At 37.2% G+C, this 127,529-nt stretch overlaps 6 protein-coding genes across 14 annotated transcripts; 2 read left to right on the top strand and 4 right to left on the bottom strand.

The window, feature by feature from the left end:
• Positions 1 to 10,886: 10,886 nt before the first annotated feature.
• Positions 10,887 to 12,411, bottom strand: LOC149934951 (ras-related protein Rab-20-like). Of its 2 annotated transcripts, none has more exons than XM_090154657.1 (5): positions 12,050 to 12,411; positions 11,887 to 11,980; positions 11,669 to 11,820; positions 11,500 to 11,596; positions 10,887 to 11,442 (listed from the first exon to the last, which is right to left on the bottom strand). In XM_090154657.1, exons 1-5 carry the CDS (start codon positions 12,118 to 12,120, stop codon positions 11,161 to 11,163), a joined length of 696 nt encoding a protein of 231 aa, XP_090010783.1. In that variant the 5' UTR covers positions 12,121 to 12,411; the 3' UTR covers positions 10,887 to 11,160. The 2 variants fall into 2 exon arrangements, with proteins under 2 accessions (XP_090010783.1, XP_090010782.1); XM_090154656.1 differs by having other exon boundaries at positions 10,891 to 11,442; positions 11,651 to 11,820; positions 12,050 to 12,401.
• A 45-nt stretch (positions 12,412 to 12,456) lies between these two features.
• Positions 12,457 to 15,193, top strand: T3dh (Type III alcohol dehydrogenase). Of its 3 annotated transcripts, XM_090154650.1 has the most exons (15): positions 12,457 to 12,474; positions 12,627 to 12,766; positions 12,827 to 12,879; positions 12,954 to 13,012; positions 13,080 to 13,133; positions 13,212 to 13,366; positions 13,424 to 13,620; positions 13,716 to 13,899; positions 13,966 to 14,050; positions 14,230 to 14,297; positions 14,363 to 14,461; positions 14,520 to 14,598; positions 14,661 to 14,757; positions 14,813 to 14,970; positions 15,028 to 15,193. In XM_090154650.1, exons 2-15 carry the CDS (start codon positions 12,714 to 12,716, stop codon positions 15,109 to 15,111), a joined length of 1,425 nt encoding a protein of 474 aa, XP_090010776.1. In that variant the 5' UTR covers positions 12,457 to 12,474; positions 12,627 to 12,713; the 3' UTR covers positions 15,112 to 15,193. The 3 variants fall into 3 exon arrangements, with proteins under 3 accessions (XP_090010776.1, XP_090010777.1, XP_090010778.1); XM_090154651.1 differs by lacking the exon at positions 12,457 to 12,474 and having other exon boundaries at positions 12,580 to 12,766; positions 13,966 to 14,055; positions 14,235 to 14,297; XM_090154652.1 differs by lacking the exon at positions 12,457 to 12,474 and having other exon boundaries at positions 12,743 to 12,766; positions 13,100 to 13,133.
• Positions 15,194 to 15,836: 643 nt separating this feature from the next.
• Positions 15,837 to 60,078, bottom strand: Pino (protein pinocchio). Of its 2 annotated transcripts, XM_090154653.1 has the most exons (5): positions 59,778 to 60,078; positions 59,504 to 59,700; positions 16,952 to 17,252; positions 16,751 to 16,880; positions 15,837 to 16,491 (listed from the first exon to the last, which is right to left on the bottom strand). In XM_090154653.1, the coding sequence occupies exons 2-5, from the start codon at positions 59,640 to 59,642 to the stop codon at positions 16,339 to 16,341; spliced, it is 723 nt and encodes a 240-aa protein (XP_090010779.1). In that variant the 5' UTR covers positions 59,643 to 59,700; positions 59,778 to 60,078; the 3' UTR covers positions 15,837 to 16,338. The 2 variants fall into 2 exon arrangements, with proteins under 2 accessions (XP_090010779.1, XP_090010780.1); XM_090154654.1 differs by lacking the exons at positions 59,504 to 59,700; positions 59,778 to 60,078 and adding an exon at positions 17,931 to 18,162.
• Positions 60,079 to 60,254: 176 nt separating this feature from the next.
• Positions 60,255 to 62,443, top strand: LOC149934948 (uncharacterized). Of its 2 annotated transcripts, none has more exons than XM_090154849.1 (7): positions 60,255 to 60,453; positions 60,526 to 60,697; positions 60,803 to 60,994; positions 61,059 to 61,714; positions 61,784 to 61,835; positions 61,897 to 62,011; positions 62,070 to 62,443. In XM_090154849.1, exons 1-7 carry the CDS (start codon positions 60,336 to 60,338, stop codon positions 62,283 to 62,285), a joined length of 1,521 nt encoding a protein of 506 aa, XP_090010975.1. In that variant the 5' UTR covers positions 60,255 to 60,335; the 3' UTR covers positions 62,286 to 62,443. The 2 variants fall into 2 exon arrangements, with proteins under 2 accessions (XP_090010975.1, XP_090010974.1); XM_090154848.1 differs by having other exon boundaries at positions 60,256 to 60,453; positions 60,761 to 60,994.
• Positions 62,419 to 69,087, bottom strand: LOC149934947 (WD repeat-containing protein 48). 2 transcript variants are annotated; one of them, XM_090154846.1, is made up of 17 exons: positions 68,800 to 69,087; positions 68,128 to 68,268; positions 67,991 to 68,066; positions 67,842 to 67,924; positions 66,985 to 67,114; positions 66,722 to 66,912; positions 66,427 to 66,651; positions 66,297 to 66,362; positions 66,150 to 66,237; positions 65,941 to 66,038; positions 65,772 to 65,879; positions 65,606 to 65,702; positions 65,432 to 65,527; positions 65,003 to 65,256; positions 64,859 to 64,935; positions 64,580 to 64,790; positions 62,419 to 64,455 (listed from the first exon to the last, which is right to left on the bottom strand). In XM_090154846.1, the coding sequence occupies exons 1-17, from the start codon at positions 68,851 to 68,853 to the stop codon at positions 64,363 to 64,365; spliced, it is 2,088 nt and encodes a 695-aa protein (XP_090010972.1). In that variant the 5' UTR covers positions 68,854 to 69,087; the 3' UTR covers positions 62,419 to 64,362. The 2 variants fall into 2 exon arrangements, with proteins under 2 accessions (XP_090010972.1, XP_090010973.1); XM_090154847.1 differs by having other exon boundaries at positions 65,432 to 65,515; positions 68,800 to 69,086.
• A 23,676-nt stretch (positions 69,088 to 92,763) lies between these two features.
• LOC149934946 (uncharacterized) lies at positions 92,764 to 96,631 on the bottom strand. 3 transcript variants are annotated; one of them, XM_090154147.1, is made up of 2 exons: positions 96,555 to 96,631; positions 92,764 to 94,203 (listed from the first exon to the last, which is right to left on the bottom strand). In XM_090154147.1, the coding sequence occupies exon 2, from the start codon at positions 94,114 to 94,116 to the stop codon at positions 92,923 to 92,925; it is 1,194 nt and encodes a 397-aa protein (XP_090010273.1). In that variant the 5' UTR covers positions 94,117 to 94,203; positions 96,555 to 96,631; the 3' UTR covers positions 92,764 to 92,922. The 3 variants fall into 3 exon arrangements, with proteins under 3 accessions (XP_090010273.1, XP_090010272.1, XP_090010271.1); XM_090154146.1 differs by having other exon boundaries at positions 92,764 to 94,262; positions 96,555 to 96,605; XM_090154145.1 differs by lacking the exon at positions 96,555 to 96,631 and adding an exon at positions 96,463 to 96,510 and having other exon boundaries at positions 92,764 to 94,262.
• Between the last annotated feature and the right edge of the window lie 30,898 nt (positions 96,632 to 127,529).

Below are 127,529 nucleotides of genomic sequence, written 5' to 3'. Positions count from 1 at the left end.
TTTCTTGGTGCGATGCAACAACAGCTCCCTTAGGGCTGTTTTAGCTCACTGTATCAACTTCTGTCAGTGGTTTGTGGCAGTGGCGTAGCGTGGGAGGGGCAAAGGGGGCTATGGCCCCGGGCGGCTTAGATGTAGGGGGCGGCCAGTGGCCTGGAAAATTGAAACGAACGCGGCCGGCCGAGATCGTGTATCAGCAAGCACAGGATCATCTGTAGTTCCCAAGTATCATCCTACGCGATGTGGCCAATTTCTCCCGAGATTGTATTCTCAATTATTTGCCAAAACAACCCTCACCGAGCTGTTGTCGCATCGCGCCAAGAGAAATTCAGTATCAACATCTGGTATAGCATTGTTCCTACCGCCTTGGATAAATAAATCTCTTCAACGAGCCTTACCAGAGCTACTGGAGGACGTTCCGTTAGCGACTAGTGGTTCTTGCACGATGGAGCTCCACCGGCCTCCCGATTTGAACCCATGCAATTTTGATCTTTGCAAACGTTCGTCAATCATTTTTACGGCGTTTGTGTATTAGAGCCCAAGGTGGGCATTTAGAATAGTGGTTGTAATTTTTTTTTTAAATGATAACAATTTCATTATCTGTCCTTGGTTTTTGCGTATCACTCACTACAAGGGTTCAGCTGATTTTATCATTAACTTGAAAGATTTACTAAATTTAAGCTGGAAAATTGACTAATTATTAATTTCAAAAACTGGCGGTGCATACTCCTGAACGATCTCTTAATGATCTTTTGATATTTTAAAATCTGTTTATCACTTTATCGCTAAAAAACAACCGATAAATTTATGAAATCCATTGGGGTCAAGGAAGAATAAAGATTTCACATTACCGTTGATTTCGATGTTTTTCAGACCCATTTTTGAGAGCTCGTAACTCTGAAACGGGGTTTTTTAGGACCATGGTTATTTGACATTTTAAGCTCGTAGGGAACGATAGAATAAATTATAAACGTTTCGGTTCTCTTATCCGTAACACGCTGTAAATCTAGAGTACGCAACTTTATTATTGGCCCTATACTTTACTTCGACTTCAGATTAAGCCACTTGATGTCGTGCACGACTAAGAAGCTAAGCTTGATCTTAATTTTTCTATTACACAGTTTCAGCAGCTAATAAGACTGGTGGTCAGAATTTATATACCGGTCTTAATAAGACAACCGTAATCACTATCATCTAAGACTTTCCTGTTCCAACGTTAGGAAAGACCGTAGACGTTCGCGTCATTTTTGAAATAAGATCATTAGTTGGGGATGTCGTTAACCTAGCCCTAACGATAATATTTTTGTATTGAGCGCCCCGAACGCCATATCTTCCAAAGGAGTGCGATGCAATGAAAACTAACTGCGGTGCATAGTACTACATTGAGGGTGCAATCGATTAGGCACGTCAACATTATCAAATTCGAATACGAAGGGGCTGTCGTTAAAATAGACCCCCCCCAAAAAAAAAACATTTCGTTATTACTTTAACTTATACCCTTTATATTTCCTTAACGAGTGCGGTGCGATGAAATACCTCTGTAATGCATGGTAGTGCATCATTGGTGCATTCGATTAGTCACGTTTTAATTATCGAAATCGAAAGTGGGGGGGCTGTCGTTAACAGCAAATATTTTCATTTTTTTAAAAGCTTGGAAAGAGCAAATTCAATTATATCTCATAAAGGGGTATGGTGCAATGATAAATCTCTGCGGTGCATGGTAGTGCATCGTTGGTGCATTCGATTAGTCATGTTTTAATTATAGAAATCAAAAGTGGGGGGGGCTGTCGTTAACTTAGCCCCCCCCCCCCCCAGCAAATATTTTCATTTTCTTAAAAGCTTGGAATGGGCAAATTCAATTATGTCTCATAAAGCGGTATGGTGCAATGAGATAATTTAAACTCGTACCCTAGATTCGAATACTAAGAGCTTTCCAATTGACGCTTCTATTACGAAGTGTTTCCCCTCTTCCGGCACGTGACCTCAGAAAAATCGGGCTCCATCGGTTGCGGTAAGGCGCAAACCATGGAGCGATTTTTTTCTGAGTTCCGGCGGGCAGTAGCCCCGCCAAGAATTTTCTGCACGTAGGCCCAGCCTGATTTAGAGGCCCCATCTATAATGTTTTTTTTCAAAAATTTCCTGACTTTTAAGGATTGTTTTTAAAATTTTTATTTTGACATGATTTCTAAATGTTTCCCCTGCAATGGATTTTTTATAGGCATTTTAATCAAGGAATGACATTCGTCGATTAGATTTTTTCTGAGAGGCAGGTCACTTCCATTTTGGCTGCGTCTTAATCATAGTAAAATGATTAAATCAGGGTGATCGTGATTAAATCAGGGTGACCGTCATTAAATGAGGGTAATCAAGATTAAATCAGGGTAATCAAGATTAAAAAATCTAATCTAGATTTAATCAATCTGATGTGTTTGTTCTTGTTAATTAAAGTTTTAAGTAAGAGTACCGAACATGTCGGCAGCCGGTAGACCACTGTTAAGGTGGTCATAAAACTAGAGCTCCCTCAGCTTCCCCACCCAGTGGCGCCCCCTGGCTATTATAGTTCATAACATCACCTCTTTTTTAAATAGACTGATTATAGTGTCTTTTAACTACATTCACGATTAAACATTTCAGTTCATAAATTAAGTCTTTTAATTGATTTACGTCTCTGACTGGATCTTCGTACGTGTGGTCTGTGTTTACTCGACTGAGGCTCTTTGTCGAAATATTGTCTAATAAGTATCCTTGATCGGGCTTCTTCTGATGATGTGGCTATACTAGGAATAGAGATGCTTGTGGTAGGCTGTTGCTCTGGTCTCGAGTCTTGTCGTGGTAATAAGATAGGATTGCGACTCGGTGATCGACTTGGTGATGATTTGCTACTCCAGCTTGGAGATTCATTGTCAGGACTCAGGATTGGTGGTTGCTGATGACTCAGGATTGGTGGTTGCTGATGACTCAGGATTGGTGGTTGTTGATGACTCTGGATCGGCGGTTGTTGATGACTCTGGATCGGCGGTTGTTGATGACTCTGGATCGGCGGTTGTTGATGACTCTGGATCGGTGGTTGTTGATGACTCTGGATCGGTGGTTGTTGATGACTCTGGATCGGTGGTTGTTGATGACTCTGGATCGGTGGTTGTTGATGACTCTGGATCGGTGGTTGTTGATGACTCTGGATCGGTGGTTGTTGATGACTCTGGATCGGTGGTTGTTGATGACTCTGGATCGGTGGTTGTTGATGACTCTGGATCGGTGGTTGTTGATGACTCTGGATCGGTGGTTGTTGATGACTCTGGATCGGTGGTTGTTGATGACTCTGGATCGGTGGTTGTTGATGACTCTGGATCGGTGGTTGTTGATGACTCTGGATCGGTGGTTGTTGATGACTCTGGATCGGTGGTTGTTGATGACTCTGGATCGGTGGTTGTTGATGACTCTGGATCGGTGGTTGTTGATGACTCTGGATCGGTGGTTGTTGATGACTCTGGATCGGTGGTTGTTGATGACTCTGGATCGGTGGTTGTTGATGACTCTGGATCGGTGGTTGTTGATGACTCTGGATCGGTGGTTGTTGATGACTCTGGATCGGTGGTTGTTGATGACTCTGGATCGGTGGTTGTTGATGACTCTGGATCGGTGGTTGTTGATGACTCTGGATCGGTGGTTGTTGATGACTCTGGATCGGTGGTTGTTGATGACTCTGGATCGGTGGTTGTTGATGACTCTGGATCGGTGGTTGTTGATGACTCTGGATCGGTGGTTGTTGATGACTCTGGATCGGTGGTTGTTGATGACTCTGGATCGGTGGTTGTTGATGACTCTGGATCGGTGGTTGTTGATGACTCTGGATCGGTGGTTGTTGATGACTCTGGATCGGTGGTTGTTGATGACTCTGGATCGGTGGTTGTTGATGACTCTGGATCGGTGGTTGTTGATGACTCTGGATCGGTGGTTGTTGATGACTCTGGATCGGTGGTTGTTGATGACTCTGGATCGGTGGTTGTTGATGACTCTGGATCGGTGGTTGTTGATGACTCTGGATCGGTGGTTGTTGATGACTCTGGATCGGTGGTTGTTGATGACTCTGGATCGGTGGTTGTTGATGACTCTGGAACGGTGGTTGTTGATGACTCTGGATCGGTGGTTGTTGATGACTCTGGATCTGTGGTTGCTGATGACTCTGGATCGGTGGTTGTTGATGACTCTGGATCGGTGGTTGTTGATGACTCTGGATCGGTGGTTGTTGATGACTCTGGATCGGTGGTTGTTGATGACTCTGGATCGGTGGTTGTTGATGACTCTGGATCGGTGGTTGTTGATGACTCTGGATCGGTGGTTGTTGATGACTCTGGATCGGTGGTTGTTGATGACTCTGGATCGGTGGTTGTTGATGACTCTGGATCGGTGGTTGTTGATGACTCTGGATCTGTGGTTGTTGATGACTCTGGATCGGTGGTTGTTGATGACTCTGGATCGGTGATTGTTGATGACTCTGGATCGGTGGTTGTTGATGACTCTGGATCGGTGGTTGTTGATGACTCTGGATCGGTGGTTGTTGATGACTCTGGTTCTGTGGTTGTTGATGACTCTGGATCTGTGGTTGTTGATGACTCTGGATCTGTGGTTGTTGATGACTCTGGATCGGTGGTTGTTGATGACTCTGGATCGGTGGTTGTTGATGACTCTGGATCGGTGGTTGTTGATGACTCTGGATCTGTGGTTGTTGATGACTCTGAATCGGTGGTTGTTGATGACTCTGGATCGGTGGTTGTTGATGACTCTGGATCGGTGGTTGTTGATGACTCTGGATCGGTGGTTGTTGATGACTCTGGATCGGTGGTTGTTGATGACTCTGGATCAGTTGTTGTAATACTGATCTGTACCCTGCATCTGGATTTGGATTCATTTTACTGGCTCCAGTTATTGATGTCTCAGACACGGTTGGTTTTAATAACTTCTCACTCCTTAGTCTCAATTGGTTCTGATGTTTTCTAATAATACCTCTCCCAATATCAATCCCATACATCATATTTCCGATAGATTTTTTACAGTTCCCTCTATTCAATTTTCTCCCTTACCATAGTTTTTTTACAAAGACTTTTTGATTAGGATGAAACTTACAGGTAACATCACTAATTTTTACTAATGGTTTTATCGCTATTATTATTTACTCCTATCATTTCAATTATAGGTTTATCGATGTCAAGTTTGGTGTGGATTTTTCTTCCAAACATGATTTTCGCTGGAGATTTATCACTAATTTGCGGAGTGCGGCGATAGTTTATGAGAAATCATGCTAGTCTTACGTCGAGAGATCCATTTGAGAATTTTTTTATACCTTCGTCAATGACGTCAATGGCAGAGTTAGAAGTACCATCTATTTTTTTTAATGATGTCTTCACGGTACGCACCACCCTTTCAGCCTGACCATTTGAAGCAGGGTGATACGGTGCAATGGTCAAATTCTTGAAGCCGTTATTCTGCGTGAAGATTTGGAACTCGTTACTTGTGAAACAAGTGGCATTATCACTCACCAGGGTCTTCATAATTCCATAACGTGCCAAATTTTGTCGTAAGAATGTGATGGTTGTTGAAGTGACTCCGATTTCCATCCATTTCGAGGTAGAGTCCACTAATATTAATAAATATTTCGCATTTACCGGTCCGGCAAAGTCTATATGGACATGAGTCCACGGTTGGATCTCCTCGGGCCACTTCAAGTATTCAGCCTTTGGCATGGTTGCATTTTGCTGACAACTTCAACATGCTCTAATTCTGTCCTCAATGTTGGTGTTCAATTCTGGCCACCAAACTTTGCTCCTGGCTAATCGCTTTGTTTGCACCATTCCCTGGTGTGAGCTATGCAGTTCATCCAGAATAACTTCTTGGCACGTTTTCGGTATGACCACCCGATCGATAGCTAATAAGACTCCTTCATGAATAGTCAAGTCATATCTTCTCTTCCAGTATGGCTTGAAATGTTCTTCTAATTTGTTTGGCCACCCTTGTTGAACAAATTTGTAGATTTGCTTCAAAATATGGTCTTTTGCTGTTTCTTCAGCTACTTGTATCGAGTCGAGAGGTCCTTGATTGAGTTGGCTAATTGCGAAGACATACTGGTGGTGTTATTAGTTTTGATAATAAAGGTAAACGACTTAGTCCATCGCCGTTAGAATGATTTATACCTTTCTTATATCTAATTTCATAGCTGTACGCTCCTAATGTTAACCATTCTTATTTGCAATATACATCAATAGTTTACCTTCAGCTGTCAACCATTCTTTCCCCAGTCTCTTTGCAGATGACACAAAACTTATCAAAATTCTTAGTACAAACACATCTAACGCCCAGTTACAACAGGATCTCTCTAAAGTTGAATATTGGCAAAAAATTCCGGTTTATCCTTCAACACCTCAAAATCCAATGTGTCTTGAAAAAGACTGTTTGTAATAGCTTACTAGTCTTGAAAAAGACTGTTTGTAATAGCTTACTAGTCTTGAAAAAGACTGTTTTTAATAGCTTACTAGTCTTGAAAAAGACTGTTTTTAATAGCTTACTAGTCTTGAAAAAGACTGTTTTTAATAGCTTAGTAGTCTTGAAAAAGGAAATCCGCGACTTTTGACGGGTTGCGTTATCCTTTTGTGGGGTGCTGTGTTTGTTGCTCCTCGGTGTAACACAGTGTGTTGTAGCTTCTCATTGACACCACGGCAAACAGGTGTCAGGTGCACCTTTCTGCCTAGCATGTAGTATTTCAGTCGGTTCAAAAGATTAAGTTTTTAAGGGAAAAATCTGGAATCGCGGTCATTCTTTCTAACCCTCTTGAAATTGGCAAAGAAACCTGATTTCTAAATAAGCATTTTTAGAAGACCCAAATGTAAAAATCTTACGAACTGAAAGTTTATTTCGATTTTGGAGGCCCAATCATAGCCACCTTTTTAAATATTTGGGATCCCCCAAGTAGGCCTACACTTTTTCAACGTAGGCACGTGCCTACTTGTGCCTATTGCTGGCGGGGAGCCTGCCGGCGGAAAGTGGGTAAACACAGTGGCGTAGCTAGGAAAATTTGACCTATGGAAAACCATAGAAATTGCGCCCCTTCCCCGGTGGTCAGAGTTATAAAAAATGAAATATTGTGTAATTCGAAACCAACTTATAGTGTTACCTTCCAGGCTTTGATTCACGAAAATGTGTCAATAATATCGTCGAAGTCTGTTTTTACACAAAATCCTTAGGGATTTGTGTGTATTACGATCACCTACTGTGTAGCCGCCGCCCACGTCGCTGCCGCCGCCGCGGCCGTACAAACGATTGCTCGCGGTACGTTAGTGGTACAAAGGCGATTGATATCTCAATCGGTAGGCACTATTATAGGCTCGACGGCAGTATAGTAATTTTTGGGATCGGAGCCCGAGAAGTTGGGCAAATTCCCAATTTCCTATTTTTGGTGGTTTCGCTTTGTGTGGTAGATATTTTATTTAAAAATAAGTACGATAACGTTAAAAACTATTTTTGGTTAGGTTAGGATTCAGCGGATATACAATTTCAGTTATATCAGTAAATATTAAATTTAAATATAGTTTCCTTGTTAATTTACTGGACCCCAATTTTCGCGGTTTTATATTTCCGGCTAAAAGTCTACATAACGTTCCTTAATTTAAATCCGATTTTCATGAGAGTTATATTTTTGAATAGCTGTGGTTTCCATATAACCTACATTTGGAACTACGTTGCTTAATTTTAATTCTAAGTGAGGTATTTTGTACAGCGTATACGGACCCCCGCAACTTCCGCCATTGTAAATCCGCGTGTCTATAGAGTTCTAAACGCCAGTTTCCCTCTCACATTTTTCAATGCCGTTCGCGCCGAGCTTTCAACGTATGCCCAGAAGTAATTATAAGCGTGACACTCAACGTTTTACGCCCTTTTTACGCACGTCGTACGACAGGAAGAAGGTAAGTAAGATTTGATCAAAAACCACAAGTTTTGTTACTTCTAGGCCCATTCCAGCTTAGGTTGCAGTTGCGTTGAAAAAAGTTAATTTTAAGTGAGTTAATTAGGCATTTCACGTCAGACCTGAATTCTTTAAGCGCTGAAGCTAAATTCGCATTCCATGGAAATCCTGCCTGAAATAAGAATAACGTATGACCAGGCGCGTAATAAATAAGTGTGACCCTAAATATTTGTTATGCCCAGAAGTTAAGAATAAGTGTGCCACTAAATATTTTTATAACCAGCCGCCGTACACACGATTTTTAATTTTAAGTGAGATTTTTGGCCAATTCGCGGGACCCCACAACCCACGTACGCACCATTGTCATATTTGAATTTTGTGCCAATTGATACAGGCGTAGAGCTCGTCGTTTGGATACGAAATATCAGTTTTATTTGTTTTTATCCATAGCCGAAAATATCCGAATAAAAACTTACATTAATTCGTTTTATAACCGCATATAATATTCATAAATAATTAATAACCGAAATTTTTTATGAATAATTAAAAATTTTCCGGTTAATTTATCTGTTCCGCCGAGCTCTATAAAGGCACCATCTAAGTCGTTACTTTATTTCCAAAAATTGGTAACTCGAAAAATGCGATTTGTCTAAAAATTAATTTAAATTAACGTGTTCACGTTTCGCTACCTTATTTCCAAAACCAGGTAACTCGAAAAATACGTTTTCGGTAAAATTCCTCTTGCGATTAAAAGTTACATCAGGGGGATTGTGTGTACTTAAATGTCCGGGACATCTTGTTTCCATTTCTTCTCTCTCGATACTTAGCAAAGCAAGTTCACACAACCTTCCTTTGCCCCAGGCATTTTTCCAGAAAGTTACCTAAATCTAATCTCATCTTAGAGATATATATAACGGAAATATAAACATTCAGAGAAACCTAAAACACAACACCAAAGCAGACCGCCAAAAAAAATTTAAAACATAATTTGGCGCCCCCCGTCAAGTGGCGCCCATGGCACGCGCCATGGCTGCCATACCCTAGATACGCCTCTGGGTAAACACTATTGGCAACGCGCGAGACAGTGATTTCGAATCTAGGGTACGAGTTTAAATTATCTTTGCTGCCGCGAAATGAGAAAAGTCGGACAAACGAAACTCTCCCATAAAATGTCCCGATCACATAGCAGGCCTTCTCATGTTTTGCGGGAAGCGTAAATGGCAGGAGAAACATCGTGGGTAAGAAAATTCCAAGGGGGACAGGCGGAAGAAAGCCTAGGCCTTTCAACATTAATACTGTATTAACGTTGAAATCGTCAACAGAAAGGACCGTTTCCATTTAGAATAAATATCGTCTTATTTAGCTTAATAGTAGAATAGAACTTTTTTCAGATTGTCGATTTACAAAGTGTGGTGGGGAAAGCTTACTTTACAGGGGTTAGACGACATAGGCTGCGTTCAACAACTCTAAAATAGCTCAGCGCTGAGCTCAACGGTCAGCGGTTTTTTGTTGAACGGGTTTTTTGACTTCCGGTTTTGACGTCACGTTGATCATCGGAGACTCAGCGGAAACATCGGCTGGGCGAGATGGTTTTTCCGTCGCTCATCGGTGTCGTGACGTCATTCGACAAAGTTAAAGGAGGGGTAGCAGACGATATTTTGTTCGTTAAGTCAGCGAACTATATAAATCGTACAACAACTTTAGATTTTTGTGACGTAGCGTTGATTAAAAGAACTCAACGGTTTTTCTCCGTTGATAGTTGCTGAACGCAGCCATAGTCGTAATTCGTCAAAGTTACCACTTTCCTCACTAGATGGCAGTAGGCGTGACATTCAAAATCCGCAGCCTCTTTACGCTAGCGACATCTCGCGTTAAGTTTCAGCGTTAGTGCAAAATGCTACAATGGCTTTCGCGGCATTCACTACTTGTAGAGCACTCGCGAGAAAGAAAATATTAAATCGATAGATCGATTTACTATTCTTATTTCTTAGGCAGGCCCCGAAATAAGGGGCTAATTTTTTAATCAAAATTGATCCTTTTTATAGTATTTTATTGAGAACCCAATAGGCAAAACCTAATGCATAAATGCGGATACTTCTTCATCTAGTGTATTATCAAAGCAATCTCTCATTTAACTTTGCTCAATTGATTATCAAACCAAAGGCTTAAACTGATAGCGTATAATAACTTATAATAGAAACAATTACGATATTTTATACAGCAAAATGGGTTCCAGAATAGATTTTGCACTAATTCATCAAAATTATCTATGTACATATAAACGTCAATTGAATAATGGCAAAAATAGATAGATATCTATCTATTTTTGATAATGTGTTGCTTTATTAGTAAACCCTCCAACCAAAACACAACAAAGAGTAATGGCAGTGCTACGTCACACGACGTCACCCATGCTTTTTCCTACTCATAAAAAATTCGCGCCCACAATATGGCGGCCATGGCCAAAGCTACAGAGTGCTACTACTCTATAGAATTATTGCATTCTAAGTTATATATGATTAACTTCATTGGACATGGGTGGTAGGACAACTTTTAAGTTGAATTTAAAATGTTCATGGTTGGGAATGGATTTTAACTGGTCCAGAAGTCATTTGGTCTATATATTATATTGGAGAATTTTAAGAAAACTTACTTTTTGGATGGTTTTAATTTTTTTCCGTAGTCCAATGACACAAAATACTTTCCCAGGCCCTGAGAGTACAAAAATAATTAATTTCATAAGCACCTTAAATGTTAAATAATGGACATTGATGGAGACTTTAAAATGTATCCGCTGTTGTAAAGTGTGGCAATACCAGTCCTGCTGGGATTTATTAGTCTAAGATCTATTACATTAAAATTTAATCTAAATTATTTGGAAATAAAATAAGCCTATACCCATTAAGAAATATTTGAAATCTTTTATTTTGTATTATTATACAGTTAACTAAAATAATATAGTAAATGGCATTCACGCTATGATTTTTAACACTAAAAGATATGTGGGAATGTAAATTTCCATTGGCCAAAACATGATTACACATATAAATCTCAGTAAAGGAATCTAAAATCAACACTAATTATGGCACATTATTGTATAATCATATGCCATTATGACATTAATAAATCTAAAATAATAAAATAGGAGAGTGTGGTTTTCTTATCACTGCGAAATAACCGAAGTACTCGCCAAAAACAAACTCTGAGACTCAGACGCAACAACTCCAATTTTCATTCTTAGGTATATCACTGTTGGATCTGGAGAGGGTAATGCTGTCTCCAATATTAATTTGTTGGAAGCTTAGCGAAGAAGAAGACTTTGAACGTGGTTTAGTTCCACCATTGGGGAAGAAATGTTCAAAAATGATTTCATAAACTTTGTCGACATTATGCCCTGTACGACTAGATGTTTCAAAATAAGGAATATCATTAGTTTGGCAATATTTTTCATTGGCACTTCTCGCTAGTTCCCGGCCTTCTACGCGTGTTACCTATTGATATACATTTATCAATACAGTTAAATTTTAATCAACGTGGAAAATACCTACTTGTCTTTGATTGGTTGTAAGTAAATCCGCCTTTGATCCAACAATAACTTTCAAAATAAATTCTTCTGTACTTTCTAATAGTGGAAGATACCTAGATCTGATAAGAAATAATATTATTACTGCAATCAATAAAGTTAAATAATAGTTATACCGAAGAGTTTCGAAGGACCTGCGATGTGATAAGTCAAACATTAAGATTGCTGCTGAACAGTTACGACAATAGAACAGATTTAAACCTTGATATTTCTCCTCTCCAGCTGTATCCCATATTGCAATATTATAATGTCCCCATTGCTTCAGCAGAAAAGCAGCACCAATTGTCTATACGATTTATAATAAAACAATGAATTTCATAGATTTCCAAGTGAGAATATCATAGATACTTACACTAACTGTATCCTGAAAACGTCTGTCTAGATATCTAACTACCAACGAGGATTTTCCAACATTCAAATCACCAAGCATCACAACTTTCAAATCACTATTGTTTCCAGAAAATTATCTTTTAAGTTTCTTTAAACAAATAACAAAACAAATAATTTTAACTCACGCTTTCCTCATCACAGGCTTCTGTTCATGAGGACTGGAATTGAAGTTGTGGTAAACTTTTGAGGAAGGCATCTTTGTATTTTGTCATTTAACTTTAACGAAATTAAAAGCGCTATCTATATCTTTTCCCAAGTTTCAAGACCTTCGATGACTCATAAAAGTTTAGATATCAAAAGACCATTTGTCACTACAAAATACCCTAGATTGTTTGGCAGCTTCACTGTCGTCTGTAAACAGCTGGCGTGTTTCACAGAAAAATAAAACACCTTCCAAAGAATCCAAACAAAGGCCAAAATTACAATAATCCGAAAATTCTACTTAAAAATCGTTTGGTAATCCTTCGTGAAATGTGTAACGAAAATAACAATATTGAAATATCAACGATAGTCTTGCGTAAAGGATTGATGCGAAAATGAAAAAAAAAAGGTAAGGTTACGTTGCCATTGGCAACGAAAGATTTGAATGACCCGGGTAAAAAAAATTTAAGACAGGGGTGTTATGATTTAACCTAGAGTTTCACCCCCATTTTTCATGACCTTCAGAGTGACATGGGTTAACGCATTATTTTTTATCTTAAGAGTGGCGAACACGTATTCACGGAGGCTTCAGATGCCAGAAGATAGAATCTATTCGAATAATTCATTTTGTTTAAAACAAAAATAGTAATGGGTTCCCGTGAGGCAGCTACAAATTTAATAAGAGCCATTTCCATTTCCAAGTAAATTACGCATATGGAAAATTAATTATAATTTTCAATCCTCATACTCTTTTCATACAGCTGTAGATGCCCTGCTCATGGTGGAACGCCTTTTAGGCAATCATTACCACAATGTATGTCCATACACTTAAGAGAAAATAATTTGAAATTAAACATTAAACATTTGGGGGTCATATTTACATTTCAGTAAATATTTGGCGAAATAAAGCTAGAGAAGCTTTAGTTTCAACAGATTATGCCTTTGAGGTAAACTTATAATGGTAGAAATTACAAATGTTAAACAAATATATAACGTAATTTCATATAATAACAGATGAAAACATCCAATATTAGGTACGGGCCAGGGGTAACGAGAGAAGTTGGAATGGTGAATTGTACTTTATTATTATGTTTCAAAAGGTGAATAATAGCTTAAAAAGTTAAAATATATAATTTACTTAACCAGGATTTGAAGCAACTAAATGCCAGAAAAGTCTGCGTCATAACAGACCAAAATTTAGCCAAACTACCACCTGTAAAAGCGGTCTTGGACTCTTTGCATAAAAATACAGTGAACTACGAGCTATACCAAGATGTCAGAGTAGAGCCCTCTGATATAAGGTAAAATACATTAGGTAAAAAATGTCTCAATTTGAAAATATAAAAATTATTCGTCAGTTTTCAGGATGCAATTCAATTTGCAAAGAAGGGAAAATTTGATGCCTTCTTAGCTGTTGGTGGGGGTTCTGTTATGGACACGTGCAAAGCTGCCAATTTATACTCATCAGATCCTGAAGCTGATTTTCTCGATTACGTTAATTCTCCTGTGGGTAAAGGAAAACCAGTTACCTGCAAACTAAAGCCAATGATAGCCAGTATTGAATGCTCATATTATAGAAAATACGATGTACCATTGCCCCCTGGATAATCCAGGGGCCAATGGTTGTACTTAATAACCATTATTTCACAGTCCCCACAACTGCTGGTACCGGAAGTGAAACAACTGGAATAGCCATATTTGATTATCTTAAACTGGAAACTAAGACTGGAATTGCTAATAGGGCATTATGCCCCACACTTGGAATTATAGACCCTCTGCATCTTAAACATTTACCCAACAGAGTGGCTGCTTTTAGTGGATTCGATGTCCTCTGGTTAGTTAAAAAAATGCACTATTAATTTCCTTTTTCTAATTGAAAAATTGTTTCCAAAATTATAAGCCACGCTTTGGAATCATACACTGCCATTCCTTACCATTTGAGGTCTCCGTGTCCTCAGTCCCCGATGGAGAGACCAGCTTACCAGGCATTGTTGTCTTATTTAAATTGATTTAATATAAACAGACTGATTTAAAAAAAAATTAATTGCCTAGTATACTTCATTTCCTTTTAGATTAATTTATCAGTGCACAAAAATTTATTGAAATTATTAATGCCAGAAAAAAGACAATGTTAAAAATAAAAAAATACAATTTTAATTTTCAGGGTAGCAATCCAGTCAGTGATATTTGGGCCTTGAATACCCTGAGAATGTTGAAAAAATATTTTAAACGGTACTAAGCATCCGCATAAACTTATTAAAAACCATCATATTAAAATGGTTATTCTAATTTCAAAGAGCTGTGGATAATAGAGAAGATACCGAAGCATTATCGCAAATGCATTTGGCCAGCAGCTTTGCTGGAGTTGGATTTGGAAATGCTGGTGTCCATTTGTGGTAAATGTCTTGAAAATTAACAAAAAAACCAGCTTTGAAGTAAATTATAAATATTTAGCCACGGAATGTCGTATCCAATTTCGGGACAAGTGAAGAATTATACGGTTGAAGGTTATAAAACAGATCACCCATTAATAGTAAAGAAAAAAAAGCTAACTAATTAAAAATGTCTTCCTTATAAAATTAATTTGAATTTAAGCCTCATGGACTCTCGGTGGTGATAACAGCACCAGCTGTATTCAAGTTTACATCACCAGCGTGTCCAGAAAGGCACCTTGAAGCAGCTGAAGCCTTAGGTTCAATTTAATTTTAAATAAAAATTCTTAGCCCTAAAATCCACGCTTTAAATAGGTAAAAACATAACTGGAGTGAAAAAAGCAGATGCTGGTCTGCTGTTATCGGATACTGTAAAAGAATTTATGAGTTATATGAAGATTGACAATGGCCTATCTGCTCTTGGCTTTACTACCTCGGATATACCACACTTGGTGGAACAAACCTTACCTCAAGTAAATTATACCCAAAATAATCCGGTTCATTTTCAAACTAATCTGTTAAAATTACAGGAAAGAGTGACAAAATTATCACCAAGAGCCCACACTGAGAAAGTGTTAACGGAAATTTTTGAAAATTCTATGATTGTATATTAACTTTACGTATACATTTATACACATGTTAAAGATTTACCATTATTTTTTATAGCCTATGAATTAAAGTTCAAATAATTATGTTTCCAGGATAAAATATTTTATTAATGAAAAGAAAATTATTCACATGAAAAATTCAACCTAAACTATTACTTTCAGCGGGAATAAATATTTTCTTTACAATCTAGTTACAAGAGAAAGTAATATTGTCAAAGTTTTAAGCATGGGAAACCAGCCTTATAAGTTAAAAGCGGAAATCTTAACCTCCTGAATTAAATTATAACTACTAAAGGATTACCGCAAATTAAAAACATCACATCACTTTCAATATAGTAGTATTATTTATAGGAAGCACATTATTCTAAACTCTTAAAAACCAAAACGTTTAGTTTACTGTTGTTTCATTTTTTCTGTGAACAATTTTTCTTAATTTACTTGATTTTTTTTACAATAATTACTCATTATAAATCTGGATTTTATAAAAAATATAAAACGTCTATTTCAACATTTTCCACTTCAAACTTTTTCCATTGTCCGCGATATAGTGAAATTAAGGGCAGTACACACTCAAAGGCGGGGTTCGAGTGAATTAATACAGGATAAATTGAACTGATCTTAGTCAGTAGTCCAATGTTCTAAATTAATCACAAAGCAAAACATAATCCATAAGCTCTTAAGAGTTATTTGGTTTTAAAACTATGCCAATTTTTAGCATTTACAGTATAACATTGTTTTAACAGGGTGAAAATTTATTCAATCCTGTACACTGGATTTTTTTTTAGTTTCGTATGAGAATGATAACTTAAAAATACAAGATGGCTGTACAAAAATATTTTATCATTTTTTTTTTTACAATAATAGCTAGAGTAATTTTTTTATTTTTTTTTGTTTTAAAAATACTTCAAGAATCATGGCACGAAAAATGTTTGGAACCATATTTTAAACGCTACCCGATACTTAACATTGTTTTAAGTGTTGCACACCTTTCTAGCAACCGTATCCGAAAATAGCTACAATACGTTAAAAAAAAACCAAATATGTCAATATTGAGTTAATGAAGTTTTTTTACATGTCAGAATTTATTTTTCTTACGTATGAAGATAAATTATTGTACGCCTTATTTAAAAACTGTAAAAATAACAAATTTGATTTTTTTTAACATTCGCGACACTACTTTTCATGTATTATAAAATAACGGAGATCATCTCATGGCCTATTACTGACACATCCTCATAATGGAGTACTTAATTGGTCCAACGCTTTGGAAAGCAAGTTGTCACATGTATCCGAACTCAATTTGTTCTGCAAAAGCCCTTGTAATAGGTTGTTTTCATTGCAGAGTTTGCAATCGCCTTGCCATTGTGCTTTGTGCGCTTTATGAGACTGTAAAAACAAACAAATACGTTAAAACCAAATTTGCGTTGCTGCTTATATAACGCGCTAAATTATCGCGACTACTTGTTTTATTTACAAATAAGTGATATAGTTACCTGGTAGCTTAATCAAAGGTACACTAAAGATAGTATGTCTTTGATTGAACTATCAGCTGACTACTGATTAAAGGAACGACAAGTTATTTTTCGGTTCGTAGAATTGTAACGCCTGGCTGTCCGCGAAAAGCGTATGACAAAATGAAACCTACCGCTGCCAAATCTCTGGTCCACACAGTTTTGCATTGTCCTTCGCATCGTGGACAAGGGCGTTTCATGGAATATCCACCGCATTCGGAACAATCCAACGAAACGTGATCTTCTTGCCAACTAACTCCGCATCTATTTATAGCAAATAAAGACGATTAAATTTCGTATTATTCAAATGAAATGGAAAAAAGGGGGAAACGTACGTGAAACAGGAGTTATAGTGATTTTTTAATCCTTCGATAGTGAGCATTGTCGTGTCTGGAGCGGAACTGTTGAGGTCGTCGACGCTATTTGGATGTGTGTCCGAACCCAGCTCTTCTAAACCCACTCCAAAGCTATTAAGATAATTGGTAGCGTTGGACCAGCCAAATGTTAAAACGCTTCGATTCCTGGGATGGTTGAGGTTATTCCTGTTATAGTTTTCAATGTTCTCTAGCTGATAGAACGACTGGGAGGTCGACAACTGAAGTATGGAATCAGATTTAGATTGTCTGATGTGAATGCCTAGAAAATGACAAAAGATAAAAACATTTAAAACCATCGCTCGTCTCGGTGACAGGATGCTGACTAATATAATAATTCTATAGTCTCATTATTATTTTTTTGTTATGACATGATCACAAATTTCGGGTCTGTTTTGAACCTCGCGTAAAGTCAAAATTTAAATTATAAAAAAGAAACCAAACTAGTCACGCAATATTAGCTCAAGCGGGGTAAAGAACAATATTTTTTCGCGTAAAAGCGGAAGAACCAGTTATAACGGACCCGGAAGACTTTAGCGCGCGTATGCCGAAAGACACCGAAGCGGAATTTCTGACAGGAAAATGATTTAGAAACTCGACCCGTATCGCCAGAAACCCAAAGGGTAACCTCCATCCCGAACGAAACAAAAGCAAACCGTTATAAATTTCGTATTATTTCGCGCGAAAACTGGTTATTAAAATATTTACAATCCTAATTTACTGGCGGGAGATAACACCTACGCGATATAATTTATTTTTAATTAAATTGACGCTTTCGCTGGTAGACCCAGAACAAACTACACCCGTTATCGATATAATTAAAGTAATGTAGAGAAACCAAACTGTCAAATTTGGCCTAAATAAAAACTCCTCGCTGTACACCAACTATCCGAGAAAAATTGACGAACATTTAACGGTAAACATATTTTTGGAAGCTTACTTTTTTTCGCGTCGTTTTGGGATTCCATCGTATCAATCGCGTCCCAGTCAAAAACAATTAACTAAACTGGTAAATATCTTGGAACGTTTCCACCTATCCAATTATCATTAACAACGACGACCAACAGCACCTATCTCCAGACGAGAAGTCTTTCCGAATTATGAATTTTCCAGAGAATCGCTATTATATACCGGATTCCGTGGAGAAAACCTTCGGATTAGACTTCGTCGTCACAACTGTCATTGACGCGTAGAGGAGAGCGCGCTTGCCGCAGCCGCTCCGAAACGGTGCGATGACGTAGGGGGAAACTTCTGACGTCAGACGCGAGAACGCGACAGGTTATCCTTCGCGCGAGCTACGTCTGGAAGAGGATCTCCGAGGAGCAGCCAACGAATAGGAGCGCGCCACCCAAACGCCTCGAAACCGCTCTCTTTCGTATTGAATGAAAATTATTATCTCTATATTAAAATATACTACGCAAATATAAAATTGATAAATCGACGAGGTACCAGTAGTTGAATTAGAAAATCCGCGGTAGTCGCACAAATTGCGGAGGTAATGCGGGGAACAAAACCGTACAGGCGCGAGAGCGGCCGAAAATCTATTTTCGAGTAGACGTATCAGGGAAATAAGTCTCAAAGTCACGAACGACATTACGCCCCCCCCCCTCTCCTATATCATCTTTACCCCGTTCAACCCGAGGGGATAAATACGAATGAGCTCGTATAAAACGTTATAATACCTGCTTAAAACGGAAAACCTACGTCATTGGGAAAAATTATATGGAGACGCGTACGATGCAATCAAGTCAACAGCGCGTATGTTGGAAATTATAGCCTCGAATACGTTACAGGTCGGTAAACAAAATACAATGAATGCCGGGGAAAACAATACAAGTGACAGTAATCGGAGCGGTACGATGAAAAGAATTATTCAAATGTACAATTAACCGCTACACTAAGCCATTTTAGTATAATCATTATTTGATCAAAACAATGAAAAAGGGTTCAATTTCGACCTACGGTTTATGGTACCAGAAGTACATAAAATATTTGTCCCGTGTACTTTCGAAGTGTCGATTATCTTTTTATTGGGTGTGATTTTCTCGCTGAATCGGGGATTAATATTTATCACCTGTATTTCTACGTAGAACTATTTAAAAAGTAATAATTAAACTATATAAACCATTTTTTTCCGCAATACATTTTCCCTCGAAAACGTATTTTATAAAATAAACGGGAGCCCGTGAATAACATTGGTAGTATCACGTCTAGTGAAAAATTTAGATGGTTTTTTCCTAGCATTAGTGAAATTCTTATATCCCCTTTCAACTGCTCCTTGGAGAATTATTGGCTACGCAACTGATTTCCAACGATAGAAAAACCCAACAAACCTAGCTATGACATACGAGGAAGTTACGGTTCAATTGTATAAGCGAAACACCTTTAAGCCTTTTTATCAAAAAGTGTAGCTGCAGTTTTTAATTTACCACGCTGTCATTAAAAAGGGATTAAAGGAAAACATTCCAAAAACACCTTTAAGCAATCGATAGTGGCCAACAGCTCACCGCCGAATCAGATGCCTGTCCGAAACAATAACAAAAACGCACCGTAATTCTAATTCCAGATTTAATGAAGTCAACCGAGATTCAAAATTCACTCCCAACGTACTTACCCTGCTAGTTTCGTATCAAAAAAGCTCTTTAACCGCGTAGAGGGAGTGGGGTTTGGAAATGACTTTCTAGATTACAACGACTGATATCGAGCTAAAAATAACGTCAATTCAAAGGAACCGAGTTTGAGATAAAACCGCCAGAATATAGTTTGGAACGTACAAATATACGCGCTTTCAGTAAAAAGAAATACGTCATCTCTGTTATACATATTTTGCGCAATAACACACCTGACAAAATTGATTGAAATTTATTACAGGGTTGCCACATTATTTTCAGATTCAAATCCCCTGACCATTTTAAGAGATTTTGATTGACTTTTAAGGCCAAAATTAGACAATTTTTCACTTTATACTTCATTTTTTTATCAGAAGTTAATACATTGATATCGACTTATATTTCAGTTTAACTTTAAGAAAATTAGCGAACCTTTCCTGGAAATTATAATCACAGTGTAATAGAACTAGAGTAAATTTCCCATCGTGTCAAGATTAAATTTAATGACCTGACTTTTACACATTTTTAAAATTTAATAACCCTTTAGGCCCATTTTAAAATTCCCTGATGTGAAGCAGCTCTGTATTAAAATTAGACGTAAAGCCTATAATATTCGTTGTTTTACAGCGAGACTGTCGCAGTTTTCAATCCACTAATAGCGCTGTCAAAGACTTTGTAAGAACAAAGTCTTTGACAGCGCTATTTTCTTCCCCGAATAGCTCTCAGTTAAATATTTACCAAAGAGACGTACTAATCGAACAATATTATAGGCTTATGATGATAGAAAGCGACTTTTACAAATATAATATTGTACAAACATTTATAAATAACGCGAGTTGGCGGTGAAACTATACTAGGAAGTTTAAAATGTGCCAGAAATCCGAGATAGCTCAGGCGCTCATTTCCCCGGCTGACAACTCGAAGATATATCTTTAAAAGAGGAGCGATAAAAGAAAAATGGATATTTCGGCTGAGTTGGAAAACATTCTTTAAACTGCCCCCCTCCTGTATGTGTCAGAATCCAAATTTATATATTTTTAAGTCCAGAGATTTTTAAAACTTTCTCCCACTTAATTTATTGTTTACTACGCAGTCGGGAACGGGTGACAAACCCGACTCGAGAGTTCCACCCCTTCTTAATCTTTGTCTTCAACTCTTAAAAGTTCTTAAACCTCTGGGGAAAGAAATTGAGGTTAACGGCTTCAGGAATTTCAAACTTTTCGAGACTATACCCTTCTATATATATATATTATTTTCCTCTATCAGTTTCTTATTCATTTATATATTAAGTTACATACATTAAAAGTGGAACCTAGTAAACAGCCCATAGCGAAATAGTTCGCAGAAAATATTTCGAATGAAAAACTTCATTGGGTTTAAAAATATATCGTTAAATTTAAAAATGAATCGAGCCAGTTCCCTATAGATAGCTTTTACCTCATTTGAATATGCATTTTATGTTTTGCATCCGATTTTTGTCGCTTATTTTAAGCGTTACGGTAATAAAGCAAATATAGCCTTGACAATAGTAAAACAATTGGTTTGAGTCTATTTTATCGATTCCCAAATGATCGAAAGCTACTGTAGGGTAAAACTACTAGTTTTTGGGAGTAAATCGAAAAGGCAACAACAAAAACAACGGGCCGTTATCGTCGATGTTCTAAAAAATTCCATCATATAGTGTATAAAGTAAAAATCTCTTCATCTTTGTGGCTTAATACAGTTAAAGCAATGAATTATTCCATCATTATTCCTTCTGCACTTCATATTGACATTCGGTAAAATAAAAACATACCAACTGGTACTATACATACTTTTGAATTCGATCAAATAGTATTCGATCATTTGAAGGTTCGATCTTATGAAACAAATGACAAATGGGATTCGATCAAATGGAATTTCGATCAATTACAACGTATAATGATCGACTGTCGATCACATATTTTTCGATCAAATGGACCAACACCAAACAATTAGTGTGGGTAAATTTGTTGGTTATAGGTAAATTTTACAAAGTATTAAGATAAATGTTATAATGTCTTGTATTCGATTTTTTTACTATTTTAAGCGTTAAGATAATAAGTGAATATAACCTTCACATTAGTATAACGAGTAAATGGAATTTCAGAAAGAATTAACAGAAACCCGATGAAAAGCGTAGGAACAGTTTAAAAGCGCGTTTAACCACTACCGTAGGGTCTAACCATAATATTTTGATTTGAGGTATTTTATATGGCAGACATTCAAGTCGAAACGTATCATTAAAGTTCTCCTTGAAAGAACTGGCGCGGGTTACGGTAGCATTCAAATTTAAATCTGGCGTCGGAACAAAGAACTATTATTCCCCTCAAACCAGCGGTTGAAGAAAAAGCAACGTGTATAGAAAGATTCTTAAACAAATTTCAAGGTTTTCGCAAAGCGCTCAGTTTGGAAACACCTCTCCGCGGGGCGCGATTAAGATCCAAACGAGGGGTAGCACCGGAAAGTCCCCGAGATCTAAACAAAATCTTTGAAAAATCCCAAAGAGGGATTCGAGATTCGACAATCTCAGGTTCAAGAATACTATACCAACAACCTCTATCGAGCGCGACAAACAGAAATATTCTCAGTTTGCAGCGACTGTTGCCAAGAGCGCCGTGGTAAAAAAAACCGTCTCCAGAAAGTCGGGAGTCACACTGCCGGAACAAGGAATACGCGGCATGCCTGCTTTCCCTAAATACCCCAAAGTCACTATTTTTAAGTAACTTCTCGCTAGTTCCGACTATATAAAGTCGCGGTTTTTCTCTAAGCCTCGGCTTCGTTAACGTTCAAACTACTTTCGAATTAAGATGTAGGTCGTAGCACCGAGACCATTCGGAACAATTTCCAAAAGGACGAAATTTTAAACCTCCCAGAGTTTATTTTTTTTTCTCTCCTTCCAAATCTGATCAAAAACCGCAAAGTCGAAGGAAGGTTGTAACATTTAACATCAGGGCTATAAGACAACCCCGCCAAACGAGGGCCTTAAGTCCGCAAAAAAACCTAGCCTCGTTATCTAATGTTTAGCAACCGAAAACCTCGCGATAGAATTACACGAACTCATCATCCATGCAGCCAAGGAATGGATCAAATAAATAGACCGAGGGCGCAGCGTTTCATTTTGTACTATTTTTATCGTAATTAACCTCTTACGACAGGTGACACATTACGTCAACAAAGTTTGTTTGTTTTTGACGTAAAGTCTAGAGGGTAAACTTTCCGTAAAGTAGTATGGATTAACAGCCTTGACACGGTACGGTATACGAAGTCTTAGCTCGTCTGAAAGTGCTAACCCGGTCGCCATAGATAAGGGGCAAATACTCGTCACGCTGTGGGTCAACGCGATTAAGCCCAGCCTAGAAAGGAAAGCGTAAAAATACTCGGGGAAAAAGTCATGATTTGTGACGGTCTTTGTTTTGACTATGAATTTATCATGTTTACGCGGATACGTAAAAAAGCCAATACTGAATAGGGCCAAGGACAGAAGAGTAACCGACCAATATTTACGAAAATACCAAGTCATTTGTTCCGACCAGCATGCTAGTCAGGTCCGTAGCCAGAAAAATTTCGTTAAGGGGCAGTAGCTTTTTGTGAGGGGGCACATTTTTTCCGTTACCTAATTTCGAAAATTAACACGAGTGGCGCCGTGAAATGTTTTTGGTGTTCAACAAAAAAAACCCTTGCTTTCTGAAGCAGACCGTTCTACAACTTGTATTTGATTAAGAAATAGTTACCTAAAAATAACGACCTAAACGTTAGACAAAGACAAGTGGTCCAAAAGGAAAATTTCTACGAATAGAAGTTTAAGAAACTAATAAAGATGAAGGGGCAGAGAATATTCACAAACTGGAATCGAACCCGGCTCCTCTTGCTGCGAGGCGAAAGTGCTAACCACTCCGCCACCCCACCTTTAAATTTGTAGCACGTAAAACGTACGCTGTTTATTTAGTCTTTATTTTAACGGCATTTATTTGTCGTAGTTAGACGGCGAGCACATACTACCTTGAGTATAAAGTATCTTCCGTTTTCGTGGAAGCTTATGCATTTTTAGTTTAGTCTCAAATTTTATTCCGTTTTTCGGGAGTCAATTAAATCAATAAATGTGATAAATAAAACTGCAAGTTGAGCTAATAAATAGTTAAACTTTATTTAACAAAATTAAACCCGGGGGGTTTTTTCCGCTAAAAAACCCCAAAACATTAGAGGTACCGCGGATTTATTAAGTAAATTGCAAAATAGAAAATATTTTCTTTTTTGCCAAGTAATGGTTAGAATATTCTAGAAGACATTAATTTGGTTTACGCGTACGTCGGTAAGGAAGTCAACACATTTTGGAAAAAGACATTAGCCTTGAAATTGAACTTAAGAAAGGGGGCCGTTATATAAGCATCGCTAATCATTTTCCCTTTAAGTGAATATCATTAATGTTTCCCTGTAAGACGAGCCTCGCAGTCGGATCGTCCAACTACCCCTGGCGGCGGAATCGAGAATTAATTTGGATTTCAAAGTGGAGATAATCCTAATGACAATTATTGAAATGACTGTTTTAGAGAAAGGAAGAGAACAGGTGTTACGCGAGACCCCGGGCACAATCCGCTGATATGGAAAACAACTAATTTCATTACACAATTGACAATTTGACGTCATAAAAATGATTAAGTTCGTCAGACTTCGTGGTACTATTTGCTACGGACATCCATCTACGCGGGCTACTCCATAGTGATAATAACTAATATCAAAGATATAGAGGTCGTACCCTAGCCGGAACTCTAAAAACATTTGCTTCATGGATACCATGGTAACCAACTATAGTTCAAAGTTCGCCGTTGTTTTATCTATAGACAGGAAGTGGGTACACGCTATTGACTACGAGCGAAACAGTTATTTCGAATCTAGGGTACGAGCTCTATATTATCTTATCTTATATAAAATCATATTTTAACAATATCATTGTTTATTCTATTCTCTATATTTTTTTCCAAAATTAATCTTGGAAAATCAGCGGGAAACTGTATATGAAAAGATACTTCCAGATTAATATATCACGTACTTTTGATAACATAAACTATTTTAATTATTTCATAGTTGCCACGAAATTTTCAGATTCGAATTCCCTGACTATTACCTGTTTTCCCTGACCATTTTAAGAAATTTTCCCTGACTTTTTAAGGCCAAACTTTTATTGTATATTTTACTTTTATCAGAAGTTAAAAATGTAATATTCATACTTTAGTAAAAAAGTTATCGCTATGTTGAAAACATTAGCGAAATTTCAAAGAAATAAATGATAATCATAGAATTTGTCATAGTAAAATAACCTTCAAAAAGTGTCAAGAGAAAATTTAATTTCCTGGACTTTTCCTGACTATTACAAATTCTGAAAATTCCCTGACCTTTCAGGCCCATTTTTAAATTCCCCGACCTTTCAGGCCCATTTTTAAATTCCCTGACGTGTGGCAACCCTTATTTAAACAATTTAAGTCTACTTCCAGTTCTAAACAAATCAATGCAAGTATTTCAAGCAAATAACATCCGACATATAGGAAACGGTATACTTTTTTCGTAAGATTTAAATTACGCACTTCTGCTAACACGAATATAATCGAGAAGGCCGTACCCGTTCGTTGTTGGAACAGCTGTCGACTCACGTTTTTTCGGCCAACCGAAAGGGGCAAAACATTACACCGCAAAAATGAAGTGTTGGAAATTCCCATTTATTACACGATAGAAAGATACGAGAAAATATGATGTATAAAAGAAATGAAGTAAGCTAGAAAGGTAAAGCAAACAAGATTGGTGTAAATCCTAATGTAAACGAAACCACTGATTGAAGTAAGGCGTTATAAACAGGCCCGTATCTGAAGGGGCACTCGACCCCCAAATACGCCACCAACCAAACCTCGAATTTACATTACTAGGGTGGCCACAAAATTTTCCGATTCAAATTCCCCGACTATTCCCTGTTTTCCCTGACCATTTTAAGAGATTTTCCCTGACTTATTAAGGCCAAAACTTTTCTTTTACATTTTACTTTTATCAGAAGTTAAAAACTAAGCTTAATTGCCCGGAAATCAAAACAATAACAATCGGAAAACCAAAATAAAGAAAAAGAGTTAAACACTCACCGACAAAAGCGCCTTCTTTAAATAAACAAACACGGCAATAGGTCAAAAGTCAATTTTCGTAAAAACAACTGAGGCGCGTAATATTTATAAAGCGCTCTCTTTGTGGTCTCGCCGGAAAATCTCGGTGAAAGTATTCGGCGTGGTTGGGCTCTCGGATCAAACTAATTTCCAAGTTGATGGCAGCCGATGCTTTATATAATGACTCTCCCTTTTCGGCCACCCCTTCCCCCACACGTCATCCGAAATCTTGGCCGGCTGCCAACTACGCGAAGATGATACGATTCCGCACTCTGCTCGAGGAGGAAGAATCAGGGATCAAATTGGGGGAGTCCGGAATACACGAGATTCGCAAAAAGGGGATTTATAGAGTGGAGTACAGGGAGGGGGGGAGACAACGCGACGAATGTCCAGATAAGTATATCGCCGCTCGTCACCTAGGGATCACGTGTCAGCGAGAGAGGGCGCCCTGCACTTTCTCCATCTAGATGGCGAGGGATACCAATATTTTTCCATAAACGCATCTTTCCGGGCGTCTGCCAATCTCGTAGTTGTTACGATAACGGGCTCATTCGGCAAGACAACCGATCTTTGTTTTTTTTATTTAATACAGGGTTCGTACAAAATTTCCGGAATTAAATTCCCTGACATTTCCAGGTTTTCCCTGACTAAATTGCCAAATTTCCCTGTCCATTTTTGTAGATTAAATTTATGTTTTGAGGTAAAATCTTGAAAAATTTTAATTATGTATTTTTAATACATTTTTCAAAAATTTATTTGCCGAATATTTTTTGGACAATTTTAAAATTCCCTTACTAATTTGGACCATTTTAAATTTCCCTGACTATTCCCTGACCATTGGGAATCATTTTCAAATTCCCTGACTTTTCCCTGACCTTTTGGAAACATTTTCAAATTCCCTGACTTTTCCAGGTATTCCCGGTCGTGTACGAACCCTGTAATAAGAATAATCAGCTACTAATAGTCATCGAGCGACTTGTAAAGCCAATAATTCAGGTGGCCGGGTTACAACGTGTAGGAGGGTGGTGGCAAGCCCTTCAGGCCACGCGAGCCAACAGCTCCCTACACTAACTATTACCGTTAACCTGAACAAGTTTTTATGGAAAGGGGAAACCGAAGAGCTCGAGGGAAAACCCCTTAAACCAGCGGGGAGAGAACTTCAAACTCAACGCGGAAGTAGTTGTTCCCAGTTTTCACCCACTGCCACAAGCTGGGATCGAACCAGGCTCCTCTCGCTGCGAGGCGAAAGTGCTAACCACTATGCCACCCCACCTTCGTATCCTTCTTATAGAAACTAAATACTAAAATAATCTTGTAAAACACTTCATATAGAAGTAAATCGTAGATCAGGGTTAAAAATTTGAATCTATAATATCGAATCATTTTAAAATTTTATATTTTAGCGTAAAGTTAAAGGTTATGTTTTAAATAAACATGTATGGTGGCGTTTACAAATCCTTAAAATTCCTTTTTCCCGTGGTAACCATGTAGATTTGTTTGTTTTTACGTTATTTTGCCAAATGTCCAATCCCTGAAAATAAATACTCAAACTGAGCTAGAAAAACGTTGGTTTGTCGGTGTCACCTAGGAGCAACAAACACAGCACCCCACACAAGGAGAACGCAACCCGTCAAAAGTCGCGCATTTTCTTATGTACATTTTTCATTGGTTAGACGCTTTAGCGCCTGTTGCCGTCGGAAGGGCAGGGTGACCAGGGAAAAATTTTATAGGAAAAATAGGAATTTTAGAGGCGAATTATAGGAAAAAAGGAATTTTAGAGGCGAATTATAGGAAAATATAGTAATAGAAATAAGCGAATTATAGGAAAATGAGGTAATTACTGCATATCTGTATACTTTGACTCGAATCACCTAGAATATTGGTATTTTTTTGTACACTGCTTTCTTGCATTATTGGATCACTTAGCGGATTTCAAGATTTGGTTCGAAAGTGGCAGTTTTTTCACTACATGTTTTATGACATGTACTTAAAAAATTATAATTTTCAAAAGATCGTGAAATTATAGGAAAATACAGGAAATATAGGAAGTCTGGTCACCCTGGAAGGGTGAAATTCGGAAATTGTCTCCCCCCCGCCCGTAAAACGTTCAGCGTAAAGGCTCGTCCAATGAAATTTGTACACAACACTGCGTTAACGTGTTTAAAGGCTAGCCGCGTTCTCCTCGCGTTTGTTGCTCCTAGTGGTCCATATGTAGAAAATATTCCATCACGTGAAAGGAGAGCGAAATTTGTCTAGCGTCTTTATCGATATCAGCTGCGAGGAAGGATGGGGAATTGGAGTAACTAATAGCGTCTCATTCGGAGCGTATCAGCGGTCGATCTCATCAAAGACGAGTAAATGTATATTCTCGGAGGATTTGACTTCTCGGAAAGAATTAACGAAACGTGAATAGTTGAAAGCAACACGTGCGCGCCCCGCTCATTCGCCGACGAAAAGGAATCTTTAGAAACGAGAGCGGATTCGAAAAGATCCGATTACGCCGCCGAAACCCGAAGCCCGCGTTCTTTGTCTCAACCGCCTTTCTTCACCCGAGCTCGACTGAAACGGGAGTCTACCCGCGCGCACGAGTCTACGTACGCGTGGCCCGACACCTTCGGAGGGGGAGGGCTCCCCGCAAAGGACACCGAACAATTAGAAATTGACAAAACGTTATCTCCCATTGCACCTTTCATTTATCGGCAAAAACTATTGGCCTTCGCGGGTACTACACGTCATACAACAACAACCTTAACCTTAACACGATATAAAACAAAATAAAAAGGTTAAAATATCACCCGTTCGGTAAAACCTCGAAGTAACGTAATAGATTTAAGTAATTGGCTTTGTACAAAAACGAAAGAATATCATTAAACTAACGTATTAAGTTACTAATGGAAATACATTCAACCAGAACAATTGAATATAAATACTCTAAAATGTCCGTAAAATAACGTTGATTTGGTCATGATGACTGAAACCAATTATATAACCAAAAGTCTATTGGCAATACGATTTCCCCGATATTTCCGGGTTTTCCCACGGATATTTCCCCGATTTTTCCAGGTACAAGATAAAATAAAACTAAGGTTGACAGAGTAACTCATTTCATAATGATCATTTAAGTTGAATTCGTTCAATATTATAGTATAACAGAAGAAATAAAGTCAAATCTTAAATAAGAAAAACTTATTGATGTAAATTTGTATTCATTAGGACAAACTGTCTGAACCCTCATAAATTTCCTTGATTTTTCCCAAAAAAAAACTGGAGTTTCCATGATATTTCCCTGACTTTTTGGTCGACAATCGAATTCCCTGACATTTCCCCGACTTTTTGGTCGACAATCGAATTCCCTGACATTTCCCCGACTTTTTGGTCGACAATCGAATTCCCTGACATTTCCCCGACTTTTTGGTCGACAATCGAATTCCCTGACATTTCCCAGACTTTTTGGTCGACAATCGAATTCCCTGACATTTCCCAGACTTTTTGGTCGACAATCGAATTCCCTGACATTTCCCCGACCTTTTGGTCGACAATCGAATTCCCTGACATTTCCCCGACCTTTTGGTCGACAATCGAATTCCCTGACATTTCCCCGACCTTTTGGTCGACAATCGAATTCCCTGACATTTCCCCGACTTTTTGGTCGACAATCGAATTCCCTGACATTTCCCCGACTTTTTGGTCGACAATCGAATTCCCTGACATTTCCCAGACTTTTTGGTCGACAATCGAATTCCCTGACATTTCCCCGACCTTTTGGTCGACAATCGAATTCCCTGACATTTCCCCGACCTTTTGGTCGACAATCGAATTCCCTGACATTTCCCCGACCTTTTGGTCGACAATCGAATTCCCTGACATTTCCCCAACCTTTTGGTCGACAATCGAATTCCCTGATATTTCCAGGTTTTCCAGGTCTGTATGAACCCTGTCTTCGAAAATAGTATTTACAGACTTCTCTTAATAATAACCAAAAGTCTACGAAAATAATATTTACCAACTTCTCTTAAATAATGATTACATCTTTCAACTAGGTTCTTAATAATATAAATAAAATAAAAAAATATCAAGGGCGCTTGAACGTAACCTCGGGGAAAATGAAAGTTCGAAAACAAATTTAATTTTTCTGTAGTGTCAAGTCAAGTCAAAGGAGGGCGAGACATCGTTCGATAAAGACGGTTTCGCTACTGAAGACGGACAAGTATCATCTTCTCTCTCGGAAGAAGAGAGCGCGATGGTGCCAATAGTTTCGGCCTTGTAGGGTCGCCATTGTGGCACTTTGCCATTGCCATGAAAAAGAACAATAAACAAGTCTTCGCGACTTCCATTTCCCAATCACATAATCTCCTTCAATTTACGTCACGGAATTTCACGCGTTCAAATCAGATCGGAGAAATATTAGAAAACAACGATTTAACAAGACACGGTCTAGTCTTGGGTAATTCGAAGATTTTAAATTGTTTATCGATCCGAGTGTTTCTTTTAAATAAAATCCAAAATAAATTGCCCAGTCGGAGGTTTATTTATTTAGTACTATTGCGTTGGAAACGAATGATTTACGACGTCGATCAAAGAGAGGGGGGAGGGGTATTTATTGAGGTTTTGAACGTTATTGTAAAGATAACAATGGTGATGAAATGCTAGTATTCGGGATAATACGGAATAACCTAAAAACATGTGGCACGCTGGGAGGGGAGGAATATCAGCAACTACGGCCGAGATAAGATTACGATCCCGGTAATACGATGATTTCCTATTAAAATTTCGCAAACCTGACCGCGTTCTGGGTTGAATCTCAAATAATTGCGGGTTGAAAATGCGCCCATCTCAAATAATTGCGGGTTGAAAATGCGCCCATCTCAAATAATTGCGGGTTGAAAATGCGCCCATCTCAAATAATTGCGGGTTGAAAATGCGCCCATCTCAAATAATTGCGGGTTGAAAATGCGCCCATCTCAAATAATTGCGGGTTGAAAATGCGCCCATCTCAAATAATTGCGGGTTGAAAATGCGCCCATCTCAAATAATTGCGGGTTGAAAATGCGCCCATCTCAAATAATTGCGGGTTGAAAATGCGCCCATCTCAAATAATTGCGGGTTGAAAATGCGCCCATCTCAAATAATTGCGGGTTGAAAATGAGCAAATCTCAAATAATTGTTGGTTGAAAATGAGCAAACCGGACGAAGTTGCGTGTTCGAATCGCTCGGTTGGAGTTTTGTAAACCTTAAAAAGTTGTGGTTGAGATTCTGGGTTAAAATTGTTCACTCCCCATAAACATTGTACGTTAAAACCTCACTCAGAAAAACCTTTACAACTGAACGAAAGGCCGTGAAATATTGAATTCGTTCGCGAGTGTACTTTATAAGACGTCACAAATTCAAACTACAGTAAACAAGATGGCACGGGCCATAATAATGACAACGCAATCCCCGACCCTGCCCTGTCCTCTTGATAGGACAAAGCTGTATCTATACTGACAAAGTACCAAAGAAAACGAGCTAAGCCTTGGTTATTTAATCCATAAATGTTATGTTTCAATGTAATATTTCAAAGTTTACCGAATAAACGTAACGATATGGGCTTTTATTTCAAATTAGGAAAACCAAAACCGTGAACACTAACGGGTTGTCCCGTTCATAGATATCAAAGAACTAAGTTAGACCCCACCCCCCACGAAATTAATTACGCAATCAAGCGACATATCAGTTAAATTTCTATTCAAGTTGCGACATATCAGTTAAATTTCTATACAAGGGAAGTTACACCGATTTAGCGGCGCGGTGTACCTATACCCCATAACATCCCCGCCAACGACAGCGTCGAAAACAACTAACTTTAAGGGAATATAACCTGCAAAGCAATCTTTATGGAAGACCCCTTTTGTTTTTCAAATTACCCTGTACAGTGGCGACAAACATTTTTAAAGCCAAAGATATTCCCTTTAAAACTGAGGCTAAAAATGAGGGGTGACAAAACGTTCAATGATTTTCACGCCTAACTTAATCTCATTTTGTTTTTTTTTTGTCTTTTTGGCAAATATTATAAAATTCCGTAGAAATGTCTGATAACATTTTATCGTCTAGTTTTCTTCGGTTTCGATGATGAAGGAGTCGATTTCCAGAAAAAGCGATAAGGTCGGGTAAGGAACGATTGCATCTTCCCATTCGCGGGAACTGAAATATTGGCCAGGCCCACAGCCACCCCTTCGAAACTTGGCAACCAGAGCCGATACCGAGAATACAAGCAAATGTCTCAAAGAGGGTTTATTACCCGAACGAAATTAACGAGCCGCAATTTCATCAGAATTATCATTACGTAAGAAATGGTATTTTCGCCTATAATATTCCCTTATCAGTTACCACACGTTAAGCAAGAATATACGCGTTTGCGGGGGATTTCGAGAAGCGGAGTTCCCCCTTCTTATTAGCGTAAGTAACGTATTAATATAAGTATGAAATATCCTATTTCCCACATTTGTTTTAAGAACATGTAAAACACAACGTGAAATTGTATAAATAACTAACAAAATAGGTACGACATTTCCAACGTTAGTTCTAAACAATGTGACTACGGACAGGGTTCGTACAAAATTTCCGGAATGAAATTCCCTGACATTTAGTGGTTTTCCCTGACAAAATTGCCAAATTTACAATGACCATTTTTGTAGAATAGTGTGTATTCTTGTGACCAATGGTTTGGGGCAAAAATCTTTTTTTTTGGGTCATTTTAAAATTCCTTTATTTTTAGGGGCCATTTTGAAATTTCTTGACTTTTCCCTGACATTTTAAAATTCCATGACTTTTCCCTGATCTTTTGGAAACATTTTAAAATTTCCCGACTTTTTCCTGACCTTTTGAAATAATTTTGAAATTCCATGACTTTTCCCCAATCTTTTGAAATTCCATGACTTTTCCCTGATCTTTTGAAATTCCACGACTTTTCCCTGATCTTTTGAAATTCCACGACTTTTCCCTGATCTTTTGAAATTCCACGACTTTTCCCTGATCTTTTGAAATTCCACGACTTTTCCCTGATCGTTTGAAATTCAGGGCTCCCACCAAAGTCTCAAAAAAAAATAGGGAAATAGGAGATTTTTCTGGCTAGAAATAGGGTGAAATAGGAACCAAATATTTTAAAGTAGGAACCAAATAGGGACCATTTTAATAAACAAAAAATAAGATCTTTATTTAAACGTTTAAAAGCAGAAAATATTTAAAACTGACTTTGTTTTAATTTAAAAAAAAGTTTTATTACAAAAATTGTACTTAGTTTTAATTTCTAAAAAACTTATCTATCCCAAAAATGACAAATTTTTTTTGTAATAATTCTATCACATTAAATCGGGTTTTTTTTTCGCTTTTCTACGAAATATTTTAAGCCGATGGTACTTTTCACCAAATGTACTAGAAATAGGCTGATTTAGTGACCAAATCCCGATTTTATGGTGGTTTAGGGACCTCGAAAAAGTAGGGGCTTTTACTCATTTTAGGGACCTGGTGGGAGCCCTGGAAATTCCATGACTTTTCCCTGACCTTTTGAAATCATTTTGAAATTCCATGACTTTTCCCTGATCTTTTGGAAACATTTTAAAATTTCCTGACGTTTTCCAGGTCGTGACGTCGTGTACGAACCCTGAAGGACTAACAACCTTATCAGTCTTTGGAACTGCTCGATCTCCAACAGCCATTTAGTACCAAGCAGGGTAGTTGATTTTTATAATTAAAAACTATTTGATTTAAAATATTTCGTTTCAAATAAAAAAAATTTAGAATAATTTTATTTTAATTAATTTTATTTTATGCTTTTTTCTCCTTGAAAAAATTATTGATTCGCATATGTCGATAATTTAAACTGAAATTTAAATTAATTCCTAATTAAATTTCATTATTAATCGTAAATACAGCCCTCAGAATTGCTATTGCCACAATTTTTCATAAATAATTCCTAATACAATAAACTTTTTAAATCAGGCAACGGATCAGCAAAGGCTTATTAAAAAACAAATGCTTTCAACCGTAAAAATAACGCGTTAATTATTATTTAAGTTTCGAATCGGAACCAAAAATTGACAATTATAAGCATATTATAAAATGTACAGTTATTTTCGAATTAGTTCTAAAAGCATTTTGTTTCGAAAAGGGTTGTCACAAAAATTTCAATTTCACGTTCCCTAACCACTGAAATTTTAAGGTCAAAATTTGCAGATTTTTTTAATATATAAATTTTATTATTTTTACTTCAGCTTTTATTAAAGTATAGGTGACTTTTCCCCAAATTCTTAAAATTCCCCGACTTTTCCCTAGACCTATATCAACCCTGTTGTACTGATTGGCATCAAACTAAAATGTCAGTGATACTGCCAGCAATGAGAGAGTAAAGAGTGATGAGTTTCCTGCTCCATAAACACAATCACCGTCACCGCGTATCATTAATCAAAATCTTCAGTGTCATACTTATAGACGTTACGTTACTTACGGTAGATAGGTAAACGTTCCCCGCGAAACATTATCTCATTCCGTTCCAAAGCGAGATTGCTCCGGGGAAAACCTTCCTTTTACGACCAAGGTTGTTCGGAATGTTCACTGACACGTTAACTCGACTATTAAATACTGTAACGGCCGAAGAACGACAAAACCGCTTGTCAGTACCTTTTATCAACTGAGCATTCTGATCAGTAAAAAACTGTTGTACATTTCTTTTAAAGGTGGGGTAGCTGCATCGGCAAAGAGAAGAAACGCGGCGGGGATTACCGCTGCCCCAAAAGAGAGGGACTTTTTCTCCACTTCTTTTTTGGGGTAAAATCCTTGGCTATGGAAGCGTCAACAGCAGCTGCGATGGTAATTGTCTGATACCCCTACTGACGCGAACGAAAAAAACTAAAGAAGAGCCCGACGTAAGAGAGGTACGCGAAGAAAAGAACCGAAAAATAGAGAAATGTTGATATCCCCTAAAAAATCGCGAGTACCTCACGACGAGGCGTTAGGGATAAAACTAGGTCAAAATACGCTTTTTTCCGGTTTCCGTCGGGCGCATTTTGTGGAAACGTAAAACAATAAATTCTTCATTCTGATTTTACTTAATCCCACATTTCTATCGCTTAGCGGAAGAGAACACTTCATAATTGGAACTGGCACGGCGAGAGACCATTCTCCAGCTGAGAGCGAGAGAGGGGGGTACGAAGTGGGTCAACCCCGGTAACGCATCCATAGACGTCATAAAAACGAAACAAATTCCGAATCAAAACAAAACCCCACTGAGCGGGGGGGGGGGGGGATTAATATACATACACCCATAAGTACATAAACAACAATAAGTAAGTCAATAGATGTTTCCATAAACTCCTCGTCAAAAGTCAAATATATAGTTTGTGTTAGCGCGACTAGACTTACAACCGCTTTTCCATTCTACTGCTGATGATGTCAGAATTCGAGAAACAGTTTGATGGAATGAGATAGAGTAGTAGCACTCCGTAGCTTTGGCCAACGCCGCCATTGTGGGCGCGAATTTTTTATGAATAGGAAAAAGCATGGGTGACGTCGTGTGACGTAGCACTGCCATTACTCTATAGAGTGTTGTCGTCTGATACGATTTTGAAAACTTGTAACGTCACAGCTGTAGTGTTAATAGTGGCCGCCATGACAGTTACCGTTTTTTATCAATAGGCAAATTACGATGGTGACGTCGCAGGGTTTCAGACGACAACACTATTAGCAAAAAAATTACCACCGAACTGCTTTTTAGAGCTATCGCGCAATCAAGGTTTAGTTCTCAGCACAGAGCCCCCTAGTGTCAAAATATGCTCAAGGACTATAATACACACTACCAAGGACGATAATATACTACCCAATTTGTTCGCTAGTCCAAAAGTACGCGATAGTGTCAGTGTCGAAAAAAGGTTTGATTAGAAAATGAGCATTAGAAGTACAATAACGAAGTGTCATACTTATGATTACAGCGTTTGTTATGTCACAGCGGATAATAAAAACAAAAAGGTTGGATATTTCCGCGTCATTATTAGGCGGATAATAAAGAAAGTACGTGAACCGAGCCAATTGGAATGAATCGCGTAATAAAACATGAGATATAGGATATAATCATTATCCGAAGGTCTGAAGCGAATCGCGAGATAAAGCAACGTCAAACGTTCAACTCGACCTTAGAGAGATTTAACGCGCCAGAATTTGAAAGGAAAGGCATTGAAAAACGAGCGTTACCTTGGTCCTTTACTTCATCCATCTTTGACGTTCGCACAGGCCCCCGGACCGAGCGGTAGTACGCGGGGACAATGGTGGACTACGAACTTTCCTCCTCCGTTGTTACCGAGAGAATGGTTCGCCGTTCTCCAAACACTTTTTTTTTTGGAAAGCGTCGCCCGTGCGAATATTTTTTAGGAAGTCCACGCGAAACGTAACTACATATACCGCGTCGTACGGGAAAGTCAAACTCTCGGGAGATAACTGCAGAGACGAACGAAAATATAAATATACCCCAAAATGCGTTTCTTCGGGATGGGGAATATGGGATATTGGTTGGTCGCGACACCACCCTGGCGATGGATATTACAATCTGGGTCAACAACGAAGTGTATTGTCGCGTTCCGCCAACACGCAGTCATTTGGAATGGCCCCAAACCCGCGAGCTTTCCATCTTACGGGTGACTAACTAAGTGTATCGTCATTGCCAAACAGTCACGAAATATTATTCACGAAATCATAAAAATAAAAAAGATTTTTTGGTTAAATATTTATTTAAAGTTTTTCTTAAATTGATTATTATTATCGGGCGAAGTAATTAAATAAAATTGCCGTTTTATTTACTTTAATAGCGGTTAAATTAAAGTTAATAGAAAATTGGAGTTTCTTTTAACAATAGAGGTGTTAGATTCCGTCGAATTTTGATCTCGGTTTTGGGTCGTTACCTATTTAGGGGCCTTCCAAATTCCCTACAAAAACCTGGAGAGCATTCAAGGTTCCTCCAACAGCCTGGGAGTTATTTAAAGGCCAAGTTTATATTTTACCACCTGAAATGTCTTTTACAGGCGGGGCTGCTCTCTACAATACACCAGCGTATGTTTATTATTAGTTGGAAATAAAAAGACAGTCTAGAGTCTAGACAGTGGCTGTCAATGTCTTATTACACTACCGCGCATTAGAGCCATTCTGCAGGGAGCGTGGTTAATAAAGCGACACACATCTGACAAGGGAGATGATCCTTTCACAGGGGTAACACGCCATTAGAGGGCGATTTTTAAACACCCGAAGTTTAACCAGATGGCGCCAGCAGTAAGACAAATTTTAAATCTACTAATTTTCGTTTTGATGCACATTTTTCATGCGTGTTGGAAGTTTTTAATAAATTAGTTTATTTCCAAATTTCCCCCACCCGCCCCAGACTTGTCAGCCCTATTTCCAAATTCCCCCCCCCCCGCCCCAGACTTGTCAGGCCTATTTGCAAATCGCTCCCCTACCCGCCCCAGACTTAACAGGCCTATTTCCAAATCCCTCCCTCACCCGCCCCAGACTTGTCAGGCCTATTTCCAAATTCCCCCAGACTTTTCCCTGGCCTGTGGCAAACCTTCCATAAGCAATTTGCGAATCTGTCAATGTGTTGTTAAGAGTTAGACAAAGCTAACTAATCAGGTTACAAGTCTGAATTCTCCATCCTCTTTGGCAATAGTTAGAGCTTATCATCTCGACAAACAAGATGGGGATAGTATAAATAAACGCATCATAAACATTTATGATGGTGTGTTAGTATGGCGGGGTGAGGTGTCAGGGGCCGGAACTACGAGGCAGACAGAGGCTAGGAGGAGGCAAAATACAACGACCTCACTGCGGAGGTCAACGCCAAAACAAGCAACCAGCGGTGGGGGGAGGGGGGGAAGAACCTGAAACCCGGTTATACCCGGCGCGGTCATATCCTGTAAATTGCTACGAAGCTTAAATTTTATAGTGATTTCAAAGCAGCGTTGCCAGAAGTACGATATTTATCGTCAAAACTCGATAATTTACTATATTACGTTATTTTCGATATTTCGAATCGACTACAACGATAGTTTCAAAATTTCGCGGAAAACCGGTTAAAATTGTAAATATTAATATTCGATTGAGTCATGGACAGTAAATTAAGAAGACAGGTTTTCGATACCCTTCCATAGTAAATTTTATTTCTCCCCGCGTATCAATCAGCTCGTTTGTACCACGTGATCTTAAAATTTCAATATGGCAATCTAATGCGGTTGATATTGTTACGTAATTTTTTGCGCTTTATATTTTAGTAATTTTTAATTTTGGTTTTATAATTCAATAAAAACTATCAACTGATATTTAGTATATCATATTTAATCTATAAAAACGTGAAAAAAACCTTTTGGCGTAAAAATGTACTTAGTGTTTATCTTTTTCGAACAGTATCGTCCACTCTGCGCTACTTGTTTTTTTCAAATAACCTTGGACGACTCCCAGTGTGATTGGTTTACGTAGGCTAAAAACCAGGCTTTTTACCGATCCTCTAAAATCTACTATCCATGATTGAGCGAAAAACGATTTACTATAGACCCAACTGATTTTTAAGTATTATTTTTTATCTTTTAAATAAAATCGTTTTTTAAGTCAATATTCTGGCAAAAGTCAAATATCCCGCCAATTTTCTAAAAATCGAAAATTTTCTGTCCTTGGTATATTCATTTCTTTTCAGAACCTGGCAACGCTGAATCCAAAGTTCGCGAAGCTTGAACTCGGCTTCGGTAAAAAAACAGAAAATATCCCATAAAATATAGTAAACAAAGTTAGGGCCCCCGGTATTTTGAGTTTTATTTTTCTCCCTACATATTTCTGGCCGGGAGCAGCGACCGGGAGCGACTTCTCATACGTACTTGTCTAGTTAAAATTAGCCATCCTACCAGAAGGAGAAAGTCGGAAACCTTAAAAAGACTCCGAAGGTCGCTACGCTGGTCTGAGGGTTGTCGGCCTCGCCGCGTCTCCCGCCCAATAACGCGTCTTCGTCTCGGTCAAACTCGCGTGGAAGGTCACCAAGGCCTAAGGAGCGAACTACGAAAATACGGGGATTATTGTTATACCCAGAATGTACGTATTTATACTTGGTCATTCTCCCTATGTTGAGAGGATTTTGAGCGTCGCGTCCAATCCCGCTTACGAATCTCATTGGTTATCTAAACTGACATCTTCCGAAGGGGGAAAAATTCAGCCAGAATACCCGCGGATCGTTTCAACTAGGAGCAACACACACGAGGAGAAAGCGGCTAGCCTTTAAACACGCTAAGGCAGTGTCGTGTACAAATTTCATTGGACGAACCTTAACGCTGAACGTTTTACGGGCGGGTGGAAAGACAATTTCCGAATTTTCCCCTTCCGACGGCAGCAGGAGCTATAGCGTCTAGCCAATGAAAATTGTACGCAAGAAAATAAACGACTTTTGACGGGTTGCGTTCTCCTTGTGTGGGGTGCTGTGTTTGGTGCTCTTAGGTTATAGCCTCCTAGTCATTTTCCATAAATATAAATACATTCTTGGTTATACTAACTTAAAGCAATGGTGAAGAAATATTTGACAAATTTTGAACGCCTATTTGCACGAATAAATTGATATTTTATTTTTATTTCCAAGGAAAAGAAATATTATAAAGTTGAGGAATAACAAGGTATTTTCCCCTTGCTCGCCTTAATGTTATTATTATGTAGAAGAACGTTTGGCGAAAACATGCCCGGTTGAGACCTTCAGGGTATGGCTAATATTATTAAGTCCAAAAAAAAAGGGACGGGTCGGTTTTTCCCTGAGGGGAAAGCAGGGTTTGGAGCCTTCTACATAAACGTATAGTCATCCACGAATATTATATATTTATTAAGTTGAACCACCTTCGTAAAAGCGAAATGGGTAAATGACCGTTTTATTCGAAATCGTGAAAAGTCAAGGTTAGAAATTAAAGTTTTGCTTAATTGAAATCATCGAAAACTTTATTCGAGCTTAGCCCAGGGTTGCCACAGTTCTTTCACAATCAAATTCCCTGACTTTTCTAGGTTTTCCCTACCATCTCCGGAAATTTTTCCCTGACTTTGAGCCAAGATTTTGTATTTTTTAACCTTTATTTTAGTAAAAGTTTCCTATTTGCAACCGAAATTAAATTCCCTGACATTTCCCTGATTTTTAACCCTAAATTTTGAAATTACCCTAACTTTTCCCTGATTTTTATACCCATATTCAAATTCCCTGACTTGTCCAGGAATTCCGGGTTTTCCAGGTACAGTAGCAACCCTGTTAGCCGAACTACTAGTTATACCGGCGTTTGCAAATGGCAAAGCGTCGCGAGCGACTTCTCGTGTAAGAGGCGTGAAAGAATTCTACTCCATCTGTCACGTGATGCCCGCGTGAAGGACTAAGATCTTGTTCGTGAAATGGGTCTGTATAAATACACGTGGCCTTCTGGTTTAAATGTGGCTCTTACGCTCGTACGAAGAATATACTAATGAAGCTGTTACTTGTGACGTAAGCGCACCATATTCTATGTTTTACTTGTTATTCATTTTAAGTAATAGAAAAATCTTTTGTAAACGATTTAGACGTCGTTTTACTCGGATTCTGTGGTGGCGAATAGTTTGAGTTCGAGTAAAAACGTTTTTTTAAAAATGGCTGCCTGTGGCCGTTTTAATTCTGGCTAGCAGACGACAAAACTCGATTTACTCATTTTCAGGAGTAAAAAGAGTAGCCCTAATACTCCGGAACAAGCGAATAGTTTGTGGGGCGGAGTAATTATCATCCCCGGAACAGGCGAATTAAACGTTTTAGGATAAAACGAGTACACTTTTAGTCCGAGAACAGGCGAAAAGAAACCACCTATTATGAGCCAGCATCATTCGTATGACATTAGAAAGCTGTTACCATGGTAACGTGTTTGCCGACCATGACATTAAGAGGTGCGTAATAAGTTTAGAGCTTTTGTAATATAAGTTTAATAGCAATATTAAATTTAAGGACTATAAATTTCATGTTTTGAAGATTTATAAAATTAGTTTCGTTGGAGTAAACGAGTTTCGGAAAGCCGCCATGGCCAACTCCACTGGCGCCAGGCGTTTTTTTAAAAATAGCTTATTGAGTATATCGTCCATTATTTACAATAATAATAATCAGCTAAGCTAATACCCAAGGCACCACCTTAGGCCTAAGTCATCTAACGACTTTTAAAACCATTTATTAGTCTATGCTAGTTACATCCAACAGGGACTCGTAAAGCTACAAATATCAATCACCTCACGACAGCGCAGAAATGTTGTAATACGTTAACGCTAGCAACATTTCTAAGTCGTCTAAAATTCATAGTTAATGCGTGAAATACATTTTAACTAAATACCAATTTACGAAGCAGTGGCGCAACCAGGATTTTTTCTGGGGGGGGGGGGGGCGTTGAGTCCCAAAACATTCATCATCCCGAAGTAGAAATAACCTAATGGACGTTTATAAACTGACAACAGATGTCGCATCACTCTAATTTTACCCACGTGACTAGTCCCGTGTGCAGGGCCGTATTAAGGCATGTGCCCAGTGTGCCCTGGCACAGGGGCCCCCGAGGTTAGGGCTCCCCATTTCCCAAATAAATGTTTCTATTGCCATTTTATGTTTATAACCACATTGGCGTTCGAGTCAAAAAGTACAGTTAGAAATGTTTTAGGGGGCCCCAAATTCTATTTTGCACAGGGCCCCCAATATTGTTAATCCGGCCCTGCCTGTGGGATATAAAGGGCCTGAGGTCTATGATTCTGTTTATAATTGACCAGTGGTGCCAAGTCGAGGGAAATAAAACTTGTTCGACGAAGGGTGATTTTAAATTATCACAATATTTAAAATAATTGATTTAATTTGAAGAAAATATTAATTAATATTGATATTAATTAAATATTAAGAAAGCGTAATGATTTCGATTGACCTGGCACCCCTGCAATTTTTCTGTCGACTTTTGTAGTCTTCTTTTCGGCGACTCGTCTGCTATAAGAGACTCCCAGAGTCAGATTAGGATTATGAACGGAGTGACGTGAAGAAATTATTCCCGGTGCTGCGGGCGCAATGCTTTTTTCTTTGCGATGTTTGTTCAACCAGTTATAAATTATAAATGGTTAAAATATTCATTATAACTTATAATTAAGCAATGAAACTTAACTGAAAGATGAATTGGGGGCCTATAGTTCAATATTCGGGACGTAGAATGTATTCAATATCACTTTCTGATGGCCGATAAAGAAATTTTTACCAAGTTCTTAGTGTTTTGGAAAAACTAAGGAAAATTTAGAGACCCTGTGAGGGAACAACTCCTTCCGCGTTGAGTTTGCAAGTTCTTTCACCACTGGTTTAAGGGGATTTCCCCCGAGCTCTTCGGTTTCCCCTTCCATAAAAACTTGTTGAGGTTAACGGTAATAGTGAGTGTAGGGAGCTGTTGGCTCGCGTGGCATGCAGGGCTTGCCACCACGCTCCCTCGTACGCATTGTAGCCCGGCCACTTGAATTAAAAGTCGCTCGATGACTTAGGCCTAAGGTGGCGCCTTGGGTATTAGCCTAGCTGATTATTATTTTATTATTATTAATTTCAATATGGCGACTTGGCATCACTGTAATTGACTTCTCTGAAATTATCAGTTATAATGGCGCTTTACGGACTCGCTTCGTTTCAGCCTTTCACACAAAGATAAGAAATAGTTAAAAATGTTTCGCCACGGGTCTAGTGTAAAGATCTTGACAATATCTCGAAGCTAGTCTGGTGGTATTCTTATCGGAGATAGTTGTTTTCGCTGCTAAACAAAATGTTTTAAAAATAGAAATGAAACTGACGTGATAGGGCAAAAACTGTCATAAATCTTTTATACAAATACAAAAGTATTTTTGAATATACAGGTAGATAAGGTAATAAAAAAAAACTTCCTAAAATGGTCAGTGGGTATTTTTTAAAGTTCACATTTATAACAAAAGCGAAAGGAAAATTTATACCCGGAAATAGGGGCGGGGTTAAATTCAAGTGTCCAAAAGAAAAATAAACTGATATTTCAGTACAGGGGTTTTAGTCCATGGTTCGAAATAACCATAGTTTCCCACAGTTAAGATAAAAAATTATTTTGAAAATATATTTTCTTTTTAATGAGAGTGAGACTTGGCAAAAAAACAAGGCATTCCTGAACGAAATTTTAATATCACTTCAATATGAAATCGATAAAAACCACGAGTTGATGTTTTTAATCAAGAACTGAAACGTTTAAAATCCACGCCCCTTTTAAAGGTGGGTTAAAATGTTGACCCACCATACAGAAATTTGAATTTATACGAAGGCCATTTATATACTACGGGACTCGTAAATATTATTTTAAGTTGCCATGGATAAATTATCCTCATAGAAAGTCAAGTGATGTTATTTATTAAAAGTTTTGAAGGTGCTTCGTAAATTAATATCTAGTTAAAATATTAAATATTTTACAAATTAATAAGAACTACGAAAGTTTTTATTAAAATTAAAATTTACTTAAACTATCAAATATTTCAGGAAAAATTTAATAATTATATAAAAAGGCACTTTAAAAGTTGGTATTAACGGACAAATGAACGCGCCACCTAAATTTACTCGCCGTCATAAGGTGATGAATATTTTAAATATGGCGTTACGAGTCCCGTTGGTTATAAATGGTCTGCTATTTACGCAGACGATTTTAAACCGCAAACAAGAAAATGCGCAAGACCGGATATTGGCCTTCGTAGAAATTCCGATAATAGCGGGTGGGTCGGCATTTTAACCCACCTTTAAGTACAACCTTCGATGGCCAGTGAACCTCAATCTCATCAGTATTTTTTTACGCATCATAAAGATATGACAGAAGTACGAGAATAAAGAGTTGCTCTCAATAGACAAGGTAAGTAAGCGCTAAGAAACTCTTAGAGGGAACGTGTAGGTTAAACAGTCTGCGCACGATAATACTACGTATATAGTCCCACACGTTCAACCTACGCGTTTCCTAGCGTGGACTACTCGAGTGGAGGCCTTTTATTCTTTTCCCGCTTTCACCTGTTCGTTTCGCATTACCTTGGCAACAATTACGATCACGGAGGCTGTGTCGCCATCTACCTATGGAGGGCGGAACTACGACAATTTAATCAAAAGTCGATACCGCGAAGGTTGTGGTATTCATTAACAGGTAGTATCAGAAGTATAAAATATTTCCAGGTTCAAAATAAGTTTCGGTTTAGCGAAAAATTTAAGTCCATTGAAAACTGGCTCGTGTTTAATTTTTTTACGAAGTACTCTCTTAAGTGAGATGTTATATGCACCTGGTATTATCCGGTCTAGACTTACTACATTAATATACAGTTGCATTGAAAAGGGGGATTGTTAAAATTCAATACATCATTCCAAGAATTTATCAAGGGCAATTTCGCCTTTAATGACAATATTTGTACCATACTGATAGTTAATAAAGGCAGGGCCCTCACTTAAATCCGAAAAATACGATTATATTAGGACTTTAAAGGACTATATTTTAAAAATTATGAGATTTTATAGACCTATACATGTATGTTATTTCATTTACTAACTTTATACATTTAAAAACAATCTATATATAGTTAAATAAATCTTTTATTTTATCACAAAATATACTAGTAGCTAACCATGTTAACAATAACAAAAGTATAGACTAGAATGATTTTGTATAGGAATTTATCCTATAGCTAAATCCAACAATTTAACTGAGTGGCGGGATTTGAAATACGCAAAATAAAATTATAGGATTTTATAGGCCTTTTTCGGGATTTTGCTAAAAAAAAAATAGGATGTTATAGAACAGTTTTAAAAATACAAGATTTTATACGAATTATAGGACCTCTGGGAATAGTTTTTATAAAATAACCTTGGCCATCTTGTTGAAATGTTGCCTCCCCGCTTCAGCTGTGGATCCGTTTTCTCTCCCACTAAAGAGCTTATGAACTCATTCTTAGGCATTGACTGAACTATTCCAGGGCAACATTTCAACAAGTTGGGCAAGCGTAAAGACATTTTATAAAATCAACTATTTACCAAACCGAAACGTTCACCGGATTCAAACTATCGAAATTTGTTTGTACGAGTGGGGTTTTACGGAAACCGTCGCAATAGCAAAATTATTGCGCGTCTATCAAACACATTTTCCTTGAATACCGAAATCGGGATTTTCCCGATTTCTATTTCTGTTGAAACCCTAAAAGACTATAAATCAAAGTTTAGAGATTGAATACAAAGCTCGGCACAGTAAGCGGAATACTTCAAAAATAGTCACTGACGTCAAGTTAAAGAAATCGAAAGCCATCTTCAACGACTGATAGAAAGGCTAACCTTAAATTTTCCTCTCGCTACGAGAGGGGGTATTCTAGATAAGGTAGTTTTCAACCAAAATCAAACTCGAAAAACAATTTGGCGTCAGTTAGCACGGAGGAAACGTTGCTTGAACATTCTCATATTCAAATTCCGTTTTTCCCAACCATTTTAAGTTATTTTCCCCGACTTTTACGACAAAAGTAGTCAGTTTTTAACTTTTACATTTATCAGAAGTTAATAAATTAATCAACTTATATTTCAGTACAAAAACTTTCAAGAATCTAACTTATAATAGCAGAATTAGCCATAGATATAGAGTAAAATTACCTTCAAAAGTTTGTCAAAATTAAACTGAATTCCCTGACTTTTTACAAATTCTAAAAATTCCCCGACTTTTCCCTAACCTTTTAGGCCCATTTATAAATTCCCCGACTTTTCCCTAACCTTTTAGGCCCATTTATAAATTCCCCGACTTTTCCCTAACCTTTTAGGCCCATTTATAAATTCCCCGACTTTTCCCTAACCTTTTAGGCCCATTTATAAATTCCCCGACTTTTCCCTAACCTTTTAGGTCCATTTATAAATTCCCTGATCTTTCCCTAACCTTTTAGGCCTATTTATAAATTCCCTGACCTTTTAGGCAGAACCTTAACAAAAATTTGCGCCGCCCCTGCGCGTGATGACGTCAACGCGAGAGTCAAAGTAAGTTCACCAATGAAAAGAAAACCCGATGTTTTTTGTCAGCCCCAACACCGCAGCTGGTTTTACAGCAATGCTCCTGACATTTACTCCATAGAGTTACTTTGTTCCTATCGAGGGGTACACTCTAGAGAAAAATGATTTCAGAAATCTGGAAATCAACTTGGAAAATCCCTAAATCTGGACGAAAATCAGTTACAAAATCAACCTAAAAAAACAGAAATCAACTCTTAAAATCGTGCTCTGAAATCGCAAAATCAGTTTGATTTCTGAAGTCACTTAAAGATTCAAAATTTTGTACGAAAAATTTGCGTAAGAATCCTCGGATCTAATATACAGGGTGTTTCAAAAGGTTATGCAAAATTTGAAGGAGTCGTAGTGGGCGAGTTGAGAAGTTTGCCTGTTTTTATCCCATTTTCCTACGATGAGTTAAAAGAGCGCCAGAGAGCTTCAAAGTGTGGCCTACTAGCCCCGGGAAGTAGGCTGCAACAAGCGCAAAACCAATCAGCGGGGAAAGGCGAACATTAAGGTTTGGGTTCGTGTGATAGGTAAAAAAGGACTTCGTAAACAAATCGAGGTAACCAACGTAAAAAAGTAAACTTAAACAGTATTTGAAGTCCCTGCTGCTTGGTTTTGCGCTTGTTGCAGCCTACTTCTGTCGTAAGGCTGATTTTATGGTACTTACACTGAAATATTTTAAGGTTATAATAGGTAAACGAGTTTAGGTTAAGTAATTAGTCAGGTTAAAAATAGACTAAAATATTTATTTATAGAATGGAAGTGTTACTCTTCGCTTCAACGTTTCGAACCTTCGAACCAAGACTGACGCTTATTGCGCCAAAAAACCTTCGCATAAAATTCCTCCGCTTTTCCCCCCATAGTTTCATTCCTCTCCATTCTTCGAATGGGTTGGGCCACTCGCGGGGTCCCAAACAATGCCAATACGGCCAAGCCTAGGGAGGAAACTTTCGCTTCTAAAAAAACCTAATTTCAAAAGTAAACAAAACATCAGAAGTTACAAAATATCTACATTTAAAATTCAATCTGCGACAACTTCCGGGGCTAGTAGGCCAAACTTTGAAGCTCTCTGACACACTTTTAACTCATCGTAGGAAAATGGGATAAAAACAGGCAAACTTCTCAACTCACCCCCTACAACTCCATCAATTTTTTTTTATCACTTTGGAAACACCCAGTATAATACCATCGGAACTTATATATAATACCATAAGTAGCATAATATATTAAGTATGACACTGCCCCTGACACATTACTAGTAGCCGGATTCGCGAACCAAAACAAGCAACTGTATTCGTTTTTGTACGCTTCTTTAGAAAAGTGAAGGTTTATTAAATATTTTTTATGTTCAGATTAATTAATTTATAATTATTTCGGCAACGTAACGTTGAAAGCTTTTTAACTTTCGCCAAGTGTTGGCCACAAATAAGAAATAATTGAGCGGAGGAGATGAGAATTACAGTTATGAAGTCGTTACCAGTGGGCGCTGGTTCGATGTCTTTTGGCGTCAATGTGAAAAGGAAGAAAAATTTGCATACTTTTTCTCATTATGTCACTTATGCTAATAACTAATAAGGGTTTCCATAGCAACTACGAATGGGTGACAGTCTTGAAAGATACTGAATTTAGATCAACTGGCACCAATATTCAAAAACCGAAAAAAAATTATCTTTCCAAACCAACTCCTTGAAATTGCATCACTCGATTTTCGCCAAAGATATGTATTTACCAATTTTTATCTCCTAGTTTTATAATATTTAAGATACATAAAAAAGATGTCTAGTTAAACGGCAGATTAGGTCAAAAGGGGAGATCAGGCGATTTCAATTACAGCAAAATTTGAGACGACAGGGAGGGAGGGGAAGCCAGTTGCGTATTCAAAAAATCTTTCGACAATTTTGCAATTCTTATCGATCCGCGAAGCGTAAGGAACACAAAAGGAAATTTTTCAACGATACGAAACGCTTATTAACTTTTCGATATAATTATAAGTAACATAATTAGCATAAGTAGACACTTCCCATTTTTCCGACGGCGATTTGTTTCGCTAATTACCCTATAAATCTTTACGTGGTTAAGGACTGACAAATCTGCTGTTCCCAGTCTATTTAAGTACCAAGTGACGGTACCCGAGACTTACTGATAATTGAAACGTTTTCAACAGTAAAAATTGAAACGTTTAACAGGGTTCGTACAAAATTTCCGGAATTAAATTCCCTGCGATTTCCCGGTTTTCCCTGACTAAATTGCCAAATTTCCCTGTCCATTTTTGTAGATTAAATTTATGTTTTGAGGTAAAATCTTTAAAAATGTTAATTATGTATTTTTAATACATTTTTCAAAAATTTATTTGCCGAATTTTTTTTTGGACAATTTTAAAATTCCCTTACTATTTTGGACCATCTTAAATTTCCCTAACTATTCCCTGACCATTGGGAATCATTTTCAAATTCCCTGACCTTTTGGAAACATTTTCCAATTTTATGACTTTTCCAGGTATTCCAGGTCGTGTACGAACCCTGTTTAAGTAAAATATATAGTTAGCTTGAGGGTTAAAAGCTAATATATTTCTGTAAAATTTTACTCTTAGTCTCTTAACACATTTTTATCCATGGATCCAATGATTAATTTGAATATTTATAGCAGTACTCTGCGACAGACTACCATTAAATCATTTAGTGTCATACTTATACTAGTTACGTTGCTTATGGGAGAATGCAACGTCCGGAATACCCGTGTTATTGGCGAAATTTTTATATTCACGAGAAACCTTACTTCCACAATAACATAAAAAAGAGGTTAAGACCGTCTTAGGAAACGGGTATTGTAAAGTCTATACGCAGATACTTTGAAGGTGCTTTTTAAATTAATATTTAGTTAACACGTTAAATATTTAACTTATTATGAACAATTATATTTACAAGATATTTTTAAAGTTTACTTTAACGGACAAATGAGGGCGCGATCAAAATTTATCCGCTGTCGTACTGTGACAAATAGTTTTATTGTTACTAGTCCAGTTGCGTGTAAGTGGTCTGAAAATAAAATTACGTCTACACTGTCCGTCCAATGCGTTTTTAGCGCCGACTTAACCTGTCCAATACATTAACTACATTTTCCATCGCAAACATTTTATTGGGTCGTACCATAAGTGGTACCAATTAACAAATAATTTGAATGCATCGATAATGTACACTTAAGTTTAAATTAATCTTCATTAATTAAATATTAAATTTAATTGGGTTGGCTCTGAGTTGACATTGCTAGAGAAGAGAACCTACGTCAGCACATTATCATAAATACATTGAAGGACGATTTAAATCAACGATTTAAAAAACATTTATAATCAGTTATTTAAATCAAATTTATTTAAATCAGAAAACCCTTGTCGAACATTAGTATAAATCCCGTACATCAGGGCTCCCAGCGATTTTTTTTTTAAATATTATAGGAAATTTCATAGAAAAAATATATGAATTTATAGGAACATTTTTAGCTAAAAATATGAATTTATACGAACAATTTTCAAAAAATAGGATATATGGAAATTATAGGAATTTATAAGAACTCTGGGAGCCCAACCGTTGATGTTTTCGGGAACACCGGACCTAAGCAGCTCTATTTAGAAGGCAAATTTTTCCAAAACGTTAAAGGCCTAGTTTTTTTTCTGCCTGTCCCCCTTTAAATTAACTTAGTGGAGCACAAATACCCTGGTGGTAGGCCAACCGCTGAACATGTTGGCCTAATTTAAAGGGGGACAGGCAGAAGAAAACCTAGGCCTTTAAGGCTGTTTTCTAATTTCTGGATATAGCTATAGAAAAACTAGAAAATTTCTAAAAAATAGGAACTTATAGGAACAATTTTGAGAAAATAGGAAATTATAGGAGCATATTGAAATTATATAAATTATAGGAACTCTGGGAGCCCTGGGTACATTCTACAAAGAAAAAAACTATTTTACAAATATTAAATCAACTAGAATAGCTGTAAATTTGTGCGAAAATTAAAATTATTATTATACTATAAAATAGCGAAAATCAGTTTAAAATTTCCCAAAATCCCGTACACTAGATTTTAAAATGTCCGACCCTTGAAAGATAACCCAGTCACATGAATCTTGGCGAAATGTAAGATGTGAAAAACACCAAAAAACCTTCCCATTTGAAATGAAAAAAAAATGTTTAAAACTTCCGTTATAAAAATGTTTAAAGCAACTCGCTATGTCTTAGACACTCGAAATTACATAAAAAAAGAAACTAGCACAAGTTCTCCTTGGAGAAAACAAGTGGGAACACAGTCAGCCGTCGCTTCCAGCTCTAGGGCTTTATTTTCCGCCGTCAATTACTATAAATATTGTGTGGGAATGATATACCGGTAATGAAATGTTAACCTTGACCCATAAAGAAGGCTTTAAGTTAAATATGCCCCCGCTGGTATAAATAATCCCAAATTTTTTAGTAGTCAGACAAAAACAATCCAAGTATTGTTACTGATACCATGAACGCATTTAGGTTACTAAGAACGTAAGAGTCTTCCTTCGAAGACCACTTGCCACATTGTACTACCAAAGCTCGTCTCAAACTGAAATCCTACATTTTCAAACAAAAACAAATCTAGTATTGTTACTGATATCAAGAACGTATTTAGGTTACTGAGAACAGTCTTCCTTCAAAAATCGCAAACGGAAACATTCATTTTCCCTAATGTATAACACCATATCTTAAGAACGTATTCTGTTACCTATCACTATATTACTCTTAATTTAGTTTACAAAACTTTAATCAAAGATTAATTTAATGATTTAATTAATCATAACAAAATAGTTTGTAGATTTTAAATACTATTCGAAGCATGCGCACTTAGGCAAAAAAGCAGACGAAAATGGTACTTTGACGTACAACCTAAGCATGATCTCCGTGACCTATGACGTCAGTTTATTCTTTGTTGTGAATACTACCATTTTATTGGTGCTATAGTTAAATTATTTATTACATAATTAGAGCGTCTTCCCATTGTCCACATGAGACATTCTTGATTTTTTTTTAATAATTTGAGTGCAGAGATAACGTAAACTATATCTTAAGTTAATCTTTATTTAATTGAATTATTAATTAATAAAATTTAATTGCATTTTTTTCTGAATTGAAATTTCTTAAGCTCATTTTCATAAATACGTTGATTTAAATTGATTTAAACGAGACAACCCTGTTCCCTATATAATTTGACATTTTTTAAGATCCTAATTAATACAGTAATTATTAATTTTTTAAGCTAAAATCTTTCTTATTGAAGTAATTAGAGTACGAGTAATCCAGGGTTTCAATTGATTGATTTGGTATAATACTATTTTCCAAAATATAAGAGTTCATGCAGCCATTTTTACCTCTCCGACAAAGTCCCCTAGGAGGGGTTATACAACGACCGTGTCTGTCTGTGGGTCTGTGGGTGGGTCTGTGGGTGGGTCTGTCTGTCAGGACTGCGAACGCGTTCGCATTTTCGGTGCAAAGTGTAATCACTGCGTACGCAGTTTCTCAAAGGGTGGGCAAAACCACCGTGTGACGGTGAGCGTTAACGGATGCATTTGCGGTTTGGTTTGGATGGTGTTTTTTCGCTCACCGTCGTGACGGTTTGGTGTATTACGGTTTTTGTAATGTTTATGCGTAGGTTGTGAGTGTTGAATTTGTTGTGTTTGTGTTCTGATGGATGTGCATGTTGAGTCTGTTGTGTTTATATGGGCGTTTTCTCTCCAACTTCTTCTTTATGACTTTGGGACGGACCGAGTGCTGAGTGTAATGCTACCTCTCAACGTCCAATGGCAGGGTTTCCACCAGTTGTACACGGTATTCGTCTTAGTATCAATTTGCGATCGCATCGGGCGGGATTTGAACCCGAGACCTCCTGATTGACAGGCGGACGTTCTACCACAGAACCACCGACACTTGTTACACCTTATTGAAAATTAGACCTTCAGCTTTATCGGAAGCGTATTTAATAGAGTACGAAATTTTGGTTTAATTGAAATAGAATTGAAATTGAAATTATTGCATCGAAGAAATTCTAATTTAGCGTTTCTCTATTGATTAAAAACAAATGCGCCACCCAGGTTTCGAACCCAGACCATTCGGCTTGGCAGTCGAGCGCTCTACCACAGAACCACCGATAGCTGCTTAGATTCACTGAAATTAAGACAGGCATCGTAAGCATAATAGGTAATAAAGTCTTTTTTTATTAATGAATTTATGAAGGCCTAATCTGGTATTTTTTAAAGGTTAAATCTTGTTTTAGCGCAGTCAGCCGAGATTAGAGGGTTAAAGGGTAGACCCTGTGGGTGGTCCACTTTCTTAACGACCTATATATAGTTCTGTTAATTCAAAGGAGATAATTTAACGTTAATTGCTTTAAAAGCTGGCGGTTAGTCAAGTGGCTCTCTGTGCTTTGTTGATGGTAAGGTTTTTGCTTCTTGTAAATACATTTGGTGTGGATATTTGGATATCTACGATTTCTAACGCAGTCAATGATTTCTTGGGTGTGCGAGTCATTATATGATATTGGAAATTGGACGGCATTGGTCTTTTTCATGTGGTATGCGTCACAACGTCAACAGGAAGTGAACGAGTCGTCCACTACCAGATATCTACGGTATCTTCATCAAGGGCGAGTGTTGAAATAAAATGAGCGTTAAAGATGCGGCAAGTATTTCGTAAGCGAGTAATTCCAAAAAGCCTCTGTAGATATTTATTTCATTAAAATTTGCTTCGTATTATATTTAACTGATAAACTTGTTCTGTAAAAGGGTTTAATTCAATTGTGCATTGTTATAGTACGTCTAACTTACTGTTGTAACTACTTAACTTATGATATTCTGAATAAATTAAAATTGGTCGTTTCGTCTCAATTATTTTAATTATAATTAAAATTTTATACCGGGCGGGATAGAAATGGGTTAATATTTTTAACAAATAACTCTAAATTGCGGAGATATATCTTTAAGGGTTATCTCGAGAAATTAATACCACTAGGGACAATTCTTCCGAGGAGAGGTATATTTTGGCTTGCCAACTTGTTGTTTGTGCTAATAGTTATTTTTAAATGGGATAGTTGGCGGTTCGGTTATTTAAACTCGTTTATTGTTTTGGTAGATTTTTTATTGTTCTGTGAAGAAAAATATTTAAAAATAAGTTCCCGACAGATGGCGTAACTGTTTCAATTTGAATTGTGAAATAGTACTTATAAGTGCTCAGTTACCTAAATACGTTCTCGCCAATGTATAAAACTAATTCTTTGAGCGTAAAGCCTAACAATGGGATATATTCGGCAAACGCGTTCCAAAATAAACGCCACTCATTCGAATAATAAATAACTTCGGGAATATGTGGAAAAGGTATAAAAAATTCTACCAGAAGTTGAAAAAAATAAAAATAGCTTCTATTCAAATTAAGCTTTGCAAATAAAGTCTACACTTAAAATTCACACAAAAGCCAGATAAAAAAAATCACTTAAAAGACTTATCTACCAAAACGAATAGTTTTTCGAGTTTCAACACGTTTTGTTCTACACAATTAAAGAGGGTGTTTTGGTCCTTATTCAAATACCTCGGAAAACTGGAAAACGAACGTTTTAAAGGGTCGAATAAATAAAAATAAATATTTTGAAACGGGATAACGGAAACCCAGAAATTTGAGAAATTTCGTCTCAAAATAAAAGTCTAAACTGCCATTACTACAATTTGTACCTTAAATAAACGGGGATGGGGATTAACAGAAGTCACATAATACAAATAAGTATGACGACGAAGGATTTTCCGTTAATAATAATTCTGAGCTCTTCAGCATTATTTTAAATTTTGGAAGTTTTAATTTTCACTAAGCCTTGGTTTTCGGCCATCGTAAAGAGACCGTTACAAACACTAGTACTGACTAACGGAGAGTTGGCAGTCCATACCCACGTTATGATTTACGCGGTCATTGTCGAAACCAGTGCCGCATTATCCATGAGGCTGACGTCTAGAAGCCCCCTTGTGACGCACGGGGCCAAGTACACTGAACGTTTTCTGAAATATAGGAACGGGAGCACTGCGACCCCTGGCGGCGGAATTAGCTTCCGTTATGGAATATCAAAAAACCAGCCCACGGCAATTGGGTGCTTGCACGTAGCGTCGTAGGTATACGTCATAGCTAAGCCCCGCCTTGAAACGGCCGCCATTAAATTACTTTCACGTCACAGATCACGTGGTAAAACGCTACACGATCCAGCGAAATAATCACGTGACTATCACGGGTGTCTTAATGTCATTTTGACTCTAATAATGCCCTTCAAGACGGCAGAGAACACACCATAGTACCCCACGAAAATATCTCCATATTAAATAATTAAAGATTAGAAGTTCGTTCGGAACTAAAAAAAATAATATTATTGCAAAATATACTTTTGTAACAGTATGTGAAATTAAAATTTTATTCTATAAGAATGATGTTAAAAATAATACAGCTCTGCCATTTAGTATAACTCAAATGTACTTCTCTTTCGTTTTAGATTTCTTACTACCTTTTCTAGCCAAAATAGTGCGGCGGCTTTGGGCTATTTTTCATTAATTCATTTAAAATTTTAAAATTAACTTTTTGAGAATTTGCGCGTAGATCAACAAATTTTAGTAAATGGAATAAAAATAAGGGGCAGTGTTCTTGAATTTTTTTTATAAAATTTCCAGATGCCACTGGCGCGTTTTTTAGAAATACCCTTCTGAACAAGTTTTTTCACTCTTATTTAGTTCGAAATTTTGAACTTCGAATATACCTAAGAAGCTGAAAATGTCCAAATTGACTAATCTGATAGTATACTATCAAGAATGTATTTATTTATACTCCGGGAGAATGAATATGTCGAGATTATTTTTAGCGTTTCTCCAATTCCACCCGTTGGGGCCCCCGGTATGCTCCTCCGCTTTAATAAAATCAAATAATACTGCAATCTCATTGGTTCTTAAAAATTACGTTTTTCGACGCGATTAACGCTGCTGCGAGGACGCCAAAAATAAGACCGGCTTTGCTAGAGTTATGTAGCCCCGAAATCGACTCCTCCCATTATTATGTCAATCAAATTGGGCCATTATCTGATTGGTTCCTTAAATTTTTACGTCGTCTCTTACGTAATTGACTTGAATACGTTGCGAGGGCAAACATAGATTATCCAGGGTTACCACAAAATTCAAATTCCCTGTTTTCCCTGACAATTTTAAGAGATTTCCCCTGACTTTGAAAGGTCAAAATTTGTATTATTTTTACTTTTATCAGAAGTTAATTAATTTAAATGGACTTATATTTCAGTAAAAAGGTTATTGCAATGTTGAAAAAAATTAACCAAACTTTCAAGGAAATGAATGATAATCATAGAATTTGTCGTAGATCTGGAGTAAAATTACCTTCAAAAAGTGCCAAGATAAAATTGAATTCCCTAATTTTTTACAAATTCTTAAAATTTCCTGACCTTTCCCTGACCTATGGAAACCCTGTTAGCTTAAATAAATACATTCATGCCATGAGTTAAGACGGCACTGTTCGAACCAGACTATCATAAAAAAATTCGGGAAATGGTGAGTGTCCTACTTATGGTATGTTACTTACGGTATTATTAATAATAATAAAAAGGACTAAAATATTAAAAAAAAGGGGTCGTAGGTGACGATTTATAGCTACCGACACGAACGGTCTTCAAACAAAGAAGCGAAAACGCGAGAAAAATAAGACAAACAACTCTTAAATTGGGGTGACCTATTACCCAGGGGACCCAGAAACAAAATGGACCCGCTCCCGTTTCCTAAATATCCAAAAGTTAATAACATATACGCTCGGCAAAAAAGTAATAATACAATAATTAAATTAAAAAGATCTCGTGAGCGATTTCCAGTTTTACGGGGGAGAAATAAGTTATCATTTCTATGATCAAGAAAGTTATTTCTACGGTCGGGAGAATGACTATGCAGGGTGACCACAGAATATTTTAAAATCCTTTAAAGGAATTATAGGAAAATATCGGAAGAAAATTAGGGAAAAAAGGAAAATATAAGAGAAAACAGTGGTCAAATTTGTTTAAAGTGGAACATTAAAAATAAAGTTGATACCCGATCGAAATAGACGAAAACTATCGGCGAACAGTGTTGGAAATAAGCATCTTTAAAGGGAATATAACCTCAGGTATTTGGTGTGGAACACCAAAGCTTGCAGCTCTGGCCGCTCTTGCCTTTCGCTCTAAAAATGTTTGGCGCCACTGTACAGGGAAATTTGAAAAATTGAAGGAGTCTTCCATAAAGATTGCTTTGCCGGTTATATTCCCTTTAAGAGTAAAATATCAACTATTTTAATTTCTTCAGGTTTGATATTTGGGTGGACAATAATTTTTTTTTAAATTGGCTGAAAACCAGTTAAATATGTTATTTTAAAACATAAGTTTTCAATTGGTCGAAGTTTTAAGTTACAGTAAAAATTGTGATTTCACAAATTTAACGTCAATATTTTACAGAAAATTAAAATTTACCGCCATTGGGTGAGAGTAGGGAAAGTTTGAATTTGAGTTGTGAAAAACATTTTTGGTTGCCATGGCAAAACGAATGGACATTGAAACTTTTCCCTTTAGCCGCTTTCAAGGTACACAAAGGTCTTCTCAACCCCCGAGTTTGAAAAAAATCGGGATGTCTGCTAGGGAGTGGCGGTATTTGAAATGGGCAAAATATCAAAATTATAGGATTTTATAGGACTTTTGGAGATTTTGCTAAAAATATACGATGTTATAGAACATTTTTGAAAATATAGGATTTTATAGGAGTTAAAGGACCTCTGGGGGGCCTGCAAGTTCCGCAACGCTTAAAATGTCTCAACATAGTCGTTCTCCCGAAGTATAAACATAAGTGGATAAGAAACATAAGTATGACACCCAATGCAAATTTTTTAATGCACATATGTATGACACTTCCTATTCACCCAACGCAATTTGTCTGTTTCGCCAATGACAACGTAAACCTTTACGTATCGACGGACTGACAACCCTCCGCAAACTGCTCCTAGTATTTGGAGGAAGCCCGGAAAAACGCCGACGGTCCGCCGGCAGCCTTATCGACGGACCAGCCAAGGCCTATTGATAACCGAAATGCTTTCCAAAGTGTAAATAACGCTTACTTTTGGAAAATAATGATGAACTATTAAATCGGAAGATAAAAATAACTATTAAAAACACTCGCTCCATTTCAGAAGTTGTTTCTTTTCGAATTTTTAAACCTAAACGCGTGTACGCTCGTGTTTCTCGCCATCAAACTAACCAACTATTTTGCCAACGGAAAGAGTAGGAAGGGACGAGTTTTTTGTTCGGAAACTTCCTATTTCGCAATCACTCCACGACAGACTATCATTAACCGAATTCGTTCCGTGTCATACTTATGTTTATTATCCACTTATGGTAAAAATAAATTATGGTTACGATGTTTCCTAGATTTCTAGTTGAAAAATATGCGAAGGCAGGCATACGCGTGCTCTATGGATGGGTTTGATAAGGTTCAATTCATACGTAATCTTAAATTTACTCCTCCTCGAGTAATATTCTGTTAAAATCATATTCGACTCAGCGAGACTTTCGCTGAGTTCCAAAAAAAAGGAATAGATTAACTAAAGAAAACGTACGATATTGAGAGTTTAAAATTAGATCTCAATATCTATTCCAACCGCAAAATTACGTCCTTTATTCTTTCTTGGTAATAAAATGCCAGTGAATGGCCCTCAAATTTCATTTTTCTGGCTAATTTAAGATTTGAGCGCTTTTCAAGGGCAACTTCAATTTCACAGAGGGAATAAGAGAAAAAAAACTTGAAAAGTAGCTTTTTTTTAATATTATACTCGTAAACTTGAAACTAAATTCTACCCACTGGAGTAATAATTATTATTTTCAAGGAAAAATTAAAATTATTTATTATAATCATATAAATTATTTTCTACAATCCCGTATCGATTCCTGATTAGTGTAAAAGTAAAAAAAAAAGGTTTTTGAAAATCTGCGATTAGTTTATACCAAAAGTGACATAATTACCAAAAGTGTGACAATCCCTGTACTTTCGTATGCTAAAGGTTTCATGAATGCTCGACTCGAGATCGACCACATAAAAAAACTATTTATTGTCGCCTTTCTGGATCTTTTATAGTCTATGGTATTATATCGTAAGTAGATGGCGATAGCATCTCCACAGAACGACGAAAAATCAAAAATACACCAACTTTGACCAGTGCTACTTGTTAGTTCCTCCGTTTCTCACTACGAGGCGTTATTTGTTGGTTTTAACTTCCTTCCCTCAGCAAGGCATACTTTCCCTTCTCCCTTCCCAACTAGTATTTCGCTCGTAACATTCATTCGGAAATAGGTCCGATTGACACACTTTTGGTAATTATGTAACTTTTGTTTATACATAAATATCCCTACGCGGAAATTTTCGGGCTTTATGTGGTGTATTCTTCCGCGAGGTTGCGAAGGTACCTTTCTCGTAAGAAGTATATCATATACTTCTGGTTTTACTTACAAGTACTTCAGTAAAAGGCCTAAAATGCTAAAACAATTAAGGACTATTTCAGATATTTAACGGTAAACGCCCCTAAATTCCACCATAAGTTCATCACACGTTCCCCCTAAGCAAGTTTAAAGGCCTCTACGTAATTAGCGCCATCTTCAGCCTTCTTTTAATAGTAAGCTGAAGCTTTCATATAAAGGCGACCGCTTGGCGGAGCTTATCGAGCTTTGCCGTTTAGAGTTTTATTTTAAAACGAGCTCATAGTAGAAAGTCTAAATCTCTTGCCTTTCCTTCGAATACATAATTAAGTCACAACACAAGTTTATCATCCACCGACATAAAAATTAAACACTGATGATAAAAAATGTGGGAAATGTAAAAAGTCACACTGGATAGATAAAGTTGCTTATTAAGTAACTATTTCACTCTGCAATTGTTTCGGCAAACCATTATTTAATGTATTTCTTTTAAAAAAAATCGATATTCTATAGGGTTGGTTTTCAACAATGTCCCCTGAGAGCTTTTATGCTAATATGGATTTTCAACGGGACAAAAAAACTTGGCGACGGTGAGTGTCAAATTTTAAACATTTTAAACAGGGGAGTAGCCTTGGTGCCTCTTTTATAGGGTGGGGGACGAAATCACCTCGAGCCAAGAAGAGGAGGGGTGCTTCGTGAACCTCTCAAATTTCAAACCCCAAGATAGGGGGGTGTTTAAAACTTCCCTGCTTTTCAAATCTTGGTTGGGCCTAATAGTTCTAAATTGGTTTCGATCTGACTTTGGGAGCTTTGTGATAGACTTACGCTTCCACTGGTGCATAAAGCAAAATTACTGGGTAAAAATAACAAAGCTGATACATTCTGAAGAGGAGAGGCCCAAAAAGGAGGTTCGCTATCTTCCCTTCATGCAACAAAATCAGGCCAATGACCTGGGTTTGTTTTGCAGATCTGGGTAATTATGTCCCAAATTCAATACCCTTCCTGTTAAAAGCTCTAGGGGCTCAAAACCACCAGAGCTATCCATTTGAATATTAAATGGCGAATATCAAACATGGTAATATCAATGGTAAAAAATTACACCCAAAAGTTTTACAAGAATAAAAAATACAACCTCTCGCTCATAAAATAAATTATGTTTTTGACTCACCGCGTATTTGCGTTTTGGCTGACAATGTAGCTTGTTTAGGAATGTTTTCAAAATCAGGATCATCCATGTCAAACATAATTTCTTCGAGATCATAACCAGGATATCCCGAAGGTCTTTCGAACAAGGCACTTGAAGACATTTTTCCAATTGGTTTTCAATCGTAAATGCGTATTAAAGGTTATTTGGTATAATCACCACTGCGGAACAAACGCAATAAAATTATTGACTGATTGCCCACCCTTCAAAATATAGAAAATACAGCTGTCATATTTACCGAGCGGCTCGATTTTCGGATCTCGGGATTATGCGCCGTGCAGATCGGGAGACGGGATTGAGGCTTTCGGTAACTTTTTTGCGGGAAATGCGGGGTCAAGAGGTAACTAAGGCTTACAGGTCAATATGCCTGGGAAAGTCGAAGGGGCAATCGGGGATCTGATGAAGATAGTTCAAAGCGTTCTAGCTAATTGTTATATCAAAAACAAACTTTGAACAGCTGGGATAACCGAAACACCGACGAGAGTTCCCGGCCAGAGCTTTTCAACACCTACCGCCACGAAATTCCACGCAAAATTGAACCCAATCATAACACAAAGCGCGAAAACCGGCTTCTAAAAAAGTACCTTGTTTCTCAATAAAAAAAAATAGGCGCTTATCATTGGGAAAAGAACTCCCCTCTTTAGAATAAAAAATGGAAACACAGTCGCCATCTATTTTGTGATGTTTTTGGAAGTATTCAAATTCTTTGGCGCAAAATTTTATTTGAATTAGAAAGGTAAATAGCGCGGTTTTTACAACACTTTTCTTATTTATCTAAGTACTTTCAGCACAAATTATGTCCATCGATGTTTCAAGCAACGAATTAATTGTAAACCGAACTGTAAATACCCAGGATTTAAATATTGGATTTTACTTGAAACAAGCTTTTTCCGCACACAAAACGAAAGTTAGGGGTAAGTTCGAGCCTAAGCCTCTGAATCAAGGGTTTTCCTATTTTCTATGAAGGCCCATTTTTTTTTCGTAAGAACTTGAAAATGAAGTTGAGAAATACAAGGAACTCGCGAATGAAACAAATAAAAGTAAGACTGAAGAATTACAAAGGTACAAGGAACTTTGCAATTTCCTGCAAGATAAAATTAGACAACAAAATATAAAAATTTCTAAACTTGAAAGAAAAACTCATTCCCACATAAAGAAGTGAGTGTTGGGCTACTGATTCTGTAGTAAAGTCACCTGTTAGTTAATTATCTTTACTTATAGGAGTGTTGCAACACAAGTATTTAATTTTGAATTCAAACCTAGCCAGAGTAACATATCAACGCAAGTGGATAATTGTGACTTGAGATGTAAACAAAATGAAAACAAGAGTCCAAAAATAAAAGTACCTAGAATTAAAAGCTCCAAAACTCCAGAGACAATTCGACGATGGATTGATAATGTTGAACCAGAGATTTTCTTAGCTCCAGAATCTGCTCCAATTGAAATATTACCATGGTAAGAAAAAAAGTAATTAAGTTGATAATTCAAAAAAATTCACAATTTTTAATTATTTTTTTAGCCAAAGGCAACTGTTCACTGATAAAGTAATCCCAGAAACCGAAATACAAGATTACATGATGGTCAAAGTATCTAAAAATGGCAATGTTAAAACTCAAAATAGGGAAAATGATGTAGATGCAGTTGGACTTGAAGTAAAAAATGAATCTTTTAACACCTCTAATGATAAAAATCCTAGCTTATCTTCCAACAACAAGGACAAATCAGAGTTAGTAGTGCCTCAAGAAATATTACAGGGTGAAGATAATGTAGAGACAGTTGGACCCTTAGTGAAAACTGAACCTTTCAGTCCCTTCAACGTAGAAAACCATAGCTTATCACCTTCGAGCAATATGGACAATTCAGAGTTAATAGTACCTGAAGAAATGCTTTGCAAAAAACTCTGCAACAGGTCAAAATTGTCAAGAAAAGGAAAAACCTTACCCGCCTCTTTACCTGGATTAAAAGAAGGATCTTCTCCAAATATTTTCTCTTCCCCAGAAGTAGCACTAGTTAAGAAAGAAGTTGTTGAGTCGGACTTAGATGATACTATGTTGCCTGAGGAATACATTCTCAGGAAAAAAACTAAGTGTGAACAAAATGTTGACGCTTCCATTGAAAATGAACATTTGAGCGAAGGTCTATTGGACCGTATGGAAAATCCCAGCCCATTAAAAAGTGAATATTTCCGTAACATATTTAGCAAAACTGAAAAGTTTATAAACTATAAAATGGTTTAATTTATAGAAAGTGATGGCAATTTGGACGTCAAAGTTAAATTTATAAACTCTTTCGACCAGTAAGAGTGACAATGCATTTGCTAAACACATAGAAACCTACTAATAGAATAATATCAACAGGGTTGTTAAAGTAGATGAGAATGCTGCTCTGAATTACAAATACAAGGACGGACCTGTCAGGAAACAAATTGATCGTCAACGTTTGAACGGCTACGAGTGTCCAGACTGTGCCAAAGTAATTTTCAACCCCACTTAACCAATTTCAGTTGTTTATCTATTATTTACTTTTGCAGTATTTTGCGGACTTGCCGGAAGATGAGAGAATTCAGCGACTTAAAGCCTGTTCTAAACATCGAGCAACTCATCCACCACCTCCCAGCACTCCGGAACATTACTGGGAAGTTGGTTTCCCCGATTCTCCAGAGTTAATTGCTCGAGGATATGTTAAAGAGACGCAAGTTATGCCTTTACAGAGCCGCAGGAAAAGGCCCCTAAAAATGAGGAACTAAAACTTTTGTATATATATATTTTTGTAACCTTTGTAATGAAATTAAAAAAAATGGAGGGAAACTGTTTTAATGAACAGGTACAATTGTTTTATACATTATAAAATATTGTTTCAAAAACTATTCCCTACTTTCAATAAATTGACGTATTTTACAAATAACTAGTTATTCAACTTAAAAATAAGCGAGATTTGTTGAAATTGGTCGCAATACCCATTCTAAATGCCAAGAAAAATGGTGGGAATGATGGCTTACTATGTTAAACAATTGGACACGACTAAATCTGACACAAACCTAAAGGCAATAAGGTTTTAAAAAATTTGTATAAAGCTATGCCTATGGTATTGGGGTTAATCTAACAATGACGAACTTTAGAACAACTACTTTATCATTGAGTGGTAATACTGTTGTTAATTGGTTAAAAGCTATTTGCATAGGCGCCAATTGTTAGTTAATATATTTAAAAGTTTGTTTAAACACTACAATCTACAGAAATATTTTCGATCGGGAAACTAAATTTTACATTTGATCTGCAAATTTTTTTATATATAAAATTCACTAACACTTAAAAACGTCACGTAAAACTTTCATTTCACAGAAAGAAATAATTACAACTTTATACTATCAAGAGGAGAAACCCGTTACAAGAAATTAAAATTGGGCGCTTGTCATTATTCGTAAAGAGCTATTTTAAGGCCAAAAGTGAAGAAAAACTCACTCAATACAATAATTTCTTTTTAAACTCATACGGTAAAGTTAAAACTATCAAAAAGAGAGGCAATGAGCTTCGATTGTTTTATATACCAGAAGTCTTTAGACTCGCAAAGTCTGAAAAGGCATTATCAAAATATTGTTCTCATATAGCAGTAACATAAGTGCGATCTCATTCACCAACATAGTTCAAATGTTTTTTAAATAGATGCGTTTTTATTGTCCTAATTCTTTGTTTATACCAGAGCATAAGCTCAAAATTTTATAAGCTGCTGCTTTGATATAAGATTTTCAGACAATTAAAATTGCTCATATTGCCAATGACTTCATATAATTTTTGATAATACGCTGTGGCTATGCAAATCTAAGACTTCCAGCCTCTTGATCGACTTGTTAAATTAAACCCTTAAAATCTTGTACAAGTATAAAGTTCTTCCGGTAAAATAACTATACATATTTTTTAAAACAACAAGTTTTACAAAATAAGCCATCAAAAACCAGCCCAAATTATAAACCCTTTTTCATTTATAAAATATTTAAATTCAACAAGTTCCTCGTAATTTTAACTTTTTTCACTTTTTTTTAGAAAAGTTCTCTATATACAAGTAGTTGGAAAAAACATTTTTTTCATGAAATAGAAATGGAGATTGTTTAGTTTTAAAGAGAATTTTTTTTAAAGATTTTTAGATAAAGTTTTTTTTATATATATATAGAGCAGTAAGTGGGGTTTTCCCCAGAAGTTTTTTTTGGAAGTAAATTATAACCACAAAAACAATTTCATTTTCTCTGCCTTTCATTCTACTCACTGTCCACACAATTAGATTTTTTATGTACCTAACAAATAATTTGCTTAACAGCATACTTGTGAGCAAGAAAAAAAAGGCAAATAGTTCTTGAATTCATTAATTTCCGCCTACCATTGGTATATTACACATATGCTTTTTTATACAATTACAACTGGTGTTAAAGCATTTCATTGCGTACTGCGTAACACAACCCTTTTATGAATAATTTAGTAGCTTCATTATCAAATGCACTTGTGAAATTTTAAAGAGACATCGTCAAGCGCTTTTTTTTATACACAGCTGTCAAATTTACGGAGTGTTTAAAATTTTTAAGGTTAAAAATAATCTGGCGTGTGAACAGATTTTTTTTAACTCATTTTGATTTCGAAGATTTCCCGCAAAACCAACGAAAAATTTTCATATTTATATATTTTAGACTAGAATTTTTAAGTTGAGGGAAATTTTTCCTAGGGAAATAATTTGGGGAGGGGGGCCTAATTTTGCATCTTCCTTTCTATGTTTTTTTTTAAAGTTACAATATAATACACTTTTTATACTAGCTGGAGGGCTTATGTCATTTATTTTCATTTGATGGGTTTGTAGTGGAGTACGAGATCACCACCACTTTTCCAGAGAAAATGTCTTACCGTTCTAAGATCCATGTTGGGATCTAACACCTGAGTTATACCAATAATAAATTATTTATTGTCATAAAACAGCCACAAACAAAGACCTTATCCATCAAGACATTCAAAACTAGCCAATGTCAAGGTACAGCTGTAAAACTAAAATAATACTCACTTGATCTTGGCAGAGTAATTCCACTTTCTCCTCTGCTATTGATGATCTTTCGTCGTCCCTTTCAGTTTCGTTTTTATCTTGTTGCGAGCCTGAAGTACCTGACTGGCTAGCTGTTTGCGATCCTGTATCCGAGCCAGCTCCCATAATTTTTTCATAAACATGTTCAATTACTTTTCTAACTTGAAGCATGTCACTGGCTGAAAGTCGCTCTCTGTGATTTAATTCAAAATAAATAACCTAATTTCACAACCCAAAAATTAAAATACTGTATATTCTTACTTCCGAAGAGGTTTGACTCCCGATGAGGAATGTGGCAAGAGGTAGAAGGGAATTTTATTGAACCTGGGCATATTTTTCTAGATATACAAATAAATGTGAAAAACAAATGCCAAATAAAAGTAAACACTAATGAGCAAAACATACCGAGACAACAACATCAGTAACCCAAGGTGGAACAGTCTCGTGAAGTAATAACTCTTCCGTTTCGCGACCAGCATCTCCTACCAAAAGTCGTAACAATGTCCGACCTCCTAACTCACTAAATATCACAGGTGTGTGTTCAGGTACACTAAAATAAAGATTTCCCGGCCTCGGACGTTCTCCATTGGCAACGGCAGTAATGTCTTCTCCACTACCAACTGGTAAGCTGTTGGCCCCTCCACTACTACTCGCAACTCCTGAAATTATTTGGAAATCAATATTAGACTTATATAAATTTTTAAATTAACAATTAGATGAGACATTTCTCATATACTTGGATAAATAATGGTGATCACTTATAATTATCACATCATAAAATTTTAATCATTGACAAGTGAAAACAAAAGAGAAAACTAAATATAAACAGCGTACCACTTTCGCTTTGATCCTCATCATTCGTAAATGTGGGTGGCCAGTGTTCGAGCAGAGCTTGCAGAAGTAGCCCTCCTAAATTTACTGTTAAAACACCTAGATTAATAAAACCATCTTTGCAATTGCTCAGAGTTGCGTAATATCTTAACAAGAAATGGACTAATTAGTAATTACTTTTGGGGTCTGGCCCTTCACTTGGTCCCAGACCAAATTCTTTCGCTGAAACCCACGCTGCGAAACAATCTGGTTCATCCAAATGTACGCACAACATCTACAATTACATATACTCGATTAAACCTCAATATGATTAAAAAAAATAAACAAGCAAAGGCTTACTTACTCCCGTCTTCAAATCAACAGAAAACCAGTTAGGAACGTAAACCATTTTAAACCTTTTCTTAATTTCCATTTCAAATCCTATTTCTCCTAAATCTTCAACTTTACACGCCTGGAATATAATTTTGTTTTCACTTCTTGGCCCCAAATTATTCCTAGGTTTTAATTTTTACTTTTAAAACATCGTAAACTGAGACATTGTTGTCCGTGTCCTTAGTAATAATATGCCTCCTATCATTTAATACGTGATAATGCCTTATACTGGGATTCCCTAATGAACAAAAAAAATACGCACATTAATTTCCACTAAAATTTATTCTCCTAAATTCAGTATATATTTCTATTTTCTATAAAATACTTATAATACTCTTAATTTATCAACCTTTAATGACAAAATCGGGCTTTTCATTTAAAGGTGGCAATGCATCCATGTCGTAATCATCCCACTGGGAGCTTCGATTGTTGATGGGCTAAATAGTAATTGAAATATCAATTTCTAGTCACCTCCAACTATTTTACATTCACTTACCCAATTTTTGATGCAGGAATCTGTCGTGGCTACCCACAAGGAAGAATGGTCGGGAGAGAAGATCATCTTTGAACAAAGACCAAAATTATTAATGCATATTCGAAATTCAAACAAAAAGATAGAACTATACTTTCAAAATAGGAGCATCTTCTTCGCATATTAAAGCTCTATTTTCGAGATTTCTTAGATCTGTCATGTATATTTTCCGGTCCCTACCACCGGAGAAGACTGTTGTGAATGACTCATTCGCTTGCAGTGCCCAAACACCCTCATCATGAACCCTGAGAGTAGCTACGTAACGCTGTTGACCTAAAGACCATAACCTTATTGTTCCATCAGAACTACCAGAAAGACACTAGGAGAAAAAAAATCAATTAGGTGTGGTGTTCAAATATTTATCAAAATAAAATCAATATGCCAAGTACCTGAGTCCCGTCCCTATTTAGAACTAATGCTTTGACATTGTCTGTATGTCCTTTGAGCTTCATTAGTTTCTGACAAGTTCGGGGATCCCACACCCTCAGTACCTTCTCGGTTGAGCCTGAGACTATGACCGTTCCGGACGGATTCATAGCCAGACTGTATATACTGTCTTTATTACCGGTTAAAGAGGAAGCTATAATAGGCCAAAACAAAATTAATATAAGGGGTCAAAAAGTCATTCGCCCATTTTAGGAAGACTACACACTGGTAACTGTGTTGTTTGAAGCCGTTAAGGCAGTTAGTGTATTAACATCCCACAAGAAAATGGCTCTATCTAGTCCAGCAGAGGCCACTTGCTCCCTTTCCTTGGCGTAAGCCAAAGCTTTGACATAGTCCTAAATAAAATGTATGACATTTAAAAAACCAAATGTATGACATTTAAAAAACCAAATGTATGACATTTAAAAAACCAAATGTATGACATTTAAAAAACCAAATGTATGACATTTAAAAAACCAAATGTATGACATTTAAAAAACCAAATGTATGACATTTAAAAAACCAAATGTAAGACATTTAAAAAACCAAATGTAAGACATTTAAAAAACCAAATGTAAGACATTTAAAAAACCAAATGTAAGACATTTAAAAAACCAAATGTAAGACATTTAAAAAACCAAATGTAAGACATTTAAAAAACCAAATGTAAGACATTTAAAAAACCAAATGTAAGACATTTAAAAAACCAAATGTAAGACATTTAAAAAACCAAATGTAAGACATTTAAAAAACCAAATGTAAGACATTTAAAAAACCAAATGTAAGACATTTAAAAAACCAAATGTATGACATTTAAAAAACCAAATGTAAGACATTTAAAAAACCAAATGTATGACATTTAAAAAACCAAATGTAAGACATTTAAAAAACCAAATGTAAGACATTTAAAAAACCAAATGTATGACATTTAAAGAACCAAATGTAAGACATTTAAAAAACCAAATGTATGACATTTAAAAAACCAAATGTATGACATTTAAAAAACCAAATGTATGACGTTTAAAACCAAATTTATGACAATTAAAACCAATTTATGACATTTTGTTAGAATATTTCACTTACTTTGTGAGTTCGAAGTGTTGACATGCAAAATCCTTTATGGGCATTCCACACTTTAACTGTTGTATCACTTGATGCAGAAATAACTGAAAAGAGGAGAGGATTAGTCACACTATACAAAACTGACTAAGCCACAATTAAAAACTTATTACGATTTTTTCCACCACAACATAAAACAATGTCATTAACCCAATCCGTATGATGTTCCATAGATTGTAGGTAAGGATCCTTTACAAAAATATTCAGGATAAATACAACATTATGAAACAACCCTGTATTTCAAAATCACCTTTGCATTGCGAACATTCCAAATTCTAATGATTGAATCTCTACCCGCTGAATAAAGTCGGTTAAGATAGGCATCGTATTGTAGAGAATTTACTCCCGATTTGTGCGATCTTTCAACTTCGTCCCTTATAACGAAAGAAACCTAAGGAACAAGGTAGAGATAGCTGATTATAATTATACCATGCTTATTTGGGCATTTCCAATGACCTAAAAAGTTAATTGTCCGTTTAAATTCAAACTAAATCAAATTTTAAATTGCAATATATCAGTCTCATGCCCTTGGCCCATTTGATGGATTTGGAAATCAAAACAGCTCTTATTATCAATAAAAATTATATTCGTAATTTTTTTTTACAAAAAAATAGTCCTCGGAAATAGTTCAAAAATAAAAAAAATTAGACTCTATAAATGAAATTTTAAAATGAAACCAATGCAAACAATTAAGATGTAGCAAAGGGGCAAACGGGAATGATAACAACCATGAAAAAAAACGCTACAAGGAGTTTCCTCCATGGTAGAACTTTTAAGGACCAAAGGCTTAACAAACTTATTTAACTAAGATAATCGACTTCCTTTTTATATGCAGGCGCAAAATGCAAACCAATTAATGACTACGTTCATACAAATATTAATAATTTAAATGAACAATTACTAGGTGTTAGTTTTAGATTACCTGAACTTTTTTCCGAACGCCGTGTCCACTTGTTTGTCTGTGATGTACAGCCATTTGGCGGAGAGCCGATTAACTAATTACGCAATTAAATAATTGATATTATTTTGTTCTTTCCTGAATCATGATTGAATATTATATTTAATCCGGTGGTTAACGTTTCAATTTCATCAGACTGGGCCGAGTTACAAAACCATGTTAACGGCCGACGGTTGTGGCTTCGGCCGGCACGAAAACCAAAGTCCCAAAATTTATCCAAAGAAAAAAACCTCGTGACTTTCCGCGCGAGCTAACGTTGCGCAACGCGCGTTTTTTAAACAACATAAATCCACTTGCATCCTTGATTTCACGAGTTGAGTCGGCACAAGGACATCAATTAGTGTATCTTAAAATTCATTTTACGCGTGAAAATACGCCGCCATGTTAGCAGAGATCCTGGCAGTTATAGAGATGCGAAACTCCTAGGGGTGTGCAAAATATTTGGTCAGACCAAATAATTCGCTCGAATACCAAATCGAATATTCGATTCGTCGAATCGAATAGCGCTTGGAAAAGTTCGCGAATAATCGAATTTTTTGATCAAATAGTCGAATATTCGAAAAGATAGGGAAAGAGTATTTGGTATTTTCAAATAGTTTGCAAACTGGTCGAATAACCGCGGGTCTTTTTCTAATTTGTTGACGTTCAAGGCCATCCCAGGAGAGCGTAGGGAAATTTCCGAACTCGTCCTTATATCTGGCACCTCTCTTAAGGCCGCAGCGCCAAGGACCATATAAAGAGTAGCTTGCGCGTTCGTTATCCATATCGTTTGTATTAAAACTTCTTAGCGAAAGGCAGAAGCTATGTATTCTAGCGCCTATTGGCTAGATTACTCGCGTGTTCTGTTTTGTTATGGAATTTTCTAGAATAGCAAAGTAAAACTAAAATTGAGTCTAAAACGTAAACCAAGTCCAAAAAAAAACTAAAAACCGGGAGGAAAGTTGAAGTACGTAACTTTATGGATTTTTCTGTTTAGAATTTTTGAGTTAACTAAATTAATAATTATTGATTTAAAAGTAAATAAATGCAATTTTTTAATTTGTAACAAAAGATCTGCTCCCTCGCGTTTTACATATATTTAAAAACTTGAAATTTTAATTAAGTGTTTGCAAACTATGAAGTATGTAGCATGTCCTTTGATTTTAATTGTAGTTAGTAGTTACTAAAGGTTAAAAGTCGCTAGAAGACTTGGCCCTGGAGTGCTACCTAGGGTATTAGCCTAGTTAATTATTATTATTATTATTATTTTGCCTTGGTACCCAATTAAAATATGTATGATAATTGATAAGTTGATATGCAGTATATTTTTGTAGGTTACGATTAACTCATTTTGATCAAATCGAAAAAATTGTTCGAAGGAAGGTTGAAAATAAAGAAATTTTATACAACAATTAGAATTAATTTGAATGGTAAGTTAGAGTTTACCACAGTGGCGTAATATAAAATTCTGCAGCCTGAGACAATGGACCCCCTTCAGTGTTTTTTATTAAGAGCCTTAGAGAAGGCTAAGTAAATAGAAAAATTTAAAATTTAAAAGACCATCTTTTAGGACGGGCCTGTCATTATACCACTAATTTACCAAGTTTGCCCAGAGAACTTTGTTCTAGGCTATACTGTAATTGGTTTAATATTTTACTATTTTCAAGTAAAACGAACAGTGATTTCAATTACTTTTTTTGACAAATATGCAAACTATTTGACTATTTGAAAACCAAATACGTCGAATTATATGATATTCGAAATACTATTTGGTATTTGATCAGTTAACTGGTCTAAATTTTTGCCCTGAAAATATTCGACCAAATTATTTGACGTTATAAATATTCGATTTGGTATTTGCCGTGCTTTGAAAAAAATATTTGATATTCGATTCGATCCCCAAAAAATGGTATTTGCACACCTCTAAGATGCGAAACTCCCTATACCCTAAGCAAACCAGTTTTTTTTCAAATTTTTGCCGATCGCAGCGACGCCTGTACGTGGGGAGTAATCGCAGAGATCCTAGGATTGTTACCCCTAGCTGAAAACTATTCGTGAGTTCTGAACCGTTAAGAGAACGGCCTAGGACTGAGCTGTAACGTCACGCAAAAGTTCTGGATAGTTCAGAACTTTGGTACGAATAGTTGTGATTCGTACGATTTGACGTACGCAGCCCGATGTGTAGACGAATTTTTGAGATTTCAACCTCGAGTTCCGGCCAGTACTTGCTCTTGAGCAGGTGCCATTTAGAACGGTTCCGAACGGTTCAACAAGAGGTTCTTGTCTGCGAATAGTTTGCATTTGGGTAGTTCTAGAATTTTTTTTTGCCGAATAGTGCGCAAGGGGACTTGTTGAACGGTTCAGAACTCACGAATAGTTTTCAGCTGTTGTTTACAATTTTTGCGTCTCTCGGCTTGAAACGGGCGCTTCCTTCCGGCCGAAGGGCGGCGCTGATGCTTGCATTTTTCTGTCAGGTTTTCGACGGAGTTTCGCATCTCTATAACTGCCAGGATCTCTGATGTTAGGGTATAAAAGCCGGCAGTGGCGTAGCCGGGGGGGGGGGGCACATGCCCCCCCCCGAAACGTATGGTCGTACGTACAAATATTTTTATTTTCTTACTTTTTTGTCAATGGTGTGCCCCCCCCCGAAACAAAATCCTGGCTACGCAACTGAAAGCAGGTAAAAATGCCTGATATACCTCACAATGTAAAGGTACAGGTGTATATTAAAAGGTGTTCTTTATTAACTCAACAAAAGGTCTAGGACCCATCACGTCAAGACAAATAGAGATAAATTTATAAATTATATACAGGAAATAGAGTAAATTGCACTATATACAAAAGTAAATGCTCAATATTTCACTAACGGGAGGCAGAAAGCCAAAATAGTTCGAGATAGTTTGACAGCTCCTAGCCTTCTTCCGAAACTGAGCTTGGTTGGGGAGTCCCTTTAGGTGGTCCCTAGAGGATAGCGCCGCCGATCAAACGCTGCCGCCGCCGACTATTTAGATAACGCCGAAACGCCGCCGAAGATAAATTTAATGAAACTCGGATTATAAAAAAAAGGAAAAAAATTCAGTGTAATTTCGTACGTTACGGGGGCCCCTAAAGGATGCGCCACAACTCCGATGACATTGATTACACCCAAGGTTCGTAAAAACAAGGACTACTGTCCTTGGTAAAAATGCTTGCCGCACTATAAGGTTGGCCGGGCGCGGGTTTGGGGGGATTACACCTAGGAGCAACAAACACAGCAACCCACACAAGAAGAACGCCACCCGTAAGCAGTGTTGCCAAATCGTCGGAAAAATCCCATATCGTGGGACTTTTTACTGCTACTTTTGAGAAATGGGATAAAGGGATTTTTTTTTACAAATTCAAAGGTTTTCATGGGATTTTCCAGTTTTTGAGGATTTTCCGAAGGTAGATTGAACTTTTCCGACTTTAAACAACAACTTCGGCATTTTCAATTGCATACCTCAATAAAAAATATTTTAAAGTAAAATCTACACAAAAAATATTATTTCATTGGTCTCAAAACTTTGTGCCTATTTTCTGCGGAATTTTCGAGAATGGAAGGGGTTGTGGCTATTGGGTGGTTTTTTGCCGGGAGCTGTGGGATTTTCGAGTCTTATTGAACATTGGAAACACTGCCCGTAAAAAGTCGTTCATTTTCTTGTGTACAACTTTCATTGGTTAGACGCTTTAGCACCTGCTGCCGTCGGAAGGGGAAAATTCGGAAATTGTCTTCCCATGCCCGTAAAACGTTCAGCGTAAAGGCTAGACCAATGAAATTTGTACATAACGCTGCGTGTTTAAAGGCTAGCTGCGTTCTCCTTGTGTTTGTTGCTCTTATATTACACCGCGTTCGAGAAAAAAATGGAACGTAGTTGCGTTCAATAACACCATATGTAACATTATTACTCGTAAGTATGCATCTGTATAACATTTCCATATAAAAAATTTCAATGAGACCTTGTTTCACACGGACCATACAAAAAGCGGACTAAAAATGCAATTTTTTATATACTCCTGGCGTTATTGAATAGGTTACCACGGAAACTAAATAACGTGATCCCGAGGCACTAGCTAATCTAGAGATTGTTGAAGTTAGAAGCGCGCGAGTTACTCTTCACTTTTCCCATCGGCAAAGCTGGGGCACGTAGCTTTGGCCATGGCCGCCCTTGTGGGCGCGAATTTTTTATGAATACGAAAAAGCATGGGTGACGTTGTGTGACGTAGCACTGCCATTACTCTATTAGGAGACAGGCGATTGTCGTTGACTCCATCCACAAAACGTTTGCCGTATTGCGTGATTTAACCGGTGAAGAAAATGACTCGTGAATCAGTGGCGTAAATAGCGCCCGAGAACTAGGGGGCCCCCAAACGTTTATGATTAAAATCGGTGGTATTTAAAAGGGCCCCAAGTCATTTTTCGCGGGGGGGGGGCGAAGTTCCTAGTTACGCCACTGATCGTGATTCTTAGAACAATACCTGTACTTTAACAAAATTACTTGATAATCATAAATAAAGGAATTTATTATTTTTGTACAATCAGAAAGATGTGTATTCAAATTTTTTAAACTAAATTTATCGCTAAGCCTTGGCACTGAAAGCTAGTCAAGTTTCAAATCAAGTTAAAAGAAAACATTTTATTTATAATTTAAAAGGAAATAATATTTCATCGGAAATTAACTTACCAATCGGTTTTCTCTGAAATTCATTTTCGTCTACAAAAATATCATAGGCCTACTGTTTATTTTCTTCAGCATCAAGTAAACTGATGTTATATTCCATATTTAAACTTTACCTCTAAGACAACGAAGAAAGAAAGAACGTAAAATTGTTTCGTGGTTTTATTCTCTCGCGAAATTCGCTAGTTTCAATAATTTAAAAGTATTTTCAAATACCACAAGTACAGTCAACTTCAATAGTTTTGACAAGCGCTTTTATTTATCGCAATTGGCCAAGATAGTACTTTTGCGCGAGACTTATTTTAAGAACGCGCTGCCTAATTCAGTGCATATTTTTTTAAACCGATAGATGGCGCTAATGTTATTGAAACTACCAAATTGGAAATCAGCTCTTGGGAACGACTTTACTACATAAATTAAGCAGTATTAAACAAAATCTAATCAGCAACTGAACGAATATTAATCAATCTATGGTTAAAATATTTGGCTCCTGGGACAAAGAATATAAAGCCCCAGGAATGGAAGGTGTATCTCCGTCTAGTGGAACTTTTGCGCCTCTCGTTTTTAAAGAGAGACCGGGTTGCGTTAACCGTTTCCGGTTACTCTGATTTGCTTTGCCGGAAGTTTCTAACGCAGCCAAAACATGCGGCCAAAAATATCAATCCTTCCATTTCTGGGGCTTTATATTCTTTGCCTGGGACAATTGTAGCTGTGGTTATCGCTCCAGTGAACCCATTACCGGTAAAGAACACCGACACGCGAAAATCAATAATTCGAATCTATTCATAACCTTTGTCCATTTGACTTAGAATTCCGGGTTAGGTAAAAACAAGACTGAATTTGTATTTAACCATCAAGTTCTTAAACAGTGAAGGTAATTTCTTTTGGGGGGGGGGGGATTCAATCTGAGCAACCCCCACCCCCCTGAAGAGTTCCTCAAAAAAACTGATCGTACCCCTCAGGAATTTTTCATAAAGGGCGTCTGAATTTTTTCTGACAGGGTGTTTTTCTAGAAAACTATGATAGTTTGAGGTTTGCAATTTTCAAGGTACTATAGTGGACTTTCTAATTTATAAATTTAAGGAAAATTTAAGAAGATTTTCATGTTTTTAAAAAAATTATGTTTTGATTGGTAGGTGAATACTTTCAATGAGATAGTTGTAGGGCATACTTGAAAACATACAAATAAAGTTGATTCGGTTGAAAAAGATCATGAAAAATAACAAGTTGGTCATAGGAGGCAATAGCTTTTTCGAACATTAAGCATAACCAAAGGTTTATCCTTTTATTCAATCAACAAAAAACACCAACCCCAAAAAATTACAGATTTTCTATAATACATGTATCAACACGATGAAACATGTCTAGAAATTAACACTGTATCATACTGGATACATATCATTCTAAAAATCCTAGTTTTTCAGATTTTATTTGCAATTTAACCACTTGGTATTGAGGTGGCGTAAGTATTTGATTTAATATCCACTTTAAATACATGTCAACAAATAACATCTTATTCCAGCAATTAACACTTGCGTAAAAATATAGGTAAATGGTTATAGCTCGTGTGGTAAAGATATTATTTTTTCAGGATTAAACTTAATATTCACATCGGAATATTCGTAAGTAAGCGGCCTCGAATTTATACCCGCTTCGATCTCGGTCAGCACAGTCTCATTTCTTGAAAACTGAGGAGGGCGTGGCCTAGCGTTTTTCGTAGTGCAGTTTTAGTGGAGCGCACCATACGCTCCCAAAATCCTCCCCACCACGCTGCCTTTTCCGCTATAAATTTTCAGTTATTTCCTTTCTTACCAAAGAAGGTCTTAAGTTCGTCCGATTTTAGGTTTTTCCACAATAATTTTAAGTCAGCATTAGCCTTGGTTAAGTTAGTTGAATTATCTGTGTATGCCCTTATGAACTCTTCAGTATTTAACGACAGCACTAACTCTAGGTGTATCGCTCTGCTCACAGCACACGTAAAGGCCCATTTTCATGCTCGCTGGTAGCAAAAGTATATACGGGGAGAAAGTCTATCATTCACTACCTTCAGATTTTACCTTCCACCATGCTTGACACCCTTTTTAAAGAGCTAGTGGTCACGTGATATTTCTAACCAATAACGATAGCACATTACGCGCGAAGTAGTGCATATGTGGTATTCCGGTCCCCGCTCAAGATGAAAATTTTGAATTTTATTCCCTGGCAACCATGTCACCGCCTCGCGATTTCAAATAGTCTCTCTGTCAAATGCTGACAATTATTTCCTTCGAGAACGGTTGATTTTAATTAATAATTACTACATCAATTGTAAAATAAACAAAAAAAGCTCGTAGCTATAGCTATTATTTCAGTTAAACTTGCAAATTGTTAGGCCTTAATATCGTAGATTTACCAATTAGTCCCGATCTCTGCTCTTAGATTTAAGTGAGCCTTATTCTAGTTACGGTTTATTTCTTTTCAAAAGTCGTGTTATTATTTTTAAAATGTCGCATTTTAGTTTCTATCATATCTCTACTTTATTTAGGAACTAAATTAACCAAATTATCGAATGCAAAAGTTTAATATTCACGTATTTTATAGATAACTATTTTTCAACGTGGCGGAGTACAACCGATACCTTTGTATCCCTGTAAAGAGGCGAGGGGGAAGTCATTTCCGAAGCCAAAAAAATTTACCCCTCAAATAAGACGTCGTGCGGTTGGACCCAAGTGCCAGACTTTCTCCCCCTATTTACTTTTGCTGGTAGCGGATAAAAATTGTCAAAATTCGCATCCGCCACTCGCAAGCGTGAAAACTAAGACCATTTACCCCTGGACTGCAATGAAGATAGGCGTTGTTGTTAGGCTAGTGTCGCCGCTACCCCAACGCCACCATCGTTATTTAGAGGCAACTCTCGTCCACAAGGGAATTCGGACTGAGAAAACGCGTTCACTTCGCGCTCCTTTCGTTCATAGCGTCGCCCTCCTCTCCCGACATTTAACTCGGTCGCCCCGCGAGTCGTGACCAATTTTTGCCCGTTATTTACGGCGTCAAGGCTTAAAACGCATGGTAAAGTTTATTGAAATTCCACCTAAAACGTTTTGGGAACTTATTGAAGGTATGTTTAATTATGAATTTTCGAATTTTTTAAGGAAATGTTTTTTAATCATTTTTATCATGGTGTTAGATTAGAGCTCGGCGAAACAGATAAATTAACCGCTAAAGTTTTGATTAACCATAAAAATTACGGTTAACTGTTTATTCATGGATATTATCCACGGCTATATAGCAATTTAATAATTAACGATAATTTTCGTTTGTGGATAAAAATAAATAAAGTGATTATTTCTTATCCAAACGCCGAGCTCTGTGTTAGAGGGAACGACTCATAATTTCGAAAATCACAACTCCGAATACAAAATTCCCATAAATTCCCATAACACCGATTTCCATTTTTCCGAATTCCCATAACTCCGAATTCCCATTACGTAGAATTCTCATATCTTCGAACCAAAACCCCGAATACAAAATTCCCATAACTTCGCCTTCCCATAACTTCGCCTTCCCATAACTTCGAATTCCCATAACTTCGCCTTCCCATAACTTCGAATTCCCATAACTTCGAATTCCCATAACTTCGAATTCCCATAACTTCGAATTCCCATAACTTCGAATTCCCATAACTTCAAATTCCCATAATAAATAAGAAAAATGAGTCCTATATTGATGATCTCACCACCGGTCGCCATCTTAAAAACAAAACAAATATATAACCTTTAACCTCTAACTTATCCCTTCTTACTCCAACTCGTTTTTTTCGTCAAGATAGAATTGGAATAAAATGACGTCATAGGGTTACACTTTTGAACCTGCTCAAAAAACCCAGATCAGGCGAAAAAAAACCACCTAATGTTATATAAAATTATATTTTTAATAGGTGGTTTTTTTTCGCCTGTTCTGCGTTACGTATTATTTTGTACCCTTTGACGTTTTCAGTATAGGGACGTCACCACTGCCTTAATTAGCGAAAACGCATCAAGGACCGAAAGTCCATTTCGAGAAAATCATTGAAATTCATTTGGAAAAACCATTTAATACGTTTTTGCTTAATTCATTCAAACAAATGCTATTTGCAAATTTGTTACTATCTAGTTTATACCAATTAATGTGTTATTGCACAGTAATTTTAAAATATCATGACTGATGACGCGTCTATATCTAAAAAATATTCAAGCTAGAAAGGTTTGTTGATTTAATAATAATAATATTTCGCAAAATAAAACTCTGCGGGCAACCACAGAGGCCTATACGTGGTGGTTAGATTCCATACAAAAAAGGTTTAAATAGATAAAACCAAATTTAAAAATAATTAAATTTAACATAAGAAATTAAGAATTTTGCGGAAGCCAAATGCCAAAAAAGAATTCCGATACTCAATTGAGTACGGAATTGAATTCTGAGTGACATTCTCCCGGATTCCAGCCCAGCACCGTAACCAGGATTTGATTTCGGAGATAGCACACAATGGGAAACAAAAAAAGCCATACGTTTCGGGGGAGGTGGACTTGCCCCTTGGCCCACCCATCTGGCTATACCACTGCATGCTCCTCTCTATTTGAACTCTGTTTGAGCCCAAAAACCAACCTTTTTCTATTTGACTAGGCAAAAACCTAACTTTTCACCCTACCCCTCTAAGACCGAGGGGTAAGACAGTCTCATATAATCGGTACACCGAGTTCGTGCATTTAGCACTGTTAAAGGTACATATTTTCAAGAGTTCGCGAGTTCCATTTAGCACTGTCAAAGGTACGGCAGTTTACACCGAGTTCGCAGAGTGTCTTACCCCTCGTCTAAGACGAAGCACTTCATTACATACGTTCCTGATTTCCATACGTGACAAGTCACAACGTAACTAAAACCAAAAAAGAAATGCCATAGCACCCACTTAAAGGAAGAAACAACTGGACCATGATTATCCAAATTATAGTTCGACTATTCAAATTTGTTTAATGCTGGGAAAAGGGTGGGGCTACTACCTCTCTGCTGAGCGGCCTGACACGTAGTCACAGAGTGGATAATGTAAGGTTACAAGGTAGTCGATTTGGTACGGTTTTACCTCTATAGATCACCGTAAAACGAAATAGAGGCTACGCGGTACCGTATTTCGACTTACTCGAATTCGTTTTTTAGTGTTTGTCGAAAGAGTATTTCATACTTCGTTTATACTATAAATATGAAAAATAGAATCAATATAGTTTCAAAGTTATTGGTTGTTTTCATTTTGAAAAAGCATGGGGTAAAACTGTTATTCAATTTAAATAAGCTTAATGTTTTTTTTTGAACTAGCGTATTGACGTGGGATCTTTCGGGGCCCCCTGACCCAGGAACTCTAAGTCCGCCCCTTTGCGTAATACAGCAAACCGGAAGCTGTCAAACATGCATTGAAACCGGGTAAATCGATATTGTTTCCACATCTTACAATTAAAGATTTTGTAAAATTGCCATGTTTAAATCGGGCGTCGAATTCGTGAGGTTACCGGCGAACCGCGATCGGTGAAATTTCTCACGCAAAGAATTGCTATTGCGGTTCAAAGAGGGAACGCAGCATCAGTTCTTAACTCGTTCCCCCCAGGTGTTTCGCTCGCCGATTACCTGGCAACCTTGTGCTAATTTCTTTTATTTTATTTTGGTTCACCATAAACATTCTATGTAACTTTGTTTAAGTGCTTAAAGTGAATAAATCTATTACTAATAGTACGAAGCGCTCTTCTATCACACGTTTAAAGAAGAGTAAAAAATTCGCCATTTTGGAAAATGACGACCAAAGTTATAAAAAAGCTACGTATTCACAAACTGCTTAATACCATAAGTAACATAATACTGTAAGTATGACACTTCCTATTCTCCTAATGATAAATTTCTTGATGATAGTCTGTCTCGGCATGACCATATAAATCATTAATAATAATAATAATAATAATAATAATATTTATTTCGCAACACAAAGTTTGCAGGCAACCACAGAGGCAAAGCCTATACAGGGTGGTTACCAAAACAGTACAAACAATTAAAATAAATAATTTAAAAACAAATACACAATATAAATTATACCAGATATTAATTAAATTATAAATAAATAAATTAAGAATTTTGAAAAAGCCAATCCGAAAAGAAGACCAAAAATGTTGAATTGAATGAGAAGTGGCATTCTACCGGATGTCAGCTGGCAAAAGATTCCAAATCCGTGCACTTCTGAAGAAGAAGGAATTTTCTAAAGCCAAGCATCTAGCAAACTTTAGATTATACGTAGGGCAGGTCTTCCGGGTGCATAATGTCATTTTGTCATCTGTATTAAAGGTCGGTGACTTGACAATTTTCAAGAGTGTGACCATATCCGAAACACTTCTACGAACGGAGAGTGGCCAAAGGTGAAGATTTCGTAAGCGTTGGCTATAAGGAATATGACCAGGCAAATACGACCGAGGCTACTTAAGGTAGTAACTCGGGAAATTACGCTGTACGCATTCCAGTGCTGCAATATCCTTATTGAGATAAGGATTCCAAACTGGAGACGCATAGTCCAGCACTGGCAAGCACATCGAACGAAAGAATGTGGTAGATGCAGGCGTAAAACCAGTGGTTCTACGAATAAGACCACAAAAGCGGTGAGCTCGATTGCTAGCGTAATTAATGTGGGAGGTCCACTTTAGATCTCTTGAAACGACGACACCGAGAATCTTCATAGAGTACACACGGTTAAGTGGAACGCCATTAATATTATAGGAGACATCATCATGGGACTTCCTCCTTGTAATTACCATGACGTTGCATTTTTTAATATTGAGGGAAATGTTGTTGGCCACACCCCAATTGAAAATACTAGTGATGTTATCTTGCAAGTTCAAAAGATCCGCGGAAGATCTAATTGCGAGATATATATAGCTGTCATCCGCATACTGATATAGATAACATTTTGAAGTCAACACAGATGGCAGATCAGACACAAAGACGTTGAAAAGTAATGGTCCCAAAATCGAGCCTTGAGGCACTCCAGAACGCGCTGGAAGGTACGTGCTGAATTCACCACGATAGGTCACTCGTTGAAAGCGATTGGATAAAAAATCCCGAAGCCAAAGCAATACCTCACCAGTGATCCCGATTCTTTGAAGTTTAAAAATAAGCCGCTTGTGGCAAACGGAGCCAAAGATTTTGACCAGTCAAACGACACCACGTAAATGTCAGTTGGGTTACGCTCATCGAGAAAGGAAGACCACTCGTGGAAAGACTTCAGAAGCTGGTGCGTGCAAGAGCAACCCTTCGAAATCCATACTGCGAGGTAGGTATTAAGGAACTGTCTTCCAAGAACTTATTCAGCTTCTCGTAATCAATCGATTCCAGTAATTTTCCAACGACAGACGTGAGTGATATAGGTCGATAATTTGAAAGATCGTTGCGCTTGCCCGACCCTTTGAAGACCGGCACAACATTAGCAAGCTTCCAACCAGAAGGCAGAGAAGACATCGATAGTGATAACTTAAACATTTTCACCATCGGGTCAAATATGGCAGGAGACATCAATTTAAGAAGCCTAGGATGTAATACCATCTGGCCCACAGGCCGATCCATTCTTCAAACGTTTCAAGGAGTTTTTTCTGATGTCGAAACGGATGGTAGAGATAAGGCAGTGTCTGACGTGCTAAAGCTTCGGTAGAAGAATTCACCAAAGGCCTTAGCTATGGCCAAAGGACATGATATTTGCCCATTCTTTACTTTAAACGAAGACGGTGGAGGGAGTTGGGACTTTGAGCGGATGAAACTCCAAAACCGCGTAGGATAAGTAGCAATGGTATCATGCAAATTTGACACAAATATTTCATGTGCACCTCTAGTCTTAGTTCCCAAAGTGTTGTTAAAATCCCGATACTTCTTCCAATCAAAATCTCTTCCCAACCATTTGGCCTTCCTAAAAAGAGAATTCTTCACGTGGCTCGCGTGAACAAGACCAGCCGTAATCCAGGGCGGACGCTTTTTTCCATGAATGGTTATACTCGGAACATTGTCCCTAACTCAATGCCCAAAAGAGATCAAGCCAAAGTTCCTAAGTCACATCAATATCACTTGAAGAAAAAACAATGTCCCAAGGAGCGTAGTACAAAGTGCCTGCAAGATCATTTTTAGACCGATCTTTGTAATTGAGAATAGTTCGATGAATTCTCTGAACAAAATACCGAGGTAAGTTCAGGCTTCCAGCAACCGCAAAGTGATCACAACCTGGTAGGCTGTCTCTAGTGTGAATCTCAGTGAGGAATCGTTCGTCATTTATGAAAACCAAGTCAAGGAAGTTATTTCCGCGTGTGGGATTTGTTATACCGTCTGTTGAAGTCCAAGGCCAAACACAGTATTGCAAAAAATTTGCTCCTGGGCTGTACAAAGGGACGGATTCGACCAGTCAACATGTAGGTTAAAATCTCCCATTAAGATGAAAACATCGTGCGGTGGAAGAGTCTCGGGTAAGAAAACAAGAAGGTCACTTACATCCTAAGGACTGACAACTCTCCGCGAGTTAAATCGGAACATATTTTAAACTTTATTTTTGTTTCTGAAGGTAGTTTTGTTCGAATTTGAGACCCAAACCTTGCCCAAACGTGCTTTGGCTCTTATATACAGCCGTAAAAATAATCTTTAGACGAATTTCCGGTTAGGAATCCTTCGATTACGCAATCACCCCACGACAGACCATCATTAATATCATTAACGGATGTCTTTCAGTTTCATAATAATGGTTATTATGTTAGTTATGATATTATATATGAAATGGTATATTTTATTTTTAATATTAAAAATATTTTGGTACGCCCTTAAAGCAAAGAGTGTTTATGTAGTCTCAGGGGATTTTAGCGTATTTTACAATTGTTCTCTTTCTGTAAAATGAATAGCATCGCTCTTCGATTAGGAAAGCCCCAAAATTTGTCATAATTTAGAAAAAAGCTCCGTTGAAAATTCTTAGTTTTTAGGTTTGGCCCGAGGGGCAGTTCACTCCCATGATTAAATCTGCACTCTTGGTTGATTAAATCTGATTAAATTTGATGTCTGTAGCTTTGGCTGTATTGAATTTAATCCGATTAAGTTTAATGTCTGTAGCTTTGGTTGTATTAAATGTAATCCAATTAAATTTTTAACCTTGATTACTTCTGCACTCTAAGAAGGAGTGAACTGCACTTCGGTTTGGCCTCGGGTTTGGCCCCGTTGGGCGCATTTCATTTCGCCGTCTAGCTTACCTGCAAAAAGTTCCGACTCCTCGTCTGCTTTTATTTTTGTTGACGTGCTTCGGTAAAGCTAAATTGTATCCAAAAAATTCCAAATTCGATTTCAAAGAACAAAATGAGCAGAAATGTTTGAAAAAATTAAGACTCGATGCAATGAAGTGAATAAACGACTACAGGCCAGCTCTTATTTTCAAGGAGTCGGATTCGACCTAACTAAGGGTGTGCGAGTCCTGTTTTTTGAAATTCGAGTCGAGTCTTGAGTCTTAGAAACTTGGACTCGCGAGTCCTCGAGTCCAAATATTAAGGACTTGATCGAGTCCTCGAGTCCTAAAGAATTAGGTTTAAAGCTTTCGAGTCCAATACGAGTCCGGAATGTTTTTAACGAGTCCAATTCGAGTCCTAATTTTTATCGAGTTCAATTCGAGTACTAAGTTATCGTGGCCAATTCGTCTGAAATTTATTTACCCCTGTTTAAATAATCTTGCCCAATAATAATGGACTCGCCGAGTAATAATGGACTCGCCGAGTAATATTAGACTCGCCGGGTAATTTTCAAATTATCTATTTACTCGAGTCCGCTTCGAGTAATTATGTACCCTTTTCGTGGGAATCGGGTACCCGTGCGAGTAATAAAATTACGTATTCCGAGTCCGAGTCCGAGTACTCGGACTCGGACTCGATAACGAGTACTCGCAATTTTCGAGTACTCGCACACCACTAGACCTAACCTAACCTACATAATCTCAGAATGTTATAGAATTTTAGGAACGTGTGAAAAGTATGGGAGACGTCACACTGATACTACTCTATTTCCCATTTTCTGTATTTCTGCTTGAAATACTTTAACACAGTAATAATAATCTAAACTACTAACGCCCCCATTTCAAGTGAAAATGGACTGCAATTTCTTGAAAACAATATAATAACTTACGAAAGTTAGTTCCTCCATTTAGATCCCCAGATTTAATTTTCATAAACCATGGATACTAACAAGGAGAGTATCCGAGGTGTTTTTTTCTGATTTTGTTCGAAGTCGGGCGTAATGTAGGCCAATATGAAAATTGAAATTTACCAAAATGAAACGGTGCACTATCCATTGGTTTTGCCATGGCAACCGAAAATGTTTTTGACCACTTAAAACAGAAATGAGATTTTTTCCTTATTTTACCCAAAAATATTTACAACTTTAACCCAATAATGTTAAAATTTACCCAAAAATGTTCCAATTTACCTAAAAGTGGTCGAAATTACCTATTTCGTGATTTTAATTTTTTTTTAAATTTTCGTAGGTAAAACCGAAAACATGCCATGCTTTTTAAAATGGAGATTTTTTGTTTAAAGTGGTCAAAACATTTTCAGCTTCCATAGCAAATCGAAAGGGAAGTGCAACGTCTCCTTTTGGGAAATTTCATATCTCAGATAGGTCTACATTATATCAAAGATAATTTAAACTCGTTGTTAAGAAACTGTTAAAATTATGTAGAATGTTAAAAATAAGAATTAAAAGTTTCAAAACTAAATGTCAAAAAGATAAAAATTAAAGGTTTTCTTAAAAAGTATTTTGTATTTTTAAACTTGTCTTTCTGTCGTTAATGATGTATTCGTACACGTGGTCGAGTTCGACAAGCCCTTGTAATGGCTGCCAGATGAGACCGGGGACCCCCGCATTGTTCGCGGATGCTCCTTTTCTAGAAGGCCCAAGACACGTGTTAAGTGTCATCTCTTGGGGGGAGCGGAAAGCGAACGAGAGGGGTTTAAAGGGTATCTTCTGGCATTCAATGAAAAAGAACCACTGGAAATCGGAGAAAACTAAAGCATTGTAAAAAATAAAAGTCCTAAAAAATAAAGCAATATTTCTCGGTTTTAAATAGACTTTGTTTCACTAGTTATTTCACCAATTCGATCAAACGATAGTTTAGTGGATTGTTTCAGTCCGATTTGCTAAAATCAAACGCTCTCCTAAAATTAAAATTGTTACGAGAAGAAATAAACCGAAATTCTTCACTCGTACCCTAGATTCGAATACTAAGAGCTTTCCCATTGACGGTTTTGTTACCAAGCGTTTACCCTTTTCTGGCACGTGACCTCAGAAAAATCGGGCTCCATCGGTTGCGGTTAGGAGCAAACCACGGAGCGAATTGTTTCTGAGTTCCAGCGGGAAGTGGGTAAACGCTATCGTCAACGCTCGAGAGAGTGATTTCGAATCTAGGGTACGAGTTTAAATTATCTTTGATTATATACGCCCAACTTTGAACAAAATCGGCAATTAACACATCGGGGACTCTCCTTGTAAGTGCCCAGTTTGTACCCTTATTAGAGACTCTTATATTGGGATTATGGGATAATTACTTAGGTGGGGAATGAACTAGTGGCGACATGGAAAGTAATCATCGCCGATTTCTATTTCGTCGCTAGTTCAATTCGCCACGTAATTATTCTAATTGTACTGCTCTAGCTTGTACCAAAATATTTTTATTGTTAAAAATTTGTTATTAAAATAAGCTGATTACCACTCAACTGAATAAAATATATGATTTAATATAATATCATAATTAACATAATAATCATAAGTATCACTGAACGACGTCGGTTAATGATATTAATGATGATCGGTCGCGGGGTGATTGCGTAATCGGTGGATTAGAAACTGCAAATTCGTCGAAAAAATGACACCTACGTATTATGTACTAGCCAAAGCACTTCCTTCAAACACCTGGGTAATGTTTAAAATTTGTCCCGATTTAATTTGCAAAAATCTGTTCGTCTAGAGGATGAATGGTAATCGCCGAGACAGACTATCATTAACTAACGTAGCATTGGGAGAATAGGACGTGTCATACTTATAGTTATTATGTATTAATATAAAATTGCAATTATAATTATAAACTAAAATTATGTTACGTTTTTTTAAGGCTAATATACTTCTCAATAATAATATGGTAGATATACAATACGTTCTAAAGTATTACTCGTTATGTTAAAATGTAGCTTTTTTCGCTTGACTTTTTCATAATTTAGGTCGCCATTTACCAAAATGGCGATTTTTTCTCTCTTCTTAAACGTGTGATAGACAAGAATTCGTAGAAGAGTGCTATTTAAACAGTTAAATTTTAACAAATTATTTAATTATAGTATGTGGAATTTTGGATTTCAAGAAATTTATCGATTGACCCTGTTTCAATGCATGTTTCCCACCTTCCGGTTTGCCTGTACTATAAAGGTACGATTGTCAGGAGCCACGACAGTCTGCCCGCGCGATTTTAAAAAGTCGTAGTTTTTAGGGTCTTGATATTGGTGTTTTTTATTTAAAATTATTTATCTACCGCAATTTATATTGTCTTAACATATTCTACTTACAAAACGTTGACATTTTTTGTAAGAATATTTTTGAAAGCTGATTTATTCAGTAACCGCGGAAGTACTCCATGACTAGCTCCTCCTAGGCTCCTACGACTAAAGTATATAGTATAAAGAGCCCTACATTACCATGCAAAATGCGGGTGCATTTGGCCCTACCTGCCCCCCAATTCCGCGGCTCCTGCTTTTATTTAATTGTGTACTGTAGCTGACATGGATATTGAAAGCTTAATATGTGTTTTTATATTAAAAATTCATTCTTCTGTCCCCTTCTGACAGAGGACGGAAAACACAACGCCATCTACATTATAGAATTTGTATTGTAACAATAAAATATGCTACCAAACAATTTTATTATACTGTAATAAAACATCATATTTAATTACGACCAAAAATTAAAATAAAGGGAAAACTTTAGTCAAGATTATTTAATTTCAATAATCTTGCTTTAGCCACAAGCGGGCGTGACACGTAGGAGGTTTAACTCTGCATAGTGTAACTAAATACATTTCGGAGAAATGGGACTTCGGTGATATGAGCTTTCGGAGTAAAAGCAAGAATATGTCAATTCGGTGAAAAGGGAATTCGGTGATATGGGAATTCGCAGAAAGGGGTATTCGGTGATATGGGGATTCGGAGAAATGGGGATTCGGAGAAATGGGAATTCGGAGAAATTGGAATTCGGAGAAACGAGAATTCGGAGATGTGAGGTCACTAAATACATTTCGGAGAAATGGGACTTCGGAGATATGAACTTTCGGAGTAAAAGCAATTCGGAATTATATCAATTCGGAGAAAAGAGAATTCGGTGATATGGGAATTCGGAGAAAGGAGAATTCGGCGTTGTGAGGTCGACCCGTGTTAGAATCTAACACGGGTCGACCTCACAACGCCGAATTCTCCTTTCTCCGAATTCCCATATCACCGAATTCTCTTTTCTCCGAATTGACATATTCTTGCGGGTGGACTAGTATCTAACAGTTAGATACTAGTCCACCCGCTAGAAATGAAGAGGAGCAGTGTTGCCAATGTTTTCAATTGGAAATTCCCTCTCTCGGTTTTAAAAATTCCCGCCTGATTTAAAAAATTCCCGCAATCATGTTTTTGGTGGAAATCAGGCCTGTAGCCTGGATTTTTCAGAAATTTTCAATCCGAGAGCCCGTTATACTATCAGTCATAGCTATGGTAAAAACAGCTTGTCTTTAAAATAGTAAGTAATGTGTTTCGTCTTTGAAAACGTAGTTCCCAGCCCCTTTAACCGACTTTAGCATTTGAAATTGGGTCGGGGGAAAATATTCGTAAAAGTGAAAATTCCCGCCAAATCGAAGTATTTCGACAAAAATTCTCTTTTTCCCTCCTAGCTAAATTATGAGCAAAAATTCCCGCAAAACGGGAAATTTCCCGCTCATTGGCAACACTGAAGAGGAGCCCCGTCCCGAGTTCGAGAAAAACAGCGGAAGAGAGCGCGAATCGTGCGCCTCCTACAGAAGGGGGGTTGCTGCATGTTTGTGGATTACTTTCGCGGATTTTCTCCACTTGGTGGTGTTTTGTAGCGGACACTCTGAAATCGGAGTTATAACGTTGGCATTGTAGTCCAGGGGTAAATGGTCTTAGATATATGTAAATAAACCAGTTCTCATTTATTTTATCCTCGTCGTCATCCTTTCGGGAGCTTTGCTGTTTGCTGTTGAGCAATTACTTCAACAATACTCTTACGCTAAGCTGAGTTTATAATTTTCAAAGAAGCGTAATATATATCGGTGTTTCTGTGGTAAAACATTCGCCTGTCATGTAGGAGGGCTCGGGTTCGAAACCTGGGCGGCGCATTCTTTTTAATCAACAGAGAAGAATCTACATTAGAATATCTTCGATGCAATAATTTAAATGGAACACGAAATTTCGTTCAATTTTAATAAAAACCGAAATTTAATATTCTGTTAATTTGTATTAAACGCTTCCGATAAGGCTGAAGGTCTAATTTTCGATGAAGCGTAATAAGTGTCGGTGGTTCTTTGGTAGAACGTCCGCCTGTCATACAGAAGGTCTCGGGTTCAATTCCCGCCCGATACTAAGACGAATACCGTAAACAATTGGTGGAAACCCTGCTATTTGGACGTTGAGACGTTTATCGTAACCCACAGCAGTCGGTCCGTCCCAAAAGTCAATAATAAGAAGAAGTTAGAGAGCATACGCCCATACATACAAAAAGCAAACACAACACACTTAACACCGACAACCGCCATAACACGAACTCAACATTCCCACATTACGCATAAACATGACAATAATGAAATTTCCAATGAAATGAGTTGACACCGTCACGACGGTGAGCGTTAACCAAAAAACAAAACGACCAACCGCAAATTTCTCCGTTAACGGTCTTTCGACTTTGCCCCGGTAACGCGTTCGCAGCCCACAGACAGACACACACACACACCGACAGACACGATGATTGTATAACCCCTCCTAGGGGACATAGAGGTAAAAAGTAATATTTCAAACTTAAAAAAATGTTACTTTATTTATGATAATAAAGCCTATTACAAGTTACAGAAACTTCCATTAAGCCTAAAAAGTTTTGTTTTCAAAAGCTGTAGTTTGTTTCTTTCGTCTATTTCTAGTTCCTTCAGAACGGTGTGGTGGCGCTACATATTTATATAACGCATTCCACGGGGGGGGGGGGAAGAAATTTCCATAACAGAAAGAAGCTATTTTTCCCCCCTTTCTGAGCCTCTACTTATTTTATATCTCTATGGCACTGATCCTTCTTGTTAAAAGGAAACACTTGTTGCATACCGCACAGATGAAAAGTTTCCATATCTGAATAAATTTCTACAAAGTTATTTTGGTCATCGGAAAGCGATTTTTTTATATTGCTTCTTCTAGAGCCTTATCAGCCTTAACTTTGAAATATTGTTTATGAAAGGACGGTTATTTAAAAGATGAATAAGTACCTAACAAAAATAATTCTTCTCTTCGAGGCAGTAAACAAAAGTTGGAACTACAATACTTACAAATTTTACTAAATTTAAGAAAATGTTATGTTAATTTATTTATTTACTAATTTATAATTATATTAATAATGTTGAAATCTTAAGACAACAGCGCTGAGGGAAATCAAACTTACAACTACATATACAGGCTCAGGATTATTATTATTACCGCATAAAACCGCTCAGCCTCAAATGCCTATTTTTAAACGTGTAACATACATAACCAATTAACAATACGTCAAGTTACATTAATTTATTATTTACTATGCTGAAATAATAAAAAATAACCTCAAATTATTATTTATGCTTCAATAATGAAAATTGCATACACTATACATAAATAAATGAAAAATTATATTTAATTATTATTATGAACTATACTTTAATAAAAATAACATAATTATATAAAATTGTAATATTTTAATTCTATAAACGGGGAACTAAACTCCGTAAGCTGCACTTACAATGTTAGAGACCTGACTATAGCACTATAGCCCTCTCAGCTACAATTCGGTGGTTAAATCATTTAATTTAATTATTTCTAATTTTAAACGGCTAACTGAGCCTTACAAAAAAGTCGCTAAATGACTTGGGCCTAAGGTGGTGCCTTGGGTATTAGCCTAGCTGATTATTTATTTATTTATTTATTTATTTATTTTAAAAATGAGTGAGTGCATCGGACTCGGAATACGTAATTTTATTACTCGCACGGGTACCCGATTCCCACGAAAAGGGTACATAATTACTCGAAGCGGACTCGAGTAAATAGATAATTTGAAAATTACCCGGCGAGTCTAATATTACTCGGCGAGTCCATTATTACTCGGCGAGTCCATTATTATTGGGCAAGTCCATTATTTCTCGGCGATTATTTAAACAGCGACAAATAAAAATTAGGACTCGAATTGGACTCGTTAAAAACATTCCGGACTCGTATTGGACTCGAAAGCTTTAAACCTAATTCTTTCGGACTCGAGGACTCGATCAAGTCCTTAATATTTGGACTCGAGGACTCGCGAGTCCAAGTTTCTAAGACTCGAGACTCGACTCGAATTTAAAAAAACAGGACTCGCACACCCTTAGATTAAATAACAAACTACAGAACCTTCATGTAAAATTAAAGTTTAACAAACCAACCATTTTTAAGTTATAGGAGAGCTAAGAATCACTCATTTCATCATAGCCTGAACCCCATGTTAATTTTCCATCAGCTCAGTCTTTTAAATTTTCCCCATAGCGTGATCTATTGTTATATAAATATCAAATTAAAATTGTGTATATTACGTTATTTATAAATCATATTTATATGGCGTTATTTATTTAACATATTTCTCAGATATATATGAAAATATTTCTATTAAAATAGTAATTAAGCTGTACCCAAATTTAATAGAATAATATTGTATTTTCTAATCTGAGTTAGCAAAACAACGAGTGACAGAAACTCATTCTATTTTAGAATATATTATCTCCTAGTTTAAACTTAAAAAAAAATCAAACTACTGAATTCTAATTTTTATTTAATATTAACAACCTGGTTATTCAAATGATATATAGTAGCGCGTTAAAATATTTTTCCCATTGGAACGATCCACTATAATCACGAGTTGATTCCAAATGTCTCCAGCGTTCCTCGTTCGGACAGTCTCGATGATCAGCTTCTAACCGAGAGCGCGTCGGATGTTTCCAAGAGTAACCAGTCAAAAGCATCTGGGCCAGATTTCCTGTCATCAGCTAATGTTCCCCCATCGTCAGCTCCAAAGATCTGTAACCTCAATGCCAGTCCCCCAGTAACAAGACCGACTAGTCATAAACAACCCAACCATTGTTAGGTAATCAGAAATGAAAAATGGGGTAATGTTTCCTATAGACTCGATTTGGCCACAAAATGTGGTCCCCGCCATTTTGTACACACTATATAACCAACATAGTTGTTAGAGAAAAGAACCATTTCATTTGGTAGAAGGAATATTTTCCAAATTTGGAATCTATACGCGTTTTAGATGTTATTGATGAACCCACATTTTCCGGGTGTTATGGGATTGGCTAAATTTTAATTTAGGAAAAAATACAAAACAATTTACAAAAACTTTGGTTTTCGAATTTGCAAATGCTTTTAGAAATTTGTCAGTCTTCTAAAAAGTGTTGGGGCAAAGGATCTTGGGATAGCGGTAGTGTCATTACCAATTACGTCTGCCAAGAATTGAGTTATTAGAGAACAAATCTGAAGGAAAACCATTTTATTGTTTAAAAATTTTGCAAGAAAAACAATTTATGAAAAAGATTAAGAATACCAAATACACCTTATAACAAATAATTAAGATTATGAAAATAAGAGGAAAGATAAAACAACGTCTTTCGTAAGATTCGTTCTAAATTAGTAGGTGTCGTTCTTAAATTGGGAATTTGGTTCTCAATTAGGAGGTGTCTTTCTAAATTGGGAGACTTTGTTCTAAATTAGGAGGTATCGTTTTAAATTGGGCGATTTGGCTCTAAATTAGGTGTCGTTCAATATTGGGAAATTTTGTTCTAAATTAGGGGGTATCGTTCTAAATTGGGAGATTTGTTTCTAAATTAGGAGTTATCGTTCTAAATTAGGAGTTATCGTTCTAAATTGGGAGATTTGTTTCTAAATTAGGAGGTATAATTCAAAACTGGGAGATTTGCTTCTAAATTAGGAGGTATCGTTCTAAATTGGGAGATTTGTTTCTAAATTAGGAGGTATCGTTCTAAATTGGGAGATTTGTTTCTAAATTAGGAGGTATCGTTCTAAATTGGGAGATTTGGCTCAAAATTAGGGGGTGTAGTTTTAAACTAGGAGATTTGGTTCTAAATTTTGAGGTTTAATTCTTAGTAACCGCCTTCAAATGTCGTCTTCTAGAACATAAATTGAGTGCTACGAGGACTGATCTAAGGGAAAACACTCGATCTTTGGGAAAACACTTTTATTTGGATCAAAATGAAACTGAATGTTTTAGTAAGAAAAAAGCAAACAGTCTCGTTGAATTTATGAACGATGTCTGATAAAGCCAACACGTCTAAATTAGTTTTGAACAAATACGAAGATAAGATTAAATTGACAGAAAACCTCGTATTTCGTAATTTTGTTCTAAAATTCAGAAGATTGGTTCTTCAGATGCGCATTCGACCTTGACAAGAGTGTTCGCGTTCATTGAGACACCCTGGTTGTTATCTGCAATTGGCCGACCTTCCAACTCTTCTAATTTGACGACCGACGGAACACCAACAAATTCCATAAAGTCATAAAGGGGCTCTTTTTTGGTTGCGCTGACATCGACTGAGTCTTTCAGTGCCAAGGACCACTTCCCTCTTAACGGGTAGGGTCGAGGTTAGGTTCACGTCAGGGTCGGGAACTTCGGGTTGTACGACGTGGGCCAAGTTGGTTTCGGTGCAACGTTGAATTTGTTCATTTGTCAGGCGTCGAAGCTGCACCGAGCAAAAACGAACTCCCCATTGACGACAAAGGCTCTCAAACAGCCTTGGTCGTGACGGTGTTCGGTGTCCTGGATCTGGTTCTTGACCGGTAGAAGCGCCACTTTGATTGGCGGGATGACCATCAAATCGAAGGTGAACTTGGAGATTGGCTCTCTGTGCAGACGAGTAATTACACTGGTCACATTGAAATGGTTTTTTTCCCGTGAGTTCTTTTGTGGATAACCAAATTATTTTTTCGTGCAGACGAGTAACTACACTGGTCACATTCAAATGGTTTTTGGCCGGCGTGAGTTTTTTTTAAGGATAATCAAACAGTTCTTGAATGCAGAAGCGTACCTACACTGGTCACATTGAAATAGTTTTTCACCCGTGTGAGTTTTTTTTGTGGCTTGTCAAATGGTTTTTTTGCGCAGACGCGTAATTACACTGGTCACATTGAAATGGTTTTTCGCCAGTGTGAGTTCTTTTGTGGATAATCAAATAGTCTTTTCGTACAGACCCGTAACTACACTGGTCACATTGAAATGGTTTTTCGCCCATGTGAGTTTTTTGGTGGAAAATTAATTGGATCTTTAGTGAAAATGCTTTACTACACTCGTCACATTGAAATGGTTTTTCGCCCGTGTGAGTTCTTTTGTGGATAATCAAATTGTCTTTTCGTACAGACGCGTAACTACACTGGTCACATTGAAATGGTTTTTCGCCCGTGTGAGTTTTTATATGTTTAGACAAAGTGGTTTTTCGTGCAGACGCGTAATTACAGAAATCACATTGGAAAGGTTTCTCACCCGTGTGAGTTCTTTTGTGGAGAATCATACGGTTCCATAATGCAGAAGCGAAATTACATTGGTCACATTGATATTGTTTCTCGCCCGTGTGAGTTCTTTGGTGGGAAATCAAATTGATCTTTTGTGAAAATACTTTATTACATTGATCACATTGAAATGGTTTTTCACCCGTGTGAGATCTTTTGTGGGTAATCAAATTGGTTTTTCGTGCAGACGCGTAATTACACTGGTCACACTGAAAAGGTTTTTCGCCCGTGTGAGTTCTTTTGTGGTTAATCAACTCGTTTTTTCGTGCAGACTCGTAATTACATTGGTCACATTGAAATGGTTTTTCGCCCGTGTGAGTTCTTTTGTGGATAATCAAATTGTCTTTTTGTACAGACGCGTAACTACACTGATCACATGCAAATGGTTTTTCACCCGTGTGAGTTTTTTTGTGGATTACCAAAACGCTTTTTTGTGCAAACGCGTAACTACACTGGTCACATTGAAATGGTTTTTCGCCAGTGTGAGTTCTTTTGTGGTTAATCAACTCGTTTTTTCGTACAGACGCGTAACTACACTGGTCACATTCAAATGGTTTTTCACCCATGTGAGTTTTTTTGTGGATAATCAAACCGTTTTTTCGTGCAGACGCGTAATTACATTGGTCACATTGAAAAGATTTCTCGCCGGTATGTTTTGTTTTGTGAACAATAAAATGTCCCTCATGGTTCGTGGTATAGACGCACTCAGTGCATTTGTGTTTCTTCCCTTCTGGGCCGCTCATTTTGCCAGTTTTACACAAAGTCTCTTTTGGATGATGAATCTGTCTCGCTGCTTTGACTGGCCGGATTTGTACCGTTGCTTTTAAGGCCTAAACCAAATAAAATTCCAAGATTACCAATCACGAAATGGATTCGGCGGTCACCCCTTCTGAAAGTAATGAATGAAATTAAATATTGTTTACTAACATCAGAGGAACCAAGAAAATGACTTTGAAATTTGAGGGTAAATAAAGGAAATCCACTAGTTTAAATAAAGAAAAACATATGATAAATAATAATAAGTTTCTCTAACCCCATTAGCCGGATTTGGAAAGGTTACGACCCCGATTTCAGGCACTTTTCAGTGAACCATTTCCTTTACTTCAGAGATCCTGAAACCGGGGTCCACACGAATAGGGTCTTGGCTCTTCCTCCTACAAGTCGAAAGAAACGTTTTATCCCTGGATATTTGGCCGCAGCAATGCCCGCAGTCGCGCGAAAGGTCGGGGGGGGGGGGGGGTAATTGGTTTTTGAACGCAGGTAGTTACCTTGACCAAGTTGAACCATTTCCATACTAGCTTTAATACCCGGCTTTGCCCGAGATCTTAGTTTTAATGAATTAGATCTGATTGGTACGTAAGAAAGGTAAACGCTGAAATAAAAGTACGGCCGAGGGGCTGGTCACTTCCTTGATTAACGACGCACCTCTCGAAAGATTAAATCCGATTTAATCATGATTATTTTGATTAAATTCCATTTAATCAAGATTATGTTGATTAAATCACGATTTGAATGTTTAAATCTGATTTAATCATGATTAAATGATTATCCCTGATCATTATTAAATGATTAAATCTGATTAAAATGATTAAATCCTGATAAAAAGATTAGATCATGATTAAAATGATTAAATATCGTTTAAATCACGATTAGAATGATTAAATATCGTTTAAATCATGATAAGAATGATTAAATATCGTTTAAATCATGATAAGAATGATTAAATATCGTTAAAATCATGATTAGATGGATTAAATCGTGATTAGATTTTCTAATCTTTATTAAATTTTTTAATCTGGATTACCCTGATTTATCGACGATTACCGTGATTTAATAATTTTACTATGATTAAGACGCACCCAAAATGGAAGTGACCTGCCCCTCGAGTACGACACCATAACAAAACTTTCTTCAAAAAACTTCGTATTTTTATTTCCTTCTGACGATTCTTCCTAATAACTTTTGGGAGAGCTAACTTTGAATTTGTTCTTTAATTAGTCGACTGAAAAGCTAACTAAGATTTAAATCTACGATTACATTTAAAGAGACTTATTTTGTACTTCTTAACCAAACTTTATTTTATTTCTCCATTTGGGAGCGACCAAAATTTTTGAGCCCTTTCACTTGGCCTTTTACAAAGGAACTGCTTTACTTTCGTGTCCTCTTGTACAAAAAAGATATACCAAAGATTACCCGTGACGGGTTTTGCCCAATCGCCGGGCCACTTATTTTGAAATTTCCAATAGTCGAGAGCGAGAAGTCCGTTGAAGAGCCCCGAAATTCGACCCCTTCTACCTGTCCGTCAATGTAGAGCCTACGGTCGACTAAGATAAGCCCTTCCCGTCAAAAACCTCAAAAATTGAAAGCCGAAACCAGCCGAAAATAGATAAGGGAAGCAAAGAGGCGAAAGTCCAAAGTCGAGTAAAATAAAATTGAATTAGATTAATAACCATGTCAGGTATTTGGAATTAGGCGCGTTTAGTTGGAAATCCGGCCCTGGACATTGAATTAAAATTTCAAAGCTCTAGAGCTAACCGTTCTCGAGTTTCTAGGAACATGACATATAAATAAATAAAAGGACCAACTTTAAGACTTATACACTCTTTTACCAAGTCGCATTTCATTACAGGCCTAATTTAAAATAGTACAGGCAAGGGCACCTGCACGTGCTCATCAGCTCGAGACGTCGCGTGCACTTGACCGCGTGAAGCGGCCTTGCATGCCCTATTTGAAATCAGACCTGTAATAAAATGGCAGCTCTCACAAATAAGGATATAAAAGAGTGTATAGTTATAGATTTCTTTTATGCTCATCGCGTATCCTACTTCACCTACGACAATTAAGAGGATCGAATTTTTACGAAGTAAGTATTTTCATTTCCGCAAAATAATTTTAACACAGTATCGTCTAAAGTATCCAAATAAAAAACGGGCGTGCATTTTTATTTTAACAACATTTTTGAAAAATTAGCTTTTCGTAATTTTTGGTTGAATCATCACTGTGGGAAGAATTGGGTGAATAATAGGAAGGATCTTCAAACTAGGCCTTGGTTAGGAAATCATTGAAATAAGATTTTAAAAGCCTTTTACCTGTTTATGAGGATTTTGTAATAATATCAAACAATAAAAGTTTAAAATCGGGGGTATTTAGAATTTACCTTTAACGTAAATATAATAATTACCTTAATTTGGAATTGGTTCCGCAGTGTTAGTCACGCGCTTTTATCCTCGACATGTTGAGCCGCGAAAGATAAATTTTACGCTGAAATAGGTTACACGACGAAACAACATTGACCTATGGACTGGACTAAATCATAAAACATTTTAATATTAATTTTAAACAATAATCAATTAACGGAATTAATGTTTTCAACTGACGAACACTTTTTAAATACTTTTAATTACCAACACAGGTCAACTGAAGCACAAAAACCTAAATAATTGAATAAAGTTTAAAAAATAAAACAGATGGCGCCACAGTTCCTGTAAAATAAACAGGAAAAATAATTAAAATTTTTGGAGCGTTTTCCAAATTCAATTTTAAAAATTTTACAATAATAAACGTGGTCTGTCGAATAGTAAAATCATTTTAGTAGGGACGGCTATAGCAGAAGAAATATTGACGTTTGAAATTCGCCCCCAAATTCCCGCGACGACAATATTTAAAATTAGTTTACTCGAAATTGACACGGTCAAAGTTATTGAAATTAACCTGTTTATTAGCCTGTTTTGGCGATGAAAACGAGGGGCAGATCACTCCCATGATTAAATCTGGGTTCTTGACCGATTACATTTGATTTAATCATGATTAAAATTATTAAATTGATTCAAACGCCATTAAATCAGGATTAAAACGCTATTAAATCAGGATTAAAATGCGTTTAAATCAGGATTAAATCACGATTTAATCTAGTTAGTGATTAAATTGATTAAATCACGATTAAGCAGATTAAATTGCAACTAAGCCGATTAAATCTCGATTACGTTTTGAGAATAAAAGTACTTTGAAAAGTTAATTACATTTCTTATTAAAATTCCAAATGGAACTCATACTTTCGTCTAAAATAAAATATAGTTCGTTACCTCGATCGTTACATTCCTACTTTACTTGTCCTTGCCAACTTTTCGAACTTTACGTTCGATCGCCGAGTCCACGGCTGCCAATTTGGCGGTTTTCTAGCCCAATTGGGCTACTTTCGACAGTCATTTACGATAAATAAATCGTTGGGCTGTTGGGCGATTTTTTGGGCTAGTTGACCTTCGGGATAGAGTTTATTTTTAGCAATTGACGGAACTTATTCTTCTTTATTATTTCACTCTGAAAAAACTATCGTCTGCAATTATGCGTTTACACCTGTTAGCTAGACGGCTCTCCATGGGGTCTATACATATAACACATTTTTTATAGTGGAATTTTTCTGTGCATTTGCATGTTTAGTTTTCCCCTCAACTGCCTTCCTTATTGCTCATTTCTACGCACAAAGACCCTAATATAGTATTATGGCCTAGGGTTGGAGGTGCGGGGTAAATAGGGGAGGGGGTAAAGAAAGACTCGAATACGTTTTAGCAGAAGTAAATGAACCAAAGTTAGGAGACTGCTATATTGGCCATGTGGGAGACCTTTTCCTAATGGGACCATAGTTTAAAGCATCCTTTAAAATTACACGCGCTAAATGGCTATCGAGCCTACGTTTTACTATCGCCACCTACCGTCTCACGGAGAAAACAGATGAGCACCGTACTGATGTTACCCATTGTTAGGCTTAAGTTACATTTCAATGGATAAAATAACACGTGATATCAAAACGCGCGCTCACGATTTTTCTCGTAATTTTTAGAGCACGTGCTTAAATTACAGAATTATATACAGCGTTTACATGGGGACTATAGTACCCACAATTATCTAGTGAAATTTATCGTCGGAGTAGATGCGGCTGTACATCAGCTACGTTTTAACTAGATTTCCATAAGGAAAACGCCTCCCAGTTTTCAGGTCAATTCTAATAACTTTGGTTCATTTACTTCTGGTTTTAGGTCATCATTTATTTTAGAAGTTTTCGCCTCTTCGGGCTTCGACTTACGTCGTTTTCATTTTTAGTATAGAAATTGCATGGGTTTAGACTTGTTAGAAAGCATTTTATACGTCAGGTTTGGATTGTCAAGACTTGGGATAAAAAATTCCTCCTATGCTCTTACAATTTTAGAAACCGCAAAATATTATTTTTTATTTAAACACTAAATATTATTTGCTTAACCCCGAATACCTCATTCAAAAATAGCATTTGAAAACGCTATGGATGCTGTTTTATTTAATTCATTAGACACGATTTTTAGAAAAGGCAGGATACGCGACAATGAAATTGCAAGCTTTAAGCCATAGAGTGTTGTCGTCTGATACGATTTTGAAAACTTGTAACGTCACAGCTGTAGTGTCAATAGTGGCCGCCATGAGAGTCTCTCATGGCGGCCACTATTAACAGGGGCGGCTGAAGGCCCGGGCAACTGCCCGGGGCGCCGATTTGAGAGGGGCGCCGAAATTGAGTAGCGCGCCTTTTTGGTTTACCAAGAATTGGATTTGTTTATAAAAATTTTAATTAAAGCATTACATAATTCGAAAAATCTTTAGCTAATTAGAAATACATATCGCTTTCCCAACGAAAATGTCCAACATCGTCGATGAACGTTTTTTCTCTACTATTTACTTTACAATAGAGACTTGGCACTCCGTAGCTTTGGCCATGGCTGCCCTTGTGGTAACATTTTTCTCCCCACGATAAAAACAATTGAAAAAAAACTGTGACGTAGCACTGCCAAGTCCCTATAGTAAACTATCCATAAAATTACAGTGGATAGTTCTGACGGATAAAGCATTTTCCTGGTATTTTCATTATAAACCAGGGTATATAATATGAAGAAGAACAAGACGTACGACGCACAGTGGGACGAAACGGGGAAAAGGTGGGCATTTGAGGAAAATTTTAAATCGATGAAAATTTTTATCTTGGGTATTTTATGATGACTTTATATCGATAGCATACTGTAATACCTGAGATTTCGGTTTGCAAGTCATATTTTATTCTGTGGAGGCCATAGATCCTGTTAAAGTGACTCAACTCGTTAAAAAAACTTTTATATGTTTTGTCATCCTTACTAATTCTTTTATACGAAAACCATAAATTAAAACCTATTAATTCTAGGTTATCTATGTATATTTTTAGTCTCTGTTATTTGACGCATTGATCTAATATTTTTCCAATTTCAAAAAGAAAATTTTGCTATGTCTATGGACATCTAAAATCTTAGTTGCTGTTAAAAAGTGTAAAGATACGAATAATTCTTAGATTTAAAAAAAATATTAAATAATATTATACAAGTAGTAATATTTCTCGATTCTAGTAGTATTCTAGTTTATAAATATCAATAACCCATATCCATCCGGGTCCCTCTGTAGCACAAATAAAATTATAAAGATAAAGCACTAAATCACAATGTCTCCCAGAAACATTATGAAAAACGTCCAAATACGATTTTCCTTTATCGCGTATCCTACTTCACCCAACTATAGAAGAATTTGAACTCGATAGAGACTACAAGCGACATTTCTAGCGTCCAGCAAAATATGTAGAAAGATTCAGCGCGTGATTTAGGGTGATTATAGCTTTTTGCTTTTGATTTAAAACTGAGCGCCTTTTTATTAGTCAATTTGCATTTTTGATCTTTATTTTATCGACTTTCTGTTGTGCAAATCCGATTGAATCAAAGCTATGTAGACCTAGAATAGGACGTGGAACACTTTTCTAATTGAAACCATCTTCGTAACTCTTACGGTTTTCGAGATAATTTTTGGATGACCTTGAAGACATGGTTCAAGGTCATCGAAATTTTTATAGTAGGTATTCTCTTACTCAATGTATGCGACCTGAAAATTTCAATTTTCTACCTAAAACAGGTTGGGAGATATTCGCGGCGCCTACTTTTTTCTCGTTTCGTCCCACTGTGCGACAGTCAGAATACACACAATCCTTCTTATGTGTTAAGTAAGACGTTTGATGCGGCAACGCGACGCGAGCGTGGGCCAGTTAACATTCTTAAGTACTTGTGAGATACTGATGTACCACGAGTATCCGACCGATTTGGCAAAACGGACGGCCTTTCGTTGAACCATTTCGAATTTGTGGGTTTCCGCCGCGGTGTGAGGGGACCACACGGCTGAGCAGTAGTCAAAAATCGGAGTGACGTAGGTTTTTATGGCCGATGCTTTCGTGGGAAAGGAGCAGCCTTGGAGGATTCGGCTGAGGAAGCCGAGAGCTCGGTGGGCCCTAGAGACAGTCATAGAAACGTGGACATCCCAGGAGAGCGTGGCAGTTAAAGTAACACCGAGATACTTGAACTCTTGAACGCCTTCAACTTGGTACTCGAAGGAGGTGGGTTTAAACCCTGGGCGGTGAAGGCTTAGCACTTTGCATTTTTTGGAGTTTAGTTCCAGCTTCCAGTGGCAGCTCCAGAGCATGATTTGGTCGAGGTCCAGCTGCAGGGTGTCGTGATCGCCAGGGCAGCAAATTGCTCGAGACAGGGCGACGTCGTTGGCGTAAATGGACAAACGAGAGAATACACCTACGTCATTGACATAAAATGTGAAGAGAAGAGGGCCAAGTATTTAGCCCTATGGTACGCCTGAAGTGACGGGATACCAATCTGACTCACGCCCCTCCAGGTAGGAGGCTAGCCACCGTAGAGTGGGGCCGCGTACGCCGTAGCTATGTAGTTTCGAAAGAAGAAGCTGATGAGGCACCGTGTCAAATAATAATAATAATAATAATAATCAGCTAGGCTAATACCCAAGGCACCACCTTAGGCCTCAGTCATCAAGCGACTTTTAAAACCTTTAATTCAGGTGGCCGGGTTACAATGCGTAGGAGGGTGGTGGCAAGCCCTGCATGCCACACGATCGAGCCAACAGCTCCGTACACTAACTGAAGTCTAGGAAGACCACATCCACTTGGGGGGTGGTCTCCAGACCGGTGCACCAAGCGTCCACGCTGGAGAGGAGTTGGGTTTCGGTACTGTAACCGCGGTGGTAGCCGTGCTGGGCTGGAGTAATGGCATTATGGAGCTCCAAGTGGGTGGTAACGGAGGAGGTGACAACGTGCTCAGCAACCTTTAGGAGTTGGGCCAACAGGGAGATTTGTCTGTATTCCTCAGGATCATCTGGGAGCCCTCCCTTTGGAATCGGCGTTAGATTGGTGCGCTTCCAGTCCTGGGGGAGTGTGGCTGTGGATAGCGAGCAAGCAATCGTGTCCTCCACTGGAGAGGCCAGCGGTTCCGCGCAACGTTTCAGGATTGCCAGGTGAAGTCCATTGGGCCCTGGCGCTTTATGGGGATTTAGCTGCTGAAGAAGGCTTAGGATACCCGTGCTTGAGATTGTGATATTGTAGCCCTTTAATTTGCATCTCAAAATACTTCACTTACACGCTGTTCGTAACCCGAAAGCCAAATTACAAAGGCTACAATACGAGGGATTATTGGTACAGAGGTTACTCGTGTAACTTTTCCTATTGGGGTTAACGAGTAGGTCGTTGTCTAGGGGAACTTTAGTAAGGAAAATGAGATCTGCCAACGTTTCCGTTAAATTTAAGCTTTACTGAGAAATAATTAAACATTAGATTGATAAACACTACATCTGCAGAGGTCAATAAACACTATAGCAACAATAAATCGAAAAACTACAATAACAACAAGCAATTATTTACATAGGTCTTATTACTACCGCTACTTCAAATCCGAAACCAACAATTTCATTAAAAATGTTTTTATTTTAAGTTTTCCAAAGCGAGGATCGGCTCTCATCTTGGGCAACGATTCTGCTCGGAGGGCGGCTCACGCACACTCACGCACTAGTCAACGGCTCTCACGTTACGAATCGCGGTTGGGCCACGCAGCCGGTGTCTCGATGGACCTCGCTTCAACCCGAACCGAAGTTCCGAACTCAGTCGCGAGTTATTACGACTTCCGAAAATGAGAACCGTTAACTTGGTGAACCGCTTGAAAGGTCTTTCTCAAGGCTCCGGGCTTAACGACTGAGCCACTTGGGCTCCAACTCCGGATCTCTGCTTCCTTCAAGATTTCGGGACCACATGCTCTTCCGACAGCCGGGTTCCTCGTTTTTACCAGGAGGTCAAGTGACCAAGCTCATCCTGGTGCCATCTTCCTGACCTGGTCGTCCAATTACGGCATGACGTCCTCGATTCAAATTGACCAATAGACCAATGGGGGCCGAACTCGGTTTTATGGTCGCTACGCCAGGTCAGAGGTCGTGGGAAAGTGAAAACCTCCCACCATCCTAATTGCTCTAGGAATTATCTCCCAGGGTCTAATCAAAGACCTTACCGCTTCGTAGCTCGAAATATTTCACTAGAGAGCATTTCCTGTTAGTATAAATCACGACAGCAGTGCCCATAACCCATACTTCTATTCAGTGCTGTAACTAGGCAGGTGCGACCGGTGCGGCCGCACAGGGCCCACGACCCAGATGGGGGCCGATAAATTGATTTAAATAAAAAAAAGATTTTAGGAGCAATCGTCTTAGACGTTAAGATGTCACCACCGAAGGTCCTTCATCGACATATCGTGATTTCTATATAATGACGGTGTGGGGGGGCAAACTCAAGTCATCGCACAAGGTCCATGAAAGGCTAGTTACGGCACTGCTTCTATTTAGGTACGGCAGTCCTCGCTTGCCCGCATTCTCAACAATATACTTTTTCGGTTTAAGAAATACAACACTTTCGAAATACAACAGTTTTCCCAGAAAATCAAACAATATAGAGAGGGAATAACACAAAAAGAATATCTATAAAAATACGAACTACCCTGGCAGATCTCATAGCACCTTGGGGGAAAAACCCTGAACTTCTATGGCGACCGCGGACATTCCAAAATCTTCCAGCGACGTTTTAAAGATAAGAAAGGGGTGATGGGGTACAGTAACCTATGGCCATTAAACTACCATAAATCCTTCACCCGGTAATTGGGGCAATTCGGCCAAGAACAGCTTATTCACAACGCTCTCCACATCTTCAACGGCCAGCGGCAAAGATGGAGAGGGAGCGTCCGAACAATGACACATGGGCCGATTGGAAATGGTTTTCTGAAATTTTGAGCAGGGCTAGAGAAAGAGTCAGAACTCTTGTATTAAAATTTAAAATATAACCAGATTGACTGTGTCATATACAGCCTAATACTTAATAAGCCTAGCTTATGAAAATGGTCGTCACAATATCTTCCATAGGGGGCAGACCAGGGGGAGGAGTGGGACACTGAATCAGGATGAGATGTTGCGTGAGGGGTGTGACGTAAGACCGCCTCAGAGAGGGTAGCCTTAAAAGTTTCCCACTTGTCACACATATCCTGGTTTGGGAGGCACAGTAACTGGAGTTCAGCGGAGATAGCTTCAGTATCCGCTTTGCCAATCGCTAGGCAGGTGCGGGGGGGGGGGTGGTCTAGGTGGTGAGGGGAGAGCCGGCAGAGTGAATTGAAGGAAGTCATGGTCCCCGAGACCTGGGCGGTGTATCACGTCGCCAACAACTTTTGCGGGAGACGAGAGCGCTAAGTCGAGAATGCTTTAACAGGAAGACGTAGTTCTGGTAGCACTAAGAACGTGCTGCGTGTAATTGCACGAGAGCACAGTGCACAAGAACTTCGAATCGAGAGTTAAAGGGGTTTGTAACAGATCCCAGTCTATGGATTTCTAGTTGAAATCGCCAAGTACTAGGATATCAGAGACACCCTGAGACAGCTTTGCAAGTAAGGCGTTGACCCGGGCAGAATACGACTTATTGGACGAGGGGGGACGATAGACGCAAGCGACCCTCGGACATTTGGAGCCAATAGTAAGTCGCACTACAACCGCCTCAACGGTATCCTCGGAGCGCACTGGATAACATTTTATGCCATTGGCGACCGCGATCAGGACACCACCACCGTGTCGATTTCGGTTGTGACGGTATACGGCAAACTCCGAGCCAAATATTTCCGAGGAATTTATCGAAAAGTCCAGTTTTGTGTCAGTTAACGCGACAATAGCAGGGTAGAGAGTTGAGAGGTAACCTCGGAAGGCTGGGATCTTATTGCAGAGCGATTCCATGTTGGCGTAGAGGAGAGTCAGTGGAGACCGTCGGAACGGTCAGGCCGACACAGTCGCTGAATTGGAAGTGTTTTTTGGCACTGATACTATTGAGTATGGACATTATAATTAATGAACTTAAGGTATACTAGTCTTGCCACCTTACCTAGTGTTTCAAGCCTCCATGTAAAATGACCATGTACCATAAAGAAGGTATTAAATATGTTTACATTAAGTATTTAGAAAGTGATTAAAGGGATTATTTATTGTTATTAAAACCGTAAATTTATAACACGTACATGGCAATGTTTTTTACGGGGGGGGGGGGGGATAGTTTAATTTAGTTTCAAAATAACAGGGGCGCCAAAAATCCCCCTTGCCCGGGTGAAAAACATTATTTGAGCCGACCATGACTATTGACACTACAGCTGTGACGTTACAAGTTTTCAAAATCGTATCAGACGACAACACTCTATGGCTTAAAGCTTGCAATTTCATTGTCGCGTATCCTGCCATTTCTAAAAATCGTGTCTCCTGATTTAAATAAAGCAGCATCCATAGCGTTTTCAAATGCTATTTTTGAATGAGGTATTCGGGGTTAAGCAAATAATATTTAGTGTTTAAATAAAAAAATATTTTGCGGTTTCTAAAATTGGAAGAGCATATTGGTAAGTTGTCCATTTTATAGGAGGATGCGTGTTAAAAAGCATTAATGCTTATGTATAGGTACATAAAATCTGGTCATTTACCGTTGCGTATCTTTCTTGATTTTCGAAAGTTTCTATATTCTGTGGGACCACTTGTGGATTTGATATATGAAAAACCACTACTGTTGAATCCGTTGTCGTACCGCTTCGTTTCTCTGCTCTTGGCATCGTTACCGAGGGGTAAGACACTCTGCGAACTCGGTGTACACTGCCGTACCTTTGACAGTGATAAATGGAACTCGCGAACTCTTGAAAATATGTACCTTTAACAGTGCTAAATGCACGAACTCGGTGTACAGATTATCTGAGACTGTCTTGCCCCTCGATCGTTACCGCCTTCTTTTGATCTACCAGGTGTTCTTTACTCTGGTATCTGGTCCGTTCTCGTAGCTGATTTTGCACTCGGCCTTTTCCCCCTATATAATCTTACTCTTAACTGTTTACGTGTTCTTCGGAATTCTTTACCATTTCCTGTTTTGATCATGTAGGACTTGGATTAATAATATATGTTATTGTACTACAATTTTTAGGCGTCTCTCAAAATTTGCCGTTAATACTCAGCGCCATCTAGCGCCTAACATTGTTTTGGTGATACAGGCTTTACAACGTGCTTTACGGTATAGGTAGAGAGGCTGCCACATGTTAACTATAATGAATTGTTAGGACACTTATGAGGTATTGGGAATCCCAAACGCGAAGATAGAGAACAATCCCAGCTCCAAAAGAAATGCTTCCAATTCTATTATTCCTCTGGTAAGAAACCTCTTTTTTTTCTACACTCGGGAAATAACCTTTTATTATTTACGCCAACGAAATTTCAAGCCGTTATTTTCGAAATCCCGCGCCTGCGCCAAAGAATTTGTCACACCGTTTCCCCCTGACAATGCTATCCCGCCCGCGCTTTAACAGGCGACTATTTAGAGACGCCCTTAAATGCCTTAGTGAAGGCTGTAGTGCAGTGGCAGTAACATATTATTAATCCAAGGTAGGACTGTGTTTCTTTAGCCCTTGCAACTACCGTGCTTGTTTCCAAGTTCTTGGTTAGTTCTCGGAATTGTTTATTCATTATCCACAAAATTTCCGATTTATTTAACAAAAGTTGGTAAAAAGAATATCATTTTAACTTATTTAATTATGTTTTTTACGCAACCACGCATTTATTTGAATTAAAATCAGTGTTGTAAAGCCTAGTTTTCACTGGGCTAAAAAACGGCGGAAATTGTTTTACTCAAATATATTTCTGGCGGATTTTCCAAGGCTTTTCCGCAACTGGTTTTCACTGGGGATTTTTTCAAGCGGTTTGTAATTTGGCGGTTTCGATAGCGCATGCGCTGAAGACTTTATCTGTACTGACTTACAGAATTAAAATGGACGTCATAGATAGCTCCACCGATTTTCATTCATTTCATTGTTTTTAAACCATCTATTTGCTTTGTCATATAAAAAAGGATAAGCGCGAACCTCTTCTATGAATAACTCCTGTTGACTACCATTCATTCTTTTTTGTTTAGAAGTCATCGTGACAAACTGACTAAATTACAATAACAATGTTTATAAACTAAACGCGTCGCTTTTTAGGCCTAACATATTGAATCAAACTGAGAGTAGTGAGCTAGTGACGTCAACGCATGATCTTCACTGATTGGTTAGCACATTGCGTTGCGTTTTAAAAATTCGGAAAAATAGAACTTCCATTCCGCGCTTGTTCGCGGAATATCGCGAGCTTTCCGTAAAATTTTGCGGAAAATATTTTTCCGCAAACGGCGCGGAAAGCCAATTCCGCTGTATTTTAGCCCAGTGAAAACCAGGCTTAAGTCGGAAAATTTTCCGGAAAATTACCGAGGCCTTTTTTCTAATTTTACAAATAGAAGTGAAGAGAAGCACATTGTGAAAAACTAAATGAAAAGAGACTTGAAACGGTTTTAAAATTCACAATTTATTTATTTAAAAATCCAACGTTTCGGGGGAACTCTTCCTCCTTCTTCAGGGATTTTTACAAATCTGACAGTATAATGGTAAAATTTTGGGACGAAAAAACATTTATGCGCTTTATATAGTGTTGTAAGTCGGGAAATTTGCCGAGCGGGAAATGACCGAGGCCTTTTTTCCGGAAAATTTTCCGTATTTTTCCGAAAAAAATAAAAAAAAGTTTTCATTCCATGATTAGTCTAATATATTGTTTGCAAATTGAAATTAAGCGGTATTTTCGCCTCATTTTGTCGAATCTGAAACTAAACCTCTGTTTAAACTGATTAAAAATGTAACGCTATTAATGTTTTGTAGTATGTTTACTGATATTAGACATTTTATATCGATAAAAAGTTAAAAACATTAAAAACCCTTAAAAGGTAATTTATGTTTCAATTTTTATTTTTCCGATTTGCGGAAACTTTTCCGGAAACTTTTCTGGAAACTTTTCAGCATTTTATTTTTCCGGAAAATTAACAACATTAGCTTTATACTATATGTATGCACCTCCTACAGCAGAACCAACGCTAAAATATCGGAATGACGGCGTTTAAGAAGGACCGCGTCCGACATTTTAATTTGGATTAATTAAGTTATGACGCGGTCAATCTTATTTACATTAACGTCAATGATACTTCAATCAGTGTTCCATCGATTGCTATAAAATTTAGAAATGCACCTCCTACAGCAGAAGGGATATTAAGGTTCAAACCAACGCTAAAATATCGGAATGACGGCGTTTAAGAAGGACCGCGTCCGACATTTTAATTTGGATTAATTAAGTTATGACGCGGTGAATCTGATTCAAATTAACGTCAATGATACTTCAATTAGTTTTCCATCGATTGCTATAAAATTTAGAAATGCACCTCCTACAGCAGAAGGGATATTAAGGTTCAAACCAACGCTAAAATATCGGAATGACGGCGTTTAAGAAGGACCGCGTCCGACATTTTAATTTGGATTAATTAAGTTATGACGCGGTCAATCTGATTCAAATTAACGTCAATGATACTTCAATAAGTGTTCCATCGATTGCTATAAAATTTAGAAATGCACCTCCTACAGCAGAAGGGATATTAAGGTTCAAACCAACGCTAAAATATCGGAATGACGGCGTTTAAGAAGGACCGCGTCCGACATTTTAATTTGGATTAATTAAGTTATGACGCGGTGAATCTGATTCAAATTAACGTCAATGATACTTCAATTAGTTTTCCATCGATTGCTATAAAATTTAGAAATGCACCTCCTACAGCAGAAGGGATATTAAGGTTCAAACCAACGCTAAAATATCGGAATGATGGCGTTTAAGAAGGACCGCGTCCGACATTTTAATTTGGATTAATTAAGTTATGACGCGGTCAATCTGATTAAAAGGTACGTGAATGATACAACAATACGTGTTCCATCGATTGCTTTAAAATTTAGAAATGCACCTCCTACAGCAGAAGGGATATTAAGGTTCAAACCAACGCTAAAATATCGGAATGACGGCGTTTAAGAAGGACCGCGTCCGACATTTTAATTTGGATTAATTAAGTTATGACGCGGTGAATCTGATTCAAATTAACGTCAATGATACTTCAATTAGTGTTCCATCGATTGCTATAAAATTTAGAAATGCACCTCCTACAGCAGAAGGGATATTAAGGTTCAAATCAACGCTAAAATATCGGAATGACGGCGTTTAAGAAGGACCGCGTCCGACATTTTAATTTGGATTAATTAAGTTATGACGCGGTGAATCTGATTCAAATTAACGTCAATGATACTTCAATTAGTGTTCCATCGATTGCTATAAAATTTAGAAATACACCTCCTACAGCAGAAGGGATATTAAGGTTCAAACCAACGCTAAAATATCGGAATGACGGCGTTTAAGAAGGACCGCGTCCGACATTTTAATTTGGATTAATTAAGTTATGACGCGGTCAATCTGATTAAAAGGTACGTGAATGATACAACAATACGTGTTCCATCGATTGCTTTAAAATTTAGAAATGCACCTCCTACAGCAGAAGGGATATTAAGGTTCAAACCAACGCTAAAATATCGGAATGACGGCGTTTAAGAAGGACCGCGTCCGACATTTTAATTTGGATTAATTAAATTATGACGCGGTCAATCTGATTCAAATTAACGTCAATGATACTTCAATAAGTGTTCCATCGATTGCTATAAAATTTAGAAATGCACCTCCTACAGCAGAAGGGATATTAAGGTTCAAACCAACGCTAAAATATCGGAATGATGGCGTTTAAGAAGGACCGCGTCCGACATTTTAATTTGGATTAATTAAGTTATGACGCGGTCAATCTGATTAAAAGGTAAGTGAATGATACAACAATACGTGTTCCATCGATTGCTTTAAAATTTAGAAATGCACCTCCTACAGCAGAAGGGATATTAAGGTTCAAACCAACGCTAAAATATCGGAATGACGGCGTTTAAGAAGGACCGCGTCCGACATTTTAATTTGGATTAATTAAGTTATGACGCGGTGAATCTGATTCAAATTAACGTCAATGATACTTCAATTAGTGTTCCATCGATTGCTATAAAATTTAGAAATACACCTCCTACAGCAGAAGGGATATTAAGGTTCAAACCAACGCTAAAATATCGGAATGACGGCGTTTAAGAAGGACCGCGTCCGACATTTTAATTTGGATTAATTAAGTTATGACGCGGTCAATCTGATTAAAAGGTACGTGAATGATACAACAATACGTGTTCCATCGATTGCTTTAAAATTTAGAAATGCACCTCCTACAGCAGAAGGGATATTAAGGTTCAAACCAACGCTAAAATATCGGAATGACGGCGTTTAAGAAGGACCGCGTCCGACATTTTAATTTGGATTAATTAAATTATGACGCGGTCAATCTGATTCAAATTAACGTCAATGATACTTCAATAAGTGTTCCATCGATTGCTATAAAATTTAGAAATGCACCTCCTACAGCAGAAGGGATATTAAGGTTCAAACCAACGCTAAAATATCGGAATGATGGCGTTTAAGAAGGACCGCGTCCGACATTTTAATTTGGATTAATTAAGTTATGACGCGGTCAATCTGATTAAAAGGTAAGTGAATGATACAACAATACGTGTTCCATCGATTGCTTTAAAATTTAGAAATGCACCTCCTACAGCAGAAGGGATATTAAGGTTCAAACCAACGCTAAAATATCGGAATGACGGCGTTTAAGAAGGACCGCGTCCGACATTTTAATTTGGATTAATTAAGTTATGACGCGGTGAATCTGATTCAAATTAACGTCAATGATACTTCAATTAGTGTTCCATCGATTGCTATAAAATTTAGAAATACACCTCCTACAGCAGAAGGGATATTAAGGTTCAAACCAACGCTAAAATATCGGAATGACGGCGTTTAAGAAGGACCGCGTCCGACATTTTAATTTGGATTAATTAAGTTATGACGCGGTCAATCTGATTAAAAGGTACGTGAATGATACAACAATACGTGTTCCATCGATTGCTTTAAAATTTAGAAATGCACCTCCTACAGCAGAAGGGATATTAAGGTTCAAACCAACGCTAAAATATCGGAATGACGGCGTTTAAGAAGGACCGCGTCCGACATTTTAATTTGGATTAATGAAATTATGACGCGGTCAATCTGATTCAAATTAACGTCAATGATACTTCAATAAGTGTTCCATCGATTGCTATAAAATTTAGAAATGCACCTCCTACAGCAGAAGGGATATTAAGGTTCAAACCAACGCTAAAATATCGGAATGACGGCGTTTAAGAAGGACCGCGTCCGACATTTTAATTTGGATTAATTAAGTTATGACGCGGTGAATCTGATTCAAATTAACGTCAATGATACTTCAATTAGTGTTCCATCGATTGCTATAAAATTTAGAAATGCACCTCCTACAGCAGAAGGGATATTAAGGTTCAAACCAACGCTAAAATATCGGAATGACGGCGTTTAAGAAGGACCGCGTCCGACATTTTAATTTGGATTAATTAAGTTATGACGCAGTCAATCTCATTCAAATTAACGTCAATGATACTTCAATAAGTGTTCCATCGATTGCTATAAAATTTAGAAATGCACCTCCTACAGCAGAAGGGATATTAAGGTTCAAACCAACGCTAAAATATCGGAATGACGGCGTTTAAGAAGGACCGCGTCCCACATTTTAATTTGGATTAATTAAGTTATGACGCGGTGAATCTGATTCAAATTAACGTCAATGATACTTCAATTAGTGTTCCATCGATTGCTATAAAATTTAGAAATACACCTCCTACAGCAGAAGGGATATTAAGGTTCAAACCAACGCTAAAATATCGGAATGACGGCGTTTAAGAAGGACCGCGTCCGACATTTTAATTTGGATTAATTAAGTTATGACGCGGTCAATCTGATTCAAATTAACGTCAATGATACTTCAATAAAAGTTCCATCGATTGCTATAAAATTTAGAAATGCACCTCCTACAGCAGAAGGGATATTAAGGTTCAAACCAACGCTAAAATATCGGAATGACGGCGTTTAAGAAGGACCGCGTCCGACATTTTAATTTGGATTAATTAAGTTATGACGCGGTCAATCTGATTAAAAGGTACGTCAATTATACAACAATACGTGTTCCATCGATTGCTTTAAAATTTAGAAATGCACCTCCTACAGCAGAAGGGATATTAAGGTTCAAACCAACGCTAAAATATCGGAATGACGGCGTTTAAGAAGGACCGCGTCCGACATTTTAATTTGGATTAATTAAATTATGACGCGGTCAATCTGATTCAAATTAACGTCAATGATACTTCAATAAGTGTTCCATCGATTGCTATAAAATTTAGAAATGCACCTCCTACAGCAGAAGGGATATTAAGGTTCAAACCAACGCTAAAATATCGGAATGACGGCGTTTAAGAAGGACCGCGTCCGACATTTTAATTTGGATTAATTAAGTTATGACGCGGTCAATCTGATTAAAAGGTACGTGAATGATACAACAATACGTGTTCCATCGATTGCTTTAAAATTTAGAAATGCACCTCCTACAGCAGAAGGGATATTAAGGTTCAAACCAACGCTAAAATATCGGAATGACGGCGTTTAAGAAGGACCGCGTCCGACATTTTAATTTGGATTAATTAAGTTATGACGCAGTCAATCTCATTCAAATTAACGTCAATGATACTTCAATAAGTGTTCCATCGATTGCTATAAAATTTAGAAATGCACCTCCTACAGCAGAAGGGATATTAAGGTTCAAACCAACGCTAAAATATCGGAATGACGGCGTTTAAGAAGGACCGCGTCCCACATTTTAATTTGGATTAATTAAGTTATGACGCGGTGAATCTGATTCAAATTAACGTCAATGATACTTCAATTAGTGTTCCATCGATTGCTATAAAATTTAGAAATACACCTCCTACAGCAGAAGGGATATTAAGGTTCAAACCAACGCTAAAATATCGGAATGACGGCGTTTAAGAAGGACCGCGTCCGACATTTTAATTTGGATTAATTAAGTTATGACGCGGTCAATCTGATTCAAATTAACGTCAATGATACTTCAATAAAAGTTCCATCGATTGCTATAAAATTTAGAAATGCACCTCCTACAGCAGAAGGGATATTAAGGTTCAAACCAACGCTAAAATATCGGAATGACGGCGTTTAAGAAGGACCGCGTCCGACATTTTAATTTGGATTAATTAAGTTATGACGCGGTCAATCTGATTAAAAGGTACGTCAATTATACAACAATACGTGTTCCATCGATTGCTTTAAAATTTAGAAATGCACCTCCTACAGCAGAAGGGATATTAAGGTTCAAACCAACGCTAAAATATCGGAATGACGGCGTTTAAGAAGGACCGCGTCCGACATTTTAATTTGGATTAATTAAATTATGACGCGGTCAATCTGATTCAAATTAACGTCAATGATACTTCAATAAGTGTTCCATCGATTGCTATAAAATTTAGAAATGCACCTCCTACAGCAGAAGGGATATTAAGGTTCAAACCAACGCTAAAATATCGGAATGACGGCGTTTAAGAAGGACCGCGTCCGACATTTTAATTTGGATTAATTAAATTATGACGCGGTCAATCTCATTCAAATTAACGTCAATGATACTTCAATTAGTGTTCCATCGATTGCTATAAAATTTAGAAATACACCTCCTACAGCAGAAGGGATATTAAGGTTCAAACCAACGCTAAAATATCGGAATGACGGCGTTTAAGAAGGACCGCGTCCGACATTTTAATTTGGATTAATTAAGTTATGACGCGGTCAATCTGATTCAAATTAACGTCAATGATACTTCAATAAAAGTTCCATCGATTGCTATAAAATTTAGAAATGCACCTCCTACAGCAGAAGGGATATTAAGGTTCAAACCAACGCTAAAATATCGGAATGACGGCGTTTAAGAAGGACCGCGTCCGACATTTTAATTTGGATTAATTAAGTTATGACGCGGTCAATCTGATTAAAAGGTACGTCAATTATACAACAATACGTGTTCCATCGATTGCTTTAAAATTTAGAAATGCACCTCCTACAGCAGAAGGGATATTAAGGTTCAAACCAACGCTAAAATATCGGAATGACGGCGTTTAAGAAGGACCGCGTCCGACATTTTAATTTGGATTAATGAAATTATGACGCGGTCAATCTGATTCAAATTAACGTCAATGATACTTCAATAAGTGTTCCATCGATTGCTATAAAATTTAGAAATGCACCTCCTACAGCAGAAGGGATATTAAGGTTCAAACCAACGCTAAAATATCGGAATGACGGCGTTTAAGAAGGACCGCGTCCAACATTTTAATTTGGATTAATTAAGTTATGACGCGGTGAATCTGATTCAAATTAACGTCAATGATACTTCAATTAGTGTTCCATCGATTGCTATAAAATTTAGAAATACATCTCCTACAGCAGAAGGGATATTAAGGTTCAAACCAACGCTAAAATATCGGAATGACGGCGTTTAAGAAGGACCGCGTCCGACATTTTAATTTGGATTAATTAAGTTATGACGCGGTCAATCTGATTAAAAGGTACGTGAATGATACAACAATACGTGTTCCATCGATTGCTTTAAAATTTAGAAATGCACCTCCTACAGCAGAAGGGATATTAAGGTTCAAACCAACGCTAAAATATCGGAATGACGGCGTTTAAGAAGGACCGCGTCCGACATTTTAATTTGGATTAATTAAATTATGACGCGGTCAATCTGATTCAAATTAACGTCAATGATACTTCAATAAGTGTTCCATCGATTGCTATAAAATTTAGAAATGCACCTCCTACAGCAGAAGGGATATTAAGGTTCAAACCAACGCTAAAATATCGGAATGACGGCGTTTAAGAAGGACCGCGTCCGACATTTTAATTTGGATTAATTAAGTTATGACGCGGTGAATCTGATTCAAATTAACGTCAATGATACTTCAATTAGTGTTCCATCGATTGCTATAAAATTTAGAAATGCACCTCTTACAGCAGAAGGGATATTAAGGTTTCAAACCAACGCTAAAATATCGGAATGACGGCGTTTAAGAAGGACCGCGTCCGACATTTTAATTTGGATTAATTAAGTTATGACGCGGTGAATCTGATTCAAATTAACGTCAATGATACTTCAATTAGTGTTCCATCGATTGCTATAAAATTTAGAAATGCACCTCCTACAGCAGAAGGGATATTAAGGTTCAAACCAACGCTAAAATATCGGAATGACGGCGTTTAAGAAGGACCGCGTCCGACATTTTAATTTGGATTAATTAAGTTATGACGCGGTCAATCTGATTCAAATTAACGTCAATGATACTTCAATAAGTGTTCCATCGATTGCTATAAAATTTAGAAATGCACCTCCTACAGCAGAAGGGATATTAAGGTTCAAACCAACGCTAAAATATCGGAATGACGGCGTTTAAGAAGGACCGCGTCCGACATTTTAATTTGGATTAATTAAGTTATGACGCGGTGAATCTGATTCAAATTAACGTCAATGATACTTCAATTAGTGTTCCATCGATTGCTATAAAATTTAGAAATACATCTCCTACAGCAGAAGGGATATTAAGGTTCAAACCAACGCTAAAATATCGGAATGACGGCGTTTAAGAAGGACCGCGTCCGACATTTTAATTTGGATTAATTAAGTTATGACGCGGTGAATCTGATTCAAATTAACGTCAATGATACTTCAATTAGTGTTCCATCGATTGCTATAAAATTTAGAAATACACCTCCTACAGCAGAAGGGATATTAAGGTTCAAACCAACGCTAAAATATCGGAATGACGGCGTTTAAGAAGGACCGCGTCCGACATTTTAATTTGGATTAATTAAGTTATGACGCGGTCAATCTGATTCAAATTAACGTCAATGATACTTCAATAAAAGTTCCATCGATTGCTATAAAATTTAGAAATGCACCTCCTACAGCAGAAGGGATATTAAGGTTCAAACCAACGCTAAAATATCGGAATGACGGCGTTTAAGAAGGACCGCGTCCGACATTTTAATTTGGATTAATTAAGTTATGACGCGGTCAATCTGATTAAAAGGTACGTCAATTATACAACAATACGTGTTCCATCGATTGCTTTAAAATTTAGAAATGCACCTCCTACAGCAGAAGGGATATTAAGGTTCAAACCAACGCTAAAATATCGGAATGACGGCGTTTAAGAAGGACCGCGTCCGACATTTTAATTTGGATTAATGAAATTATGACGCGGTCAATCTGATTCAAATTAACGTCAATGATACTTCAATAAGTGTTCCATCGATTGCTATAAAATTTAGAAATGCACCTCCTACAGCAGAAGGGATATTAAGGTTCAAACCAACGCTAAAATATCGGAATGACGGCGTTTAAGAAGGACCGCGTCCAACATTTTAATTTGGATTAATTAAGTTATGACGCGGTGAATCTGATTCAAATTAACGTCAATGATACTTCAATTAGTGTTCCATCGATTGCTATAAAATTTAGAAATACATCTCCTACAGCAGAAGGGATATTAAGGTTCAAACCAACGCTAAAATATCGGAATGACGGCGTTTAAGAAGGACCGCGTCCGACATTTTAATTTGGATTAATTAAGTTATGACGCGGTCAATCTGATTAAAAGGTACGTGAATGATACAACAATACGTGTTCCATCGATTGCTTTAAAATTTAGAAATGCACCTCCTACAGCAGAAGGGATATTAAGGTTCAAACCAACGCTAAAATATCGGAATGACGGCGTTTAAGAAGGACCGCGTCCGACATTTTAATTTGGATTAATTAAATTATGACGCGGTCAATCTGATTCAAATTAACGTCAATGATACTTCAATAAGTGTTCCATCGATTGCTATAAAATTTAGAAATGCACCTCCTACAGCAGAAGGGATATTAAGGTTCAAACCAACGCTAAAATATCGGAATGACGGCGTTTAAGAAGGACCGCGTCCGACATTTTAATTTGGATTAATTAAGTTATGACGCGGTGAATCTGATTCAAATTAACGTCAATGATACTTCAATTAGTGTTCCATCGATTGCTATAAAATTTAGAAATGCACCTCTTACAGCAGAAGGGATATTAAGGTTTCAAACCAACGCTAAAATATCGGAATGACGGCGTTTAAGAAGGACCGCGTCCGACATTTTAATTTGGATTAATTAAGTTATGACGCGGTGAATCTGATTCAAATTAACGTCAATGATACTTCAATTAGTGTTCCATCGATTGCTATAAAATTTAGAAATGCACCTCCTACAGCAGAAGGGATATTAAGGTTCAAACCAACGCTAAAATATCGGAATGACGGCGTTTAAGAAGGACCGCGTCCGACATTTTAATTTGGATTAATTAAGTTATGACGCGGTCAATCTGATTCAAATTAACGTCAATGATACTTCAATAAGTGTTCCATCGATTGCTATAAAATTTAGAAATGCACCTCCTACAGCAGAAGGGATATTAAGGTTCAAACCAACGCTAAAATATCGGAATGACGGCGTTTAAGAAGGACCGCGTCCGACATTTTAATTTGGATTAATTAAGTTATGACGCGGTCAATCTGATTCAAATTAACGTCAATGATACTTCAATAAAAGTTCCATCGATTGCTATAAAATTTAGAAATGCACCTCCTACAGCAGAAGGGATATTAAGGTTCAAACCAACGCTAAAATATCGGAATGACGGCGTTTAAGAAGGACCGCGTCCGACATTTTAATTTGGATTAATTAAGTTATGACGCGGTCAATCTGATTAAAAGGTACGTCAATTATACAACAATACGTGTTCCATCGATTGCTTTAAAATTTAGAAATGCACCTCCTACAGCAGAAGGGATATTAAGGTTCAAACCAACGCTAAAATATCGGAATGACGGCGTTTAAGAAGGACCGCGTCCGACATTTTAATTTGGATTAATTAAATTATGACGCGGTCAATCTGATTCAAATTAACGTCAATGATACTTCAATAAGTGTTCCATCGATTGCTATAAAATTTAGAAATGCACCTCCTACAGCAGAAGGGATATTAAGGTTCAAACCAACGCTAAAATATCGGAATGACGGCGTTTAAGAAGGACCGCGTCCGACATTTTAATTTGGATTAATTAAGTTATGACGCGGTGAATCTGATTCAAATTAACGTCAATGATACTTCAATTAGTGTTCCATCGATTGCTATAAAATTTAGAAATGCACCTCCTACAGCAGAAGGGATATTAAGGTTCAAACCAACGCTAAAATATCGGAATGACGGCGTTTAAGAAGGACCGCGTCCGACATTTTAATTTGGATTAATTAAGTTATGACGCAGTCAATCTCATTCAAATTAACGTCAATGATACTTCAATAAGTGTTCCATCGATTGCTATAAAATTTAGAAATGCACCTCCTACAGCAGAAGGGATATTAAGGTTCAAACCAACGCTAAAATATCGGAATGACGGCGTTTAAGAAGGACCGCGTCCGACATTTTAATTTGGATTAATTAAGTTATGACGCGGTGAATCTGATTCAAATTAACGTCAATGATACTTCAATTAGTGTTCCATCGATTGCTATAAAATTTAGAAATACACCTCCTACAGCAGAAGGGATATTAAGGTTCAAACCAACGCTAAAATATCGGAATGACGGCGTTTAAGAAGGACCGCGTCCGACATTTTAATTTGGATTAATTAAGTTATGACGCGGTCAATCTGATTCAAATTAACGTCAATGATACTTCAATAAAAGTTCCATCGATTGCTATAAAATTTAGAAATGCACCTCCTACAGCAGAAGGGATATTAAGGTTCAAACCAACGCTAAAATATCGGAATGACGGCGTTTAAGAAGGACCGCGTCCGACATTTTAATTTGGATTAATTAAGTTATGACGCGGTCAATCTGATTAAAAGGTACGTCAATTATACAACAATACGTGTTCCATCGATTGCTTTAAAATTTAGAAATGCACCTCCTACAGCAGAAGGGATATTAAGGTTCAAACCAACGCTAAAATATCGGAATGACGGCGTTTAAGAAGGACCGCGTCCGACATTTTAATTTGGATTAATTAAATTATGACGCGGTCAATCTGATTCAAATTAACGTCAATGATACTTCAATAAGTGTTCCATCGATTGCTATAAAATTTAGAAATGCACCTCCTACAGCAGAAGGGATATTAAGGTTCAAACCAACGCTAAAATATCGGAATGACGGCGTTTAAGAAGGACCGCGTCCAACATTTTAATTTGGATTAATTAAGTTATGACGCGGTGAATCTGATTCAAATTAACGTCAATGATACTTCAATTAGTGTTCCATCGATTGCTATAAAATTTAGAAATACATCTCCTACAGCAGAAGGGATATTAAGGTTCAAACCAACGCTAAAATATCGGAATGACGGCGTTTAAGAAGGACCGCGTCCGACATTTTAATTTGGATTAATTAAGTTATGACGCATTGAATCTGATTCAAATTAACGTCAATGATACTTCAATTAGTATTCCATCGATTGCTATAAAATTTAGAAATACACCTCCTACAGCAGAAGGGATATTAAGGTTCAAACCAACGCTAAAATATCGGAATGACGGCGTTTAAGAAGGACCGCGTCCGACATTTTAATTTGGATTAATTAAGTTATGACGCGGTCAATCTGATTAAAAGGTACGTCAATTATACAACAATACGTGTTCCATCGATTGCTTTAAAATTTAGAAATGCACCTCCTACAGCAGAAGGGATATTAAGGTTCAAACCAACGCTAAAATATCGGAATGACGGCGTTTAAGAAGGACCGCGTCCGACATTTTAATTTGGATTAATTAAGTTATGACGCGGTCAATCTGATTCAAATTAACGTCAATGATACTTCAATAAAAGTTCCATCGATTGCTATAAAATTTAGAAATGCACCTCCTACAGCAGAAGGGATATTAAGGTTCAAACCAACGCTAAAATATCGGAATGACGGCGTTTAAGAAGGACCGCGTCCGACATTTTAATTTGGATTAATTAAGTTATGACGCAGTCAATCTGATTAAAAGGTACGTCAATTATACAACAATACGTGTTCCATCGATTGCTTTAAAATTTAGAAATGCACCTCCTACAGCAGAAGGGATATTAAGGTTCAAACCAACGCTAAAATATCGGAATGACGGCGTTTAAGAAGGACCGCGTCCGACATTTTAATTTGGATTAATTAAATTATGACGCGGTCAATCTGATTCAAATTAACGTCAATGATACTTCAATAAGTGTTCCATCGATTGCTATAAAATTTAGAAATGCACCTCCTACAGCAGAAGGGATATTAAGGTTCAAACCAACGCTAAAATATCGGAATGACGGCGTTTAAGAAGGACCGCGTCCAACATTTTAATTTGGATTAATTAAGTTATGACGCGGTGAATCTGATTCAAATTAACGTCAATGATACTTCAATTAGTGTTCCATCGATTGCTATAAAATTTAGAAATACATCTCCTACAGCAGAAGGGATATTAAGGTTCAAACCAACGCTAAAATATCGGAATGACGGCGTTTAAGAAGGACCGCGTCCGACATTTTAATTTGGATTAATTAAGTTATGACGCGGTCAATCTGATTAAAAGGTACGTCAATGATACAACAATACGTGTTCCATCGATTGCTTTAAAATTTAGAAATGCACCTCCTACAGCAGAAGGGATATTAAGGTTCAAACCAACGCTAAAATATCGGAATGACGGCGTTTAAGAAGGACCGCGTCCGACATTTTAATTTGGATTAATTAAGTTATGACGCGGTCAATCTGATTCAAATTAACGTCAATGATACTTCAATTAGTGTTCCATCGATTGCTATAAAATTTAGAAATGCACCTCCTACAGCAGAAGGGATATTAAGGTTCAAACCAACGCTAAAATATCGGAATGACGGCGTTTAAGAAGGACCGCGTCCGACATTTTAATTTGGATTAATTAAGTTATGACGCGGTGAATCTGATTCAAATTAACGTCAATGATACTTCAATTAGTGTTCCATCGATTGCTATAAAATTTAGAAATGCACCTCCTACAGCAGAAGGGATATTAAGGTTCAAACCAACGCTAAAATATCGGAATGACGGCGTTTAAGAAGGACCGCGTCCGACATTTTAATTTGGATTAATTAAGTTATGACGCGGTGAATCTGATTCAAATTAACGTCAATGATACTTCAATTAGTGTTCCATCGATTGCTATAAAATTTAGAAATGCACTTCCTACAGCAGAAGGGATATTAAGGTTCAAACCAACGCTAAAATATCGGAATGACGGCGTTTAAGAAGGACCGCGTCCGACATTTTAATTTGGATTAATTAAGTTATGACGCGGTCAATCTGATTAAAAGGTACGTCAATGATACAACAATACGTGTTCCATCGATTGCTTTAAAATTTAGAAATGCACCTCCTACAGCAGAAGGGATATTAAGGTTCAAACCAACGCTAAAATATCGGAATGACGGCGTTTAAGAAGGACCGCGTCCGACATTTTAATTTGGATTAATTAAGTTATGACGCGGTGAATCTGATTCAAATTAACGTCAATGATACTTCAATTAGTGTTTCATCGATTGCTATAAAATTTAGAAATGCACCTCCTACAGCAGAAGGGATATTAAGGTTCAAACCAACGCTAAAATATCGGAATGACGGCGTTTAAGAAGGACCGCGTCCGACATTTTAATTTGGATTAATTAAGTTATGACGCAGTCAATCTCATTCAAATTAACGTCAATGATACTTCAATAAGTGTTCCATCGATTGCTATAAAATTTAGAAATGCACCTCCTACAGCAGAAGGGATATTAAGGTTCAAACCAACGCTAAAATATCGGAATGACGGCGTTTAAGAAGGACCGCGTCCGACATTTTAATTTGGATTAATTAAGTTATGACGCGGTGAATCTGATTCAAATTAACGTCAATGATACTTCAATTAGTGTTCCATCGATTGCTATAAAATTTAGAAATACACCTCCTACAGCAGAAGGGATATTAAGGTTCAAACCAACGCTAAAATATCGGAATGACGGCGTTTAAGAAGGACCGCGTCCGACATTTTAATTTGGATTAATTAAGTTATGACGCGGTCAATCTGATTCAAATTAACGTCAATGATACTTCAATAAAAGTTCCATCGATTGCTATAAAATTTAGAAATGCACCTCCTACAGCAGAAGGGATATTAAGGTTCAAACCAACGCTAAAATATCGGAATGACGGCGTTTAAGAAGGACCGCGTCCGACATTTTAATTTGGATTAATTAAGTTATGACGCGGTCAATCTGATTAAAAGGTACGTCAATTATACAACAATACGTGTTCCATCGATTGCTTTAAAATTTAGAAATGCACCTCCTACAGCAGAAGGGATATTAAGGTTCAAACCAACGCTAAAATATCGGAATGACGGCGTTTAAGAAGGACCGCGTCCGACATTTTAATTTGGATTAATTAAGTTATGACGCGGTGAATCTGATTCAAATTAACGTCAATGATACTTCAATTAGTGTTCCATCGATTGCTATAAAATTTAGAAATGCACCTCCTACAGCAGAAGGGATATTAAGGTTCAAACCAACGCTAAAATATCGGAATGACGGCGTTTAAGAAGGACCGCGTCCGACATTTTAATTTGGATTAATTAAGTTATGACGCAGTCAATCTCATTCAAATTAACGTCAATGATACTTCAATAAGTGTTCCATCGATTGCTATAAAATTTAGAAATGCACCTCCTACAGCAGAAGGGATATTAAGGTTCAAACCAACGCTAAAATATCGGAATGACGGCGTTTAAGAAGGACCGCGTCCGACATTTTAATTTGGATTAATTAAGTTATGACGCGGTGAATCTGATTCAAATTAACGTCAATGATACTTCAATTAGTGTTCCATCGATTGCTATAAAATTTAGAAATGCACCTCCTACAGCAGAAGGGATATTAAGGTTCAAACCAACGCTAAAATATCGGAATGACGGCGTTTAAGAAGGACCGCGTCCGACATTTTAATTTGGATTAATTAAGTTATGACGCGGTCAATCTGATTAAAAGGTACGTCAATTATACAACAATACGTGTTCCATCGATTGCTTTAAAATTTAGAAATGCACCTCCTACAGCAGAAGGGATATTAAGGTTCAAACCAACGCTAAAATATCGGAATGACGGCGTTTAAGAAGGACCGCGTCCGACATTTTAATTTGGATTAATTAAATTATGACGCGGTCAATCTGATTCAAATTAACGTCAATGATACTTCAATAAGTGTTCCATCGATTGCTATAAAATTTAGAAATGCACCTCCTACAGCAGAAGGGATATTAAGGTTCAAACCAACGCTAAAATATCGGAATGACGGCGTTTAAGAAGGACCGCGTCCAACATTTTAATTTGGATTAATTAAGTTATGACGCGGTGAATCTGATTCAAATTAACGTCAATGATACTTCAATTAGTGTTCCATCGATTGCTATAAAATTTAGAAATACATCTCCTACAGCAGAAGGGATATTAAGGTTCAAACCAACGCTAAAATATCGGAATGACGGCGTTTAAGAAGGACCGCGTCCGACATTTTAATTTGGATTAATTAAGTTATGACGCATTGAATCTGATTCAAATTAACGTCAATGATACTTCAATTAGTGTTCCATCGATTGCTATAAAATTTAGAAATACACCTCCTACAGCAGAAGGGATATTAAGGTTCAAACCAACGCTAAAATATCGGAATGACGGCGTTTAAGAAGGACCGCGTCCGACATTTTAATTTGGATTAATTAAGTTATGACGCGGTCAATCTGATTCAAATTAACGTCAATGATACTTCAATAAAAGTTCCATCGATTGCTATAAAATTTAGAAATGCACCTCCTACAGCAGAAGGGATATTAAGGTTCAAACCAACGCTAAAATATCGGAATGACGGCGTTTAAGAAGGACCGCGTCCGACATTTTAATTTGGATTAATTAAGTTATGACGCGGTCAATCTGATTAAAAGGTACGTCAATTATACAACAATACGTGTTCCATCGATTGCTTTAAAATTTAGAAATGCACCTCCTACAGCAGAAGGGATATTAAGGTTCAAACCAACGCTAAAATATCGGAATGACGGCGTTTAAGAAGGACCGCGTCCGACATTTTAATTTGGATTAATTAAGTTATGACGCGGTCAATCTGATTCAAATTAACGTCAATGATACTTCAATAAAAGTTCCATCGATTGCTATAAAATTTAGAAATGCACCTCCTACAGCAGAAGGGATATTAAGGTTCAAACCAACGCTAAAATATCGGAATGACGGCGTTTAAGAAGGACCGCGTCCGACATTTTAATTTGGATTAATTAAGTTATGACGCGGTCAATCTGATTAAAAGGTACGTCAATTATACAACAATACGTGTTCCATCGATTGCTTTAAAATTTAGAAATGCACCTCCTACAGCAGAAGGGATATTAAGGTTCAAACCAACGCTAAAATATCGGAATGACGGCGTTTAAGAAGGACCGCGTCCACCATTTTAATTTGGATTAATTAAATTATGACGCGGTCAATCTGATTCAAATTAACGTCAATGATACTTCAATAAGTGTTCCATCGATTGCTATAAAATTTAGAAATGCATCTCCTACAGCAGAAGGGATATTAAGGTTCAAACCAACGCTAAAATATCGGAATGACGGCGTTTAAGAAGGACCGCGTCCAACATTTTAATTTGGATTAATTAAGTTATGACGCGGTGAATCTGATTCAAATTAACGTCAATGATACTTCAATTAGTGTTCCATCGATTGCTATAAAATTTAGAAATACATCTCCTACAGCAGAAGGGATATTAAGGTTCAAACCAACGCTAAAATATCGGAATGACGGCGTTTAAGAAGGACCGCGTCCGACATTTTAATTTGGATTAATTAAGTTATGACGCGGTCAATCTGATTAAAAGGTACGTCAATGATACAACAATACGTGTTCCATCGATTGCTTTAAAATTTAGAAATGCACCTCCTACAGCAGAAGGGATATTAAGGTTCAAACCAACGCTAAAATATCGGAATGACGGCGTTTAAGAAGGACCGCGTCCGACATTTTAATTTGGATTAATTAAGTTATGACGCGGTCAATCTGATTCAAATTAACGTCAATGATACTTCAATTAGTGTTCCATCGATTGCTATAAAATTTAGAAATGCACCTCCTACAGCAGAAGGGATATTAAGGTTCAAACCAACGCTAAAATATCGGAATGACGGCGTTTAAGAAGGACCGCGTCCGACATTTTAATTTGGATTAATTAAGTTATGACGCGGTGAATCTGATTCAAATTAACGTCAATGATACTTCAATTAGTGTTCCATCGATTGCTATAAAATTTAGAAATGCACCTCCTACAGCAGAAGGGATATTAAGGTTCAAACCAACGCTAAAATATCGGAATGACGGCGTTTAAGAAGGACCGCGTCCGACATTTTAATTTGGATTAATTAAGTTATGACGCGGTGAATCTGATTCAAATTAACGTCAATGATACTTCAATTAGTGTTTCATCGATTGCTATAAAATTTAGAAATGCACCTCCTACAGCAGAAGGGATATTAAGGTTCAAACCAACGCTAAAATATCGGAATGACGGCGTTTAAGAAGGACCGCGTCCGACATTTTAATTTGGATTAATTAAGTTATGACGCAGTCAATCTGATTAAAAGGTACGTCAATGATACAACAATACGTGTTCCATCGATTGCTTTAAAATTTAGAAATGCACCTCCTACAGCAGAAGGGATATTAAGGTTCAAACCAACGCTAAAATATCGGAATGACGGCGTTTAAGAAGGACCGCGTCCGACATTTTAATTTGGATTAATTAAGTTATGACGCGGTGAATCTGATTCAAATTAACGTCAATGATACTTCAATTAGTGTTTCATCGATTGCTATAAAATTTAGAAATGCACCTCCTACAGCAGAAGGGATATTAAGGTTCAAACCAACGCTAAAATATCGGAATGACGGCGTTTAAGAAGGACCGCGTCTGACATTTTAATTTGGATTAATTAAGTTATGACGCGGTCAATCTGATTAAAAGGTACGTCAATGATACAACAATACGTGTTCCATCGATTGCTTTAAAATTTAGAAATGCACCTCCTACAGCAGAAGGGATATTAAGGTTCAAACCAACGCTAAAATATCGGAATGACGGCGTTTAAGAAGGACCGCGTCCGACATTTTAATTTGGATTAATTAAGTTATGACGCGGTCAATCTGATTAAAAGGTACGTCAATGATACAACAATACGTTTTCCATCGATTGCTTTAAAATTTAGAAATGCACCTCCTACAGCAGAAGGGATATTAAGGTTCAAACCAACGCTAAAATATCGGAATGACGGCGTTTAAGAAGGACCGCGTCCGACATTTTAATTTGGATTAATTAAGTTATGACGCGGTCAATCTGATTCAAATTAACGTCAATGATACTTCAATAAAAGTTCCATCGATTGCTATAAAATTTAGAAATGCACCTCCTACAGCAGAAGGGATATTAAGGTTCAAACCAACGCTAAAATATCGGAATGACGGCGTTTAAGAAGGACCGCGTCCGACATTTTAATTTGGACTAATTAAGTTATGACGCGGTGAATCTGATTCAAATTAACGTCAATGATACTTCAATTAGTGTTCCGTCGATTGCTATAAAATTTATAAATGCACCTCCTACAGCAGAAGGGATATTAAGGTTCAAACCAACGCTAAAATATCGGAATGACGGCGTTTAAGAAGGACCGCGTCCGACATTTTAATTTGGATTAATTAAGTTATGACGCGGTCAATCTGATTCAAATTAACGTCAATGATACTTCAATTAGTGTTCCATCGATTGCTATAAAATTTATAAATGCACCTCCTACAGCAGAAGGGATATTAAGGTTCAAATCAACGCTAAAATATCGGAATGACGGCGTTTAAGAAGGACCGCGTCCGACATTTTAATTTGGATTAATTAAGTTATGACGCGGTCAATCTGATTCAAATTAACGTCAATGATACTTCAATAAAAGTTCCATCGATTGCTATAAAATTTAGAAATGCACCTCCTACAGCAGAAGGGATATTAAGGTTCAAACCAACGCTAAAATATCGGAATGACGGCGTTTAAGAAGGACCGCGTCCGACATTTTAATTTGGATTAATTAAGTTATGACGTGGTCAATCTGATTAAAAGGTACGTCAATGATACAACAATACGTGTTCCATCGATTGCTTTAAAATTTAGAAATGCACCTCCTACAGCAGAAGGGATATTAAGGTTCAAACCAACGCTAAAATATCGGAATGACGGCGTTAAAGAAGGACCGCGTCCGACATTTTAATTTGGATTAATTAAGTTATGACGCGGTGAATCTGATTCAAATTAACGTCAATGATACTTCAATTAGTGTTCCATCGATTGCTATAAAATTTATAAATGCACCTCCTACAGCAGAAGGGATATTAAGGTTCAAACCAACGCTAAAATATCGGAATGACGTCGTTTAAGAAGGACCGCGTCCGACATTTTAATTTGGATTAATTAAGTTATGACGCGGTCAATCTGATTCAAATTAACGTCAATGATACTTCAATTAGTGTTCCATCGATTGCTATAAAATTTATAAATGCACCTCCTACAGCAGAAGGGATATTAAGGTTCAAATCAACGCTAAAATATCGGAATGACGGCGTTTAAGAAGGACCGCGTCCGACATTTTAATTTGGATTAATTAAGTTATG

The sequence above is a fragment of the Leiobunum rupestre genome, chromosome 7 (assembly GCF_980474605.1).
Source record: "Leiobunum rupestre chromosome 7, qqLeiRupe1.1.hap1, whole genome shotgun sequence".
NCBI classification, from domain to species: Eukaryota; Metazoa; Arthropoda; class Arachnida; order Opiliones; family Sclerosomatidae; genus Leiobunum; species Leiobunum rupestre.
Note: the sequence above shows the minus strand (reverse complement) of the source record. Positions and strands in the feature narration are given on the sequence as shown.

Bases quoted from the DNA above. Each gene is read 5' to 3' on its own strand.
- LOC149934947 (XM_090154846.1), bottom strand. From the start codon at position 68,853: ATGGCTGTACATCACAGACAAACAAGTGGACACGGCGTTCGGAAAAAA. The intron at 67,925-67,990 runs GTAATAAGTTTT...TCCTCTTTTCAG, and splicing joins ATGTTGTGGTGGAAAAAATC to TTATTTCTGCATCAAGTGAT. The intron at 66,652-66,721 runs GTACTTGGCATA...TTTTTCTCCTAG, and splicing joins TAAATAGGGACGGGACTCAG to TGTCTTTCTGGTAGTTCTGA.
- Pino (XM_090154653.1), bottom strand. From the start codon at position 59,642: ATGTCTTCAAGTGCCTTGTTCGAAAGACCTTCGGGATATCCTGGTTAT. The intron at 17,253-59,503 runs GTGAGTCAAAAA...GTCATTTTCTAG, and splicing joins AGCCAAAACGCAAATACGCG to GCATTCACATCAGACAATCT. The intron at 16,881-16,951 runs GTACGTTTCCCC...TGCTATAAATAG, and splicing joins CACTATAACTCCTGTTTCAC to ATGCGGAGTTAGTTGGCAAG.
- LOC149934946 (XM_090154147.1), bottom strand. From the start codon at position 94,116: ATGAGCGGCCCAGAAGGGAAGAAACACAAATGCACTGAGTGCGTCTAT.
- T3dh (XM_090154650.1), top strand. From the start codon at position 12,714: ATGGGTTCCCGTGAGGCAGCTACAAATTTAATAAGAGCCATTTCCATT. The intron at 12,880-12,953 runs GTATGTCCATAC...TTTACATTTCAG, and splicing joins TAGGCAATCATTACCACAAT to TAAATATTTGGCGAAATAAA. The intron at 14,758-14,812 runs GTTCAATTTAAT...CGCTTTAAATAG, and splicing joins TGAAGCAGCTGAAGCCTTAG to GTAAAAACATAACTGGAGTG.
- LOC149934948 (XM_090154848.1), top strand. From the start codon at position 60,336: ATGTCCATCGATGTTTCAAGCAACGAATTAATTGTAAACCGAACTGTA. The intron at 60,698-60,760 runs GTGAGTGTTGGG...CTTTACTTATAG, and splicing joins ACTCATTCCCACATAAAGAA to GAGTGTTGCAACACAAGTAT. The intron at 60,995-61,058 runs GTAAGAAAAAAA...TTATTTTTTTAG, and splicing joins CCAATTGAAATATTACCATG to CCAAAGGCAACTGTTCACTG.
- LOC149934951 (XM_090154656.1), bottom strand. From the start codon at position 12,120: ATGCCTTCCTCAAAAGTTTACCACAACTTCAATTCCAGTCCTCATGAA. The intron at 11,821-11,886 runs GTAAGTATCTAT...TAAATCGTATAG, and splicing joins GTTTTCAGGATACAGTTAGT to ACAATTGGTGCTGCTTTTCT. The intron at 11,597-11,650 runs GTATAACTATTA...ATTTCTTATCAG, and splicing joins AGGTCCTTCGAAACTCTTCG to ATCTAGGTATCTTCCACTAT.